At 52.2% G+C, this 142,155-nt stretch overlaps 2 protein-coding genes across 3 annotated transcripts; one reads left to right on the top strand and one right to left on the bottom strand.

The window, feature by feature from the left end:
- Positions 1-45,352: 45,352 nt before the first annotated feature.
- On the top strand, positions 45,353-59,161 carry TACR2 (tachykinin receptor 2). The gene is made up of 5 exons (XM_047071941.1): positions 45,353-45,744; positions 50,463-50,657; positions 53,938-54,091; positions 55,437-55,633; positions 58,945-59,161. Exons 1-5 carry the CDS (start codon positions 45,353-45,355, stop codon positions 59,159-59,161), a joined length of 1,155 nt encoding a protein of 384 aa, XP_046927897.1.
- Positions 59,162-60,989: 1,828 nt separating this feature from the next.
- On the bottom strand, positions 60,990-131,433 carry HK1 (hexokinase 1). 2 transcript variants are annotated; one of them, XM_047072877.1, is made up of 18 exons: positions 131,253-131,433; positions 110,872-111,034; positions 99,493-99,641; positions 94,492-94,611; positions 91,483-91,578; positions 90,808-90,907; positions 90,513-90,696; positions 83,826-83,981; positions 81,163-81,396; positions 78,754-79,058; positions 77,206-77,354; positions 76,768-76,887; positions 75,312-75,407; positions 73,550-73,649; positions 70,355-70,538; positions 67,845-68,000; positions 63,492-63,725; positions 60,990-61,891 (listed from the first exon to the last, which is right to left on the bottom strand). In XM_047072877.1, the coding sequence occupies exons 1-18, from the start codon at positions 131,313-131,315 to the stop codon at positions 61,747-61,749; spliced, it is 2,754 nt and encodes a 917-aa protein (XP_046928833.1). In that variant the 5' UTR covers positions 131,316-131,433; the 3' UTR covers positions 60,990-61,746. The 2 variants fall into 2 exon arrangements, with proteins under 2 accessions (XP_046928833.1, XP_046928834.1); XM_047072878.1 differs by lacking the exons at positions 99,493-99,641; positions 131,253-131,433 and having other exon boundaries at positions 110,872-110,943.
- Between the last annotated feature and the right edge of the window lie 10,722 nt (positions 131,434-142,155).

Below are 142,155 nucleotides of genomic sequence, written 5' to 3'. Positions count from 1 at the left end.
TTCCAGGCTACGAGGGAGCTAAGCTGGGAGGTCTGGCAGCCCCAGCTACTAGAGCCAGCTATGGCTGAGAGCGGAATTTCTAATTAAGAACCCCCACATGTACTGAGCACTGTGGGTAAGAGCCGGCCCAGCTGGGCCTCTCCTTAGGAAAAGTTGGGAGGCAGACATGTGGGCAGTGGCAAAACAGATAACCAATAAGGATGTTCTGAGACAAGAGGCACAGCAATCAGGTCCTCCTGGGAAATCAGGAAAGGCCCATTGGGGGTTCCCACTACTGGACCCTCCACGGGGGCAGGGACCACCGGCCCAATGCACCCGTCGGAGGGATGAATCTGAGAAATGACCTTGCTTCGGATGCCCAGAAACCCAAAGAAGAAACCCTGGGGATCCCATTCCAGAACAGAATATTCCACGGCTTACGGATCAGAGTGATTTATGGTTAATCTGAAACCCGGGGAAAGAGCCAGGGCAAAAAAGGAGAGTCCAGGGCAGATCCCCTCCACCCAACACACTCCTCTCCCTAGTTTCCTTTTTCCCTCTCCAGACCTCTCTCTCCCCCCCCCACGCCTTCACTGTGTCAGAACCAAGAGAGCCAGAAGCCACATCCTCCCGGGGCTGTGTTCCCATGACATCTGAGTGATTATCTCAGCCCCAGGTGGGTCCCAGCCAGGCAGGCTCATTAGCAGAAGCCAATCTGAACAGAAGCCACTGAGCCCTGGAATGCACCCTGGATAGGTGGGCCTGGCAGTGGGGACAGGAAGCCCCCCAGCTCTGGCCTCTGCAAGCAGCACCCTGGGCTCAGGGCTGTGGCTGTTGGCGGGAGTGGGTCAGGTGGCCCAGGCCGCCCCACCTCTCAGACCTTTTAAAAGGACACACAGGCTCACAGAGGTGACGAAGGGGCTTTGTCCCAGACGACAGGCCCCAGCAGCCTTTCAGAGCATACACATGTCTACCAGATACTGGGCCAGACATCCCCGATTCTTCCACTGGCCTGGGGCTTTTCCCAGAGACAGCATGGGAATCATCCCTCAGGACCCAAAGCGAAGGCAAGAGGAACTTCAGGGATGGGGCCGGGGAGTAGGCGGGGGTCTCCTGTGACCTCACTTCTCCCTGACTCTCCGGGCTGCTGGAAGAAGAAGCTCCAGTAAAGGAGGCAGCTGCCTGGAAAGGACTGGGCAGGGCAGGGCAGGGCAGTGGTAGGGGAAGGAAGAGAAGAAGGGCTTCCCAGCATCAGCGCAGAGGGCATTGAGGCCCCACAGCCAGGCTACCGCCTCCCAAGGGTCACGTGGCTGGGTTGGGCATATACAAATTCGGCGTTGTCTCTAGGCTAAGTGTTTCATGCTTCTTATTTTTAACGTGAGGTACAGTTTTATATCGAAGAAAAAAAAATGAATCAAATTGCTTTTTATATACACGTGGCCCTCGGCTCGTTCTTTCCCCCTCTGCCCCTGAACTAGAGTTGGAAGGCGGAGGAGGCATTCAGAACACAAGTGTCAGTGCTGGGTGTGTGCGGGGCCTTCAGAACTGCCTCCACGCCAAGGGCTCGTGACTCCAGAGACACGAGGAGAAAAGGGGAGAGCGTCACACACTGAAAGGAGCACTGGGGGTAAGGGGAGACTATAATCCCAGCTCTGCCGCTGACTCCCATGTGACTTTGGGCAAGCCCCTTCCTATCTCTGGGCCTCAGTTTCCCTGCTCCAAAAAGGAGGGCGTTGGCTACAAGCTCTAGAATCCCTTCACTGCTCTAGAAGTCCATGAAAACTCACAAGAGAATAGCCCTGCCTAGAATCCCGGCCACTAGCAGACAGAATGTGGCCCGAAGTCTCCTCTCCTGGGGTCCCCTGCTCTCCTACCTGGTCCAGGATGTTACATTCGGCATGAGAAAAAGCCCTGCAGGGGACAGAGGTCCCCCCACCCCAGCCTCCACCAAGACACGCACCCCAGCCAGGGCTGTCTCCTACAGCAGCAATGGAAAGGAGATGAAGAGTTGTTTGGAAATAGTAAAGGTGTAAGGGGCTAATTAACACCCATCCTCCAAAACTCAGCTCAAAGCCCTCCTCCCCTGGGAAGCCTTTCTGGATCACCCCAGCAATAGGGATCTCTCTCCACTCCCGATCCCCTGTGAAACCAACAATGGGAAGCCCTCACTAGTCCTGATATTTACAGTATTAATGATGCCCATTGAACAAATAATTCCAGGTGTTTATTCCCTACTGCACACAGGCCACGATGGCAGGACCCCGCAGCACCCATGCCGTCTTTGACCTCGACAACTTCAGAGTCTTCACACACTACGCCGAATCAGTTCCACAGGTTCGCAGGACGTGTGGTGGCTTAGCTCCCAGACCACACCCTCCCCACAGAAGCCACATGACAAGCGGGTAGGGCCCACACCGGCTCACAGTGGCCTGATGAGCCACAATGTCCCTGAAGCTCCTGACACCCAGCAGGTGTTCAATCAATGTTATTTCTCCTTCCACACTAAAGACATAGGACTGTTCTTTGGTTGCTGTGTTTTTTTTTAAGTTTACTTATTTTGAGAGAGAGAGAGGGAGGGGCAGAAAGAGGGAGAGAGAGAGAATCCCAAGCAGGCTCCTGGCTGTTAAAGCCCAGTCCAAGGCAAGGGGAGGGGCTCAATCCCACCAACCGCGAGATCATAACCTGAGCTGAAATCGAGTCAGCCTCTTAACCGACTGAGCCACCCAGGCTCCCCAAAGGTATAGTACTCGTCTAACACCGACGTTTCAAAACTCAAATCAGATGCCAGAAACCATTTCCCCTTTTAGAGACACTTTGGTTCACGGATAATTCGGGGAAAGGGGTGTCCCTATTCTGAAATCCAAGGCAGCATTCACTGATTCAACATACATTTCTTAAGTACCTATTATGTACCAAGCCCTGGGAATAAAAAGAGAAGACGTAGTTCCTGCCCTCAAGACACCTGCTCACCAATAAATGTAGCAGAGTTAGGGAAATACAATGTGGGAGTCGAGTGTGCAGAGGGGCCAGGGAGGAGCAGATGCTAAATCACAGGAAAGACCGGTGAAATCTAGGAAGGCTTCCCGGAGAAGGTGATGTTAATGGACTGAGTCCACGGAAGGCATGTAATAGACAAGCAAAGATTTCTGCAGTGGATGAGGGGTTTCAGATACCCATGAAGGTGCCATGGAAACAGCAGGTCGGCACAGCTGGAGTCAAGCACGGGTAGCTGGAGGAACAGAGGAGGCCAGGCAAGCCCGCAGCCACCAGGCCACCAAGGCCAGGCCTCTTGGATTAAACCCAAATGTCCATTCACTCAACATCTCTTCACTGAGAGGATTTGTAAGCCATTGGTTCTCAACATTTTTCATCACAGGACTCCTTTTCACTCTTTTGGAGTGGAGGCTCCCAGGGCTTTTATTTTTATGTCCATAAAAATCTATCAATCAGTTACTACCTAAGAAATTAAAACACATATTTTAAATATGTATTAACTCGTTTAGAAATACCAATAGATGTACGTATTAACATACATAGCATGCTTTTTATAAAAGATTTTCCAAAAACAACGGAGGGAGAAGAGGGGCACGGGCTTTACATTTTTGCAAACAACGGGGGCTGATGGGAAGACGGCTGCTCCCCACTCAGTCCGCCGCCACGTCACCACGCTGTGCCCTGAAACGCTCGGCGGAACACCCCCCAGGATGAGGGTGGGGAGGCCGGCAACATCTCAGCGTCACTATAAAAATGGTTCTGACTTGGCGGACCCCTAGAAAGGGTCCCCGCAAGGATCGCTGGAGGCCACGCTCTGAGAGCAGCTATTTGGGGAACGAGAGGCGGTGGGGGACACAGCTATAGCAGCGACCCAAACACAAAAGTCCCCGCTCTTGGGGGCGGGGGTTCACATTCTAGCTGGGGAGAGACAAATAAGAAAAACGCAGTATGCCATGGTTATAAGTGCTATGGAGAAGAAAACAGGAAAGGCCAGGGAGGCTGGGGGGGGGGGGGAGGAGAGGGGGAGGGGGAGACTGCCAGTTTAAATAGCTTAGTCAGGGAAAGTGACATTTGAGCAAAGACTTGACATAGGTGGAGGGCTGTCTACCATCCACGGGGATGTATGGATGAAGGGTCAAGCAGCTACCAACACCTTGGAATGTGCTCCCGTGCTCACAGAAGAGCAGCCACAGGGTGACAGAGGGGGAGAGTGTGGGAGAGGAGGTCAGAGGGCAGGGGTGGGGCAAAGCAGCTGCGGGGAGCCTTTGAAGCCCCTAAGAGGACTCTGACTTTTGCTCTGAGTAGGTGGGAGGCACACAGGTTTCTAGAGGAAGGTCTGACTGACTTTGATTTTTTTTGAATGATTATTTATTTTTGAGATGGGGGGGGAGCGAGGGGGAGGAGGGGCAGAGAGAGGTGGGGACAGAAGATCCAAAGCTGACCCTGTGCTGAGAGGAGAGAGCCGGATGTGGGGCTCTGAGTCTGAGCCACGCAGGCACTCCCTGACTTTGATTGAGCCCGACGCGGGGCTCGAACTCACGGACCGCGAGATCGTGACCTGGCTGAAGTCGGACGCTTAACCGACTGCGCCACCCAGGTGCCCCATGACTTTGATTTTTAAATGAGTTACTCTAACTGACTGCTGGGCTGGGAAGAGACGGGGTAGGTAGGGGTGGGGGTTGGGGGGCGTGGGGGGAGGGGTGGAGGTGCAGAGGGAGAACAGTCAGGAATCTCCTGCAGTCACCCCGATGCCAGGCGGCAGTGGCCGGGACCACGGTGGGCAGGGGGAGGTGGCGAGACGCAGGCAGACTCCAGATAGATTTTGAAGTTGCAACAGGGAAATAGCTGAAATAACTTAAGCAAGGAGTCACATGCTCAGATTTGCTTTCAGAAGTTCTCTCACCGAACAGAACATTCACATAGCCCGAAGAGCCACCTCACAGCCCATTTGCCATCGAGGGGGAAATGCGCGTTAGCAATAGAGGGGGGCTGGCGGTCTAGCTTGGCATGGCTGGCGGTGCGGCGGCCAGACATCATATGCCTCTGAACGCAGCATCCCGGACCTTCTGCCACATCCCCTGTGCGGCGCTTATACGGGAAATGTATGTGGCCTGAGCCCAACGACAAGGAACCTGTGAAACGAATCCAGAACGCTGGTGTTCTGCAGATCACCAGCCTGGAAGGCATCAAAAAGTCAAAAGCAGTGGGGTTGAACTAGATTGGGGGATTCCAGAGACACGCCACAGCCAAGATAATGTGTGAACCTTGAGTGCGTCCTGGTCGAGTCAAATATCTGTCCCAAAGGACATTTGAGGAACAACTGGGACATTTGTGGATATGACCTGCAGATTAGATGAGGTTTTATTTTACAGTGATTTTTTTTTTTTCAGATGGAGAGTGGCAGCGTGTGGGAGAATGCCTTTTTTGGAAAGCTGAACGCTGGAGTATCTAAGAGTGAGGTCACAAGGCTGCAGCTTCCTTTCAGCTGGGTTGGCAAAAAAGCATTGCACAGAGAGAGAGAGAGAGATGAGGGAGAGAGAGAAATGTTAAGACAAGATGTTAACAATTGGTAACCAAAGGCATGCAGGTGTTCTTGAAACTCTTTCAACTTTTCTGTGGGTTTAAAAAAATTGGGGCGGGGGGGGGGGCGGCCCTGGGTGGCTCAGTCGGTTGAGCATCCGCCTTCGTCCAGGTCAAGGTCTCGCAGTTTTTGAGTTCAAGCCCTGCGTTCTGAGAGCTCAGAGCCTGGAGCCTACTTCAGATTCTGTGTCTCCCTCTCTCTGCCCCTCCCCAGCTCATGCTCACTCTCTCTCTCGCTCTCGCTCTCGCTCTCTCTAAAAAATAAATAAGTAAACTTCAAAATAAATAAATTTTTAAGTTCATTTCCCCTTTCACAACTCGGTTGTGGGACTACTGATTTGAGGCTTCTCTAGCAACCAGGGTTCTCCAGCTTGCAAAGGAGAAAGGGCCTCTCCTGACCCCACCCAACCACGCCCCAGGCATCAGAACCAGGGAACAAAAGAGTGCGCCCTACATGCCCCTGGGCACGCGGACTTCCTGAAAACCTGCTGTATGCTCTGGTTGTTTGCGGAGTGCCCCGTGATGTAGCAGCCAGGGCATGTCGGGTCTGCCCAAGGGGAATGTGGACAGCCAGCCCGGGGGGGGGGGGGGGGGGGTTGCAGCAACTTGGAGCCCCTCCCCCAGTGCCTGGCGCAGGGCCCAGCATGTGCAGCTGGTGATTAAGGGTGAACGCTCAGGGAGTCCCCAGCACGGCTTCCAACAGGAAGAGGGCTCACGCAGGCCCCCTCCACCCCTGCATTCCACATCACTACCCAGGCCCAGCAAGCCTTGCCCTAGCTGCTTTGTGAATTTCCCTAAACAAGCAGAGAGCAAGGCCCCAGAAGGTCTTGGTGGATGGGGCAGGCAAGTAACTCACGACCGGCCTGCCGGGATTCCAGAACATACAACCTTCAGGGATTCAGAGGTACTTACCCTCATGTTTCAGGTGCAGCGGGAAACTTTTTTTTTTTTTTTTTGGCCAAAATGAGATTTGATGCAATGCACGAACTGTGGTGCTGTAGCCTGATTATTTTTAATGCAGTTCTTTGTATCGTTCTTTCACCATCTCTAATGTTTTAATCTTTTCACTATAAACCGTTGAGAAAGCGGGCAAGAGCCTTCTCTGGCCTGGAATGAATGCCCTAACCAAATGTATCAGTAACTGCTAACCAGAGCTAAATATAGGCTATAACAGGAACCTACCTATTATCCCTCCAAGAAAGCTGACTAGAAAACAGGCCCCCGTGGGCTCCGGGACAAGCTCCTGCCTATGTAGGAAGAGAGGCCTGGAGGAAGGGAGAAGGGGGTCACTCTTCACCTTCAGTTCCTCCTCCACTGAGAGGAGAGGACTCACCTCTCTTAGGACCAGAGAACACACACAACGAACCATCACGACGCAATCCTGGCGCTCCAACTGCCAGCTGAGGGAGGAGGTGAAGGTCGCTCACCACTCGATGAGGCTGGCCTGGGGCCACCTGGCAAAGAGCACAGCCAGCCGGAGGCCCTCGGCCACTCAGAAGCTGTGTGACCTTGGACAGGCCACTTCCCTCTCTGAGCGCTAAACAGGAATGCTAACACCAACGGTCACTCAGAGGACCCCAGGAGAAAGAGAAACTCCTTTGTAAACTGTAAGGTGCTATAACACATCATGAGAACCCCCATTTTTTCTTTAAAAGTCAGCAGATACAAAGACCGTGTTAAGTGCCTTCACCTGACCAGGAGGTACCTACTATATTTCTTTCAAACAACTGCCGTTTCTTATTAAAATAAACACGATCCTGACCTAACCTACCGACATGCATGAAATCATAGACTTGAGATACAAATTATTTTCTTACACACATATTACACTTCAAAATGTTCCCCCAGGGACCACCTAAAAACCTCTTGTGAACCACCAGGAATAAGCAGATGGATGCTGTTCTGGCCGAACCGCCTTATTCTGCAGATGGGAATCTGAGGCCCACAGAGAGGTTATCACTCCCATGAGGTCGCACAGCATATTAGCCGCTGGACGGCAGCTGTGACCCGGGTCTCCAGACTCCCAAGCCAGTGCTCTCGCCACCACAAGCTGGCCTCTCTTGTCAGGAAAGAGTTCTCACGCCCTGGCCTACCCTCTCCCGATGGAAAAGTTAAAAGGACAGGGATGGACACTGAAGGATAATGATGCCAGCTCCATTTCTGCCTTCCGGCACTTCCATAACCAATCATGACCTGAGCCTAAATCAAGAGTGGGACACTCAACCGAGCCACCCAGGAGCCCCGATTGCTAGCTTTAAAAAGACAAAACAGTAGGATCCAGAAGAGATGACCGGATTAGACAGCGGGCAGCAAGGGGGACTTCCCGACCGCAAAAAGGAAAGTTCAGTTCTAAGAGAGGCCAGCACCAGAGGAGACCACAGTGGAGACAGAAGACAGAAACAGGCCTTACTCCTACCACAGGGACTATAGGTCGCTGAACAACCCCTGTCTTCATCTTCTTTCTGCCCTGATCATGAGTCCCCCACTCTTGGGATGGAAAGAGTCAAGTGGCCACCGCCACCCCTATGGGAGCCCAACTGTTTGTCCACCGCTAAGTGTCCCCGCCAGAGACTCCTGGGAGCCGCTGGCCGGCCCCGCCCCCATCACAGGCTGTCTGCAGCTGCCCTGAGCTCTCTGCTAGGACTCCGTGAGTGACAGCCTCTCAAGGGACACGGACAGTGCTGGCTCATCTCTCCCCCCAGCCCAGCGCAGGGCCAGCCAAACAGTGAGCCTGGGCCAGAGGCTGGGCAGAACCAAAGTCAGAGGCCTGAGTTCCAGGCGGCTGCCTGAGTCCTCTCTGGCCCTGCAGGGACCAGCCTTCCCTGCTGCACACAAGGCCACACATCAGGCCTCTGTCCCCGGGCACAGCAGCAGTCCCGTTTACGGTGTGGACACCGGTACTCCAGATGGAAAGGGTAATACCGAGTGAAATCACCGACTGGTGCCCATCGTCCCCTCTGAACGCTCAGCGGAGGTTGTCCCATTGGCCGCAGAGTTTTAGCACCAGAAGCCGTTGCTGTGTGGTCTGGTGTATTTCCTCCCCTTTGAAAAGAGCAGGTCGCACCAGATGTCCTCTCTGGCCTGGGCCCCGAGGGGGGAAACAGAGAAGACTAAGGTGTCATTTTTCCACCTAGAGGGTCAGCCCTTGACAGAGATGGAGCTGACCTCCGGCAGACACAGCCAGAAGTGATGTGTGGTTTCCTGTCCCACTGGATGGCCTGGACTGTAGAGGAGTTTCGGGGATAACCTTGAGGAGGTAGGAAAGGGGCCTGAAGGACCAGGAGGGGGCCGGGCAGAGAGGAGTGCAGAAGGGAGCCTGCAGGAGGGAGGGCGGGACCCTGCAGAGGGTGACTACTGGGCCTGGACGTGGAGGTCGGACACCCCCTCTGCAAAGGCTCGGCCTGGAGGCAGCACGTTGGGGGAAGAGCGCTTCTCGATGGATGGGAGAGGAGAGAGTCAATTTGGCTGCATGACCACGGACACGTCACCCTCGACTCTCTTTGCTTCAGATTCCTTGTCGGTGGGAAGCGGACACCGTTGTACCTCCCACAGGGGCCTGGTAGGTGGGGCGGTGCCTGCTGGGCTCCGAGAGGAGCGTCTCATGCACCAGGCATCAGCACAGGTGCCCGGAGCAGGCGTCCCTGGGCAGGAGCCCTGCGCTCACGGGGTATGGCCCAGAGGGAGGGGTGCCATCGTGCGCCCTGCCTCACGAACACTGTTTCACCTCTTTGGATCCTCAGAACAACCGCTGTGAGCCTGGCAGACAGGGGCACTTGTCCCGTTCTAGAGCTGAGGAGACTCAGGCCCCATGAGGGGAAGTGACCGGCACAACCTACCATTTGTAAATCGCCCCCCTTCCCCACCAGACTATTTCACTGTGGAAAAGTGCCTGCTGTGTCTTCTTTCGTTTTTCCCAAAGGGGACTTTCTCATCAAGGCAGGCATTTGCATCTTGGCCTGCAGGAAATAAACATTTGCTTGGAGGGTAGAAGGGAAACAGCTTTGGCCTGGTCAGGACTCCGGGGGCTCAGAGCCCTCCTCCTTCCTGCTGGGAGAGCCGGAACCACCTACTCTCCCCACTGCTGGAAGCCCCTCCCAGGATGCCATGTGTGGCCTTGGACAAGTCACATCGGCTTTCTGTGCTCCTTCCTGTCCCTTACCAAGGGAAGGGCTGTGCTGGTTGCAGCACAGTGGGGCCACGGAGGTGCTTGGGGTCCTGCAGTCAGTTCCTGCGCACCCACAGTGAGCTGGGTGCTGTGCTGGGTGCAGTGTGCTTGGCAGAGGGCAGAGGCCAGCCCCCAGGCCCTCCCACTGCAGACGGGGGCCAAGTCCCCTGCTCAAGTGGAGTTGGGTGCTGGCTTCTGGGGCTGGTGCCAAATTCTGAGCCTGGGTCACTTCCTGAGGTCAAAAGGACCTTGTCGATCAGTGGGCCTCATTGACTGTGTCTGGAGGCTTCTGATCCTGGAGGATTTTACGAGTACACACCAGGCCCCATCTTCAGAGTTGATGCAGTGCGTAGTACGGGGGGGACCCAGGCACCTATCCTTTTTAAACCTACCCAGGTGATTTGAGCATGCAGGTCGGCGTGGAAGATGCCGCTCTGATGGTGCCCGTGAGGGAATTCTGATGAAACCAGCCAGGTTTCCAAGCTAACACTCTCTCCGTGTGAATCCAGAGTGACGCGCTGAGCCTTCCCCAGCCTCCTGGACCATCTGGACAGCGTCTGGGAAGTTAGCGCATCACGCGGGAGAGGCTTGCTGCTTCAAATGGTGAAGGGAGAGCTAGGGGATGTGGGAGATCACCTGGGAGGCCAGGCTTCTCCAGGGGACTGGGATGTGCCCAGGGAGCAGGGGGTGGTCACTGAGCTCTAGAATTTTGTTTTCCTTTTGGTTATCTTTACAACGTTCTTTTATCTGTTCTAAAGGTAACCCTTCTCTGTAGTTAACTTTGTAACTTAAAGAAGTTTCTATAGAACCAGACTTGAGGGGTCTTTCTGAGCCGGGAATTCACACTTGGGGAGTCGAGCTATGATTTTTCCCCCCTTAAATTATGTCCTCAGCTTGAGAACTACTGACACCCGGGCATCATGTTGGAACACTGGTTGTGATCTCGCTGACCTGCAGCTCTGTCCCCGGGAGGAGAGATGTGGCAGGGGGTGGCCTAGCCCCATTTTCCAGATGGGGAAACAATTCCAGATAGGCGAGATGTACTTGGTTGGGGTCATGGTGATTTTAGTTAGTGAAAGGATGGGGACTCCATTTCTGACTCTGACCACTGAGCTCTGCTGTGGATTGAATGCCCCCTCCCCAAACAAGATAGGTTCATGTTTGTGAACGTGACCTTATTTGGAAAAGGGGTCCTGGCAGGTATAATAAGGTTCTGAATCTTGAGATGAAACCATCCTGATCACCTGGGTGTGCCTCAAGTCGAATGACAAGCGTCCTTACAAGAAAAGGCAGGGGGAGCTTCGAGACAGAAGAAAGACACAGGCACAGAGGGAAAGACCACGTAAAAGTGGAGGCAGAGGCAGGCAAGCCACCAGAAGCCTGTAGAGGCGGGGAAGGAGTTCCCCCACAGCCTCTGGAGGTAGACGAGCCTTGTGACACGCTGGATTTAGACTTCAGACCTCCAGGATGGCGAGAGCACATATTTCTGTTGCCGTAAGCCACCCAGTTGTTACGGCAGTCCCGGGGAACTTGTGATTTGCGGAAACAAAACACAAGCCCCTTCTTTCGGCTGCACCAGGCGGTCTCACTAGGGAGAGGCCCAACTGAGCAGACAAAATCTCTTTCCCTTCTAGTGGGCTGTGCTGAAGCCTGAGAAGACCCGGATAGGGTTTGGGGGAGGAGCAAGGCCGGCTTGGGGGTGAGGCCTTTGGTCCTGCCCCTCCCTCGGCCCCGCCCCCTCCCTCGGCCCCGCCCCCTCCAGGTCCCTGCCTGCCCCACAGGCCAATGGCTGGGCTCTACATCTGCTTTCTTAGGGGATTCCGGTCTTCAAGGAAAGCCCTGATGGAAGGAGGGGAAAACAGGGGAAAGGAATGTGAGTTAGCTCTCAGGAAGGACTTCCTGGTTGTAAAAGCAGTTTAATCGAAATTTCTTGCCAAGCGGGGCTGTAAAACATTTAGGATTCTCTTACAGACTTTCAGAACAGGAGTGTCACCTGTTACTTGGCAGTTAGAAGGTGACTTGGACTGCCATTTGGGCCAAACTTCCAAGGACCGTGGAGGGCATCTGATGCAACCCCTGCCTTTCAAAGGGGGAGGAAATACACCAGACCACACAGCAACGGCTTCTGGTGCTAAAACTCTTCAGCCAGTGGGACAACCTCCATTGAGCGTTCAGAGGGGACGATGGGCACCAGTCGGTGATTTCACTCGGTATTACCCTTTCCATCTGGGGTACCGGTGTCCACACCGTAAACGGGACTGCTGCTGTGCCCGGGGACAGAGGCCTGATGTGTGGCCTTGTGTGCAGCAGGGAAGGCTGGTCCCTGCAGGGCCAGAGAGGACTCAGGCAGCCGCCTGGAACTCAGGCCTCTGACTTTGGTTCTGCCCAGCCTCTGGCCCAGGCTCACTGTTTGGCTGGCCCTGCGCTGGGCTGGGGGGAGAGATGAGCCAGCACTGTCCGTGTCCCTTGAGAGGCTGTCACTCACGGAGTCCTAGCAGAGAGCTCAGGGCAGCTGCAGACAGCCTGTGATGGGGGCGGGGCCGGCCAGCGGCTCCCAGGAGTCTCTGGCGGGGACACTTAGCGGTGGACAAACAGTTGGGCTCCCATAGGGGTGGCGGTGGCCACTTGACTCTTTCCATCCCAAGAGTGGGGGACTCATGATCAGGGCAGAAAGAAGATGAAGACAGGAGTTGTTGAGGGACTTTATTAAATCCTAGCTGGGTAGTGTGGTTTATATAGGCTGTGAACCTGAGTTCTATCTGCCACCTGCCTGACATTCCCGGGCCGAGGAACGCCCTGCGCCTGGGCTCCTGGAAGTGCTTCTCCCAGCCCCACTTGTCCAGCTCTCAGCCTTGCGGGACACTTCTATGACGGCCTGCCTGGACCCACGTGCCCATCAGGTGGCACACGGCTTCTGCCGATAGGTACACCACTACAGCCCAAGAACTAAGGGGTGGGAAGGACCGGGTTCCTGTAAAAGGCCATCTGCACTCCCAAGGGGTCAGACTTCTCCACCTAAGAGTATGGCCACGTCCATCTGCTCTAAGCAGACAGCGCATCACCAGCAGGAAGTGGCCTCCTCTAATAAGACAGACTCCGGAAGTTCTCACATCTTCTATCCCAGCCCCCCTGAGCTCTGCAAGACCCCAGTGGACACCAGGCCCTACAGTGTGCATGGTGCCTTGGCATCTCTCCTCTTGCAGAAGCCTCCCCAAGGCCTCTCGGGTATCCACAGATGAGAAGTCTAGAGGCTCAGAGAGTCAGTCCTCTCTAGCTAGGGTCACACAGCAGAACGAGCACTTGATCTGTCTCCAACTGGCCCTGCCATTGGTCCTGACAATGAAACCTCCCTTTCAGTCACTCAGACCCCATACTCCTTAGAGAACCAGGAGCCACCCTCTCCACTCACAACATGGCCCTTCTTAAGCTTCCCCATCTGCTTCAGCCATACTTGCCCACCTCAGGGCCTTTGTACACACTACTCCCTCTGTCGGCGATGTTCTCTATAGGCCTTTTCTATGGCTGGCTCCATCTCATTCCTTGGGCGTCAGCTGAAATGTCAGCTCCTCACAAAGGCCTTCCTTGACCATACCATCCCAAGTAGGAACTCCCATCTCCCCCCACTTGCTCCCTAATTTCCTTTTTAGTACCAGTCACAAGCGACACTTATTTACTGGTTTGTCTGTCTTCCAAGGCCTGGACTAAGTCTGTCTTGTTCATAGCTGTTTTCCAGTAAACATCACAGTGCCTGGCATAGACACTAGGCATCAAGTAACTATTTGTTGACCGAATAAGCAAAGAACCTTCTTCACCCTGGAGAGAATGGCAGGTCAGGACCAGACTCTCCCACCTTCCACTAAGATGGAGGTTCAAACCCACTCACAGCCACAGGTTCTCTCTGGAAAAGGTTAATCTTCTCAATCTTGTGTGTCCTGGGCTAACCCAGAAGACATCTTTCCCCCGTCTGTGGAGCCAGTTGGGTACAGAAATTTCATTATCAGTCTCTTATCTGGTTTACTCTGAGCCCCACCCCAGGTTGGCATTGTGAGTCACCTGGAGAGAAGAGGCGCCAGGCAGGGGCACGAAGGAGGGCGGGTGGTTACTCCTGCTTCTCAGCTTCTCAGGAACAAACAACCAAAGATGGCGAGGTCCCAATCCAGTCCCACAATTTAAACCAATGCCTCTCCTACAGCGAGAGAAGGGCTGGTGCGCTGAAGCCTAAGCTAAGAGCAAAGGAACTTTCTCGAGGCCTTAGTTTGCTCATCGGTAAAAGGAGTGCATTGGAAGGCTCTCCAAATCCCTTCCAGGTCTGCCTTCTTGATTCTCTGGATTTTTAAGGCCCCTCGGCCAGGCTGGGGGAGGGGACCCCAGTCCCATTGCTTCCAGGTCTTCTCTGACAGCCTCTTAGGCATGGTGGCTGCTTCTCCAGGGTGAAGTCACTTTCTGCTTGAATTTCACTATTTTCTCTTTGAAATGCTTGCCTAGAACAAGAGGAAAATGGACCTGCCTGAGGATTCAAGCACAATGATAAGTAATAATTCAGGAAATAAAGTAGGTACACATGCGTACGAGGAGATGTCCAAATGAGTGTTTGCCAGCACGTAACAGTGGTTCTCTCCCAGTGACAGAGCAAAGGTGACGTTTACTGTCTTCGGTGCACTTACCTGAATTGCCTGAAAGGTTTTTAACTATATGCACATATTATTTTCACAAAAACAATAAGGCTCTTTTCCAAAGTTGGAAATTCCTGCTGGAAACTAAATCTCCTTTCTTTTTCGTCTGGCTTCATCTAGTGCATAACTGGGAGGCCAGGTACACGGCTCCTTCCAGAAATGCTACCCTCCACCCACACCCCGAGCCCCGACAGCAGGGGGAGACCACGGGTGTGGGGGGAAGGGGGGCGGCTGGTGAAGGTCATGGTGACCCAATGAAGAAACTTCAATCAGGCAACTCCGGTCCTGTTCTTGGTCTATCACGAACTTGCTATGGGGTCTAAAGCAACCTACTTCCTCTCTCCATGCCCCTGTTTGCCTCAGTAAAGTGAAAAGCTCACTCTAGAGGTGCCTTTAAGGACCCTTCTATGCTCAGTCTTTGGCTTTTGAGTACCTAAGAAAACAGAGATGGGAAAAGATTGGCTAATCCTTAAGTAGTTGACGTCATGTTTATCACGTGCCAGGCATTGTTCTAAGCTCTTCCTACATACTCATCCATTTCATGGTCCCAGCAACTCTCTACTATCACCCATTTTACAGATAAAGCAATTGAGGCACATAGAAATTAGTGCCCAAGTCACTCAAATTATAAATGCTAGAATTGGGATTTGAACCCATGCAGCCTGATATAGAGTCCACACTCTTAAACATTAAACTATAGGAAATACAAGGGCGCCTGGGTGGCTCAGTCAGCTGAGCATCCGACTTCGGCTCAGGTCATGATCTCTCGGTTTGTGAGCTCGAGCCCTGCATCGGGCTCTGTGCTGACAGCTCGGAGCCTGGAGCCTGCTTCGGATTCTGTGTCTCCCTCTCTCTCTCTGCCCCTCCCCCGCTCATGCTCTGTCTCTGTCTCTGTCTCTCTCTCTCTCTCTCTTTCTCTGTCAAAAATAAATAAACATTAAAAAATGGGGAAAAAAAAACTATAGGAAATATAAAGAATCATAAGCCAAGCTATGATAACGGCGACCATCCTTGGAGAAGGCAAAGAATTAATACTGCCCGTGGCACTTCTTACCTCCCCCACTTAGCCATGCCCACTTCCTTCCCACTCACCCCCCAAGTCCTTTTCTTCCTGGTTAGTCAACATTCCCCAGCCCTGACACCCTTTCGTACCCGACTGGAAATTCTACCGCATTGTCAAGGCAACAGGCTCATGCTTTCTAGATGGCCCATGTCTCCATGATCAGCCCAGCCCACTCTGCAGATTCAAAGCCTCAGCAATTCTGACCACCGCTGGCTACACACCCAGCTCAGCCCCTGATCCAGGTGCCCCCACCTCAGGTCCTTACAAGACACAAGTTCGGACCTGACCACCTTAATGCAACAAGCTTTCCCCGAGCACTTCCTGTGTCCCCAGCCCCAAGACCAGCATACGGAAAAGGATATGAATGAGCTGCGCCCCTGACCTCTACGAGCCCACAGTCCAACGGGGAAAAACAGTCGTGTAAATGGATCTCTAGGATACCCTGTGGTCAACGCTAAAATTAGAGATGTGTCCCCAGTGGGTTGAGGGCACATGTGTCAGAATGATTCACACTGCATGGTCGGAAGAGGAGGCTCCAAAGTGCCTCTGGGTGAGCTCATTCCTCACGGAGACATCCTCAGAGACCTACCGGAAGGAGCACTGAACTGGGGATATGGAGATGTGGGGACTCACACCAGCTTTGCGGAGGGACCCTGAAACACGCCCTGGGCCCCGAGGTCCCCATCTGAAAACAAGGGGGACCCCAGGTGTGGGACGGGAGCTCCTGTAAGTGATCAAGGTCATATTCACCTTGACTCATAAGCTGAGAAACGTCTTCATGGCTCACTGCCCTTCCCATCCTGCCCGCCGCATCCAGGAGCAAATCTGTCTTGGTGTCAGTTTGTCTTTCCGCCTCTCAAACACTTGCCAGCCTGCCTTTTGAACACAGAACTCAGGTCCACAGCCTACATCACCCGAAATATCCAGCCAGGATTTAATAACGTTTTGTTTTCCCTGCACTATTTACCATTACAGTTACATGCTATTTTTGATGATGCATTTTGGTTTCCCATTGGCAGTGATGACATACATAAAGCCTCCTTTGGAAAAAATTTTAACATTAAAAAGTGAGTCAGTTTAAAGTAATATCGTAGATAACACCATAATTGGTATGAACTCTATGTAGGGCAATTTAACAAACATCAAAATTTTAAACACACATACAAAAACAGGCAAAGCGGTTCTAGGCTATTTGATATTCTGACTGTGATTACCGCCGGAGGGAAGGGGTGGTGACGGGGGTGGGAGCAAGTGGGGGGCTTCTGGCTTCTGCTTCCCGTTCTAGCGGTTGACCTGGGGGCTGATGATACATGTGTGTTCACTTAGTAAAAATCCATCAGGCTGTGTCCACTTATCATCGGTGCATTTCTGTACGTCGATTGTACGTTCACATATACCTCAGGCCAGTTCTCCTTCTAGAAACTACCCTGCAGATAGACACACACGGGTGCAAAATGACACATTCAAAGCTGCTCATTGCACTGCTGTTTGCAGTAACCAAAGATTGGAAACACCCCGAGTTCCCCAGCTGAGGACTGATTGAATGAGTTTAGGCACAGCCTACAGTGAATTCTATCTCGTTATCAGAATGAATGAGGCAACCACTCCCGGATTCGCTCCCGAATTCGCATAGACTTCAATTTAAGTGAGAAGGGAAGGGCAAAACTGTGTATAATGTGCTACCTTGTATGGGGAAAAAAAGAATATATAATACATGCACATGTTCATGCCTAGGGCATCCCATGGCTAGAGTATTATCTTAGAAGAAAGTGACAGGAAACTGACCAGGGCAGAACAGGGGAGAGGGGCGGGAGAGAGGCTTATCACCAATGACTGCTCTTTGATAGTATAAAATTTTGCACAGTGTCCTCGCATTTCCTATCTGATAATAAGTTCTAAAGCAAAAAGTCTTACAGAAGGTGCCTGCCTCTGGTGAAACTTATGGTCCCTTCCAGACCTAAAGACTGAGTTGAAAGTGTTACTACTTTGAGCTTATAAAACAAGTAACCCCTGACCCCACCCACATCCCAAGGGATGGTACCAGAGCTAATGGGCCTTCCTAAATGGGTCTCCGATTAACAGCAAGGCCAGTCTAGGACAAATTACTCACTCACACTGGCCTCCGCCCTGCAGAGAAAATCTGGCACCTGGAGCTGCCCTGGCACAGCCGGCAGGTGGCTGACCTCTTGGCATGGGTGGGGGAGGTTTTTAAGCAGAAACACTTCCAGGAATGGGAAGTCAAGGATTTAGTAAGGCAATCTCAGTTGACTAGAGAGGAAAGATTCTGAGTTCTGAGTCCCAGCTGGCCCCAAGAGAAGCAAAGCAAGGGCCATTGAGTGGTCTTCTCTCCAGGCTACAGGGACAGAGACAGAACAAGACCTTGAAAATTCGAGTTCTGGAGCACCTGGGTGGCTCAGTTGGTTAAGCATCTGACTTTGGTCCAGGTCATGAGCTTGCAGTTTGTTGAGTTCCAGCCCCATGTTGGGCTCTGTGCTGACAGCTCAGAGCCTGGAGCCTGGTTGGGATTCTGTGTCTCCCTCTCTCTTTGCCCCTCCCCTGCTTGCACTCTCTCTCTCTCTCTCTCTCTCTTAAAAATAAACATTAAAAAAAATTTTTTTAAAGAAAATTCGAGTTCAATTGTACCTGTGTAACTTTCTTTTGTACAGCACTAGTCACACCCACATGTCACTATCTCCCCATATCACGAATCCTAAAAACAATCCAATGAGGTGTGGGGCAGGGTATCAATTGCCCATTTTATAGATAGGAACATGGAGGTGCAAAGGAGGTTAAGAGTAAGAGACTGGTCAATGATTACATCTGGAGGGTGGCAGTGAAGCCAGAAACACAGCCCCCACCTTCTGGCTTCTGATCTTCCCACCTCCCCCCCCACCATCAACTTTAGCCTTCTCTCAACTGTGACCTTCAGAGAGTAGAGCTCCTGTGGCCTGACAAGCAAGGAGCAGGCAAAGAATCCAAGAATCAGAACCGAGGGGCCCATGAGACCATCTGGCCCCGCAGTTTATAACCCTGACTACAAATCAGAATTACCTGGGAAGCTTAAATAGTTTAAATAAATATCTGTGCCATGGCCCAGGTATCCATAGAGTTTTTAAAAACCTCTGGTTGGTGCTGATGCACCTTTGGGAGAGAATGACCCCCACCCCAATCCCACATACAACCTTCTGCCTCCCTGGAGCTTCCACCTTCCTCTGGCCCCCAAATGTACTGCTCATCTCTCTTCCACATTACCTAGAACCAGGGAACCGGATTGGGAATTGGGCTGAGCCTCGTCCTCCAGACAGGCAAGTATTGAACAGCTGAGACCCCAAACGAGGAAGTGACTTGCCTAAGATCTCCCAGTGAGTCAATAACAGAACAAGACTAGAATCTGGATCTCTTGACCACCAGGCATCATCATATCCATTGAGGGGTCAAGTGGAAAGCCAGACCTGTTTGCTATCAGGCAGATCTAGCTGTTCCTGCTAGGAGAATAGATCCAGCGAGGGGCCCCAAGAAGAGAATGGGGTGTGCATATATTTCAGGAGGGATGGGAGTGAGCGGTCTCCCCTGCAGTCCCTGTAGCATAGTGTGGGGGGGCGGGGGGCAGGAGACTATCCTAGAAAGGCAAGGTTCAAGCTGGCCTCTAGAAAGAGGTCCTCGTTTCTAGATGAGGGTCCAGCCTAGTCTGAAATCTTCATGAAGAAATCAGTCTCTGGGGACAACTTACCAGGAGGGCCCAGCTTCCCAGGCCACAAGAGTAATAATGGCTCACACTTGAGCTTTTCACTGGTCCCTGGGCTCAGCACTATAACTTGGCCTATTTCATTTAATCTCCACGCCCATCCTAAAAGTTAAATATAATTACTGTGTCTGTTTGCAGATGAAGAAACTATGGCCTAGGGAGTTTAAGTAACTTCCCCAAGATCACTCAGCCAGAAAGTGATAGTGGCAGGGTTTGAAGCCTGATTCATGTCCGACCACTAACACCCTGCCTCCCAGCAATACACAAGAGGAGGTAAAACTCAGTGGCTGCGGGAAGTTACCCAGCATCCAGGAGCTGCTGGAGACCTCCCCAGACGTGGTCTGGTGGAATCCTCCTAACCACTCCTCACCAAGGACAAGTCACGCCCATTCTACTTCCACCGAAAAAGGAAACCGAGGCACAGTGGGGAAGCATCTCGCTCTGGGGCATCTGCAAGAAGCTAGGGCGGACAGGACCGGGAGTCCAGGTTTCGCGCCCAATCCGGACCACAAGCTGATCGGGAGGCAAAGTCTAACACTGGCGGGGCGGGTGGGCGCGGCCAACCAGCTAACCGAGGCCTAGCGCCTCCCATGCGCAACAGACGCGGAAAACCAACGCTCTGGGCAGGTGCACACAGGTGAGCCAGGTAGCGCTCCTTCGTTGTAGTCAACTGTCTCTATCGCTCTGGTCCCACCGGCTGCTGAAATTCAGGCTGAGCCGGGTGCCAGAATTTCCTGGTTCCCAGTGAAAGTGAGACGAGAAACTAGGCGTGCCCTCCCCGCGCCCTCCCTGGAGCAGCCAAGTCTGGACCCAACCCCGATTCGGCGTGGGAGCGATCCAGGGAGTGTCGGCAACCCCTCCTCCATCTCAGGACCCCTGTGGGGTCACTCACCCAGAACACCGTGGAGTAGATGACCAGCGAGAACTTGAGCCAGAGGTAGGAGAGGCGCGCGCAGTAGCGCACCTGCTCCGAGTCCCCGCGGGGCATCCTGGATACTGTCCGCGGGGCTGCGGGGCTCCGGGGCTCCCGAGTTAGGTCCCTCGCCGTGAGCAGCCCCACCTGCGGCTGCTAGCCGGGCCGCGCGCCCCGCCACCGGCGCTCGCTCCGGGACTGACATCTGCTAGCCGCAATCACAGCCCCGGCTGGGACCAGCCGGCCCAGCGGCCAATGGGCGCGAGGCCCTTGCCCCGCCCTCTGGAAGGGGGCGGGCAGGGGGCGGGGCTGAGGCCGGGGCCCACCCGAGGCAAAGGGAGCGGAGGGGACGAGGGTTAGGCCAACCGGGTCCCGTGCAACTCGGGTGAAGCCTGTGCGAAGTGAGCGGAGGGGGCCGTAGGAGAGCGTGCACGGTTGGACGCTGGGGAGAGACCAGGCGTACCTAATTCGGGGTACAAAGAAATGCATGCTTCCCACTGTTGTCAGGAGAGAAGACTGCACGGAGAGGGCAGGAACTAACCGCGAAGGTGTTAAAAGTGTGCAAATGAATGTGCAAAACGTGAATGGAATAAGGCAGTGGAGGCGCTCAGCCTGAGTGGGGCGGAGGACAGAAATTAGTTGGGAAGGTGCGGCAAACCAGGGTGGGACTGAGGGGTCCTCTTGGAGCTGGGGCCACGAGTTCACCTTTGTCACAGATCCCCGACCAGCCTTTTTCCAGCAAACCTCCGGGAATCACCTTCTCTGAGGCCGGTGGAGTTCCCAACCTTGCCCCGAGGGCCCCCCTCCTCTGGGAAGCGCTCCCCCATCCATCCTCAGGCCAGGTCCGAGACCCCTGACGCAAGCTTGGCCCCGATCTGACCCAGCCTCTTCCCTCCCTGCGTTTCCTCTGCCTGGGGTCAGAATCTGTCTCCCATGGCCCCATCTTGTCTCATCGCTGTTTCATTGCCAAGCTCAGCCTGGGGCTCGGGAGTCAGACAACCGTTTGTGGCATTCGGTAATTAAATGTGTGGCCCAGAGGTCACGAGCTCAAGGCAGTGCTGGATGGGGTCCCTGGTGGTGACTGAAGGAATGGCACCCTAGTCCAGGTCCCTTTTTTACACCCCACCCAGAGAGAGACACCAAGCCAGAGCCAGCCCCAGCCCCAGCCCCCCAGGCTCTGCCCTAGAAGGAAGAAAGTAAGATTGGGGTGCAGAAGTGTTGGGGAGCAGGAAGGTCCTGTCCCCTTCAAGGTCCTGCTAGCCAGACTAAGAATCAAACTGACATGACCCAGATGAACAGGTGAAAATCACATTCGTAGAGAGAACCCACATAGACACGAAAATTCCAAAGACAGGCAAAATGAGATATAGGTGTCGTTCTGAACTAAGGGGAAGGGGGCAGGGGTCTGGGACTTCAAAGAGAAGAAATGCAATTCACAGGAAGATGAAAAAGAGCAAATGTTTGATAAACAAATGTTTTCAGGGCGCCTCAGGGACAAAGAGGACTTGGATCAAACAGGCCTTGCTAGGTTCCTCCCTGTCTGTCATACCTAGTTTATGTCATAGTGTACTAACCTGTGTCTTCCTGGAGCCGATTCTCCATCCACATTCTTTTTAGGCAGTTGAGGGGGAGGTAAAGAGCTTTTCCTGAACCTGCTGGGCTGCAATGCTTTTTAATTCGAAATAATTTTCATGCCAAAGTGGCCTATCTTGGGGCAGCCAGCCCTTGGCCCCTACAGGTGGAAGGCAATGCCTTGCCCAGAGAAGTAAAAGGAATTCAGCTTCCTGGTACAATGGGAGCGAGTCCGGCAAGGGTGTTTGTGATGGGTAGGGACCTGGAACCAGGAAGGAATAGCCAGGGGCTACAAAGACGTCTTTTAAAAAGTTGTCCTTTAAGGAAGAGGAAATTAACTCTTTACCCTTCTTTGGGGGAACCGGCCTTATACCCTCTCTTTCAGGTCCTGGTCTCATCCCCTACCCCCCTGAGGGATTGTCTGTCTCTCTCTCCCAGAGGGTTAGACTCCCCACTGGGGTGTTCTTTCCGGTTGCCCCTGGCCTCTGTCCTGGCATCTGGCTAGCTGCACTTTGTCTCCTATTTTAAGTATTCCTTCGGGGCATGCATGTCTGCAGCCCCTCTGGGCTCTCCCTGAGCCCCTGTAAGTAGTGCCCTCAGTGATGAGACTATGACAACAACCACCCAGGGAGCCTGGAGCTCTTTGGGACTAACACACCCTTTCCTGGGCTCCTAAGCTCTTTCGTTGTCCTTCCCCACCCCTAACCTGCCCCAAGTACTGTGGGCTGCCCGCAGCCACATTTGCGAACACTGAGACCCCCGAAGAAGTGACCCCTTATTTTTTAACTTTTCCATCCTTTTGCCAGGAGCTCTGGGCTGGGGGGTCAGCAGGCCTAGGGCTCGTCCTGGTTTTGCCGTGAACTTTTTGCAAAACTGTTAGAATGTGGGGCGTAGATTGTGTAACGTACGAGTGTGAGTGTGGCCCTGGCTGCAGTTTACAACCCCCTGGTGAGGTTTAAATGTATGCTTATATCCAGGCCTCACCCTGGTTCAGTTAAGTCAGAATCTCCACCAACAGCAACCCGGGAATCGGTACTATCTTAAAAGTCCCAAGTGATTTCTAAAGTGCAGCCGGGATGGAGCGTCGCCGGCCTAGCGGTAATCATGTGGGCGAGGTGGTCATTTCATCAGATAGGCCACACTCCAGAGGTCACTCGGCTTTCCAGGGAGGTGCTGGTAAAGGTCTAATAAGTGTCTATTGCTGGGGGTGGATGGGAGGACTCCTAGTGCCGGTTTCCAGAGCATAAATACTTCCACCCGTGGACCTGGGCCGTTAAGAAGAGACACGATCACACAAATAGCTCCTAACACCTCTGTAGCTGTCCGCCCCTCGGTGCACTCCTGAAGCTTTACCGATTAGCGCAGAGAACCCCTCCCATAATGACAGAATGCATCCGTGAAATTCACGGCTCATCAGTTAACATGACAGGCATTAGAAATGAGCTCTCCTTGGGTGAAATTAGCAGCCTGTAAGATGCGTAGATTATCTAGAGTGAGACCCCACCCGTTTCTTGTTCAGAGCGAAGGAATTTCACTTAGGGATGATGCACAGGGCTCAGTCCTTGAGGAGCCCATGTCCCAAGATATCTGGTTGCCTGATGGGACCATCAGTCTAGGTGATCCTGTCCCTAGAATGTTTTGTCTTCCTTGAGTGGACCCTTCATCGAGGTGATAGAGCACAGAGAGCTGGGCCTTCACTGAGTTTACAGAACGCACTGTACGAACCAATTTTGGGGCTACTTGGTAATAAGTGTTTGTTTTATTGATATTCGTGTGGATGTCACAATTTGTTCTGAGATCTGTTGTCATGATAACCTGGCAGGGAGAGCGTAGGAGGAAATAACTAACCCTCACCTTTTGTGGCTCCTACCGTTTACGAAAAAGAACCTAAGGATATGCATGACCAACCTGGCCTGCACAAGGTTACGTTCATGCCTCTGGCCAAATGATTGTCTGTGCCTCTGGTTCCCCATCTGTGAAACCATAGGTTTCTCTTCTAGCTCTAACAACCTTCGCTATAGTCCTCAGAGTCAAATTGGCGAGCAAATGTAAACTGAGCCTCTCCCGTGAGTCAGGTCCTGCCCCAGGCTCTGAGGATACATCTGGAAACAAGACAGATAAGAATCTCTGTTCTCTTATCTTGGGGAGGGAGTCGTGGGGACATATCGCACAGACGAACAAACACACAAAAGGGAAATTTCAGGCACTGGTATGTGCTAAAGATCTGGAAGAAGAGCTTCCTAATGGAAAAGACAGCAAGTGTGAGGACTGTAAGAGAGGGTCTTGGCTTGGAGAGCTCCCTGGGGCTCGAGCAAGGGACCTCAGGAGGCTAGACGGGGTGACGTCAGATATAGGAAGGGACCTTGCAGCTTTGGTAAGGGGTTTAGACTCATTTCCAGTTTCACTGAGGACCACTGGTAGGTTTTCAACAGGGATGTGATACAAAATACATGCGATTTATGCTTTAGAAGGCTGCTGCACGGAGCGAGGACAGGAGGGTGTCAGCATTGGGAGGGAGGAAAGCTGGTGAGGAAGTCATTGTCGCAATCTCAGAGCAAAAAGGTTGCAGCTGGGCTGGGGCACAGCAGTGGAGACGGTGATCAGTGCTGGCAGCGGGGATGCATCTTGGACGTAGAGCCAACAGGACTTGGCTGTGGAATGTGAAGAAAAGAGGAATCAAGGATGATCCCAAGGGTTTTTGCCTTGAGCAGCTAGGTAAATGCTGCTGTCCTTTACAAAGGCGAGGAAGCTCAGGGAGAGTAGGGGTAGGAGGAGGTTGGGTTGGAAATCCATTACTTTGGCCATTTAATGTTTTGAGATATCTTTTTGAAATCCAGGTGGGGTTGTCCAGGGAACTCAGAGGGGAGGTTTGGGTTGATTAATAGAAATTTGAGAGTCATCAGATCAACTAACACCATGGGCCTCTGTGAGATCATCTAGGGAGAAGACATAGCAAGAGAAGAGAGACAAAGACAGACCCTGGGGCCCTCCAACATTGAGAGGAAGAGGGGCTGGCAAAGGAAACAGAGAAGGTACAGCCACTGAGAAAGAAAATGAGGCCAGTAAGGTGACGGTGATGCCTGGAGAAGAAAGAGCTTCAAGAGGTTAGAAGAAGTATACAACAGGAGTTAGTGTCCTGGGAACTTTCCTTAATACACTGAGGATTCATCTATGCCTGAGAGGTCAAGTGGGGACAGAACAGAGAACTGACCACCAGCTTTGCAAGATGTGGGTCATTGGTGACTTTGATAAGAGCTCTTTCAATGGAGCGATGGGACCTAATGCCTGAGAGAAGAAGGGAAGAAATAGAGGAGGCCAGTACAGACAACACCGAGAAGTGTAGACTCCCAGGCAGGTGTAAGAAATCATTGGCCCAAGACTGCATACTTGGAACTCTTCCCAGCCCACTACACAGCCTCCTAGGCCTCCTCCTAGGCCAAGGACACAAGAGTTGGCCTCTATGTGGGAGAATATATATGGCCATGAATTCTTTACAGCTTCTCCGCCAACAGGTAGAATCTATTTCCCTACCTCTGAATCTACACCAGCCTTCTGACTTGTTTTCACCAATAGAATGTGACAGCAGTAAGGTTGCTTGAATAGTAAGTCTTGGAATCAAGAGGCCTTGCACCTTCTGCTTGGGCCCCTCTTGCAATGCCACTGTCATGAGAACAAGGCTGAGCTAGTCTGCTGGCGAGACCACAGGAGATAGAACCCAGGCTTCCGGCTGACAGCCACCAGCTATCGGACACGTGGGAGATAGCATCTTAGACCATGCAGATCATCACCCTAACAGCTGACTATACCTACATGAATGAGTCCAGCCCAAATGTGCCAATGTAGAGAATCGTGAACTGATATGTGACAGTTGTTTTAAGGTACTAAATTCTGGGCCAGTTTGTTATACAGCAAAAGCTAACCAATACATCCTTAGAGCCGAAAAATTTTAAAAACACAAACTCAAATACTCATGTCTTTCTTTCTCTCTCCTTCCATTTTTATTCCAAAGTATTGCACTTCGGAGTCTATATTTTTATTCTCAAGAGGGAACTTCAGTTGTCCTTTAGGCTTTCCTTGACAGCCTTCAGTGCCACCCCCGACTCAGACTTTAGGCCACTTCTCCTCCTCTCAACCCATTTAAATCTAGGTTTCCCATTTATTCTCAATGAGTTGTTTGTTTAGCATCAGGCACTGAGCTGTGGACTCTCACATACTTACCACTGAAGTCCTCAAAATCCATGGGATTTGATGTGATGGATCCCACTTTACAAAGGAGGAAACAGAAGTTCAGAGAAGTAAACTGACTTTTCTCCATTAGGAAGTTCAAATGTTTCATGACTCAACAAGCAATGTGCCTTCTACTCTAAGGCAATTAGACCCCACCTACGCTGGAATGAACACTCAGCTCAAATACTGAGAGGTCAATACTGGTTAGAGTTTAAACTTTATTATACAGTTAGTATAGGTTTCTGCAAAATGGTAGTTTCGTGAGATTTTAAGAATTTTGTGAAAAAGCATCTATCAGGGCGCCTGGGTGGCTCAGTTGGTTAAACGTCCAACTCTTGATTTTGGCTCAGGTCATGATCTCATGGTTCCTGGGATCGAGCCCCATGTGGGGTTCTGTGCTGACAGCGCAGAGCCTGCTTGGGATTTCTCTCTCTCTCTCTCTCTCAAAATAAACATTTAAAAAAAAAAAAGGATCTATCAAGTAAGGCTGGGAATGCTGCAGGACTTCAGAGCCTTTATCATGGGAATGGAGGCTTGGCATCTCTAGGAGGAAGGACAGTTTTGCAGCCTCACTGGCTGCACCTGACTGCACAAGTCGAGTTTCCCCAGACACCAGCTATCACGTCTCAAAGAACCAGGATCCTTCAGAATGTCCTTTGGGAAATGCTGTCCCATGGGACTGGTTCCTAATTCTTTTAAAGTTGGAAGTGACCTCCTCAAAGTTATATGCTCTATATTTAAGAGGGAAATCAAAAACAGATTATTTTTGTTTTGTGCTTGACCTTGCAAAATAATACAACTTCCGGGGCACCTGGGTGGCTCAGTTGGTTAAGCATCCGACTTCAGCTCAGGTCATGATCCCGCGGTCTGTGGGTTCGAGCCCTGCCTCGGACTCTGTGCTGACAGCACGGAGCCTGGAGCCCGCTTCAGATTCTGTGTCTCCCCCAGGCTCTCTCTTCAACTTCCTTTGCCATGATTGTCAGACCACGAGATCCATTTGTGATCACCCCTCTTAGGGACCTGCACGGGGTGAGGGACACACACTTGGGGACCTTGGGGACCAAGAGAATTCCAGACAAGACCCTCCAGGGAAAGCCAAATGCTCATGCTCAGAGGGGCCTGGGTCACTCTAGCAGTTTGCCATTTTGTAAATCCCCTGAAGAGTTGCCTGTTAAGGCTCCCTTCTTCCGGCCCCCTCTCCCCACTCCCCCTAGCTGTCCCCCCGAAGGCTGACTGCCCCAGACCCCCCGCTCCTTTGCATCCCATGGCCTCTCTCCTACCCCTGGGTGCCAGACACCCCTCCTTACAGCCCCACCCCAGACTGCTTCTAAGACCTTCAAAAGCCTCAGAGGACTTTCCACCTCCTTCTGGACAAATGGAACCAAATCACAGGTCCTAGAGGCCCACTCTGGTCCTGGAGGCCCACTGTGCTCTGCCCCTCCCCACCCCTCTTTCTGGAGACACAATCCTGGACCAGTTATGCAAATGTTTCCTCCCACAGAGGCCAGCCCAGGCCCTCCCTCCCGCTGTCCCCTCTCGTCCCCTCCTCAAGGAGGCTGTTCCTGACCGGCCAGCTAGAGCAGACACCCTTGGGAGCAGCTGTGCATGTGGGTATGAGTAGTACGGGGCTGGGGGAGAGAGAAGTTAACCTAACTGGCGGATCATAAGGAACTACTACTGACTGATGGCACAGCCACGCCACAGACCCCTGCGCGGACTTGGAAAGTGATGTGGGAACCGTTCTTCGTACTCTGAGGTCCCGTCTATTGGGGGGTGGGAGTGGGGCCTGATCAGGTTCCTCAGCACAGCTTTCTGGGCCTCTCTTCCTGGTGATGGGTGGGGGAACAGAGCAGTGGTATCACAAGAAGTTTGGGCCTGTGGAGAAACTGTTGTCGGCCTTCAAAAGGGGAATCTTGGGAGTCCTGAGGAGAGGGGCCCCAGCCAGAACCCAGAGAACCAAGCTAGAGGGTCCAGATCTGGCAGGTGAGTGGGTCCTACAGGGAACGGTCAATCCAGGCTGGCTACCGTGGCTCGTGAGCCTTTTGGGAGGAGGGGACAGGCTCTGAATGCACACTGCTTCTGGCCGATGGATGGACGAACGAGGTAAGGGCAGTGCAGGGGGCACTCAGTGTCGGGGTGCTGGGCTCCGAGTGGGTAGGGCCCGTGTGAGGCAGAAGGCCTATTTCCTGACATGATTTGCAAGGGGAGGTGGGGGTGGGGCAGGTAGAGGAAGCAAGATACCCAAAGGTAAGTTCAAGATCATCATAGCTTTTCCCCCAAATGTACTGCCGCTCAGCGTGCAGCGTGTGAGGTCTCACCTGCACGAAAAGGGGGCTCTGTTTTAAGAAGAAGGTGGGAGGGGTGCCTGGGTGGCTCAGTTGGTTGAGCGTCCGACTTCAGCTCAGGTCACGATCTCACGGTTCGTGAGTTCGAGCCCCGCCGCGCCAGGCTCTGGGCTGATGGCTCAGAGCCTGGAGCCTGCTTCCGATTCTGTGTCTCCCTCTCTCTCTGCCCCTCCCCCGTTCATGCTCTGTCTCTCTCTGTCTCAAAAATAAATAAACATTAAAAAAAAAAAAAGAAGAAGAAGGTGGGAGCGGTTCTCCTGAATTGAGAGGCCAGCAGGTGTCCAGTCCTGTCCCATATAACTTGGTTTCTCGGCCTGGGCCCCAAGCGTGTCTGCCCAGCCTTTGGGACTCCTTCATTCCTCAGCAAGTGACAGGCTACACGTTCCTAAGGACGGTGTGAGGCTTGGCCTGTCCAGCTCATCACCTGCAGCTCTCCCAGCAACCTTGACCGGGGGCAAGTGTGAGCCTCAGCCCCAGATACAGACGCAGCCAGGCCCTGGCCTCGCACTTGGCTCCCTGGGGAACTGGGAGAGAATCTTCACTGTGGTCCTACCCCAGACTCCCTGATCTCTCGCCCTCTGGAGCCCTCAGGGGGAAAATGGATGCCCCGGCAAGATCCGTTTCCTTTCTGTTTCCCTTCTTCCTAGGATCATCAGCCATCCTGAGAGCGGTTCATGGCATGTGGTGCGTTTAGTCTGAAAACTGGGACAGTCCCTAGAAACCATAACGGTGTGCCTGGGACTGAGGGGCCTCCAGGGGTACAGGACTTTGGTGCTAAAACCAGAAAAGCCCTGTGCCAATGAGGCCATGTCGGTCCCTTACTTCGTTCCAGCCTTTCCACCACCGTGTACATGTTCAGAGGGGAATAACCAGGAATGAGAAGGACCTCGACCTGAGCCCTCTGAGGAAAAGTCCTAAGAGTGGGAGGGAAGACCCAAGGCTGGGACCAGTGTCTTCAGCTCGCTCCAGACTGCCCTGGGGGAGAGGGAGACACTTCTTCAAGGGACCCCTGGAGTGGGCGTGAGGCCTATAGGATACGTGGTGAGCTGGGCGCCGGGAGTGGCACAGGATGGCAGAAAACATTTGATTCAGAGTCAGAATCAAATGGGGTGGGTCATATGCCAGCCCCGCCACGTGCAAGCCAACTCTGAATGAAGACCTGGGAATGTTAGGACGACATTGCCATCTGTGAAATGGGACCCTTCAAGGCAAGCAAATGAAATTATCAAGCACCGGGCCTAGGACAAAGCAGGCACTGAATAACTGTGCGTCCAATCTTCCCGCAGCTGGCACACCTCTGCCAGTCCAGCCAGTGAGGGCCTCCGAGGGCCACTGGGCATGGAGGGGGCAAGGCGGTGGAGACCACAAGAGCCACTTCCCTTGTCACAGCCCAGGCATCGGCCCTGTGCTTCGCATCCGCCTTCCTCGGGCTGGCTTTCTCCGTCGAAATTTTTTAGAGCCACCAGTCGGTGCTGGGAGGTGGTGGGTGAGCGTGTGAATGCCTGATTAGGACTGAGAAGAAAGAGAGGTTAGGACAGTTTCCCCAGGAAAATACATTCCCCTAGGGGAGTTAGCAATAAACCAGAACTGACAGGGGTGGTTCAGGGAGTGCCGGAACTGCGAGGCTCTTTGGACGTCATTATGTCCAACCCTTTTGTGAACAGACAGAAATTAGGCGGACAGAACGCTAGCAGCCTGCTCACGGTGGTTGTAATTACACCTTGTGCCCTTTCCTACATGGGTCCTATTTTGCACAATAAAGCGTTTTTTAAAAAGAAAAATGTTGTCTTATTTTCATTTGCATTTCCCTGATAATTAGGAAGGTCCGAGTGTCTTTTTATATGTTGATTAGCCATTTGTAGCTCTATAAATTTCCTGTTCTTACCCTTTGCACATTTTCCAGTTAAGTAATAGCTTCTTTGAACTGGGCGGTGCCAACGGCTGGCAGGCTAAGAAAATGCCATGCCCACCCCTTTCTTCCCACAGTAAGGGCCCTTCTAGCTGAGGAGAGACTCCAGGCTGGTCTCAAGGAAATTTGAAAGGGGAAGGGTCTTCGAGCCGGCTGCCAGCAGGGGCTGGCCTTGTTGGGGCTGAGCCAGGCATTCTGGGAAGGCAGCCTGGGAACACTGGTTGGCGGGGTGTGGGGCCAGGCCTGTATGACTCACGAGGAGTGGCAGGGTGCCCAGGCATCACAGCCGCATAGTAGCCCCACCTGTCACTTGGCGGGGGCAGGGCAGCTGCTCCCAGAAGCCTGGCCGCTGCGGGGGGAGGGGAGCCCCAGAGGAACCAGGCTCTCGGGCCGGTCTCAGGATGCCAAGAATGGAGTCTGGGGGACACAGGAGTGGGGTCTAGACTTAATCGTGTAGCTATTGAAGAAGAGACGGAAGGCTTTTACACTCCGAAAACATCTGTGCGTCTGCTGGAGTGGGCCGGGAAAGGGCACGAACCACAGCACGTCCTGCCATGTGCTGCCTGCTGTGGGATCCCCAGCAGCCCTCGAGGGTGGACGTCACACTTTATGGTTTACAGAGTGCTTTCCACCCACATGTGAGAGAACTCACCACTCCCACGCTTACTTGGATGCTATCCTCCTTCCCCACTGGACTGTCAGCACCATGAAGCAAGGACTGTCTTTTTTTTTTTTTTAATGTTTATTTATTTTTGAGAGAAAGAGAGAAAACGCGAGTGGGGGAGGGGGAGAGAGAGGGGGGACAGAGGATCCGAAGCAGGTTCTGTGCTGACAATGCAGAGCCGAAAGCAAGGCTGGAACTCGCAAACCATGAGATCATGACCTAAGCCAAAGTCAGACGCTTAACCACCTGAGCCACCCAGGCGCCCCGAGGCAGGGGCCATCTTACCATCATCCGGGTGCCTGGCAGAATGCCAGGCATAGGTAGTGCAAACGTGGAAGCCACGAGTCAGCTTGTCCCCTTGGCCACGTGGGCTGACCCTGCTTATAGCCCCACTTCAGACTGCAGAGTTCTGTCCATCCCCAGGAAATCCAATCACTCAGGCATTTGATGACAAACCCGTGGGGTCACCAGGAGGGGTCAATCTTCTTCTCCCTGGCTTTTTTTTTTTCAATGTTTGTTTATTTTGAGAGAGAGAGCACGCGCGGGGAAGGGCAGAGAGAGAGGAGAGAGAATCCCAAGCTGTTCCTTGACAGCTTGTTCCTTGACAATCCCAAGCTGTTCCTTGACAGTTCCTTGCTGTCAGTGCAGAGCCTGACTCAAGGCTCCATCCCACGAACCATGCAATCATGACCTGAGTGGATAACAAGAGGCCGACCCTGAACTGACTGAGCCACCCAGGCGCCCCTCTCCCAGACTTTCTGACCCCTTTCTCCTACTTCCTATATTTTCCCTCAGGTCATTTCAACTTCCTCTTCCTGTTTTTGGAGCAATTCAACTCAGCTGCCTCGCCTACTGTCTGTCTTGCCTGCCCACATCGCTCTCTGTCCCGCTCAGAGGAAACAAAAGGCCTTCCATTAGCAACATACTGCTCTCTGTCACAGACGTGTGTTGACTGCACTGTTGTTTTCTTCTCTCCCGTGGGTCGTCAGAATAGCTTTGTGTGGGACACGAGACTGGAAGGGTTCTTCTTATTTCACTCGTGAGAAGACAGCCTCAGAGAGCGTGCCCAGAGTCGCACACAGTCACAGCCCTTTAGGACCCACGCAGGGACTAGAACCCGACTGCTTTCCGCCTCCTGCTTCACCCCCTCAGGCTTCCCTCTCACACAGAGCTCTCTGCCTGAGCCCTCCTGCCCGGAGCATTTCATGACGACCGCAGAGAAACCAGGTCTGTACAACATCCGTCTGTACAGAAAGTACCCAGGCATGAAGCGAAAGCAAAACTTTTATAAACCGGCTCAAATGAATCCCGAAGTTTCCTCGATTGAGCATTGACTGGCATCCCTTAGTGCCCCCGCCAGCTCACTCACTCTCTGGGGAACAACCAGGAAGCCTGGAGGGGGCACTTGAAGGAGCACCCGAGGCCACGGAGAGCCCCTGTATCTCCAAGGGCAAGGACAAGGACAAGTTTGGGGCCTCCACTCTCAAGAATACCAATGGGACATACCGGACCAAAAGCATGAAGTAAGACAAAGTATCTTATTATGTTATGTCGGAGTCAGTGTAAAAGCTGCAAGTAATGTACCAAAGAATATATACATTCAGAGTATATCCAGTACAGAATATAAATACAAATATTAAGGTAAAAATTTCTGGGCCTACGGACAAATTTAATAAAAAGTTATAGTTGGACATATTAATACACTTTTTAAACAACTTGATGGATCGAGCAAGCAAATAACCATCTCATATACAGAGGATTAAGTAATATAATCAACACGTGCAGTTTAATAGGTGTGTCCAGAATTTTTAACATCAGATTTTTAACATCAGAAATAAAGAATATAACACCCTTTTCGTATGTCCCTGGAAAGTTTACCAAAATAAGTCATATATTTAGCCACAGTGGAAACTAATAAATCATAAAAGGCAAAGATTTCACAAACAACGTATGCTGATCATAGGCCAATGAAACTAGAAATCAACAAAGAAAAACTTGACCCCCAAATTCCCTCAACTGTCTGAAAAGTGTGAAACATTCTTCTAACATAACTCCTAGACATTCAGAAAGTTGCAACTCAAGTAACAGATTTTCTAGAAAATAATGAAAACCTATGCAGTATAGTAAGCCTGTACTCAAAGGAAAACATTATGACCTCAAGTTCTTTTTTTATATAAAATGGAAGACTAAAAACGTATGACTTCCTTCAATTCGAAAAATTAGAAACAAATAACAAAACCCAAAACCATAACATACGTAAGAAGAAACCTAACAAAGAGGTAAAAGATCTGTACTCTGAAAACTATAGAACACTTACGAAGGAAATTGAACAGGACACAAAGAAATGGAAAAACACTCCATGCTCATGGGTTGGAAGAATAAACATGTTAAAATGTCTACACTACCCAAAGCAATCCACACATTTAATGTAATCCCTATCAAAACGCCCACCAACATTTTTCGCAGAGCTAGAACAAATAATCATTTGGAGTCACAAAAGACCCTGAATAGCCAAAGCAATCCTGAAAAAGAAAAGAAAAGTTCGAGGCATCACGATTCCAGACTTCAAGCTGTATTGCACAGCTTGGTGTGGTACTGGCACAAAAAACAGACACATAGATCAATGGAACAGGATAGAAAACCCAGAAATGGATCCACAACTATATGACCAACTAATCTTCGACAAGACAGGAAAGAATATTCAATGGGAGAAAGTCTTTTCAACAAACGATGTTGGGAAAACCGGACAGCAACATGCAGAAAGATCGAAACTGGACCACTCTCTCATCCCGCACACAAAAATAAATTCAAAATGCATGAAAGACCTTGATATGAAAGATATGAGACAGGAAATCATCAAAATCCTAGAGGAGAACACAGGCAGCAACCTCTTTGACCTTAGCCTCAGCAGCTTCTTACTAGACATCTCCAGAGTCAAGGGAAACAAAAGCAAAAACGAACTATTGGGACATTATCAAGATAACAAGCTTCTCTGCAGCAAAGGAAACAATATGGAGGTTCCTCAAAAAGTTAAAAATAGACTCCCCAACGATCCAGCAATTGCTCTACTAGGGATTTACCCAAAGGATACAAAAATTCAGATTTCAAGTGGCACATGGACCCCCATGTTTATAACAGCATTATCAACAATAGCCAAACTATAGAAAGAGCCCAAATGTCCATCGACCAATGCATGGATAAAGAAGATGTAGTAGAGGGGGCACCTGGGTGGCTCAGTCAGTTGAGCATCCGACTTCAGCTCAGGTCATGATCTCATGGTTCGTGGGTTCGAGCCCTGCGTTGGGCTCTGTGCTGACATCTCAGAGCCTGCAGCCTGCTTCAGATTCTGTGTCTCCCTCTCTCTGCCCCTCCCCCACTCATGTTCTCTCTCTCTCTCTCAAAAATAAACATTTAAAATGTAAAAAAAAGAAGGTATGGTATATATAATTATATATATAATGGAATATTACTCAGCCATCAAAAAGAATGAAATCTTGCCATTTGCAACAACGTGGATGGAACTAGTGTGTGTTACGCTAAGCGAAAGGTCAGTCAGAGAAAGACAATACCATATGATTTCACTCATAGGTAGAATTTAAGAAGCAAAACAGATGAACGTAGGGGAAGGGGGAAAGAGAAAAAAGAAAAAAGAAAGGGAAACAAATTACAAGAGATTCTTAAAGATAGAGAGCAAACAGGGTTGATGGAGGGAGGTGGGAAAGGGTTGGGCTGGATGGGTGATGGGTATTAAGGAGGGCACTTGTGATGAGCACCGGGTGTTGTATATAAGTAACTGATGAATCGTTGAATTCTACTCCTGAAACTAATATTGCACTGTATGTTAAATAGAATGTAAATAAAAATTTGAAAAGAAAAAAAAATAAAAATAAATTAAAACTTAGAAAAAAAGATCAGATTCCCTCACTCAAAACAAAACAAAAAACAAAAACCAAGAGGATAGGGGCACCTGGCTGGCTCAGTCAGTGAAATACGTGACTCTTGATTTCAAGGTTGTGAGTTCAAGCCCCACACTGGATGTAGAGATGACCAAAAAAAAAAAAAAAAAAAAGGAAGAGTTTAATACCTTAAACTTTTTACAGATCGATAAATAGTGTTATTATGTTATGAACACAAGGACATAAATTCCAGAAAAATAGCTCAAAGAATTGAAATCAGCTGCCTCTGGGGGACCAGAGTTAGGTTAGGGAAGCACTACAGGGAACCACTTTTCGTTGTCTTAAGTTTTATGGCATTGACGGCTTAAACTATATAAATGTATTACTTGGATAAAAATGAAAATTTATAAATAAATTTGATAAAAATGAAATTTAAAAAATACTTCAAGAGTGAAGGGAAAGTGAGCTTGGGAACCTTGGCCCATCCCGACGCGGTGGAAAGAACATGGAGAGTCAGAGAAGGCTGAGTTTGATTCTTGCCTCTGCAGCTTCTCTGGAATAGGGTCCTGGCAATGCATTTTGTCTTTAGGCCAGGATTTCTGCCTTTGTAAAATGGGCCCTGACATGTACATCACTAGAGGAGGGGACAGGAGTGGGTCCCAGCCCCCCCGGGAGAGACCAGGCGTGCCCTCCCTGCCCCTTCCGTGGCACAGGCAGGACCCCCCGGCTGCAGACCCTTGCAGATGAACTCAGCCCATCGGGTCCCTGGTTTCACTTCTCGGTTAAAATTGTTGTTTTGGTTTCAGTCTTCCACAGCATTTTGGATGTTTTCCATAGTCTCAAGGCCCCTGGCAGGTATCGGCCACAGTTTCTATTTTCAAACAGAACACAGGTAAAAATTGGCTTTAAGGGTATGAGGAACAGATGTCTTTAATTTACATCCACTTTTGAACGGAAAACGTATCTCTTTACGCATCACACACCCTACGTAGACTAACCGCAAAAATTAAAACCTGGGGCCAACTTCAAAATCGTAAGAATCATAGCACTTAAGTACCTCTTGTGTTGTTGCAGAGATTCATTCCATGCCTGGTTCCACACACCGTGGAGCACCGACCTTTCACTCTGTGCTGAAGGAGGTGGTGGTAACAGAGGGAGGCAGACATTTGGAAAAGCAGTAACTACACAGGATGTTAAGCGTCTGGATGCGGGGGGAGCAGCTGTGGGGATCTGAGTGTGTACTGGGAAGGCTTCCAGGAGGCAGCGATGTTAAATGAGGCCTGCCGGGTGAAGTGGAAGGTGCCCCGGCGAAAGCACGCGGAGGAAGTTCTCCACCCAAGGGAAGAGTTGTTCCTAAATTTGGTGCAAACTGGAACCACCTGGAGATCTTTCACAAGCACTGGTGCCTGGCTCCCAACCCCATACATCCTGACTTAATTGGGCTGCGTTGTAACGAGGCGTCAGTGTTCCAAGCTGCCCAGGGGATTCTAATGTGCAGCACGGCTGGGAGCCGGTGGCCTGCACCAGGGCCGTGGCTCTCGGTAAACTGAATGGGGAAGCGGAGGAAGCCAGACAGTGGAAATGGAAAGAGCAGATGGGTTAAGATCTGGGGTGTAGAATGGACAGGAGGAGTCAGCCATAGTGGGGAGACAGTGAGGGTGGAAAAGCTGATCATGGGGCGCCTGGGGCTCCGCCGGTTAAGCAGCCGACTCTTGATTTTGGCTCAGGTCATGATCTCAGGATTTGTGGGATCAAGCCCCGCTTGATCAGGCTCTGAGCTGATGGTGCGGGATTCTCTCTCTCTCCCTCTCCCTCTGCCCCTCCCCTGCTCACATGCACGCGCATGCTCTCACTCTCTCTCAAAATAAATAAAATAGCCTTAAAAAAAAAAAAAGCTGGTCATGCCCAGGTGTCAGACGGGTAACAAGGTAAATGTGGTCCATTTTCTATAATGCAGAACAGAAGAAGAAAGGGCGATGCACAGAATGACCTACCGATTAGAGGTGATGCATGCTTATTACAGGGAAGTTTGGCTCAATAAATAGTAACCCTGGCCGTGATCAAGATCACCATCACCATCATCACCATCATCTTCGTCTGATTCAGACGCTTAAAGCCCTTGTCACAAGGATTAAAGCAGTGATGTTGCCCTCTAGTGTCGCCATCTGTGTACTACAGGTTCTCGGGCAGCAGTCCCCACACCTGCAGGGGGACAGCTCCAGGGCAGGACTCCGTCTCCAGGGTGGGCCAGTGTCAAGGAGGGAATTTCAAGGGATGGAAAGTGACATGGGCCTCGCTAGGAGGAGAGGGTAGAGGTAGGAGGTCGGAGACGGGTAAGACGCGGTCTGCTCTTACTGCTCGGGCCAGGATTTCCCAAGTGAGACCCATTCTCAGCCCGACTCTGAGTAAGGGTCTCCTTTGGATGAGCTGCTGTCTTTTCGAAGTGCTCACGTCGTGGAGGAAGCCCTGAAAGAGGAAAGGGCACTGGGCAGGGCGTCTGGAGGCCTGAGCTCCGAGGGAGCGCTCTCTGAGGCTGCCTGACCGCAGGCGAATGCCCTGCTTGGGTATCAGCATCCCTATCAGGAGTAGGTGTCTCCGGAGGGTCCAGATTGTGTCTGTACTGATGACCACAACCGTGGGCAAGACTGACACTCTCTGCCCTCCTGAGAAGAGACAGGGGGCCTGCCAAGTGCCAGTGAGGAACAGAGAGCAAGTGCCCTGGGAGGCTTCAAGGGGGAGGTGGCGTTCCATCCAGACCCGAAAGGAATTAATAGATAACGTCTGTGGCAAGACACCCACCCTTGGGACAGTCAGGAGAAACTTACCACAGAGAAACCCTGTGGTAAGAGAAGAAAGGGCGTGGGCTCTGGGGTCAGACAGATCGGGCTTTCACCGTTGGCTCCCCTAACTACATGACCTTGGACAAGTTATTTAACCTTTAGGAGCATGTATTCTCATCTGTGGAATGGGGATATAATAAAATAACCACAGCGAACGCTGATTTAGTCCTATGTGCCGAGTACTATTCTACGTATTTGCATGTATTAACTAATTTAATCCCCACAATCATCCTATGAGGTAGTACAATTAGCCCCACTTTACAGATGAGGAAGATGAGGCACGAAGAGGTTGTATAACTGATTCGGTCGCTGGGCACATGGTTGGTGCACATCTCTGCTGTGATCACAGAGAGGACAGTCAAGGCACTGAACTGAAACGGGTGAGCTCGTTGGCAGAACTCAGTCTCCAGGGTGGGCCAGTGTCAAGGAGGGAATTTCAAGGGATGGAAAGTGACATTCTCCAGCAAGCATCAAGAACAACGCATGATATTTGTTTGTGGCCACGTCATGATACCCCACTTTCCACCTGGGACCATATGGGCAAGGAAGGGCAAGAGCTCTTAGAACTAGCTTCATCCCACCATCCACACAGTGAGTGTCAGTGTCAAAACCGAGTTGGGCCCTGAATTACGAAGACGTACTCTCTCCCAACTTCCCATACAGCTAAGGGTGTGATGTGACCTTGTTCTGGCCAATAAATATAAGGGGTATCTGCTGAGAGGGTCCTGGGAAAGATTTTCCTTCTGAACAACAACAACAACAAAAAAAAAAAAAACAGAGAGAGAGATATGGAAGAAGAGTTCTCTTTCTTCCTGGGACAGGAAAGCTGTTATGTAGGGATGTGATACTTGGAGCTCTTGCAGCCACTTTGCAGGCATGAGGCAAAGGCCAAGAAAAATAAAAATTCCCAAAGAGCTTTGAAATCATTGAGCTGTTTAGTATGGAAACACCTACCTCTAGACTTGTGGTCATGTGAGAAAAATAAGTCCCGATTTGTTTCAGTCACTATTACAGCAAAAAGCACTCCTAATACTATATCCAAGTTGTTTCAATATGTTCATTCACCTGAGCAATCATTTATTTATTTAATCAGCGAATACCACTGAACATACGCTATGTGCTAATTACAATGGAGGGTAGGGAACTATGGCCATAATCAAGACAGACATAATTCCTGGCCTCGTGGATTTCTTAGCCTGGCGGGGAAAACACACTCTCAACAAGTGTGATGGGTCAGGATGTTAACAAAAAGGAAAGCATAGAAACACTAGTAGAGTATAGGACGGGGCCCCTGGGTGACTCAGTCGGTTAAGCGTCTGACTTGGACTCAGGTCATGATCTCACGGTTTGTGAGTTCACGCCCCACCTAGGGCTCTCTGCTGGCAGCACAAGCCTGCTTTGGGTCTTCTGTCCCCTTTTCTCTCTGTCTCTCCCCCGCTCATGCACATTCTCTAAATAAATAGACTTTAAAACGAGAAAAAGAGGATCAGATGACTGGAGAAAGCCAGCCAGGAGCTAATTCCCACCAAGAACGTATTACACCTGTGAGACTCTTGGCTCGAGCGAGACGGGAGCCTCCCTCTGGGGAGAGCGAGCGGGGAGCTCTGCTCCTGAAGAAGTGGTCCCTGCACTTCGTGAGATGGCGAGGGATGCCATCAGGGCCGTGCCTGGGGCCCAGCAGAAGGCTCTACAGCAGCTGCAGCTCATGTCCCCAGAGCTATAGACAGAGGCCACCGAGTGGGACTCCAGTGTGTCCTCCTTTGGGAGAGAAGGGTCAGCTTACACGCCACCAGCCGCCTGACAGCACGTGCCATGATGGCGTCACCGAGGTGTGCACACAGGTGGAGTTTAAGAGGCAAGCCTGCGGGCAGCTGTCCACAGAAGACACTGCCATTTGCAGCCAAAGTGACTGCGGTCCGAGCCTGCATGTCACAGAACCCAATATGCTGTGAAGAAATACGTTTAATTTTTTTAAGAGGCCATTTGGCCCAAAGATCCCATGCTCGATGTGATGTATCCTCGAGAAGTGGCACTGGAGGGGTCCTTACGGGACCGGCAGGGTGACTTCAGACAACGTGTTCCGGAAAGGACATTGTTCAGGGCTCCCCGCATTGGCCCCCACTCCTCCTTTCATCAGGAACAGGGCATATGGATATTCCAATCATTTTAATATGGAAACTTCGCTTTCATTTTTCTTACCTTTGTCACCCTTGAAGGATGAAATGCCAATATTTTTCTCGCTTCCTAAGAAGAGCTGAAGATTACAGGTGTCCCTGCCCTTGGGGAAAGCAGAAAGGTTTCTTTGGTGGCTGGTGCTCTGGGCCTTGCCAAAGGTACCGTGAACGAGCGAGAAGGGTGGTGAGGTTTGGAAGAGGCTGTGTTTACAGAAGCAGAACTTCCTTAAGAGGGTGGGGAGGAGGGGGCGCCTGGGTGGCTCAGTCGGTTGAGCGTCTGACTTCGGCTCAGGTCATGATCTCCCGGTTCGTGAGTCTGAGCTCCGCATCGGGCTAGCTGCTGTCAGCACAGAGCCACTTTGGATCCTCTGTCTCTCTCTCTCTCTGCCCCAAACCCTGCTCACGCCCTCTCAAAAATAAAAATAAAAATAAAAAGAAGTAACAGCCCCTGACCTCAAGGACCCTGCAGAAACAGTGTATGCATTAATGACAATAAGGGCCCCACCCCAGATGCCTTTGGTACTATAGACAGCCTGGGGCGGGACAGTGGGGACCCAGAAGAAATAAGGTTGGATATCCCTGCCAGCTCAACAAGGTGGGGACTCAGAATAAAGATTAAGGTGGTTTTCAGAGAAGTTTTAGAGAATGAGAGAATAAGGAAATGGACATTTCTGGCACCCCTGGGTGTGGGAACTGACATTTACGTTTGCTGTATCTCCTGTTCCTTACGTCCAGCCAGGCTGGTCTGGACTTTCTGTCCGGATCGGGGTTCATTCCGTGTCCCCTCCTCCATTACTTCCAAGGGCCACTCAGGTGAGGCACCGCGTCACTTCCTGTCCCCCAAAGGCATCTCCCTCCCTCCTCGGAAGCTTGAAGCTCATGGTGTCACCCATTTAACGGACGGGTATGGTGAGTTCTCTGGCTATGCTGGTACTTGGCTCCCCAACTGGGCCAGGAGCTCCGTGAAGGTAGAGACAGGACCTTTTCTCCCAACTCTGGGCTGATCGTTGGAGCCCCTGCCCCGTCGAGCGACCCACGGGCCCAGGGCTTGGACCCTTCCGCGGAGGCACCCTTCCTTTGTCAGCCTTTCCTCGCCTCATCCACGCTAGAGCACTTGGCTGCCACATTTGCCGACACCCTGTGTGGACACCAAGTCCCCTCTGTCTGTAATACCCAGGCCGCCTCTGGGGGGACCCTGTTACCCAACCAGCAAGTGGGTGTCGTGGTGTCCCCTCCCAGGACAAGCCTTGCCTACCTACGTCCTACTCCACCCGCCATAGATGGGCAGATTTTGCTAGAGCCTGCTCTTGACGAATGACCCCATTCTGTGTTGGGAGCCTCTGAGCTCCGCGAATACCAGGAGCACAGCAGATGTAAACACTGGCGGCCTCTCTTCCCCCGCTACATAAACTTCGGGCTTTCAGGACAAGGCACTACCCCCAGCACACTCACGGTGTTTAAAAAAAGTGTCAGCTCCAGCCCCGGCTCGTGGCGGAGGCCAGCTCTCCCCCTCCCAGCTCAAGTCCCAGATTCTGGGCCACTGATGCAGTGGCCAGGGCGGCAGAGCTCATCTCCTAAAGGGGGGTGGCTTTAGCGGACCCTCTGGCTCATGGACGAAGGGCGGCTCTCTGTGAGGAATACATCCTTGAAGCCTTTGAAGACCCCAATGTCCTCCAAAAGTCCCGCCTCACCTACGAGGACACGTCGTTTTCGTTTAAAATTTAGATCCTGTGAAAATAAGAACGCTACTCCCTTCCCGCCTGACACGGTGGTATTTTAAACTTCTTTTCAGGGGGGCGCCTGGGTGGCGCAGTCGGTTAAGCGTCCGACTTCAGCCAGGTCACGATCTCGCGGTCCGGGAGTTCGAGCCCCGCGTCGGGCTCTGGGCTGATGGCTCGGAGCCTGGAGCCTGTTTCCGATTCTGTGTCTCCCTCTCTCTCTGCCCCTCCCCCGTTCATGCTCTGTCTCTCTCTGTCCCAAAAAAATAAATAAACGTTGAAAAAAAAAAATTAAAAAAAAAAAAACACTTTTAAAAAACAAAAAACAAAAAACAAAAAAAAAAACTTCTTTTCAGGATTAGTCATTCATCAATTCCCCCGACATTTGTTGAGCATCCACTCGGTACTGACTGCCAGGCGTTATACGGCCCCCTCCACTCAAAGCTGCCTCCAATCCCACATTGGCATTTGTCCCGTTAGTTTCAGGCTTTCATACCTGCCTGTATGTGCTAGATATCGATAGATAGATGATGTGATTCCTCATCCCTCACTCCTGAGTCATGTTTTAAATCTTACCCATCGTTTTCATCCGACTAACATTCATAGGGCCTCTGTGACGTGCTGGCCACTCTCCTAGACACTGGCATCAGGCACAATCCAGGCCGTGAGGACCTCGCCACCCACGTGACGGGGAGGTGACCAGGGAGGTGGCTGCGATAGGCCTTGAGAGAAAGGAGGCAGGCGGGTCAGTAAAGGCTGTGCCAGACCGAGGCAATCAGGGATGGGGACCCACCTCACGGGCAATGGGGCCTGGGGCAAGTCTTCCCCTCTTGGGGCTCCCAGCCTCGTCTCCCAGTGAGGAACTAGATCGGGGGTCCTCTTTGAGTCTCATGGACCAAGAAGAATATCAAAAACCTGACTGATGGAACCATAGAGGTCACCAACATTTTATCCCACCGAGTAAGGAATTTTAGAGGAAAAGGGAAGCCAGCCTCACAACGGCCACCTGCCGTCACGTTATTTCATAAAAGAAAAGACACACTAGCCCCCAGAGAGGAACGGTTAGTCTCGGAATGAAGCCTGGGCTTGCACACCAGATTCACTTGGTTGAATAAAAAGCTCACCGTGCTGTCATCGCTGCCTCATCCTGTCCTGTGCAGGCGCACTGCCTAGATGACCCATGGCACTAATGTCCCGGGATGCTGCGTGTGACCTGCTGAAGCGATGACCAAATGGCCGAAGCCCAGCACGGTTTCCAGACCTGTGGTCAGAAGACGTCTAACGGCGTCTCTCAAACACTGTCGACGCTGTGTCCAACCCACATCGCTTCCTGAAACCCCCTTTTCTCTCCCACCCACTTCCCTCACCCCCGAAGCTGTCCCACCTCCTTCTCCAGATCGTCTAGAAAGCATTTCCTTTCCCACCTCTAGCCTTCAAGCCTCCAGCCTGGGGCCAGGGAGAACGAATCCTGAGGAGCACCCGTGAGCACACCCCCCACCCCCATGTCACGGGAGAGGCTGCTGTTCCGCCACGGTGCTTCCCAGACCCCCTTCAAGCCCCTGGCAGGCTCTCATCAGCCGTCACCCACTTCGGCCATTGTCTCAGCTGCAGAGAGCTGCCTTGTCCAAGGTCGCGCCCCTTCTTGGGGCAGCCCACAGGCAGCCATGGATGGATGGCCACCTCTGCCCAACACAAGGCAATGCCAAAAGGCCACTCCAGTTCAGAGCGACCTGCCCTTCGGGGCTGTCCTAGGCTGTCATCTAACACATCTCAGCTCAGCTCCTCCTCCGCCCGCTCCTGCTCCCCTCCCCTCCGTTCCCCAGGCATCGATCCCAAAGAGCTTCTTGATAAACACCCTGCCCTCTAAAGTCAGAAGTGGAGTCGCTCACCAGGGTCCCCGACCTGTGCCATCAGCTCAGCCCATCGGCCAGAACCAATGGGCAGCCTTTCCCCCTCCACTTCTGGGTGGAGAGAACTTCCCGCACACAAACGTCCGTGAGCAAACTGGAGTCTCCCTGTGTCCACAGGAGCCAAAGAACCTTGGGTCTCTCTTCCTCTTTGAACAAAGCCTAGCCTTCCAGACCTTTGTCTGGCGATGGGCTGGTCAGGCCGCTCTGAGCAGCAAGCACACATTGCAAAGCTCCCTCCCTCTGTCCCTCTCCCCGGCTCATGAGTGTTTTCTCTCTCTCTGTCTGTCTGTCTGTCTCTCTCTCTGTCTCTCTCTCTCTCTGTCTCTCTCTATCTCTCTCTCTCTCTCCCTAAAATTCAAAAAAAATTTAAGCCCCAAAGTTGAGTGAATTCTGCTGCTACTGCTGCTAAGAGGGATCAAAGGCAGAGCCCCTTCAGCAAGGGACAGACGTCCAGAGGTGGTGGCCCGCTCCAGAGAGGGAACAGACCTCTGCCCCATGGCCTGGCTATGGCTGGAGCCACTTGGGTCTGGAGCGGAGCCTGGGAGGGTCCCCAAGTGCAAGGCTGGATAGTCTGGAGACCATACACACACGCACACACACGCACACACACGCACACACACACAGCAGGGCCACCACGGCTGGCGATCGAGAGCCCTCCTCTGCTTTAATGTGGGACGCGCCCTGCCCTGCTGAGCCTAGCTCACCTTCAGGGGCCACACACCTACAGGTGCCCACAGATGCACCAGTGTGTGTGCACTTACACTTACACACATCAGCCCCACACACGGTCGCTCGGAAACGGCATCCCGGCTTCACACAGTGCGCGACACGCATACGCATGGTGGATGACCAAGAGAGGGTTCCTTGGACAGACCCAGAGCAGCCCCCCAGCGCTCACCACGGGGGCCTCTCTGGGGTTCACAGAAGGGGCGGTGAGCCCCATCCTCGTCCTTAGGGAGTGGGGTCTTGGACCAGCAGCAGCAGCATCACCTGAGAACCTGTCAGAAGTGCTCCGAGTCCTGCCTCTGGGGCCTCCTGCGGGGCTACAACTCCCTGCCGCGCTTTTGACGTGCCAGCCCCTGTGCCCTGGGGAGCGTCTGTGCATCATCTCATTTAAAACTCACAAACACACCACCGGACGTCACCTTATTTCTCCCATGTTTTTCAGATGAGGAAGCCAAAGTCCAGTGACCTTAAGAGACTTGCCTGGAGTAACCCAGGCGGACCCCAACCCCGCCCAGCCTGCCAGGCGTGTAGCTCCTGGCCTGGGCTAAGTGTGAACGAGCCCCCCCGCCCCAGGACCGCGCCTGCGTGCCAGCACCCAGCCCTGCCGCCCCTGGTTCCCTCCCTGTCCCCCGCAGCCGGTCCTGAATCTTTTCTCAAGAGACAAGGCTGGGCCATCCCAGCAGGGGGTGGGACGAGGGGCGGGAGCCAAAGTCGCACCTCGTGAGCAAGCCGCACCTCTGCCAAGGCCCTCGCCCGCCCTGCCTGGGGGAGTGGCAGGGAGGACAGAGGCTCCGGGGCTGGCAGATGGCAGCACGGTGAGCATGTCCCGGACCCCAGCCCAGCCCGCACCCCACAGCCCGGAGCAAAGCCTGCTGGGCAGCTGACCTGCGGAATGCCAAGGCCGCCGCTCTGTGCTCACCTCATCCGACCCAGATGATTTACCAGGATGTTTCCTGCTCTGAAACTGTGTCTTAGATTCTAGATTTGCATGGGACATGTGAGAAGTCTGGCCAGGACTTGGGAGTCTGAAATGCGAATGGCTGTGGACCCGGCTCTCTGCTCAGCCTAACCTCATCTCCGCTCGAGGCTTGGGAGTGACCCCCTGTCCTCCCTGACGTGCCTGGCTTTGCACCTACGCCTCTGTCCCCCACATACGCACGCACCCAAGAGGACTCTTCTTCTCTAGCATATCTGGGCAGGGCGTCAGGGCTCAGGAGGAGCGAGGAGTCAGGCCCCTCATCCCAGACCCAGAGGCCACCATGGCGGCCTGTGATGTTGTGACTGACACCAACATCTCGCCCGGCCTTGAGAGCAACGCCACGGGCATCACGGCCTTCTCCATGCCCGGCTGGCAGCTGGCGCTGTGGGCCACGGCCTACCTGGCCCTGGTGTTGGTGGCCGTGACGGGCAATGCCACGGTCATCTGGATCATCCTGGCCCACCAGAGGATGCGCACGGTCACCAATTATTTCATTGTCAACCTGGCTCTGGCCGACCTCTGCATGGCCGCCTTCAATGCCGCCTTCAATTTCGTCTACGCCAGCCACAACATCTGGTACTTTGGCCGTGCCTTCTGCCACTTCCAGAACCTCTTCCCCATCACGGCCATGTTCGTCAGCATCTACTCCATGACCGCCATCGCCGCTGACAGGCAAGAGGGGGCTGGCGGGGAGGCCGGGGGAAGCTGTCTCACTTTGTCGGGGCTCAGACAGGGCCGGTGACTTGTCCGTAGTCACACAGCAAGTTAGCAGTAGAACTCAGGGAATTGCCTCCCAACTTAATCACGATCTTAAAGTGTGCATCTGGGGCGCCTGGGTGGCTCAGTCAGTTAAGCATCCGACTTCGGCTCAGGTCACGATCTCGCGGTTCATGGGTTCGAGCCCCAAGTCGGGGCTCTGTGCTGACAGCTCAGAGCCTGGAACCTGCTTTGGATTCTGTGTGTGTCTCTCTCTCTCTGCCCCTCCCCTGCTCATACTCTGTCTCTCTCTGGGTCTAAAAGATGAATAAACCTTAAAAAAAAAATTTTTTTAGTAAAAATGAATAAATAAAATAAATAAAAGTATGCATGGGAGAGACAAAAGAGCATGGAACCAAAGCAGGCAAAGTTAAGGTTAGACCCAAGGAAGAACTTGGCACTGGATGGTTGTTCAAGGCTGTCGGGAGAGAAGGGCTGTGTTTAGGGAACTTCTAGAGTATTCTTCTCTGGAGTTGATCTCTTTTGGCGTCTTTCTTTTACTACAAGGACGTGGCTTTTCCTGTTTTCCTATTCCTAGATAGATTATACTGGGAAGGATTTAATATTGCATGCGGTTACCATACAAGTACAATGGGTCCAATTGCTTTCCCAATCCTGTTCTCAGGGGGCCGCAGGCTGTGGCCTTCTGCTGAAGGCCGGGAGGGTGGAGGAGTGATCAGTGGAGCCAAACGCAGTCCTTCTGAAGCTGGTTGGGGCAGGCAGGGCACAGTTTGGCCTCAGAAGGGGACTGTGTGACCCTGGGGAAGAATGGTTGGGACAGATAGCAAACAAAAAGGGACACAGAAAGACAGCAGGTATATGTCCAGGAGGGGCAGGCCTGGGACCCTCAGAGACACAGATCCCTTGTCAGGATGGTCTGAAGGGGCATGAGCCCCGCTGTCCCCCACCACTGCCCCACCCCCCCCAGTCTCCATCTCCAGGCGTCTGCCCAGTGACACACAGCAGCTGGCTCTTGTCTGCTCTGGGCTGTTTTTCTATGGAGTTTCCCTAAAGATTTCATTTGAGGAATGTATTTCTACTAATTAAAAATGAAAAGAAAAGTTCGAAAACCATTCGTCTAGGCCACGCTTCTGATTTTGTACCCAGGCCAACAGAGGCCAGAGACAAGCAGGATCGCCAGCAAGTCAGGGTCAGGGCCAGCGGCCCAGAACCCAGACGGCTCAGCTCTCAGGAAGGGGCGTGTCCCTCCTCATCTGACCACACCCCTGCCCCCGCCAAAAGCACCTCAGTACCCCTGGATGTCTCTGCAAGTCCACTAACATGTGCTCCCTCATTCACTGAACAAATACTCGAGTGTTCCCTCTGTTTCAGGCATTGGGGAATATACACCAGAAGGAAAAATAGTCCTTGAAATCAGGCCTCATGGAACTTGCATTTTAAGGTGGGGAGGGGGGGAGTCTGGAGACCAGGCAAGAGGCTGGTGAATAATAATCCAGGTGAGAGAGGATGGTAACTCAGGCCGGGGTGTTAACAGTGAAGCCCCGTCCATTCGTTTCTTCATTCATTCATATGTTCAAGGCCGACTACGTACAGATACTGTTCTGGCCATTGGGGCAAAAAACAGATAAACCTGGCTGCCCTGGTGAGAATTTAAATAATACACACATGAATAAGTTGTACATTGTATTTTGAGGTCATGAGGGCTGTGGAAAAATACCAGGGAGAGGCGAGGGGACCCCAGGTGCCGGGCTGTGTGTCGGGGTGGGGGCAGGCTGGAGCGCTAGACCGGGTGTGGGGTCGGCCCCACTGTGGGGTGGGTTTGGAGCCAGGATGGAAGGAGGTGAGAGAGAGAGCCCTGTGAGCGCTGGGGAAAGATCAATCCAGGGAGAGGGCACAGCGGCAGCAAAGGCCCGTGGCAGGGTGGTGCCTGGTGTGCACGAGGGGCCCCAGGAAAGACTGTCCTCACCAAGACAGGGTAGAAAAGCTCAGGGGGCACGGGGTCAGCACTCCCCGGGTGCCTAGAACACACGGATGTCAACTTCCCTGCTTAGGGCAAGGTCATCCTATGGTCCAGACCTTGTCTCCAGGTTCAGATTAACCCCAGAGAGGAAGGCCCAGGGGTCATCCAGGACCAAAGTCACCTCTGGTGCATTTAAAGGACACAAATACATAGGAATAATGGCCCTTTCAAGTCCTAAACCCCTGCTGCCTGCAGGCACTTCTCAAGCATCTCATTCCCTTCCCAAGACAACCACAGGGGCTCAAATGACTGTCATCTCACTTTACAGAAGAGGGTGGTTTGAGTCCCTACGGCTGGAAGGTGATGAAGTCAGGGTCCACATTTAGATCAAAGCCCCAGAGCTGCCCCTCAACTAACAGAGAAAAAGCTCTCCTCTTTCCCACCCCACTTGCCACAACAGCAAGGGAACCCCAGCCCCCCAGTTGGCCCGCTGGTCACCTGCCTCATCTGTGGGGAGGAGGCCCCTGAGGAAATGCCACTCCTCTCGTCCTGCTGAGGCACTCAGCCCAGATCCAGGCCATCTTGGGGTAGAGCTGGCCCAGGGCCCGGCCACAGTAAAGGGGGAAGGTCAGTGTCTCAGACAGAGGAAGGAGGGGTCGACAATCATCCAATCCAGATGTGCGTAACTTGTGACCACAGACCGTCACAGAGGTCCCAGGGGTCATCAGCTTCTGTGGGGGTGAAAAATCACTGTTCCAAATGGAGGCAACAAACCACATTTTGCTGGGATTCCAGCAGTGCCTGGGGCCACGTCACCGATAGAAATCACAGATACCTCTGTTGCGCAGAAATCTCCAAGCATCGACTACAGTCGTCACTACTTAAAAATTACCACGGGGGCGCCTGGGTGGCTCCGTCAGTTAAGCGTCCTACTTCAACTCAGGTCATGATCTCGCGGTTTGTGAGTTCGAGCCCCGCGTCGGGCTCCGTGCTGACAGCTCAGAGCCCGGAGCCTGCTTCGGATTCTGTGTCTCCCTCTCTCTCTGTCCCTCCCCCACTCATGCTCTGTCTCTCTCTGTCTCTCAATAATAAATAAATGTTTTAAAAAATTTTTTAAAAAGTTACCACGACAGCAGGGGTGGGGGTGGTGCACCTGGGTGGCTCAGTCAGTCGAGCGTCTGACTTTGGCTCAGGTCATGATCTCATAGTTCATGAGTTCTAGTCCTGTGTAAGGCTTGCTGCTGTCAGCTCAGAGCTGGTTTCAGATCCTCTGTCCCCACCACTCTCTGCCCCTCCCCTACTCATGCTCTCAAAAATAAATAAATATTAAAAACAAATCTATCATCGGTTCCAGACCTGCTGCTAGATCTTGTTTAGTGGGTCGATAAAGAAGCACATATTGTTGTGCCCCAAATCTATTTTATATTTTGCTAACTGTATTCCAGTATAACTGATTGTCTTTGTAATCCTGTGTAATTGATTCACATAAAAACTGTATTCTGAGGAGGGCCCCCCCCATCTCGCCCCACACCCTCCCTCTTGTGAGGCGGCAACCAAAGCCCCCGGTCACAGGGCACAGCATAAGAGAAGCAGTGTGGGGTCCCGTGTCTTTGGTGGATGGTGTTCTTTGGATCCTTTGACCTTGGAAGCCGGCGACTACCCCAGCTCTCCCTTCCTTGGTCAGGGCCGTGACCCACGAGGCCTCAGCCCCACCAGGCTCCAGGACGTTCCCACAGTGGCTTCCGAGGTCCCGGGAGCAGAGGGGAACTGCACAACTTGGTTCAGGGCCAGCGCTGCCTCTTCCAGCTGGTTCTTCCCCTTCTGCAAGCCTCAGTCTCCTGGTGCAGAAAATGGAGAGAACAACCCCTGCCTGAGATACTCAGGCCAAGCAGCAGCTCAAATCCTCAGAGGTTCCCCAGAGAGAGGCAGGAGCTGAGGAGACAAGCCTGTTTCTGGCCGACTTCTTGGAAGAGGTGACATTTCACTTGGACTTTAGTGAATCCAGAGTGGAAGGAGAAATTTCAGGCTGAGCGGGAAGAAATGCCCCCTACAGAGGGTCACACAGGCAGGGCTGTTCCTTGACCAGAATGAGCCAGGGAAGGTGCGGGAAGCAGTGGCACAGGAGGTGAGAAAGTAAGTGCGTTGGCCATGTGCAGAGGGCCTTGAATACCGAGTTTAAAGGTTTGGGCCTGCTGTGTCTGGTAACCTAACCATGTGCCTATTTACATTTGAATCAGTTAAAACTTAAAACTCTGTTCCTCAGTCATATTAGCCACACTTCCAGTGTTCATGGCCATGTGTGGTTATGGCTACTGAACGGGACAGTTTATACATAGGGCATTTCCACCCCTGCAGAAAGCCGACAGGCAGGGCTGGTTTGGGCTGTGTCTGGGAGACTGTCGGGTTCCGCTAAGATTTCTGAGCAGAAGAGGGACAGCGTAGGGCCAAGGGGCCCGGCAGCTTTTGGCAAATGTTTTGAGTGGACTTCCGGTGTGGCCACACCGCTCTCTGGTGGCCATTTGAGAGTAAGTCCGCCCCCAGGGAGGTGATGAGGTGAGGCCTGGCCTGGGGTTTTAGGGCACTGGCGTGCTGTGTGGCTGTGGGAGAGTCACCAGCCCAGGTGGCTCTCTGCGGGGGCCCAGCACGGCGTGGGAAATGGGGCTCTGGCGGGGGGGGAGGGGTGCCCGCCACTCACACAGCACTCTGCTCACAGGTACGTGGCCATCGTCCACCCCTTCCAGCCGCGGCTCTCAGCCCGCGGCACCAGAGCGGTTATTGCAGGCATCTGGCTGCTGGCCCTGGCCCTCGCCTTCCCCCAGTGCTTCTACTCCACCATCACCACGGACCAGGGCGCCACCAAGTGTGCGGTGGTCTGGCCCGAAGACAATGGCGGCAAGATGCTCCTTTTGTAAGGCCTGGGCCGTGGGGACCATAGTGTGTGTGTGTGTGTGTGTGCGCGCAGGTGCGGGTGCAGGTGTCTGTGAGCGCTTGGGATTACGTGAGTACCTGTCTGTGCTAACAGTTTCACTTAGCACGTACCACGTGTTGGGCTTGACATACATGAAGCCACTTCACTCCCCTAACACTACCGGGGACACATGTAGTATTATTCCCAGGTTTCAAATGAGGACGCTGAAGCCCTAAAAACTAATAGGCCCAAGGTCCCACAGCCAGCAGGTGGTGAAGCGAGGGTTTAAACCCAGGTAGTCCTGCCTGAGAGCTCACCACTGCCTCCCCACACAGCTACTTAGACAAGGACACATGTATCCTCAAATGAGGACACACCCGTGTGCACATGTGCGTGGGACACCGGGTGTGTGGGCACGCGGCTCCCACTGACGTCTGCGCGTGTGTGCGGAAGTGTGTGCGCGCACAGGTGTGTGTTTGGGGGAGGCCACCGCGAATGCTCAGGGTACTGAGGCAGAAAGAAAGGGCAGGTGACCGAGCCGGGGTTGTTTTCCGGGGGATGTCTGGTGCCTGCCTCACGCTGAGTGGGCACCACGCGTGGGGGGGACTAGGAAGAAGAACGCAGGCACGGGCCAGCCATTGTGTGACCCTGAGTAAGTCCTTTCCCTTGCTGGGCCTCAGTGTGCCCAGTTCTCACCGCGTGGACCCCCCCACCCCCATGCGTGGCCTGGCGGTTTAGCAGAGGATAGAGAATTTGCTGAGGTTTTGCAAGTCAGTAGTTGGGGCAGAGTCCTGCCCTGTCCCTCATAGTCACTTGACCTTTCTGACCCTTTGGCTCCTCCCGTAGGCGGAACTCGGAAGACAACTTGTTGGAAAGTTGCTGTGAGCATGCGCGAGAAAATGTATATGACGCCGTTAGCGCCGCACGTGGCACGGAACTGGCACCCGCTATGTAGTAGTTGAAGCAAGGGACACATGAAAACAAACGTGGAGGTGGCAGATTTAGTCCAACAGAGGCCCAGCTGCCCCAAGCAGGAGGATGCGGAGGCTTTGGCGGAGGGCTGCCAGGTCACCATGGCAACACAGCCCCCACCCTCCGCCTCCTTTAACACCCCTCCCCCATCGCCCGCCCCTGCACGGTTTCCATCTGCCCCAAGCACCAGCCAGAAGCGGGCCTCGCTGTGGCCTTCAGTGCTAGGCAAGAAGCCTGAGACGCCTGTTCCCGGGGACTGACGAGTTTTGAGGGCGGCCTCTGCCCTTACTCTATTCCGCTCCCGGACCCCTGCCCTGCCCCCAAGGGCAAGGTCCCCGTACCGAAGGCTCAGGGAAGGGTGGAGAGCAGAATATTTTGTGACTGACCACTGGGGGGCAGTGTTTCTCCGCTTTAACACACGCCTTTCTGCCTAAGAAGGGGCCCGGAGAGGGGACCAGGAATAGTAACTCAGGGCACCCAGCACCAGCTCTCTGGGGATGGTGAGTTCCGACCCTGATTCAGGCGCCAAGAAAAAACAGGAAGGCTACTTCGGTGTTACTTAGAATTCCGTGAGGATTTGGGCAAAGCCTGGTCTTCTGTGTGAGAATGTAGTCTTTGTTCTTGGGTGGGGACACTTGAGGGCTCCACCCTCACAGGCGCACATCCTGGGTGTATCGGAATCTGGTGAAATTACAGATGCCCCCTCCAGGAAAATGCGCATAGATCCCTAAAATCAACACACACACACAAATCCAGGCAATGAAAGGACGCATTCCTGATCTGGGGCAGGCCCCAGATGACCCCCACAGCCCCTTGGTGCTCCCCTCTGTGTAGGAACCTAGCCCAGGGTGAATTCCTATCCTGAACCGTGTCCCAAGGAAAGGCAACAGAGTGATATCCCTCATACTTGGGAAGGACCTTAGGCATTACAAATGGGGAAACTGAGACTAAGGGAGAGAGCAGACTTGCCTGAGGTCACCCTTAGAAGCTAGAGGCTGACCAAGAACTCAGTTCTGACTTCACAGAGCTGACCTTCAGTGATAGGGAAATCGTTTCTTGGTAGTGATTAAATCTATAGAGCTGTTTCATGTGTCACAGACTTTCTGCGCCTCTCCGGGGCTCCGTTTCCCTCCAGACACCGAGGCAGGTGGCCCTGCTGATCCCCAAGGTCTATCTAGCTCAAACACTCTGTGACCTCACTGCTCCTCCCTGCCCTTACTTGCTCCACAGCAGGACTAGCTGAAGAGCCCGGGGTCTAGCAGTCCCCAAGAGCAAGCAAGCAGAATTCTAAACACAGGCTTTAGGGAAGACATTTGCTGGAGCCACCCGCTCCCCTCCCTCTCGGTGGCAGCACCTCTCGAAACCGGCTGGCGCACAGGTCATGGGGGGTGGGGGCCTTGGGAACACTTCAGCCCTCGCAGAAAAAGGTCACGTGGCAAGACCACGGGTCTCAGGCCCTTTCACGAGGTGCCCCCACCCAGGCCCTGTTGGAGACGACCTGCAGCGTCACTCAGACACTGGCGTGGCCAGCACACGTCTCCTTTACACCGTCTTTCCAGAAGGAAGAGACACGGCTCAACACAGCCCGGCTTGCTCTCCACGGGGGCTGGATGAGGAAACGTCAGTGGCATTCGGGGCCACTTGCTCGAAGGTGGTGCGAGAGAAGGTCTGCTGGCATGAGCCATGTTCCCAACCCAATCCTGATGGGCAGGGAGAGATGACCAATGTCGTGTAGTGACTCTGTTGTTGCTGCCCCGTTCCCTGATAAGGATGCCGGTGCAGGGTGGAAGCATGTCAACTCCAGAAAATCTACGTCTCCAGACAGATGCAGATACAGACTATATATATAATCTATCTAATTCAGGTGCACATACACATGTCATATATACACAGGATTCTGGAAGAAAATTGTCCCAAATTATTACCGTGGTGAGGATGCAATGAGTGATTTTACTTCCTCCTTTGTGCTTAATGGCATTTTAAATGTTAAACAAATGTATTATTTGGTTAACTTTTTCATTCCTAGCTATTTCCTTTTTTGGTAGTATTCATCTGTCACCTGGAGGGACGCAGGCGAGAAAACGCTGGTGTCTCTTTTGCAGCAAGGGAAGCCCTCTTTGGGCATAAATGCTAGCCCGTGTTGCCTTTAAAACATTTTTAAGTTAAATCAAGGCTTGGGAGGTGGTCCAGGGTGGCTAGCCCAGAGTTGGCTTAGGGACGCTCGCGGGGTCGGGGGGCACTGAGCGCTGACGGATGCCGAAGTCGCCCCCGGGCCGTCCCGTGCCCAGGCCTTTGGCTCTCCCTCCAGGTACCACCTCGTGGTGATCGCCCTCATCTACGTGCTGCCTCTCGTGGTGATGCTCTTTGCCTACAGTGTCATCGGCCTCACGCTCTGGAGACGCGAGGTCCCCAGGCACCAGACGCACGGCGCCAGCCTGCGCCACCTGCAGGCCAAGAAGAAGGTGGGCGCCGGGGGGCGGTGCTCGGCGGGGGGCGGTGCCTCTGCCCTCACTCTGTTCCGCTCCCCCGCCCCCACAGTCCGGCCCCCAGAAGGTCTCAAAGCTCCTGTCTGGGCCCCGCCTCGGGGCCTCACCCTTCCGGGCTCGCAGCCCGCCCCTTGGGGGGTGCGGGTGAGAACAGGATCCACCCTAACTTGCCCGGTCCCCAGTCCCTGAACAGAGCCTGAGTTAGTTCTTCCCGGGAGGACAGCTTGCCTTTGGCCTTTGGCCAAATACGAAGTTAAAGGAACTTCCCAGACTGTCACGAGAATCGGAGAATCCTAAAACCCCACGGAATTTCAGATACTCCCAAGAATCTTAGAATAATAGATTCTCAGAAATCTCAGACGTTTCGAGAAATCGTAATGTTGAATTTAAGAAGCCCCACAAAAGCACAGGAGGCTCCCTTATAGAATCACAGGAGAATTCTCAAATGTTGGAACTGGAGACCTCGGAGCTCTTGGAGACGGGGTTGGAGTCCAGCTGTATCCAGTCTGCATTCCATTTCCGACCCAAGTGCCGGCGTGCCCCCTCCCCCTGCCATTCAGGGCCCCCCAAGGAGTCTGTGATTCAGACCTTCTCCCGTCTCGATCTTTGCGTGGCCCCTTCCTGTTAGGCATCCAGGGGGAGGTAATGGTTAATCCCATCATGTATCAGGTCAAAATCTCATGTGTTTGAGGTTTCATGTCTGCTACTAGGCATTTTTCACAGGGCAATTCAGGGAGGTGATGGGATATGGGACACCATCTGAATGTCCCTCCTCATGAAGAGCTGGCCTCCACTTGCCCTCCATTCCCCCTGGGGTACTGGCCCACACTCAGGAGGGCCTGCAGAGACCAGGTCGGGAAGGGAGAAAGGTCAGGGAGCAGGCCCCCGGGCAGAGGCTGGGGTCCCCGACTAGAGTCTCACTACCTACGGATAGAAGGGCTGTGGCAGACACAGATCCCAGGGAGAGGGGCACCTGGGAACCCCTAGCTGGCAGAGGGGAGCCCCCAAGGATGGGGTTAGGAGCTAGAGCTCACCCACTGTCCAGGGAGGGGAGCTGCTCTGAGTGAAGGGGTCGGGACACCTGCTAGAGGAGGTGGCCACTGAGCTGGCCCTCAAGGACTTGAGGACAGCAGTGTGGGCAGAGGGGCGGGCCTGAACAAGAGCCCCAAGGTGCAGGGCCCGGGAGTCAAGGCGGCGTGTGCTCCAGGGGACTCGAGGGCTTCCCAGACTGGCCTGAGGGGTGCCCTGCCGCCATCCTTGGAGGGTTGGGGGGGCAGGGGGCTTCCAGGCTGAGGAGTGACCTGAGCCTCTCCCGGCCCAGTTTGTGAAGACCATGGTGCTGGTGGTGGTGACCTTTGCCGTCTGCTGGCTGCCCTACCACTTCTACTTCATCCTGGGCAGCTTCCAGGAGGACATCTACTACCACAAGTTCATCCAGCAGGTCTACCTGGCGCTCTTCTGGCTGGCCATGAGCTCCACCATGTACAATCCCATCATCTACTGCTGCCTCAACCACAGGTGAGCCCTTGGCCCTCTCCTCGGCCCTCAGGGACCCACGGCCTGGCCTGGTCACCTCTGGGCATCCCTGCGCCCCTCGCCCCCACAGGAGGTTGCCATCCCCGCGGTGAGCCCACCGCTCAATCCTCGCTCGGGTCTGGGCCTGGCTTGAGCCCCACCTCCTCGCCAAAGCCTCGCCCCATTGCCCAGGCCCTAGTTCTTACCGTTGGTCTGCTCCTGCTCTCTCTTCTGAGCCTACATTTGGGACGAGGAGAAGAGAGAAGGGACAGAGAGGGAGGGAGTAGGGTCAGAGAGAGGCCAAAAGGCAGAGAGGGAGGAAGGAGCCGGGTAAAGGAGGTGGGGACTTATTCTGTCCTGACATTTTTAAGAGCTTTCTGCAATGACGAAGAACCAAGGACTTTCCTTGGGCCAGGTGAGCAGCACCAACCCCACAGTAGGAAGAGCTCAGTCGGGGCCCCAGGGCCAGGACTGGAGAGAGAGCAGGCTGCTCCCTGGGAAGGTTACAGTGCATTTCCTGCCCTCAAGGGGCAGGAGGAGTGACCTTGGCAGCCAGCCGGGGAGGAAGGCACCAAGTTCTTACTCCTCCCTCAGACACACCTGGTGCTCCCAGCCGTGTACGTCTGGGGAATTGGAGGTCCACGGAGGGGCTGGTGTTTGCTCTGGGGCCCTAGGGGAGGTGGAAGGCGGTGGCCCAGGTAGGAACCCAGCACCCAGGAGCCCTGCTGCAGAGTGGGCTCGTCAGGCTCAGGAAACCCCGAGGGAGGGTCAGGTAAGAGGAGATGAGAGGTGGACAGGGAGGCCTGGTCTCAACCAGACAGTGACGTCGGGCAAGGTTGGGCCTCTGTGTTCATGCCTTTTACCACCCGCTGCCCATGTGTCCAGGTCACTCGTGATGCCATCAGGGTCTTTGTTGCTCAGATATCCCACGTGCCTGGGGCGGGCCGGAAGGAAGTGAGAAAATTCTGGGTTTTTAGTGTTTCATGGGTGACAAAACCCTCCACTGTCCACGGAGAGGTAAAAAGTAGATAATAGGAGGAAGGGAGGTGTTATCCCCATTTTACAGATGAGGAAATGGAGCCTCAGAAAGGAAGACTCCTGAACTGTATACACAAAGCAACAGAGCCAGGATTGCATGTATCTCCAAGGCCTGTAACCTTAACACCACACCACACATTTCCCTTGAGGCAGCTTATAGAAGAGCTTGGAGACAGGGACTGTCACATCAGGGAGGGGCCCCCAGCACCGCGTGTCTGTGCATTGGTCACTCCCCTGTTACCCAGTGACAGTCCCTGAGAGTCTGAACAACTCCCCAGGCTCTACGCATTTCTGAAGTAACCTCAGAATCTTCAGTAGTTGGCGACACTAGCTCCAGAGCAGGACCAGTGCTCCTGGCGGCAGCCTTCATTCATTCACAATACGCTCACAAGTGGCTACATGTGCCCGCACTGTTCCAGGCACCTGGGACACACCGGTGAGCGAAAGCAGATGATTCCTTCCCTCGAGACGCTGACATGCTAGTGGGGAGACAGACAATAAGCAAGCGTAATGAGTCCATGAGTCACACAGTGTATCAGGCGGGAAGTTCTAGGGGAAAGAGGAAAACCAGAGCTGGGGAAGGGACGGCAGGAGGTGCCGGGGGAGAGCCGTGTTACAGGATGGTCAGAGTAGGCCTTATTGAGGCCTAACTGTCTGGGGAAGGACTCCGAACGGAGGGAACAGCCAAGGCAAGGTCTTGCGGTCGAGATAAGGACTTGGGCCGCTACTCTGCCGAGAGGAGCCCAGCGGAGCTGAGTTGGAGAGACGCGTACTCTGGCTTGCCTTTTAAAAGAATCGGCCTTGGGGCGCCTGGGTGGCGCAGTCGGTTAAGCGTCTGACATCAGCCAGGTCACGATCTCGAGGTCCGTGAGTTCGAGCCCCGCGTCAGGCTCTGGGCTGATGGCTCAGAGCCTGGAGCCTGTTTCCGATTCTGTGTCTCCCTCTCTCTCTGCCCCTCCCCCGTTCATGCTCTGTCTCTCTGTCCCAAAAATAAATAAAAAACGTTGAAAAAAAATTAAAAAAAAAAAAAAAAAAAAAAGAATCGGCCTGGCCGCGTGTTGGAACGGGACGACTGCGGGGCGAGCAGAGCAGCAGGGGATGGGGAGGCTGTTGCAGGAATCCAGGTGAGAGACGGGGGTTTCAGACTGGGGTGACAAGTCAGAGTCTGGATGTTACTAAGGTAGAGCCAACAGAATGATGGAGGGGAGGCGGCATGTGAGAGAAGGCAAGGACGGACGGCTCCGGGTTCTGGGCATGAGCAGCCGGAAGGACGGCCACGGGGGCAGGGGTGGGAGGGCAGGAGGGGGAGCTCCGGGTGGGACATGCTGGGTGTGGGCGGAAGGGGCAGAGGCCGAGAAGCTCCCACAATAGAGACATTTATTGGGCCCCCCCGCCCCATGGAATCTTATAGAGCTACAAGGTGAGGAACCGAAGTCAGGCCTGCTCTTCTGGAACATGGAACCCCGTGTCTCCTGGGCTGTCACCCAGGGTCTCACTGATTTCTGCTCCTCTCTGACAGGCCAGTGTTCTCTGCCAGCCCATTTCCTCCATTGTCTGCTCCCCCTTCTGTGTCTTTTTCTTTTTTTTTTTTAATGTTTTTATTATTTTTGAGTGATATAGAGACAGAGCACGAGCCGGGGAGGGGCAGAGAGAGAGGGAGACACAGAATCTGAAGCAGGCTCCAGGCTCCGAGCTGTCAGCACAGAGGCTGATGCGGGGCTTGAACTAGGGAACTAGTGAGATCGTGACCCGGGCTGAAGTCGGTCGCTTAACAGACTGAGGCACCCAGGCGCCCCTGTCTGCTTCCCCTTCTAATTTAGATTTTAGTGTGGTCATGGGGAGAATTCTTTTTTAAGCAAATATACCCAAACTGGGATTTTCTTTCAAAGCAACCCCCTTGGGAGAGTGTCTTTACTGCACTCAACACTGCCAAAGCCCAGATCTTAAGACTCCTCTAGAAAACTCCTTTAGGGGCCAATTAACAAATCAAACAAAAAAAAACTCTGTTGTTTCTTTAAATCGTATCTGGTTTCTTTTTGTCTGTAATAACAAATGGTCTGATTTGGCTTCGTCACCCACTTCGGTCACTAGACTTAGCTCCAGATTACTTCTGGATGTTTCCAAAAATCAAATCCGCTGAGGAGTGTGTCTCCCAAGAGATAGTGAACCATGATGGGCAATTAGGAGAGCACAAAATTCCCGCGGGGGACAGCCGCAGGGCAGTTCCTGTAACTGTCCCCTCACCCCTCTGCTCCACGTGACCCTCTGTCTCTCAGGTTTCGCTCCGGATTCCGGCTTGCTTTCCGTTGCTGCCCATGGGTCACGGCGACTGAGGAGGATAAGATTGAGCTGACTCACACTCCATCCCTCTCTGTGAAGGTCAACAGGTGTCACACTAAAGAGACTTTTTTCATGGCTGGGGACACAGCCCCCTCCGAGGCTACCAACGGGCCGGCCGGGGGCCCCCAAGACGGGCTGCCTACTGAACCCTGAAGCCTTGTGCCTGGCTGCTGGGTCAGGCTTCACACCCTTCGAGAAGTAGCCAGTTGAGAGGTCCAGATCTGAAAGTCTGACCCACGCCCCAGCCTTCAGCACATCCGTGGAAAGACAAGATGGGGCCAGGAACTCTGCAGTGGGTGCTAACTCTTGAGAGGGCCCAGTCACCCCTGACCGTGCTTCACGGCAGCCAGGAAGAGTCAAAGAAGACCGTGTGAGCTAACGCTGGTCTGATCCAGGTGCCGCACGCCCCTAAGTCTTCCTGGAGCACACAACTTCATGAGTGAACTGGATCCGGTATAAAAGAAACATGGCAACTGTGGTAAAAGGCAACCGACTTCCAGCGTTGGGGTAACAGGGAGTTCCGGGTACCGTGGCAGCTGGAGGGCCAAGGGGACAGCTGCCGATCAGCTCCGGACAAATGTCGCCGTGTGGTAATGGGGGCCCACGGTTGCCAGACCTTCTAAATCTCTCGAGACACGCCAGAAATCCAAACTTGTGGGGCTTCCAGACTTGTATGTACAGTTTGGCTCACGTTTTTATAAATATTGGTTAAACCAAACTGAACACCCGTGGGCAGCACCCACTGATTTGTGATCAGGCTACGGACACAGGGAGGAAGCTTCTTATTTTGCAAAGGCTGTGAGTGGATCCGACCGGGGGCTTCTCCGCTTCAGCATCTGAACGCAGATCCAGCTCAGCGGAGGTGGCGGTTGAGTCAAAAGGAGCCTCAGCTGCGTTGCCCCAGACCAGTCACCGTGAACTAGCATGCCAAACACGTTAAGTGCTTCATAAACAGTCACCGTGATTTTTATCAACACCAAGCTGGTGATTTCACACGAATGCCTCCAGGAAGTGGGCACCAGCCTTCACCCTCGCTCCAGCAACAAGGTGACGGGCAGAGAACACCGACCGTCTCGACTTCCAGAGAGCTCCAGGCCCAGGCCAGTCCACCCCAAGGACATCCTTCTCCCCGCTTGCCGACTCACCCTGCACACCCCCCGCCCCTCCAGAAGAACCACATAACGCTGTAAATGCACAGCAAGAGAGTTTAATGCTGTGTTGCCCACAAAGATCACTGTGCCATAGGGACTGGCAGCACCAAATAAAGGGACTCTGCTCTTGACATGCCAAGGGAACATGCAGTTAGTCCTGGAGGAAGCCACGTAGGGCTGGAGTCGTGGCTTGGGAGAATCACGTGGCACCTCGATCACCAGGTGCGGACCGATGTGGGATCCGTTGATGAGCCGTGGGGTAGAACAGCAACCTCAAGGTTGAGGTCGGGTAGGGATGGAAGGGTCAGAGGAGGATCAGCTTCCTGGAGAAGGGATTCGTTAAAAGTGGGAGAGGAGGACAAACGCGGGCAACCTGCTAGCCTGGGCCTGCTGCGAGACTTCATCTGCGCTGGAACAGGGGGCCTACGTCGTCTGTTCTCTTGGCAGAGGGTGACCAAGGGCGGGGTCTACCTGGGGATGGCAGTAGGGAGACCAGAGTTGCACTGTCCTCTCATTAAAGCCAAACAGCCTCTGGAAGGCCCTGGGGGACAGAGGCTTTCCATCGCTCTACCTTCTTAAAGGTGCGGGCGGGGGTGGGACCCTGGGCTGGGGCAGGAGGTGGCCAGGCAGGTGCTGGAAAAGAAGGGGAGAGGCTAGTTCTGTCACCCTTGCAGAGAGTAGAGGTGGTTGTCCCAGAAGAAGGCTGGGGGCTGAAGAACATGATCTTCACGTCACTGTTCCCCCGACCCAGAATCCCCAGGGTTTGGTGTTCACCGTCTCCCCCACCCCGTGTCCTCCCCGCTCTCCAGCCATCAAGCATCACTCGGGTCTTTGAATTGGTACAAAGTTTACTAGGTCATACAACATGGCTCACAAAAGCAATGGGAAATTCCAATGGGGGCACTGTTTGTCGGTTTGGTTCCTTTTGCCCAAATGGAGATGAGACATTTTCCCGCAGAACTGCCCACCTCCCCCCCCCCCCCCGCAACAAGACAGACAGAATGCAAGACTGTCACGGCATGGCTCTGACCAGTTCCACGGACACACGATTCAGTGGCACTGACACGTCTTGAGGGCAACCTCGGGACGCCAGACAGCAGTGGGCGCTGGGACGGGAGGAAGCAGCTAAGGTTCCCCCGGGGAGGGAGTCCCGGCAGTGTCTGCTGGTGATAATACGTTTCACACAGGGGATGTGTCCCCAAGGACGGGCTGCGGAGGCCCAGGAGGCCTGCCAGATGGTGCGACTTTTCACCTTGGGCCAATAAATAACTCTGTAGGACGAATGCAGAAACTGGAAACGGACGCCACTAAACTTCACACACGGGGAGCGTACGACCGGGTAGAAATCGGATCATGCAGAGTGGCGGGGGCAGACGAGGAGGGGCCGGAGTGGGGAGAGATTATCGACAGCACGCGCTCTATTTTGTACCCTACGCTATGCGCCATTAGTTGGCTTGGGTCTCCCTCCCCGCTGCGGCGAGGCCGGCCCTGGCGCCGGGGTCTCCCGGCACAGCTCGCTGGGAGGGACGGGGGTCGCCGCCTGAAGAGAGGAGCGCTGGAAGGACAGCAGGCCGGGGGCCGGTACTCTTAGCTGCTCGATTCTTCCCGGAGCCGGACGCCCACGGCCGTGATGAGGGCAGCCCCCTTGCCACTGCCGTCTTCGGACAGGAGGAAGGACACGTTGCAGTTCGGTGACAGTTCCTGCACGGTTTGGTGCATGATTCTCGAGAAGCTGGAAGAGACAACACACAGAGGAGAAGGGTAGGTGGAGAAGAGGAGAAGGGACGCCAGACCCGCGCGGAGACGCTACAGGACCCTAGCGAGAAGGGGACACGCGAGGTGGCGGGGCTGCCTGGAAGCGGCTGCGGCTCCTTGACAACGGTCGGGACGACCGTGGATTTGCAGCCAATCCCACCACCGCAGTGTTCAGCCGGGAGGAACTTCCGAGAGTCCAAAAATAAGCGACCGTACGTCTCGCCAGGGCCACGGCGTGAATAGCACACTCACACACGCCCCTCCCCAAAGCTTGAGGCGTCTGGGGGACCGGGCACCAAGAAGGCTGTTGGGCCTGGGTGCGGCCCGGCGCCGGGTCAGGAGGCGACATGGAAACAGCCCCTTGAGGTCCCCAGCCCACACCGTCCGGGGCCCCACACTGGCATCTGAGGCCGAGAGCGGCAGGCCCCCCCCCCCCCCCCGTCCCCATGAAAGACGATCTCTAAATGACAGGCGACTGTGGGTTCCTACGTTTTCGTGCTGACAACGAGACAGTGCCAGGCTGAAGTAGCTCAGGGCAGCGGAGCGCCCAGAGGGGATCCCACTGCCCTCTCTGGAACACCGCCAGGGCCCGTCCGGCACCTTAGCCTCGTGATTTTCAGTCCCGCCGATGGCTGTCACCCCCTGAGGAAGGTGAGACTTGGCAGAGCGAAGCACTGAAGCACAGCTTCCCGATGACGGGGCCAGGATGACATGCAGACCCCAGCTCTAAGGCACACCGGCGTGCTGCCCCAGGGGATGACGGTGGACAGACACAGGTGCAGATGGAGCAAGTCCCAGGCCGCGGCCACGACGTGAGTGGCTCACGCCTGCCCTGACTCGGGCGAGGTTGCTTCTAAGTAGAGTGACACTGCGGCCCAGCTTACCCGGGACGGTCCCAGTGTGATTATCAGTGGCACCCTCTTGGCCGGCGAAAGCACCCCGGTTTAGACAATAAGTAATACGGTCGCTCTGTTCGTAAGAGCCAAGCTTTGGGAAGTGAGGTAGATCGAAGGGCAGGTGGGGCCAAACATCCTCCTTGACCACGGGGTCTCAGACCCGTGACCGTAACGAGGCCGCTCCGCACCCCTCTCTTCCCTACAAAGCCCAGAGCTGACACGAACACCTTCCAAGCCTCTCGAGAAGCTGATCGGGCAGGGGACCGTGACAGTGGGCCCTCCTCCCTCTGTCCTTCACACCCTCTCCCCACTTCCCAAACACGGCCTCCTGGCCAGGTGGCGGCTACCCAGGCTGAGGGGTTACCCCACCCCGACCCTTACCTCACACTCTGCCTGACTGAGGAGGGGCCCCGGAGGAGTGGGGAGAGGGATATGCCATGCCGCTGGCGACAGACCGAGCAAAGCCACTCCTCGCCAAGGATCTCAGTTAAACTTCAAAGCAGCTCGTTACCTGGCCCCAGACAAAGCCGGGTCCCTGGATGCACAGCCCTCAGGTCGGCCGTGTCCTGGCAAGGAACTTTCCCGATGGGACTCACTCACATCCCGGTGTCCCACAACCATCGGGACCACTCACCAGCCCAGGGACCTCTGCCCACCCAACCGGAAAGAAGCCCCACTCACTGCGGATGAAGCTTGTAGAGTGTTCCATCTACCCCCACAGTCACACTGAGATGGTCCAGCCCTCTGTTCTCGCGGATCTTGTCCACCACGGCGGCCATGCCCGCACCACACAGCTGCGCAGCCCGTTTGGACACCACCCCGCACACGGTCTTGACGAGGATACTGTCGTCACAGGTGCTATTCAGGCCCAGCTGCTGGAGGATGGCCCGGACCTGGAGCAGTGCTAATCGGTCACTGTGGTGGACAAAAGTCAGGGGGGCTGGATGAAGCGGGACCCCCCAGTGCAGCCGGGGAGCCCACTCCAGAGGACCAGCCCCGAGTCACTGTGCTTACCACGAATAGGGTCGTGGGGGCTTTCTTCCTCCAAAATAACTTTTATTTGTTTATTTTTAAATAACAAAAGTATCACACGTGAAACTGTAGAATATTTGGCAAATAGAGAAAAATAAAACTTGGAAAATTAAAACTATCCACCACACCAGGGACAATTCTATTAACATCTGAATGTATTTCCTTCTTTCCAATCTACTTTTTTTTTTAATGTTTATTTACTTTTGAGAGAGACAGAGAAAGAGTGCGAGTCGTGGGGGGGGCAGGGGCGCAGAGAGAGAGGGAGACACAGAATGGGAAGCAGGCTCCAGGCTCCGAGCTGTCAGCACAGAGCCCGACGCGGGGCTCGAACTCACAGACCGGGAGATCATGACCTGAGCTGAAGTCAGACGCTTAACCGACCGAGCCACCCAGGTGCCCCCCAATCTACTTTTCCTAAATATCACTATCTTTGTTCTTACAATATGCAAAATGGGCTCATCTTTTATATGTGATTTTCTTGCCAACTTTTTTTCCTCCTTCACACATGTGAGCAACTTCCCACATCCTTATCTGAGAACAGGACTGGAAACAGTGCCGTGGCCTTCCACTCTGGGGACGCACCCTCATTTATTTAGTCAGGTTAGAGAAACTTGACGTTTGCAATTCTCTGCTATCCTGAAGTAACACTCTGACAAAGTTTCCCATTTACAGATCTTTGTGTGCAACTCTGATTTCTCCCTTAGGACACGTTTTTGGGTCAAAGGGATTTTGACACATATTGCCAAGTGCCTTTCAGGAGGTTGCATCAATTTCTTTTTTTTTCTCTCCCTCCAGCTGAGTTTTGGCTGTACTTGTCCCCAGTGGAAGGGATCATTTTTACAAACATGGTAATGGGGGCGCCTGGCTGGCTCAGTCGGAAGAGCACGTGACTCTTGATCTCTGGGTTGTGAATTTGAGCCCCATGGTGGGTGTAGAGATTACTACAAATAAATAAGCTTTAAAAAAGGTGGTAATGGCATGATCCTGTAGTTTGATCTGAGCTCTTCTATTAGAAAGAATGACCGTTTTTTTGTTTTTTTTTTTTAATTTTTTTTTAACGTTTATTTATTTTTGAGACAGAGAGAGACAGAGCATGAATAGGGGAGGGGCAGAGAGAGAAGGAGACACAGAATCTGAAACAGGCTCCAGACTCCGAGCTGTCAGCACAGAGCCCGACGCGGGGCTCGAACTCACGGACCGTGAGATCATGACCTGAGCCGAAGTCGGACGCTTAACCGACCAAGCCACCCAGGCACCCCATGACCGTTTTTTAAAAATGTGTTTCTTGGTCACATGAACTACCTGTTAGGTCAAGGATAGTTGGGGTATTTGTCTTGTTATTATTAAATTGAAAGAGATGACAGTGACCAACAATGATGACAAGGGTGGTAAGAGCAGCCAGCCTTTTTTGAGGACGTAGCACACGACAAATGCTTTACGTGCATCACCTCGTTTTCTCTTAACAACCCACTGACACATGTAGCGTTATTCCTATTTTAAATATGAGGAGGGGCGCCTGGGTGGCTCAGTCGGCTGGGCGTCCGACTTTGGCTCAGATCATGATCTCGCGGTTTGTGAGTTCGAGCCCCGCGTCGGGCTCTGTGCTGACAGCCTAGAGCCTGGAGCCTGCTTCAGATTCTGTGTCTCCCTCTCTCTCTGCCCCTCCCCCACTCATGCTTTCTCTCTCTCTCTCTCTCTATCAAAAATAAACATTAAAAAAATTTAAAGATGAGGCAACTGAGGCTGGGTGAAACTGAGTAACTCACTCAAAGCACATATACCCAGTGCAACACAGCGGGTCTCAAGACCGGTTCTGCCGAAGCTCCCCCCACCATGCCCCCACTCTGCATCTTGTCATTCATGGTGCAAATGCGTTCCTTAGTTTGCTCTTTGCCTTTTAAGTTTGGTTGCCATTTTTCTCTTTTTTTGGAGAGGGGGGTGGTGCAAGTGAGCAAAGAGCAGAGAGAGAGGGAGAGAGAGAGAATCCCACGCAGGCTCCACACCGTCAGCATGGAGCCCGAAGCGGGACTCGGGCTCACAAACTGTGAGATCATGACCTGAGCTGAAGTCAGATGCTTAATCGACTGAACCACCCAGGTGCCCCCAATTTTTTTTTTAACTTACAGAAGCTATGTAGCTAAATTCTGCAATTTTTTCTTTACAATTTCTTTCTTTGCTATTGTTCTTTTTTAAATTCTAGTATCATTCATGTTGATATTATTCTTCGAAAGACCTTCCCCACCACTTCCTACCCATTAGGATGGCTATAATTTAAAAAACGGAAAAAAATAACAAGCGTTGACGAAGACGTGGAGAAAGTGGAACCCTTGTGTGTACCGTGGGTGGGAATGCAAAATGGTTCAGCAACTGGAAACTGGAAAACAGTATGGCGGTTCCTCAAGAGTTAAAAATAAAATTATTACATGAAATGTTGCTCACAACAGCCGAAAGTGCAAGCGTCCGCGGACAGATGAATGGATAAACAAAATGTGATCTAAATGTACAATAGAGTATTTTTATCCTCAAAAAAGGAAAGAAGTTCTGACACGGGCTACCACATGAATGAACCTTGAGGACGTTAGGCTAAGTAAAATAAGCCAGTCCCAAGAAGACAAACACTGTAGGATTCCACTTTCATGAGGGACCTAGAGCAGTCAGATTCAGAGACACAAAGTCGAAGGGTGAGCGCCGGGGGCTGGGGGCGGGACGAAGGGGGAGGTACTGTTTCATGGGTAGGGAGTTTCAGTTCAGGGTGATGAGAAGGTTCTGGGGATGGACAGGGGTGGCTGCACAACACCGCAAAGGAACTTAATGCCACTGCACTGTGCGCTTCGAAATGGCTGCAATGGTAAATTGCATGTATATTTTACAATTAAAAAATAGTAACAAGGGGCGCCTGGGTGGCTCAGTCGGTTGAGCATCTGGCTCTTGATTTCGGCTCAGGTTGTGATCTCATGGTGGGGAGATGCAGCCCATCGGGCTCGGCGCTGAGAGCGCGGAGCCTGCTTGGGATTCTCTCTCTTTCCCTGTCTCTCTGCCCCTCCCCCGTGCTCTCGTGCTCTCTCTCCCTCTCAAAATAAATAAGTATCTTTTAAAAAATAAAATACAGTAAAAAATGTTAACAAAAGTATTCACAGAGATATTGTTCTGGTTCTTCTAGACTCCTATCTTCCCCACTTAGCTCTTGGCTGCGCTCGGAATGAGAGAGGTGAGAACGGTTTCCCCATCTGTAATGAGCACACGGCACCGGCTGCTGCCTCTCCCTCCCCCACTGCTGTGAAACGCCACCAATCGGTGCGCTGCAGCCCGCCGGCGTCCAGGTTCCAGGGCCTTCCGTCTGCTGCTAGTGCTTCACCGCTTTGGTTCTGGTGGCCAGTGAGTTTGAAGTGCGGGTTACAGATGCAGGCACGGGGGAAAGCAAGGAGCAGGCTCCAGGGCAGCCAACGTTAATGTCGCTTTTGTGGCCATTCTACAAATAAGGTGGCTCTGGCATAACCACCTTTGCAGAGCACCCCGCACCTGTCTCACGGCTCACCACGGGAGAGGGCAAAGGCAGGGACGGAGCGATCACTGCACATGAGAAAACGGGAGGAAGGCAGAGCAACTTGCTGGGGGCCGTGCCTACTGGGGGACCAAACTGTGCGATCCCAGGCTGCCTTTCAGATGAATGCGGTGGGACTAGAGCCCTGGTTCCTGGCTCTACTGGACCCCGTGCCCTTCAGCACGGGCTCTAGAATGCACCTTTACTATCCTGAAATGGAGTCTGTACAACCTCAGACACGACCTCAGACAAATATATGTAAAGCTCCCACATAAAGAATGAATTAAAAGGAAAATCACGGATAATAAAACTTTATGATTTCAATATGCAGCTGCTCAGGGGCTACTACTCCGGAGCGGGGTGAGGGGGGGACCCCCTCACAAATGACAAAATGTCCCCTGAGGTGCCTCCATGCCACACGGACCTCTAGCAGGCCTGCGGGGAAGCCCCTCATCACTCACCTCTCAATCTGGGAGAGATATTTGGTCTGAAAAATGCCGCGAGTCTTCAGCGGCTCAGAGATCTGCCCTCGGAAGAGGAACCCCTTCTTGGTGAAGTCGATCAAGATGTTGCGGACGATCTCACCCAGGTACATACCGCTGATCATCTTCTCAAACCTGAAACAGGAGCCGAGGCGGGTGTCCCTGTGAAGCCTTTGGTCTCCCAGTAGCCCCGGGCATTTTCCTGCCCTTCGGGGGCATCACCAGCCTGTGCACCAGGCCCTGTGCTCCTCAGCAGAGGCAGAGAGAGGCCAGGAAGCGCTGAGAGATCCTCAACCCTCCCCAGGACCAGAAACGAAACCACCAGGGGCGCCTGGATGGCTCAGTCAGTTGAGCGTCTGACTTCGGCTCAGGTGATGATCTCACAGTTGGTGGGTTCGAGCCCCACCCCGGGCTTTGTGCTGACAGCTCAGGGCCTGGAGCCTGCTTCGGATTCTGTGTCTCTCTGTCTCTCTCTCTGCCCCTCCCCCACTCATGCTGTTTCTGTCTCAAAAAAAATAAACATAAAAGCAAATTTTTTTTTTTAAAGAAACGAAACCACCAGCGTTCGCATCTAGCTGCTGGACAGTCTCCCTCCTCGCCTGCCCTCCTACCTTTGTCTGGCAGAACCCGCTCCAGCTGTCGGCTCAAAACTCTCCTCCCTGAGGCCTGTCCTCCTCCCCCCACCGGGTTCTATCTGCCTCTCTCAGGCTTCCACTTCCGTACACCCTCCCTTCTTCACAAGGTACACGGGCACACTGCACTCATGGTCTGCAGCGAAAGCCTGGAGAGGCTGGAGCATGTGTCCTGCTCAACTTTGAGGCCCAGGGCCTAGCACAGCCCAGTGCTACGCTCTCAGTCGAGTGCTCAATAAATATCTGCAGAATAAGCAACCAACTGGTCTGAGTCTTAAAGGGACAAGAAGACAATGAAGGGAAAATTCCTACTAGATTTTTGGAAGGTTTTGAAAAAGCCCAGAGTACCAGTCAAGCCCCCAGCACAGGGATGAAGCCACACACAGGCTGGAGGGCTCAAACAGCTACCATACTCCTGAGGGCAACCTGTTCCCGGGGCTTTTAACTCCAGCTCTCACCATGCTCAAGAGCCTCAGAAATGACAAGGGATTTAATGTTTATATATTGACTTTGGGGTGGGCAGAGAGAGAGGGAGAGAGAATCCCAAGCAGGCTCCGTGCTGACATATAGCGCCCAAAGCGGGGCTCAAACTCATGAACCGTGAGATCATGACCTGAGTCGAAATCAAGAGTCAGACGCTTCACCAACTGAGCCACCCAGGTGCCCCGAAATGACAAGGGATTTAAATGCTTCCATGGCACATGCCCAGTCCCAGTGTCCCCAGACTGGGAAGAGTCCACTGGGTCCTCCAAAAGATTTCAGGTGGTTCACAGAAAAAACATGATTGCACTATTATGATCAATTTCCATCCAGTCCTTCTCACACCATCCAGAATGCCATCTCAGTACAGGCTGACGAGGCTTTAACCCCTTCCATCACCTGCTACTTCCCAGCTACCAAAGGGGGGGTCTTCGTTTAGACTCTTTGGTAGGAAACGGGAGCTAGACTCGAATGATGCTGACCTTCCCTAGATTCACTTTATGATTATCATCTATGATAACGCTCGTGTTCCCTTCTTTCTCTGGTTAAACTTACATTAAAAATATAAGCTGACTTAAAGAAAAACATTAAGTAAATAACAGCACAGGTGGTATTTGGAAAAAGCAAGAATCTTGAGGGTAGCTGGAGAACAGCTCCTATTTGGGAGGTGCTGCCCCCACCCTCCCCCCCCCCACCATTCCTTCTGTCTGCTCCTGGGGACACGGCTCGGACCAAGTCAATCCTGGTGACGGCAGAGGATGGCCTGAGTCCTGGGAGCCTGAGACAAGGAGTCATCTGTGTCTACGCAGGGAGGACAGACACTGCCATCTCAGGGACAGTCTCTGGGACCCAAGCTCCAAACAGCCACGAGGCAGTGCAGGAGGCTGGGGGAGGATGAACAGAGCCGAAGCCCCTCACCCCCACTGGCCACATCCTAATTTACCTTGACCTTTGACAATTGCAGGTCAAGTGTGTTTTACTTCCACTAAATAAAGCAAAACCCTGCTGACCAAGAGGTTTCTATTAGTCTGCTGGGGAAGAAACACAGAGCAACGGGAAGGCCAGAATGTTCCAGGATGAACATGATCGCTGAGGGAAGCGGTGTGGCCGCTGCCACCTCGTCCTCTGGGCATACTCGGGCAGAGGCGGCACGACACCAGGACATCAACCTGGGCCCACTCGTATCATGGCGGCGGCCCGTCCTCCTGGTTCTCTGCTCTCCTTGAACCAAAAGCAAAGGTCAGGAGGGAATCTGAGGAACTAGTCTCCATGCCTCTGTCCCAGACTCCTCTCCTACTAGAAACTTCTTCCACTGTAACAGACCGAATGCAGCCTCATGCCCTCACCGTCCCTTCTTCCTCTACCAAGCACCATTACCTTTGTTTTCCAGCGTTTAGAGAATATTCATCCACCAGTCTGTCATAGAGAGTTCTGATGTCATCGAGACACCCGTTGTCCCCAAAGGCACCCCACTCCATGTTGATGCACATTCGCCCCTCGTCCCCCTCCAGCATCTCGACATTCTTCATTTCTTCCATGTAGCAGGCGTTGCTGCCGGTCCCTGCAACACACAAGGAGGGGGATGAATGGCTGTGCCACCGTGCCCGGGGAGGCAGGGAGGCGGGGAGGCTCCGGGGCCTGGGGCTCCCCAGGTACGGGATACATTTTTGAGACGAATAAAGCAACAGCTTCGCTTTCCTCAGGTTTTTCAGGGAAACCTCAAAATACAAAAGGAGAGTCAGAGAGCATCCAATTAGACGTCAACATCAAGAGCCTCGTGTGTTTACCTGCCCAGGCAGGGCCATATATACCTTAATGGCAGACGGTGTTCCAACAGGGCCCTGTGTCTTCAACGGCAAAAGTTTAGGCAATATTCAAGTTGGAGGGACATTGCCTTCTGTCTCCTCTCCGCACACACAACTGTGTACACACATGCATGTATGTAAAATATTACACTGGAGGTTGTCTACTATCACCCATGGAAGTCTGCTTATCTTTACTGATCAACCATGGTCACGGGCTATGCCTGCCCTGTCCACCCTCCCGTGTGTACCAGAATGAAGCCCACAGTTGGTTCAGGGAAGGCCAGCGTCCTCAGCATGTCAGTGGCACCTTTCTAAAGGTGACACCATTTCAGTGTCACGGCCCTCTTTGAAAATCAGAGGGTTCTTCTGAGAAAAGGAACACTTCTCCAGATGCACACATTCTGCATGCACACAATCTGACTGACATACAGTTTCCGGAGGCTCTGAGCCTCTGGTCTCCATCCCTGAACTCCCCACAACAGGGCTACTGAGGCTGCGGCCCCGCAAAGACCGGGGTGACACCACAAAGGGTTTGCGGGTCTCGCCCATGAGGAATTAAGTGTAGAAACAGAGAGGAAGACTTCTAAAATTTTCACAGCAGGGGCGCCCGGGTGGCTCAGTCAGTTAAGCGTCCGACTTTAGCTCAGGTCATGATCTCGCAGTTTGTGGGTTCGAGCCCCACATCGGGCTCTGTGCTAACAGCTCAGTGCCTAGAACCTGCTTCAGATTCTGTGTCCCTCTCTCTCTGCCCACCCCTGCTCATGCTCTCTCTCTCACTCAAAACTAAGCATTTTTTAAAAATTCCTTAAAATTTTCACAGCAATTTCAAGTGCCATGACATCCAAGCCTGTGGTCGTTGGCCTTGTCTCAGTGAACGGACTAGAAATTTTATTTTATTTACTTTATTTTTTAATGTTTTTATTTATATTTCAAAGAGAGAGAGAGAGGCAGAGTGCGAGCGGGGGAAGGGCAGAGAGAGGGAAACACAGAATCCGAAGCAGGTTCCAGGCTCTGAGCTGTCAGCATACAGCACGGCGCAGGGCTCGAACTCATGAACCGTGACATCATGACCTGAGCCAAAGTCACTGAGCCACCCAGGTACACCCCGCCGCACTAGAAATTTTAAAACCAACCAACTAACCAAGGAATACTTCCCACAGACACTTTCATGTGCACCTCTGATCACCTGGGGAGCCTGTTAAGATGCAGATTCTGATTCAGAAGGTGGAGCCTGAGACTCTGCATTTCTAACACGCCCCGCCCACAGGCGACTCTGCTGCTGCTGCTGCTGCTGCTGCTGCTGCTGGCCCGAGGTCCACGCTTTCCGTCACAGGTGCCACCAGAGTGCCACCAACCCATCCTAGGTGGGATGCGGACGCACCTTCGACACCCTTGGGGGACACAAGGCCATTCCCACTGGCTAGATCAAAAGGGCTTTGATTGTTTTCATTCCCCTTTAAAGAAACGAGTAGAACTCGCAGATGCTTCTCCCTGGGTAACTGGATTATTCTTAGGTTTTGTTTTCTCTGTGCCCCTTCACCGCAAAGTAGGAAACTGAGAGAAGAGAAGCCCCAGAAATGGCAAGGGGTGCACAGAAAGCCGAAACATATAAATCATACTTCTCGCCAGTGGGTGTCGGAAGACATCGATGGATGAAGAGAGAAAAAAGCAGGTGTGAATGAATGCAGCTGGAGCCGTGGAGAACCTCCACCAGCTCGCTCTGGTGCCAGAAACGGCTAATCGGCGGCCCTGAACTGGGCAGGAAGGCCAGGCCCGGCCGGACAGTGGGAATGTGCTGTGTCACTCTGGATTTACAAGGCACACCTAAGCCCATTCGTAAGCAGAAGAGCAGGGCTGCGTGGGGAAAGAGAGGTCTGCGAAAGAAAGGAAGAAGCAACAGAGCTCCGGAGCCGGGCCCCCACAGCCTTTCACCTGCAGCTCCTCCCTGGTTTTCTGAATTTCCTCTGGAGCCGAAAATGGCTTCACAAACGAAAAGGTCTTCGGGCACCAGGAAGGCAGCCTGTGGGGGCCTTATCCCAATCTCCCAGACACTTGGCACCCAGTCTGCCACGGGGCTGCCTGCCACCCCTCCTTGTCCGGGTGGGGCCCGCATCAGTTGGCCAAGAAGCAGGGCCTTCCAGCATCCTGACGCCAGGAGCAGGCTCAAGTGGACAACTGGTCTTCTCTCTCACAGCGCAAATCAACATGCTTCAGGAACGATGTGCTCTCAAGCCCAGGCCCCTGACGTGTTTGGACTATAAGGGAACAGCACCCTCTCTGCCGCCCACTGAAGTGGCTGGCATTGCTCGCAAACAGTGGCTGCCAAAAGCAACATGGTGCCCGAGGCTCCTCTCTGGCCCTTTCCCACAGTCAGGGGAGAAGGAGGGCTCTGCTGCCTTCCCAATGGCGGGCCCCGACCCCACAGCACCCACCTGCTGGCCCTCTGTACACGCCCGGCATTGCCCTGATGACCAGGCCAGCCCCGGTGTTCCCACCCTGTCCACCCAAGCCATGTGAGCCATTCAGAGCCTCGTTCCCGGAGAGCTCCGTTTCTGAGCTGAGTCTGGTCATAGCCTTGGGGTGAGTGTTGGGGAGCAGAAAGTCCCCTGGAGAGCTCTGTGACATTGGTCCAAACTCTGAAGGTGGCACGGAGACAACAGTGACAGACAGTGTCCCACGCAGGGACTGAGCTGCTGGCTCAAGGTCCCACAGAACAGGAAAACCCAGCCGTCCCTGCCCCAGAGACAGACTTTTTTGGGACACCCACCTACGATGAGTCCAACCTCGCAGGTAGGCTCTTCATAAGCACAGGTCATCATGGTGCCCACCGTGTCATTGACCACAGCCACCACGTCCAGGTCAAATTCCTTCGGAAAGAAAGGGACACAGCTTTAGGGGAGGGACAGCGCCGCCTGATGCATCCTCCAGAATAGTTTCCTTACCAGCCTTTAAAAAGGTAATTAAATGTTGACTAAACACCTACTGTTAGTGCTGTATCTGAAATCTGAGATCTAAAGAAAGTATTCTCCCCATTTCACAGATGATGCTGAGTACTGGCGAGGCAGCCTGGAGGGAACTGCCGTGTGGAGAAAAGCCAAGCGACGGTGGCCAAATAGCTCTCTCTGTCCTAGGAGTGTAGAGTGTGACAGTCTTTCAGAAGGCAAAACAGAAACACCAAATCCATTTCTCAGAATCTGTCCTTCAGATAGAGCCATGCAGGTACCCAAAGATACCGCATGACTTACACGGGCCCAAAAGAGAAACCATCTAAATACAGAATCGAAAGGGGCGACATAAAACACGGGTTCTAGCAAACACCGGCATCCTGTGCGGCCAAGGGAAAGAATGGGGTTGGTCTCTAGGTAGTGACAGGAAAAGATGCCTGTTTCCTATCAGAGGAAATACGCAGGTTGTATATACAGCAGGATTCCCATTACAAAATGTGTGTGTGGTGACATACGCACAGAAAGTAAACTGGAAGAATGCCAACATTCGGGGCTGTGAAATGGGCCCAAGTAGGCCATCAGGTTTCTCTCCAAAGGGATATAGGCTGTCTAGCATATTCTGCCAGGTGTGACCAATCCCTCTTTCAAAAAGCCATTCACGCCAGCCTTCCCCACCACCTGGTCATTTGTCCGCTCTTTTGAACTAAAGTAAGCAAGCCAGGGGGCGCCTGTGTGGCTCAGCCAATTAAGCGTCCGACTTCAGCTCAGGTCATGATCTCGCGGTTTGTGACTTCGAGCCCCACGTCCGGCTCTGTGCTTGATGTCTCAGAGCCCGGAGCCCGCTTTTCGGATTCTGCGTCTCCCTCTCTCTCTGCCCCTCCCCCACTCCTGCTCTCTTTCTGTCTCTCTCAAAAAATAAACATTAAAAAAAAATTTAAAGTTAGTTATTTGACTAATCCCTTCATTAATGAGTTCATCTCTAGAATTCTTCATTTTCTGTTTTGCCAATGTCCTCCAGCCAAAGAGCAGAGACACGCTTACAGGCAAACAAAGCTGGGTACATCGACTGCTTGCAACACGGGCGGCACATCTTGTGGAGCATCTCAGAACGAGCTAGAAAGCATTCACGGCGGACAGGACTCAAGCCCAGGTTGGGGGCTTTCGGGAGGGTTCAGAGTGGGGCCGGCTCTGGATTGGATGCTGTCTGGAAGCAAGGCGATTCTGGGTGTGTGCGGAGTTCTGACATGGGTATAGACTTGTCTTATTCTTGTGTAATTCGGTCACAGTCATGGAGTGAAACCTCGTGTCCAACAGGAGGGCGCCAAGGCTGACTGACAGCACCAGGCTGGGCCCAGCTGCTTTTCTCTTTTCCAAGCTGTAGGAGGATCGTGATTTCACCTTTCTTGGACTACCCTTCAACAACACAAAACCGTTCACCTCCGCTTTACTGCTGACAGTGTGGGGAATTTCTAACCCAGGTCACACGCTTCTGCATTGTTTGAATTCTTTACGACAAGCAAGTACAATTTTTATAACCCCCAAAAAACAGTGAAGATTTTTTTTAAACATCCTTTTAATAGTTACCTCTCTCCTTTTGATCGCATCCCTTAGTAAGGTTGCTACATCGTTCCCCACGCAGTCGGTTGCCTTAAAACCCTTCGTCCAGGTGATCAAGATTCCCTGAAACAGGAGAGGCACCAGGAGAATCCTGTGTAATTAGCCCGTCTGAGTAGGATATAAAATTTCACTCCCTCCCTCCCAAGTATCTCCTGAGTATAGTGACACTATGCTACGACATCTGAGGCACAAAGCAGTAAAACACAGGCAGTCCTCCACAGGCCCGCCCTCTCCTAACCATCCCCACGGCGGTCTGGTTTATAATCCTCATTTCACAGATGGAGAAACTGAGGCATAGAAGGATAACGGTGCAGCCTCTGGTATAACCAACTAGTTCCCTTAAAGAACAGTTTGCCGACAACATAAATGGAGAAATGCAAATTTTCAGTGACCCTGTTACTGCCTAAAGTAAACTTCAGGTTTGAATGAAGCTATACTTCTGCTGGGTGTGTGCTCGGTACAATGAATACGGGTGACGGTGGAAGTGAATTCCTTAAAAAAACATCAGACCTTTAAAAGCTGCAAAGCACAAGTTTATATGGATCTAACTGCTGAGATCTAAACGAGCTCAAGAGGAAAAAGCCCCAAGTCAGCACAGGGACTTGATTAACTGGCTTCCAGAGGCAGGTGGCCTTCCCTGGCTTCCCTCGTGTTGCCAACCGCCAATCGTAGGCCGTAAACCCTGGCCTAAGGCTCTGTGTGATCTGATGCTCCCTCTAGGGCCTCCTCCCTGGCCATACCCGCACCTGTGACTCTAGGAGGCCCCCGTGGCTCCTCCAGCATGACTGGCTGGGTCCTGCCTCTGTGACTGCACACTCAGTTCCCTCTGCACCAGGTACCCCCTCCCCACCCAGCCCAGTGCTAAGAGGCAGGTGGAAGGCTGGGGTTCCATTAGACTGTTGGTTCCCTGAGGATGGGAACTGTCACCTTCTGCTCTGTACCCAGCATTTAGTTAGTACTCAGCAGGTGCTCAAGCCCTGACCCTGGACCCTGTTTCATCCCATTTACTGAACATTTATTAAGTATTTCCTCCGATAGAACTCTGTGCCAGGGCACGGGGGTCCTTGCTTAAGGAGCACCCGACATAGCAGAAAAGAAAGACGCAATCCGTAATAATTATGAGAAAAGTACTATCATCGAGGCAACATTCAAAGGATGAGGGAACACTGAGGAGGGTGAGACATTTTTGCCTGGAGGACCAGGAGGCTTTCACGGGAGCGGGGGCTCACTCCACATGATAAAAGATGAGGAGACTCTCAAGATGAACTAGAGGGCGTGACGTAAAGCCTGGGCCAACCCGCTGTGACATGTGAGCTGTTCCCAACATCGAGGGGACAGTGAGCCTGGAGAAAGCCTCAAGAGCCAGCCCACACTGGCTACAGGGTGGTCAGCACCTCCCTGCTCCTACAGGGAAGAGACTTACCGCATCCAAGCTCGTCTGCTTGCAGGGGAATGAGAACGTGAAGCCGAGAGGCATTCTGGGGCCTTTGATCCCCATGTAGTCCAGGAAGTCGGAGATGCAGGAGACGATGTGGTCAAACAGCTTTAGAAGAAAAGAAGGGATTACCCGAGCTCTCTGGTTTCACGCTTTCAGTGCACACATACAAGTGCACGTTTGCACACATACACACGCACGCACACACACACCCTCCCGACACATGCAGAGCAAGTACCCCTCCGGGAACTTCGCAGTCCCCTGAACAGCATAAGCCCAGCATTGCCCAAAGTGCCTGATGCTTCCAGGCTACCAGGATACAACTGTAGAGCTGCACGAGCCATGTGGCAGGTTCTGGGGACCGCCAATGCCACTGGCCGGGTGACACGCGGGTGCCACCGTGGTAGAAAAGCAAAACCGTCTCACCTCTTCCCCAGTGCCCTGCATGATTTCAATGGGAATGGCATAGATCTTGTTGTGCATTTCCACCGTTCTCTTTTTCCCACTGCGGATTTTCACCAGTAAGACACGGAAATTCGTTCCTCCAAGATCAAGGGCCAAGAAGTCACCATGCTCTATTACGGCCAAGAACATAAAGAACATCAAAAACAGCTAAGTGCCTCTTGGCAGCCAGGAACCCAAAGACTCGAGACTTTCGGGGCGGGGGGAGGGATACATTAAATACGGAGGAGAAGCTGTAAATCCTCCCTCTGGCACATCGCTCAGGCTCAGGGAGGGGCGGGCACTAACTCACTGCCCACCACAACCTTGGAGCCGCGCTAGAAGGACGAGAGACCCATGGATGAACCACCTGTCACAATAAACAAACAGAATTCTCCAGGGTTACTGAAAAGCTTGGCAACGATGACGCGATTTGAGGAAAGCTCGTACAAAAACTAGCAATTTACATCAGTGTGTAGAGGGTTTGCAAAAATGTGCACAGTCATTCTCTTCCCTGTGCTTTTCCTCTGCAAAGTGACTTTGCAGCCCTTCCCATCAAAAGATGGCAGTCTATTTCTGCTCCCCTGGGCTCTGGCCCAGCCTTATGACTGGCTTTGGCCGACCGAGTGTGGCAGAGGCGAAACTGAGCCAGTCCCAGCCTCGGCCTCCAAGAGGCTTTGAAGTCGGTCCTCTCTTTCACAGCCCCTGCTGCTACCACTCGAACAAGCCCGGTGGCCTGCCGGAGGATGAGACACGTGGCCAGGTACGGCTGCGCTCCAGCTGACTGCCAACGGTCGGACGCGGGAGGGAGGCCTCTGAGCTGACCCACCAGTGACTACAGACTCATGAATGAGTCCAGCAGAGACGAGCTGAGCCTGGCCCCAGAGGAGCAACAATCGGTGGTTGGTATTTTAGCCTCTAGGTTTGAGGGTGGTTTATAAAGCAATACTATAATGCCATAACAAGGAACTTATACGTAGGACCTAATTCCTATCACAGATACTCATTATTTCCAGGACGCACCCGAGAAGCCCCTCAGAGTCTCCACAGGGCTCAGCCCCAACTCAGGACCGGCAAGGTCGCGTCAAGGGTTAGATTCTGTTCTCCAACCTGCCTGGGTGTGCAAAGCCCCAGGCCTCTGTCTGCCCCCAGCACACCGTGTCAGGACTTAGGAAGGGTGCGCCGGGTACCTTTCCTTCCGCGGCTTAACCTGTGTGCGAGAGAACCCACAGCAACCTCGGTGCTGTGGGAGAGGCCCGGTTATGTTCTTTAAAGAACCCTTTCTAATTGTGAGCCGGACTGTGGTTTTCGAGATGGTGCCTGCCTGGGAGGCCAGATCCAGGGAGAGTCAACTGCCCTGAGTCACACACGGGGCAAGTCGGTGGTAAAAATGGAAAACAGAGGTTCTGAGTGAGTTTTCCAGCTCTTGCCAAAATAAACACAACCACTGGAGAGGCCACCCTCCCTCCGCCCCACTCGGTCGCTGGTAGGAGAAGCAGGAGGGATATGCTGGTCCCCAGAAGAGGCCCTCACCGGTCCCGTCTGGAGTGCTCCGGACGAAGGAGGGCAGCATCTTGACTACGGCCTTTTCGTGCGTCTGTTTCCTTAGGCCCATGTCCATCTCGGCCCGCATTCTCTTCTTCACCTCCAGCAGCATATCCTTGGTGAGGCGGAAGTGGGCCAGGGTCTCCTCGATCTGCCGGTGCTGCTCGGCCAGGCGGTAGGCCACCGCGGTGACCATGGCGGCCCCCTTGCCGCTGCCGCTCTCCGAGAGGAGGAAGCGCACATCGGAGTCGGGCACCAAGCGCCTCAGAGTCTTGTGGAAACGTCGTGAATACCTGGGGGGGGAGGGGGGCGTGCCACAATAGTTAGACTGCGCCATCTGTCAGGGACCTCTGCTTCCCCTTCCTTTCCCATACCTTAATTCCGTTTTTCTAGAACTGATTTGCTCATGCCCCAAGTCATACACATGCACTGTAGAAAAGCTCTGGCAAATGCAGAGGAGTAAGAAGGAAAAATGAAATAGTCACACGCAGCAACGAGGACTCTCATTATCAGCCCGGTGTTTGGGAATCAGATGCATCAGGAGACAAAGGTGAGCTCTCCAACTTCCACCTCAGGTGACCTTGGGCCTGTGACTTCACCCTGGAGTCCAGGAGGACTGACACTATCTCCAGACAGTGGTGGGGTAGGCACTGACTGACTTCGTCAACAGCTCAGACTGGTTACTGGCGCTGGGGACAGGCTCCACAATCACTCATAATCACTCTTGTTTTTTTTTATTTTTACCTGCCCTTTCCCTCTGCCCCCAAGGGTCTGGACATTCTCTATTGGCTAGAGGAGGACTTTAGGACAGGACTCAATGAGACAGAGCCTCCGCAAAATTTATGGTCGGTCGTCAGGAAGGAAGGCTGCCTGCCAAGGGAAACAGGGAAACCAGAACCCCAAATATTAGCAGTGATCAATGCCAGGGGGCAGGACTAAACGTAACTTCTACTCTCTTTGTCATTTTGTGATCTAACGTTTCTGTGTACCAAATAGACGATACTTCTAAAACAAAACGCATTTAATCAACATTATCGTTTAAAAGGTGACCCTGGGGGCACCTGGGTGGCTCAGTCGGTTAAGCGTCTGACTTCAGCTCAGGTCATGATCTCACGGTTGTGAGTTCGAGCCCCGCGTCGGGGTCTGTGCTGACCGCTCAGAGCCTGGAGCCTGTTTCGGATTCTGTGTCTCCCTCGTTCTCTCTGACTCTCCCCCGTTCATGCTCTGTCTCTCTCTGTCTCAAAAATAAATAAACGTTAAAAAAAAAAAAAAATTGAAAGGTGACCCTGTCAGTGACGAGTTCTGGGGGTGGCTGGTGGGGCTGGTCGTCCAACAGTGGGAATGTACTTAACACTTCTGAACTGTACGCTCAAAAGCGGTTAAGATAGTAAATTCTAGATTGTGTATTTTCCCACGAATAAAAACAAATTTTTTTAATGTGATGTTACAAATCCCTAAGCTTTCTTGTCCATACATTTGCCGAGAAACCACCCCCCCCCCAAAAATGATAGCTAGCTCCATTATCGAAAATTTTACAAATACTTTAAAAATACGAAGGAATAAAATTACGAACCTAACGGACAATAGCATCTGACTAGCTCAAACCCTGCCCCCTCGTGACAATGATTTCCATTTAAGTCAACGTTTATTATTCAACGCCTGCTAGAACTGGAGTGAGGGCGTCACAAGGCCACTCTATGTACACTTCGTATATATGGTGGCCAAGTACCTGAGGTCCTGCGCGAAACTCACGTCAAAGGGAGCTGTTGTTAAAAGCTAGTCTATAATTATAGACGCAGAATTTCACCTTTAGCCTTTAAAAAATGTGCAAGCCGTGTTCTTGGTACCACAAAAGGCTTCTGCAGCTAAGGCGTTCACTACACCAGGAGGCAGCACGGTGACTGCCCCTCATCGTCAACAGGGGCCATTTACAACTTCTAGCTCCCTCCGGCTCTCCGCTCTCAGATGCAAAATGTCAACAAGCTGCCCGTTTAAAAAAGGCACGTCTGAGGGGTGGGGAGCCTTTCACAGGAACCTCTAAAACAAGAATGTGGGCATTGCACCCTTGACCCGAGCTACAGTGAGGATGAAGGTTGTTGACGAAATATGAGTAAGCAAGAGGATTTAAGATACAGACATGTTCCACCCAGCGCTCCTGGCAGCTACAGAAATCCCCAAAAAGACTTATGAAATGAGACTTGACAGTCCAGAAGCAACACCAGGAGAACGGGCTGAGGGCCAGATACTTCTCAAGTGGGCAATTCTGACCTTCCTGCCCAGAACTAGATACACTCTTGTATGCCAAAAACCTTCACTGGGTGCAAAAGTCTGACCTCTGGAGGAGGTCCTTAGCCCAGATGGGCACTGAGCACCAATGATAGCAAAGGGCAGACTCACTGTGGGTGCGTCTTGTAAAGAGACCCGTCGACACCAACCGTGGTCCGCAGCCTGGGTGTGCCCTTGTTATCTCGAAGGCGGTTCAAGATGGCGCCCAGCGTTGCAGCCACCAGGTTGGCAGAGCGAAATGAGACAATGGTACACACGTGCTGGACTGAAATACAGTCGTCATCAGATGGCTCCACTCCCAGGCGGGTCAGGATTTCTTTGGCATTGTGGAGGCCTTCCTTATTCCTGTGAGGTCAGAGGCCAATTAACCGTGGGTTAAGGACCACATCAGGCAGTGCAAAGCACTGAGGTTCGAAAGTGCTGGAAAGGTGAGGGGCGCCTGGGGGGCTCAGTCAGTTAAGCGTCTGACGTTGGCTCAGGTCATGATCTCACAGCTCGTGAGTCTGGGCCCCGCTCTGTCAGCACAGAGCCAGGAGCCTGCTTTGGATTCTGTGTCTTCCTCTCTCTCTGCCCCTCCCCCACTCGTGCCCACTCTCTCTCTCTTCAGATTCTGTGTCTCCCTCTCTCTCTGTACCCACCCCCACCTTGTGCATGTGCCCGCTCTCTCTCTCTCTCAAAAATAAGCATTAAAAAAAATTTAAAGAAAAAAAAAGTTGTATGGTATGGAATTAAGACATCAAATGCCTGAGAACAGGAGGAGGAGTCTACTCTGTAAGAAATACCAGGTAATAGGAGAAAAAATAGTAGTAGGTCGGGTTATGACACGCCGGGCACACGGAGAGAGGTGGAGAGGCGAGACATAGCTGCCCACCCCGGAGCTCAGTGCTTAGGAGACCCAGGGAGACCGCCGGCGCTCGGGGTCTGCGAGTTGCCCTGGGAGGCTTACACTCCCTTGAGGTTTTCCAGTCAAGTTTTAATTTTCTACGTACACGTTTTGTTATCTTTTGTTAGATTCGTTCTGAGGTACTTTATAATTTTTTTACTATTACAGACGACATGGTGTAGATGGCATAAATTCACGTGTATATATCTTTTGTTCACTTTAACGTAACATAGTAACGTAAGATGTTAATATGGGGTAAACTCAGGCAGCGATATGGGCAAACAGCACCGTCTCTGCAATATTTCTGTAAGTCTAAAAATATTCTAAAATAAAAGGGTTATTTAACATTTTAATTATTGCCAATATATAGAAATATAATTGACTTTGGCATCTCCTCTCCAGATGATTCCCTTACCTCTCATTATTCTATTCACTCCTCTAGATATTGTTGGTGTTCCATACACACAATTAACATCTGCAAATAATGATACTTTTACTTCCTCTTTTTTTTATTCTTAAACCTTTAATTTTTCTTTCTTTTTTTTTTTTTCTTTTTCAACACTGGCTACGACTCCAGACAATGCTAAATAAAAATGGGGGATCCTCTCTTACTCCCGATTTTAAAGAGGAATGCTTTGAACGTCTGTCTGCCCTGGTAGGATGCTTAGGTTTTGTTGAGAAAGCCTTTATTACAATACACACGCTTTCCTGAGCTAGCTCAAGTGGGCTTTTGTTTCGTGGTAACCAGTGGGCCAACACCAGAAGCAGGCCAAAAGGAAGGCATTTCCTGACTCTGTCGATGACTTTGAGGGCATGCCATGAGCCTCCTGCCCCCTCCCTTCTCAGTAGCCAGCCCGGAGGCTGGAGGAGAGAGGTGGCTGGGAACTCAGTATCATGGCACCCCGCTGACACCAGCTCTCCCCTGGTAGTTCCCGAAGGAGAGCGATCCTCAGGTAAATGCCCGTACATGGATGTGGCAGAGGAGTACGTCCACATAAACCCTGTCCCATCTCCTCAGCCTCCTTCTCTACCTGCCGACAGCTCATAGGCATCTTCTCCCAGGAGCCAGAGCTAGGAAGCCACTGGTTCGATCGGAGTCTCCAGGACCACCGCAGGGCGGTGGCAATGACAGCTTCATACAGAGATGAAAGGACTTCTCCAGCACCAAGCTAGCCCTATCTTTCAGCAGATGGCCTCACCTGGCTACATGTCTCCAAACCAGGAACAGAGCCTGGTGGCACACGGAGGCCGGCCACAAGAAAGGAGTCCTTCAGACTTGGAGGTGCCCAACCACTTCAAACGGCTGTGGGATCAAGTTTACCCTCTTCCCTCTCAGGGTGAAAGCCCGCAAGTAACAGTCAAGGCAGAGAAATCCGGGTTTCTCAAGTTGAGGCCGAAAGGTAGCAGTCAGGTTTCTGGCTGGACTCCTTCCTCCCATGTCGATCTGCCCTGTCTCAGCTGTTAATCGATGTTTCCCCAACTTGTGCCAGGGAACATGTCTGGCGGTTAACAGGTGAGAGAATTGGGGGGAGTAGTGGGAGGGCATTTCAGGCATAAAAGAAGTTTGGGAAATTATAAGTTAGCCAAAGTGAACTGGGCTCTCTTTACCATGCTAATGAGTACTGTAAATCTCTAAATGGAGGATTTAGTAATTCCTGATTCTTCACGGAATACCTTATCTTGAGATCCCCAGGGTTCCCTGGAACACAGTCTACAGAAGGTCCTACTATGTGCAGGGAGGCTTCCAAGCCCAGGCCCCGGGCTCAGTGAGCGTCTCGTTCACCACTGGAGTCATCTACTCCCTGGGCTGTAATCTCCCCTGTGTGTGCAGGTGGGGATGGGGAGGGGCTGGAGCGAAGGAAAAGAGAAAGCCTTGAGGGGCGGCACCTACTTTTCAATGGCTGACACATCACTAGTCTTGAACTTCCCCCTGGTGAGCAGCTCCGGGGTGATCCGTCCTTCAAATAAGAGGCCCTCCTTGGCCATCTTGACCAGGATCAGTCGAACCAGCTCCCCCAAGTACATGCCACTCACCATCTTCTCAAACCTGCAGGAGAAAAGTGTATGGCACCTGTCAGGTCCTTCCTACGTGGGTACCCCAGGGGCAGCTCATGAGGAATAGGACAGACAGAGGGGAGGGAGAGGGAGCCACTGCCTCGGGCTTCTGAGCTCATGGTCCCGCCGGCAGGCAAAACCACACACAACCATGTGACTAAATGGTGACTGACGGGACAGCAGTGGGGGAGGGGTGACTCCTCTAGACCCCACACCTATCCCTAGGTGGACAGAGGAGGTAAGCAGGGACAGGCGGGGAAGGCTGCCTGGAGGTGAGACTGGAGGCCCCCAGACAGAAATGAGAATATGATCATTTCTTATACAACTCTATGCTCTGCCTTTTATTTTTTATTTTTATTTATTTGTTTTTCTTTTTTAAAGTACGCTCCACGCCCAGCACAGAACCCAACATGGGGCTCAAACCCACGACTCTGAGATCAAGATCCGGGCTGAGATCAAGAGTCAGACGCTTAACCGACGGAGCCACCCAGGCGCCCCTTTGCTATACTTTTTATTTTTATTTTTTATTTAAACAATTTGTTTAATGTTTATTTAGTTTTGACACAGAGAGAGAGAGAGAGAGACACAGTGTCAGCAGGGGAGGGGCCGAGAGAGAGGGAGACACAGAATCCAACGCAGGCTCCAGGCTCTGAGCTGTCAGCACAGAGCCTGACACGGGGCTCAAACTCATGAACCGTGAGATCATGACCTGAGCCAAGGTCAGACGCTCAACCGACGGAGCCACCCAGGTGCCCCTTTGCTATGCTTTTTAAAGGGTTTTCGTCCCCATCACTCCAGTAGGGAGGCTCCAAGCCCTGAGAGAAGGAGGTGGCTGGGGAACATTCTCTCCATTTCCCAGCTCAGTCAGAACAGGTAAATGCCTTCTCTGAGGGAAGGCTGAGTAGACGATGGGGCTGAAACACAGCCATTTCCCATGGGACTCCTGTCACCGGCCACCTCCCTGGCATCCATGTTCCCCTTCTCTAGCCAAAAGGGGCAAAAATTTGCTTTGGGGTGCCCATTCCTCTCCCACTGACCTCACCCTAAATGCCAGGGGAGGGCTCTGAGTAGCTTAAAGCCAATCAGCTCATCCCGCTGCTCGGGCGGCGCACAGCCACGGGCCAGTCACAGAGCGAATTGCCTCTCTTGTGTCCCTGGGCGGGGGGGGGGGGGGGGCACGAGGCGTGGGCTCTGTAACTGCAGCGGCCACCTTGAGCCCAACGCTGCAGAGGAGAGGCTACCACGGACCAGGGCTCCGCGCCACACCTGAGCCAGACTCAGGCCCCGAATGCTGGCTGGGCAGGGCCCAGGAGGAAGCCCTGAGCCGGACAGATCAGAGAGGCAGGTCCACGTCCAGGTGGCCTGCCTCTCCTCCGAGGGAGGCCAGCTGGCACACCCAGAGCTGGCTGTGACACAGCAAAACAATCTGTTCCGTTCAGAGCCAGGCCCGGGAGCCAGGGATGTTGCTGGGACCTGAGCGCCTGGCCCTCCCTCGCCCCGACGAGGGCGCAGAGAAACACCGCTCTCATTGTTCCTGCTCCTGACAGGACCAGACAGGACCGCCCCAGCCACAGCTGTGTCGAGGATCCCCGGCAGGACTCAGGCCTTTCTGAGGCCCGGCTGCCCAGCTGCCGCCCCAGGTACCTGTGGGAACGGCCTCTGCACAGCCCCGAGCCGGAATCTCGAAGCAGGCAGGAGCCAGACTGCCCGGGGCTCAATCCCGGCTCGGCGGCTTCCTGTGCTACTTACTTCTCGATCCCCTCACCCAGAATATGGGGATAACGGCAGGGCCTACCGCTAAGGCCGCTGGGCAGAGGATAGGAGTTAACAGGGGCAAAGTGCTAGAATGTCTGCCCTTGCTACGCATCCCACTTTACTAAGCACTTCCCATGTAGTAACTTATTTGATCCTCACTAAAACCCTATGAGGTAGACAATATCACTATCCCCACTTTGCAGATGAGGAAGCTGAGGCATAGAGAGGTTATAAAACGTGCCCATGGTCACCGTCCCAGTTCCACACCAGAGGCTATGCTCTAACCGCTGTGCTGTTCTGCCTCTCTCATGGGCAATGTCATTTAATGTCAGCTATTACTGTCATGCTAGCAGCCCCACCCAGCCCCACCCCCAACCCTGTCTCTTTGTCTACCTTCATCAGCTCACTCCTTCCTGAGGCAGCCTGCCCCCACTGGGCAGCGTGACAACAGAAAAGGTTCCCGCCCTTAGGATGAGCCAAAATCAGCCTCCTGGCACCTTCTGCCCCTTGCTTTTCACTTCGCCCTCTGGAGACACTCACAACGATCTCCCTTTTCTACACGACGTCTCTTCCACACATGGACCCCATCATCCCCTTTTCCTAGAACCCCTGTCAGAGCAGCAAAGCCAGGAAAAAGCACCTCTGATGAGCCTCGCTCAGCTCAAGCCAAAGGCTCACGGACACAGCAGGGCTCCTCAACCAACATGCTCAACATGCTCTGCTCAAGTGAAGCCAAGTAACCAGGCAAGCCGTGATTCACCTCCTAGCACTCAGTGCCCACAAACACCAAGGAGCCGCAGCCTTCCCGCCGGCCGGTGGGCACAGGCAGGGCCGACACCCACGTGGCCTGGGGACAGGCTGGCAAGGGCGGGCTGGGGGTCATGTTCACACAAGGGGAGCAAGGACTCGCATGCCGATCGGGAGCTCCCCTGGCAGCCGGGGTCCGCTCCAATGGGCCGCCCGGGACCAGAGAAGTGGGAGAGGTCTGAGGCCACGCTAAGCAGGATTAGAGCTTTGGAGAGGTTCCGTGGAGCCGGCAGAGCAACCATAAGAAAAGGTGTTTGGGGACTGACTTCACTAGCGTTCAGGTCAAAGAATTCTGCAGGTCAAAGCATCCTGCTGTCATGGTCACTGCTGCTGCTCTCTTGGGGGACATGTGGCTCCTTGCATGTTGAAGGATGTGATAAGGAATCACATAGGGCAACGGGATTCAAAATTCCAGACACGACACGGAAAAAGAAGATTAAGGAGTCCAAGAAGACAGGAGGGGACGAGACGGAGAATTAAAAATCACAGAAGGTGGGACCCAAATCTGTAGTAGGAGACAGGCATGTGACCAGAACAGGCCTAGTGTGGAAGGGTGGTAGGGAGGAAGCTGAATATCTGATCCCTTCTAGAGAGACACCTCCTAACTCTGGGGTAAGGCTAGGGTTGCTGGGTACTCAGGGCTGTCCCCTGCTATCCTGAAAGTAGTTATCACCAGTGCAGGCAGGAGCCACAGAGCTACCGTGACGATACCCTTCCTGGCCAAATGTATACAGTTGGTACTCAGTAAACGCAAACTTCAGTCAAAATGAATGAGTGCGTGTGTAGTGGTCTGGAGTCCGTCTGGGTACCGAAGGCCTTTGCACAAATCCCACACACTTACACTTTCAACCCTGGTTAAAAAATGGAATCACCTGGAGAGCTCTTAGGCTCTTAAGGACAGGTCCCGACCCGGGCCAACTGGGTCAGAATTGGGAGGAAGGCGGGTAGGGTGAGGGGATGCCGGGGCTACAATATGTTTTTTAAAGGCCTTTATGGGGGTGCCTAGTTAAGCGTCTGACTCCTGACTTGGGCTCAGGTCATGATCTCGTGGTTCATGAATTCAAGTCCAGTATAAGGCTCTGAGCTGGTGGCAGGGAACCGGCTTGGGATTCTCTCTCTCTCTCTCTGCTTCTTCCCTGTGTGCATGCATGCTCTCTTTCTCCCCCAAAATAAATAAGCTTAAAATAATAATAATAATAATAATAATAATAATGACATTAATAATAATAATAATAAATATAAATAAAAGGCCTTTACGTAAAGGCGATGAGCAATCAGCGATGAAAAACCACTCCTCCAGACCACCACTGATGATGTTGGTCCATAAATGGTAAGAGATGAGTCTTAGATATTCTAGAAGGTCACTCTAAAAACTCAAACTTTCAAATAGGGCAGAAAACCCTAAACCTAAGCCACATCAACCCTCAAGAGAGTCTTGGGCCAGCTTGTCCTATCACACTGCCTTAATTTTCCCACCAGTCAAATGGAGCAGACACCTCTCCCTGACAAGAACCAAAATCTGGCATTTGCACAGAATAAGGAAAACTCCAAAACTTAGGCAAGGTACCTAGGAAAGAGCAAAAATTTGCTTTGGCAAAAAACTCTCTGGCCAATAGCCTCTTTCCAGGAATATGTGATGTAACTCAAGAATCCATCACCTCTTTAGCATTGTTCTTAACAAGACCCGACCTATGGTGACCAGTAAACAGGGAAACACACTGGAGAAGACTGACTTCACCCCACCCTTCACTATTCCACCCAACCACCTGTTTATTCACCACCCATCTCCTCCCCATCTAGCTACCTCCCCATATACCACCCATCCATCCATCCATCCATCCATCATCCATCCATTCTCCATTTCCCCATCTACCCATTCTCCATTTCCCCATCCACCCCCATCCATCCTTCCATCCATTCTCTATTTCCCCATTCACCCCCATCCATCCATCCATTCATCTATCCATCTATCCATCCATCCACCTTTCCATCCTCACTCCTCCTGCTTAATCCACCATCCATCCATCCATCTCTATCTATGCATCTATCCAACCACCATTCCAAAAATGTTTGTTGCAAGGCAACTGTGAGCCCAGTTCACAGTTCAGCCTGGGGATACAGTTCAGTCCCTTAGAAAATTCAGAAATACTTCAAAATAGACGGCAGAGAAATCCAGGCTTCCACCCAAGCTACGTGGGATTCCTGCGCTGAGGCTGAGGATATGGACCAGACATGGGCCTGGGTCACATCTGCTCAGTTATCACAGGTAACTGCCCTGCTCCCTGAGAAGGGCGACTTCTGATTAAATGATTGATAGTAACAACGGGTACGGGTACATAATCTCTGATCTGAAACCCCTGGGGTCACATATGCTTGGGAATGTGGAACCGTGAGAATTTTAGAGATGCACTGTGATACACAGGCACATATTACAGAATATCCCCAGAGGTACCTGAGATAATGATGTGATCAAGCACATCCACAGATCTCCAGTGAACTGTAAAGTAGGCACAGTAAACAGCTTCATGTCACATGGGGTCAGGTTTTAGTGCCGCAAGTTAGGTGAATGGACTGGGGGGAAGAAAAAACCTTTGGAACAGGCTTCCTTTATCTCCAAGCTGGTACCCCAGTCTCTGGATGCAGAGTTGATGTCCAACTCTGGATCTAAGAACCTGGCATTCTCTTTCTGAGAAACCTAGTTTATTCACCACCACCATTACCAGTGGAGGGGGGCTGCCCACTTATGGGATTCCATTAATTCGGGTGGAAAGCCCAATCACCCAGCCTAGGCTATGGAGATTTTTGGGTGATGGGTTTCAAAATGACAAAAGAACTCCCATTTCTCTCTGGCACAAGTTAAGGACTGCTAAGGGGTGCCTGGGTGGCTCAGTCAGTTAAGTGTCCGACCCTTGATTTCAGCTCAGGTCATGATCTCATGGTTTGCGAGTTCAAGCCCCACATCGGACTCTGTGCTGACAGCATGGTGTCTGCTTGAGATTCTCTCTCTCTCCCTCTCTCTCTGCCTTTTCCTTGATCGCATGATCTCTCTCTGTCAAAATAAATAAATTTTTTAAAAATTATTAAAAGAAAAAAAGATAAGGACCGCTAAGCCAACAGGGTTGAGCACCTGTCAGCACACTGATAGCATCCGATCCCAGGATAAGGCTGCTGGGGGGTTGATCAGAGTGCTGCTAGCACAGGGGCATCGCAGAAAAACAGGGGCATATGCACTTCAGGAAGTAAGCAGCTCCTATCCAGAAATGCCCACACTAATGTCTGTCCTGAATAATGTCACTCATACCTCGGCAGCTCTCCAAGGCCAAAAATAACTGACCCAGTAAGTCTGATGCTCTTTATCAACTCTGACCCATCCGCCTATCCATGACACGGAAGAAGTTTCTCCCTTCTCCCGTCTCCCTAAGGTCTATATGACTCAAATGGTTTGCACTCACTCCTCTGCATAACCAACATTTACACGTGGGACATACCTCCCCAACTAGCTCTTAAGTACTGGACAGGAAGGTCCTGCTCTGTCCTCGGAGCCTAGCACAGAGCTCTCAAGAAGTAGCATCGAATGAGTGGACACTCACTCTCTCTGCTCAGCTGATGCCCTGCTTACCTCATGGCCCCGCTCGCTCTGAGTGGCAATGCTAGTTTTCTACAGTGCTTCTGAACCTTAGCTTTCTGCGAGTGCTTCTGTATTTCTAATTTCCAAGATTTTTTATGAGGACGCAATTAAGAGTGTAATTAGACAAAGAGACAATCATTCAAAACGTGCTTTTAAAGCGGCAGTCACCACAGCTGCGTATCTATCCACAGCAGGAGTGACGGGTCCCGCAAATTTGCTGGGCTTCTCCCTTTGTGACTACCTGCCTTCTGCCCCTATCATCTCACAACCCACACCTTTCGTTAAGTGTCCCCTAAGTCATGTGCACGAGTCTTCAGAAAAGGTGGGACTCACAGCTGCTTCCCAGGGTTGAGAGAGCCACGGTCTATCTCCCGGTCGAACTCGGTGCGGATGTCTTCGAGGGACCCGTCGTCCCCAAAGGCCCCCCACTCCGTGTTGATGCACATCCTGCCCTCGTCGCCTTCCACCAGGTCAATGTGCCTCAGTTCCTCCATGTAGCACGCGTTGGTGCCAGTGCCTGGGAGTGAGAGACACGATCAGAAGGTGTGACCACCACAAAATCAGGAGACGAGGCTGTGCCCTCCGGACACACCAGCCGAAGGGACGGATGAGGAGGAGGTGACGTTACCAATGATGAGGCCGACTTCGCACTGCTGGTCGTCGTAGCCACAGGTCATCATGGTCCCCACCGTGTCGTTCACCACAGCCACAATGTTGGCATCGTAGTCCTGGGGACACATGAGGGGGTGTCACCGTCCACTCTCGCATGGGAGCGGAGGTCACCAACCTTCAAGAGAGCGTGGCAAGAGAGCTCCCGTTTCCACCCCTGCTCCTGGGAGTGGCGCTGCTCTCGTTGCTGCCGGCACTCGAGTCGGCTGGATCAGAGCGCGGTAATTACATTAGGGAAACTGCACAGTCATCTTAATTACCTGGCTTAAGAGTCTTTCCAGAGCGGATCTTGCGCACAGAGCCACAGCCCTCTACAAAGCACCGCACCACATCCGTGCACTGACTGCCCTCGTTCCGTGCGCACCGGCGGCACCCGACCGCGTCAGCTCCCCGCACGGCCCAGCGCTCCCCCCGCCCAAGGGCCTGGCTCCTTCGGGCGGCACTTCGGAGACCCCTGCTTTGAGCCACCCCAACCTTCGGGGCCGTGGACCCCCACCATTCATCTGCCTGGGTCTTCGAGACACCCACGTGATGCCTCAGGCCGTGCGCTCCTGCCCCGCGGAAGGGCCTGGTCTGTTTTAGATCACAGACTTCTCCCCACACTCCCCCACCTCCAGGCGGCCCCAAAAGTTACCCCGCGCTTTTTGATGGCTTTGTTAAGCAGCTTCACCACATCCATTCCCTCCACTCCGCTCGCTTTAAATTTCTTTGTCCAGGTGATCAGGATGGCCTGCAAAGGAGAGCAGATGGGGGTTGGACGAGGGCCGGGAGGCCTCCAGAACCCCCAGGTCCCCGGGGAGGCTGCTCAAGACTAGTGACAAAGCAGAGGCCCAGAGAGGACAAGCGGTTCAGCCAGACTCCATTTAAAAAGAGAACAAGAGAAATCCCGTCATTGCCTGATCACCCCTCCCCACCTGCAAGCCAGGTCCCGGCTTCCACAGCCCCAGGGAAAGAGAGGCCGAGCCAAGTTGGGCAGGAAAACAAAATGCCAAGATAATCCTTGGCCACCGAACTTCTAAAGCCAGGTCCTAGAGATTGCAGGGGAATAGCGACTAAATACGATGTATGCCTCGTCCCCGACTTGGGACTTTAACCCCCGTTTGGGAGCAGCAATACAATACGATCCATTTGTGCTTGTGAGACATCAAATGGAGAGACAGCCAGCGGTCATTCACTTGGGAATGGGGAAGGGTCAGAATTGTACTTTTTACTTTGTACCTTCATATTGTTTCGATAGCTTTACGTATTGCTCTCGTATTCTTTTTAATCCAAGATACTGAACAAAAGAATACTTGTGATACTTGAGTGTTGTTCTCTGAAAGGAGAAAGCTGCCATACACGCGGCAGGGCTGGGAAGACTTGTTACTGCTCAGGTCCCGTGGGCCCCTGGGGGCTGGGATGGGAGTTTGCCCACACACGGGCTGCCCCGGCTCACGGCGAAAGCCATGCGGCCTGTAAGGCGCACAGAAGGGTGCGTGTTTGGGAGAGTTTGTGGTTCTTTGCTCGGCAGCGGCCTGCTGCTAAGCCAGGCATTCCAAAAATCCCTGGACACTGCTTTCTTCCCCTCAATCCCAACCCCCAAGAGGCCTCCGAGAATGTTGTGGAAGGAATGCGGGGCTGGAAATCAGCAGGCGAGTCCTATTCTCACACCTCTGCCCGTTTCCTTCTGGGCAGCTCCCCGAATTCCTCTGAGAGTCACTTTGCTCACCTGTGGGACAAGGCAGCTGGTCTAGATCTGGACAATCTTGAAGATTCCAGGCATCCCTGAGGAGTGGGCACAGGCCCCTTGGATGGCTAATTAGTCTGCGGTCCGCTGGCTTCTTGGCAGGCAGCATGGCCCGGCCTAGGAAGCCCTCCCCGGATGGGGGTCAAGGCCTGTGGGTGGGGGCCCTGCCTCTAGCTCCTCTGCCTGCAAAGCCCCTCTACCGGGCTATCTGCCCTGCTCTGGGGGGCTCTCCTGCTCTGGGGACATTCTCTCCCCCTTCTGCCATGCCTTCTTCCCAGAAAGATTGCACCTTCTGGGGGGCAGGCCCCATCTGCTCCCCGTTCTCTCCCAGGGCCTAGCCCCGCATGGGGATAGCACTTGGTCAATAGCCACCGGTGAACAAAGGAGCAAGCAAATGAGTCGCTTCTGAAACCGTCCCCCACCTCTCACGGTGGGAGGGGATGTCAACACTGTCTCTGCCCAGGGGGCGTGACTGTCACGTCTCCACTCTCAGAAGCAAAGGGAAACTTAGTACCAACAACAGGCTTTGAGAAAAGGTTTGGGAAGACACCCTAGAAGCGAAAGTGACATGAACACCTTGGAGGTGCCGCAGGGCCAGATACCAGAGTCTAGAGTGGCCACCGCGGTCCTTTTGGAGACAGGAGGACAGCAGTGTTTCGAGGTCTTTAACTGGGGGGAGCGGTCGGGGGAGCAGGGACTAGGTGAGGGGGTGCCCAGGGACTCTGGTCCTAGATCTGCGATTAATAAGACCTGTGACCTTGGGAGGCTTCCTTTCCCATCTGAGGAAGGAGGGGCTTGGCCTACGGAGCTCTCAAGCCCCTTCTCGCTCTAGCGTGACATAATTACACAAATCGGACAGACGGAAGGGCTCCAGGAGCATGACGCGGTGCCCAGGACAGGGCACTGACCCGACTGATAAAGAGGCACAGGGGAGCTGCCCAGGAGTGCGGAGGGCACCACAATGTTACCATCCTGCACAGGCTCTGGAGCCACACCAGTGGCTCCCCTCAGCTAGCTCTGCCCACAGCTGGTCTGGGCTCTGCTCCCTCCTGGCCGGGTGGTCTTGGGCAGGTGCCTAATCCCTCCACGCCTCAGTTTCCTCAATCTGTAAACCGGGAACCGTAAGCACTTCACTCACGGGGTGTCTGAAGATCACGTGTGTTAACTGTGACGTGCGCCTCAGGACGGAGCCTGGTACCCGATGGCCCCTCCGGAATGTCAACCATCGCGGTCCCTGTTACAGGAGTCTGTTCACAGGTTGCCTGTGTGTGTGTTTTGTCTCTCCATGAAGAAAAGGCACAAGGTCGCATCCACTTATTTTGTATCCCGGCAGTATGCTGAGGTACAATGGGGCCACGGAGTTATGCCGGAGTCCTTCCTCACTAAACAGGTGAGTGAATGAATGAATGGACAGCAAGGGGGGTGCAACGATCCACCTGGAGGTCAGAAGGGGAACCAACAGCGTCTCTGGGGCTGGAGCCAGGCACTGGCAGAAGCTGTGGAGAGGCGGCCCTGGGCCCGAGGCGTGGGATCCTGACCAGATTCCCCGGAACCAGGATGGCCTCCAGGTGAACACCACGCGGTACATCTCTGACAGAAGGCTCGGCAGCCTCTCTCACTGTCACCAAACCTACCTTCCCTTCCTTCACTTGCTTGAGCTTCACAAATGTCTCTCCTTACCTAATGGCCACAAACGCCATGATTCGTCTCTAGAAGTATGTAAATCACTTAAGTAATTGACGGATAAACACAAGATGGTGACCTCACGTTAACTCCTACAAATGTTTCTATTTAAGAAAAATACGAGACATGCAGGCCATCCGGTGAGCAAAAGGGAAAAAGAATCGGGCCGAAGGGCTCATCAGCTTTCCCTCTTTAGGGCTTCTGTGGGGCCCGCCAGTCCCAGCGTGTCCTTACCTCGTCTATTTTGGACTGCCGACAAGGGAAGGAAAACGTGAATCCCACAGGTAATTTCTTGTCCTTGATTTTCTTCTTCTCCATGAAGTCTCCCAGGCACTCGGCGACGTGATCGAAAAGCTAAAGAAAGCGCAAAAGCAGTCAGGACAGGGACAGGGGACAGGGGACCGGGCATTTCAGGGAAAGAGGTAAACAATTCCCTCTGCAAGAGGGAGAAGAGCGCCCCTCTGGGAAAGCCGCACTGGCTGTGAAGGCTAGAGAAAGAGTCCCTTACAAGGAGACCTCCCTGCGGGCCAGCACAGCTCAGGAAGCGGTTCAAACCCTTTCATCGGGACCGGCCCGTGGGCGGCCATGGTCTGCCTAACTGGGCGCTGAAGAAATTTTAAAATAAGAGGAAATCACCTCACCCTCCAGAAGGCACAGGCAGTGGTCTCCATGGCCCCCTCCCAGGTGGGGCATTTTCCGGCCCCTTCCCTGTATCTGTATCCCTATCTCCCGCCGTCTGTGTAAATTCCCAACGCTACGGGAGGGTCACAGCCTCTAGCCCACCTGAGCGATTCAGCAGTCTTCAGACGGTCATACTTTTACTCTTTCCTGAAGCGTGATACGCACACGTGGAAAAGCGCACACATCCTTTAGGCGCAGGGTTCACGGATTCTCAAAGGCTCGCCCGCCTGTGTCACCAGCACCCAGATGCCTCCCATATGTCCCCTGCGGTCACTGCCACCACCTAACCCCACAAGGGCAGTCGGCAGCCACTCTGACTTCCAGCACTCTGGGTTCGTTGTGCTGTTTTTCTGTCGCACATAAATGCAACAAGGACATGTTCTTTCACTGGACATGATGTGTCAGAGAATCGTCCGGGCTGAGGTGTGCCTTTAGAGACCATTCGCTCTCCTGCTGCATAGGATTCTGTGGTATGAACACACCACAATTTGTTCAGTGGATTTTAGTCTTAGTTTGTCTGCTCCACAACACATTGCCTGGGGTAAACACACGCATCTTAGAATCCACTGGAAAGAACACAGAACGCTGTTTCCCTAGCCTCTGTATGAATACTGTCCATGATGGAAGGCTCACCACCTCTAAGCCAACCTTTTAGGATCAAATACCTCCCCTTGTCTCAAATGTATCCAGAATCAGGGTGGCTGGGTGGCTCAGTCGGTCAAGCATCCAACTCTTGATTTCAGCTCAGGTCATGATCTCACGGTTCAAGAGTTTGAAACCCGTGTCGGGCACACTGATAGTGTAGAGCCTGCTTGGAATTCTCTCTCTCTCTCTCTCTCTCTCTCTGCCCCTCCCCTGCTCCCTCTCTCTCTCTCTCTCTCACGCGCGCACACACACACTAAATGAATAAACTTTAAAAAAATAAATAAATAAAATACAATGCATCCAGAATTGAATATAATGTTTCATATGTGTTCTGAACACAGGAAAGCTTAGTGGAATGAAGAACCTCCCTTTTCCTTAGCTCTATACCTTCATTAATGTAATCAAAGTATACATACACTCTTTGGGGCACCATGCCACAGTCTAGGTCACCCTCTGTCTTTTTCACATGGCTGTTATTACACTAGACCTCCCTCATGTACAGGATTGACACAGCTACAGAGCTTCTAGAAGGCCAGAAGAAGGCAGTGTTGGCAGAGCTGACCACATGGTCACAGGAAGCAACCCCAGCCCGTGTACCCAGACAAGGCTATCTTCCCAAAGGCTTTCCTTGCAGGGATATCCTTGAGAGGGGGCCAGAAGTCATTATTCCTATTCCCCAACTTCCCCCAGATGCTCCCGACCTAGCTCTAAATTCTGACTTTCCTGCCAGCGTGAAGGAAAACCTGCCGATTCTGATCTAGGAGCCTCTGTCCCTGAGTCACTATTACTCAGACGATGGCTGCAGCCAGTGAGTCCGACTAAAGAGACACATGACCACCTTCCCTGGAGAAGCCCGGCTAAGCTTCCTGCGACCTACATTTCCAAGTAATATAAACCCATTCCTAAGTCCGTCAGCAAGCCCCGCGTCATCGGCTGTCACAAGCTCCAGGCCCCCCTGTGGCCCTCAACCGAGAGGGCTGGGTGAGAGGAAGGCCAGGCTGCAGGCAGGAAGGAGCAGGGAGAACGCAGGCTGCAGGAACGGATTCGCACGGGGGAGGCGCTGTAACCAGCTCCCAGACCCAAACGGAACACAGCCACCCCCAAGGGCTCTGTCGAGAAGGAAACGCCGCGGTTGTGAAACGCCCACAGTTCCAGGAGCCACAAGCCTGCTCAAAGAGACAGGAAGCCACCGCCACACTAAGTATGCTTGTGACCAACCAGGCGGGGAAGTTACCCGGCCTCGCTGGGCTCAAAATTTCAGGGTCTAAAAAGCACTATTTTCCCCCTCCTAACAACATGATCGTGATTTTAAAAATCCCCACACGGAAATTCAGTTTCTCCAGTTGAAAATGGCAAACGATGACTAAAACAAGAATTTAAACATTTATCATTCAAAATTCCCAAAGCTAACTGATGTTTTAAGAAAGGCTGCATTTATGCTTCCAGACTTATTAAAGCTTAAAGCTGAACTGAGCCTTTGGGATACCGTGTGTGTGTGTGTGTGTGTGTAGAAAAGGGGAAGAAAAATATAAAGCAAATCTGGATGAGGGCATATAGGGGAGCTCTTTGTGCTTCTTAAAGCTTTTCTATAAGTTTACTATTATTCTAGATAAAAGTGTAAAACTCTATTTAAATTCCTGCACATTACAGAACGTGGGATCACAGCCCCACGAATTCAGGACTGTTCACAGACTGTGAGTCCGGGCACAGTGGGGCCCCTGGCCTCCACCCTCCAGGCTGGTCAGAGATCTCAGAAAAATGGGCCACTAATACTTATTTCTAACTTCAAACTTCTGGAGGAGAGTTTCCTGTTTCATCCCTATTCTCAACTGCCAACCTTCTTCTTCATCCCCTGGGCCCTCCTCCTTGCCCACAGCCCTCACGTTTCCTCACCATCAAAAACTCTCGATAAAGACAATAAAGACAAGACCCAGCCTGAGGGTGTTCCACGTTGCTAAAACAGAAACATCTGGAGCCGGACTGCCTGGGTGCAGACCTCAGCTCTATCACTTATGAGCTGTGTGACCCAAGGGGCTGGTCACTTAACATCTGAGCCTCAGTTTTCTCATCTGTACAATGGGGAGAATGATGACATCTGCCCCAGAGGGTCACTGCGATGGCTAAAGGAGTCACTCCACGCAAAGTGCTTACAGCAGGGATGTGGACCTAACGAGCATCACGGAAGTATTGCTGTAAGAACACACGACCGTTACCACCATTATCACCATCCTCGTCACCTTTTCTTTGCAGACCGTTTGAAAGGGGAAGAGGAAGAGACAGACAGCAGGAAACAAAGTGATCCTGGAGCTGAGAAGACAGAGACAGAGGCTGGGAGAGAGGAGGTCCTGCGGGCGCCGGAAGAAGGAAGTCACTGGGCAAGTGAATATAGCCAGTGGGCACCCTCTTGACAAGCCCTGCTCCTCAAAGGTGAAGTCACACAGCACCGGAATGTCTTGGCCCAGGGAGAGAGTCCTGATGATGAGGGCACCAAGCAGACGCGGCTCGACCCCGGGACGTGGGGAACAGACAGTAAGAGGTCGGTGCTGCCAAGCGCAAAGAGCAGGACCCAAGGCGGGGCTGTGGGCCACCTGCACAAAGGAATAATGAGCAGCCACTGGGCGGGGTTCGGGGACCCAGCAGCTGGCAGCCCTCAGGCCCACCTCGGACGAACGGGCCAGTTTGTGCGGCCTAGTAGGGGAGGCACGGGCAGGGGAACCTCCAGGCACGGCCATCCGGTGAGTGATACACTCGTTTCAGTGGCCGGCTGAGCAGCGGTTCATCTCTTCTGGCGTCTTCTTCAATGCTCTCCCTGACACGGTCGGACAAGCTCTGACCCCAGACCCCCAGGAGCAGGTCAATGGCTGGGATTAGCCCTTTTCTCTCAGACCAAAAATAAAACACAACAAAAAAATGGCAGGCAGCTTGCTCTAGGACCCACCCGCGTTAATTCAGAAACAACACGGTCAAGAGGAGTCAAGAGGAGAAGGCTCCTGGGTCTCATCTCAAAGTCCAGCTCAGAACAAATGGGTTTTCTGGAGAACTTAGTCATGAACCTTGACGTGAACACACCCTTCCTAAAGCAAATATTTGGCAAGCTCTGAATACATATCCTGGGCAGCAGCCGTGACTCAGAAGGCAAGCAACAGGCTGCAGGAGCCAGTGTATCTACAGGCCCACGGCAGGAGCGGCTCCCGGGGACAGGCTAACGGGACACCGAATGACGGAAAACCGTGACCACGGGGTCCTCGGTGAGCTAGGCCCCACCACTCACCACAACCAGACAGACGGGACAAGGGGAACGGGCCCTTCTGATCATGCCCACAGCCCCTTTGCCAGCTAAGGAAGGCAGCCCTTCCCGGGGGGGGGGGGGGCCATGAAAAGGAGGGGCCTCAGGTATCAAATGTGAGGGAAGGGGGTGGTGACATTCTGTACCAAGGGCTCTTTAGGAGGCTATTAAATCCGGTAGCCAGGAGCCCCTGACTAGCCCTGGGGCCATGAACTCAAATGCCTGCTGCCGCACAAGGTGACAGCCACACCCGGGGAGGCCTGGGCCCCTGGTGAGCTGGGTGAGGAGGCCAATGCCTTGGAAGAAGGGGCGTTTTCACCCACGGGCTCTGCTAAACCTGCGCTGGGGAGCCAACCCCAGGATCCTTAGAGAATGAACACATTTACCCACAGAGCTGCTGGGCTCCCTCCTCACACCTTCCACACTGTGCAAGTCCCAGTGACCCTCTCCCAGCCACCAGTTTACCCAGATGGTGGACTCTCTTTAGGTGGTCACACCCTTCCACCCAAGAGCCCCTCTCCACGTGAATCTACAAGGGACTCCTTCCAGGAACTCAGATACCAATGCTTGGGGGTCCTGCATGGGAGCGCACTGGGGCTGATGGGAAGGGAGCGGGGACCCACCTGGCTTCCACTGCCGTGCACGATGTTCTCCGGGGTGTCATAAATCTCGGACTCCATGTGAACATTCTGGTTTTGCTCATGATTCACTTGCACCCTCAGAATTCGAAAGGAAGACCCGCCAAGATCCAGGGCAATGAAATCTCCCTTTTCTGTTTAGGGAGACAACAGGTATCGCATCAGGTTCACGTCACAGGAAGACCCCGCACTTTTGCCAGCTTCTCGACAGGGTCTGCATCCCCCATGCAAACCTCATCCAACCACTGCCCTGGCTGGAAAGTGGGCCAGGGAAACCCTCCCAGCCTGGCATGCAGCAGGCCAGCTCCACGCAGAGGAACACAAGTGCTGAGCTCTGTACAAAGCCTCGCTCCAGCTTCTCTAATTCCCTATCCTTCCTCCCAGACAGCACTGTTACCTATAAAATAAAAATAAAAACATGGGGCGCCTGGGTGGCTCAGTCGGTTAAGCATCCGACTTCAGCTCATGTCATGGTTCATGAGTTCGAGCCCCACGTCGGGCTCCGCGCTGTCAGCACAGGGCTTGGGATTCTCTCTCTCTCTCTCAAAATAAACTTAAAAAGAATTTTTTTTAATTAAAAAAAAAATAAAAACAGCATTTCAACTCAGAGAAAACCCCACATCTGAGGTCCACCCCCCATGCCTTGAGTTCCTTCCACGTTATGGAGTTCACACCTCCACTTATTCCCCTGGGGGATTTTTTTTTTTTAATTGTGGCAAAATACACGCAACATAAAATTTACCACGGCAACCATCCTTAAGTAGCATTAAATACAATGTTGTGCAACCATCACCTCCATCCATCTCCAAAACTTTTCATCACCCCTAACAGGGTCCTGAAGCTCTAGAACCATTAAACAGTCACTCCCCACTCCCCATCCCCTAGCCCCTGGTCACCACCTCTCTACCTTCTGTCACTACAGATTTGCCTCATCTAAAGATCTCACAGAAGTGGAATCACACAATACTTGTCCTTTTGTGTCCAGCTTATTTCGCTCTGCATAGTGTCTCAAAGGTTCATTTTGTAACAGGTGTCAGAGTTTCCTGCCTTTCTGAGGCTGACATTCCATTGTATGTAGCTACATTTGTTTATCCATTCACCTGGCAGTGGACATTTGTATTGTTTCCACCCAGGGAATGTTTTTAGCAGAAGTCCCTCTTCGTCACTTAAGAGTAACTGGCTTGATATAGTTACATCCCTCAGGTCTGATGTGTGCAGTAACTGGTGTGTGCCTGTCTTACAGATGATAAGACTGTGCACTGAGGCCACCAGACAGCAGCAAGGGACGTGGCATGGGAAGGGTCACAAACCATTAAGCCACCATCTAACTTTCTCCACCTTGTTTCTCATTAGTTATTCTCACACACGCTTCCAAAATATTGGTTAAAATCTGTTAATTTTATTACTGATCCCCACTGTCCTAATGTATATTACACCAGGGGGGACAGCCACCCCTGACATCCTGAGCCCCACTGGTCCCCTAAAGTCTCAGTCCTATAGCAGTATAAATACAAGGCTGCTTGGGATCTCATTTTCCTAGGGAAGCATCCATAATACTCCATTTTTAGGTAACAGCACTATGGAGATATAAATCACCTTACAATTCACCCACTTAAAGTATGCGATTCAGTGGTTTTTATTTTTTTTAATGTTTATTTTTAAGACAGACAGAGAATGAGCAAGGGAGCAGCAGAGAGGGAGACACAGAATCTCAAGTAGGCTCCAGGCTCTGAGCTGTCAGCACAAAGCCTGATGCGGGGCTTGAACTCACAAAATGCAAGATCATGACCTGAGCTGAAGTTGGACACTTAACCGACTGAGCCACCCAGGCGCCCTTTCAGTGTTTTTTAGTATATCCAGTTATACAACCAGTGCCATAAACCAGTTTTAGAATGCTTTCATCACCTCAAAAAGAAAATCCTTCACTGCTTCTCAAGCAAGCCCCTCTCTCCCCATTGTCCTTAACCACCATTAATCTATACTCCGTCTCCACAGATTTGTCTTTTCTGGACAGTTCCTGTGAATGGAATCCCCATAGTAGGTGGCCTCTTGTGACCAGCCTCTTACACTTAACAAAACATTTCTAAGGTTCATCATGTTGTCACATGGCCAAATAATAATCCACCGTATGGATGTACCTCATTTCATTTACCCATTTGTCTGTTGATGGGGTTGTTTCTACCTTTTGGCTATCACAAATAACACTGCCATGAATATTTCTGCACGAGTTCTTGTGTGGCCCTGTCTTTATCTCCTTTGGGTATACACCTAGAAGAAGGGTTGCTCTGTCAAATATTTAACTTTCTGCGGAACCATCACTGGTTTCTGAAGCAGGTCCACCAGCTTCCATCCCACCAGTGATACGTGGTGTTTCCAATTTCTCTACATCCTCAGTACTAATTATCATCTTATTTTATTTTGACTTGCATGTCTCTGGCTAATGACAATGAGCACCTTTTGTCAGGTGCTTCTTGGCCATTTTTCACCTTCTTTGGAGAAATGTCTATTCAGATCCCCTGGCTTGTTTGAAAACTTGGGTTGTCTTTTAAGTGTTGAGTTGTAAGAGTTCTTCGTGTTCTAGACGTGAGGACCTATCAGATACATGACTTGTAAATATGTTCTCTCATTCTGTGGGTTGTCTTTTCACTTTTTTGATAGTGACTTATGAAGCATAAAAGTTGTTCCTTTTAACAAAGTACAACGTATCTATTTTCTTTTGTTGGTTGTGCTTTTGTGGTCATATCTGAGAAGCCACTGCCAAATCCAGGGTCACAGAGATTCGCAACTAGGTTTTCTGCTAAGAGTGTTACAGTTTAAGCTCTTAAATTCTTTTTTTTTCCCCAATTTTGAGACATAAATGACATACTGAACTCTCGATTCTGATCCACTGATCTATTATCCTGTGTCAGTACCACGGTGTTGTGATTAACGTGGCTTTGTAGTAAAATCTGAAACCTGGAAGTAAAAGTCCTCCAACTTGGTTCTTTTTCAAGATTGTTTTGGCTATTCTGGGTCCCTTGGGGTTTTTTATTTTATTTTTTAAGGTAATAGTTAAAAAAAGCTTGTATTTGATGCACGTTTGTATCTGATTCCACCAACCTGTAAGCTGACACACTGCTCTATTTCTGGAACGTAGAACAGTGTCTGACACACGGTAAGAGCTCAACAAATACTTGGACTAATGCGGGTGGGAAAGGAGTCAATGAACGAACCAAATGGTTGAATTTTCACCATTCTTACCCTTCCAAGTTCCTGGAGGGAAAAACCTGGGCTTCTGTGCGTCTATCCATGGCACCCAGGGGAGCTCAATAAATGCTTGGTAGCTGCTCGATCATGGGGGTTGGTGGCCCAGTCATCCATTCATTCATTCATTCATTCACTCAAGGCACCCCTGCTTATTGCTCATTAAGCACAAAGCAGTGATGCGCCACTGGTTGGCTGGTTTCTTAAATAACAGAATTACGGAGAATTATTCGTCTATATCATACAATTCATCCATTTTCTTTTTTTTTTTTAAGTTTTTGTTTTCATTCCAGTTCTTTACAAGTCACCCGTTTTAAAGTGTAGAATTCAGTGGTTTTTAGTATATTTACAGAGTTGTGCAACTATCACCACCATCTAATTTTAGAACATTTTCAGCATCCCCAAAACAAACTCTGTACCCACGAGCAGTCACTCTCCACTTCCCGCCAACCCGTCTTATCCACCAACAACCATGAATCTGCTGTCTGCCTCTACAGATGTCCCTACTCTGGACATTTCATATCAACAGATGGTCACTGGTGGATGCTTCTCTTTCACCTACTACACGTGACTTGCTTTCAAGGCTCAACTGTGCTGCAGCAGGTATCAGCACCTCATCCCTTTCTATGACTGAATTATAGTCCATAATGTGAATATACCACACGATGCCACTGGTCTGAAATTGCTTCTATGGTCCAAAGGCAGCAGACCAAGGGAGAATGTGGGAAGTAGGGGGTCACAGATTTGTAGGGAATTCTGACCCTGACTCTGTGGGTTGTTCAAACCAGTTTACAATTTCCTTTGCTTCTTCTTTTTTTTTTTTAAGGTGTTATTTTTTTTTTATTTTTTTTTTCAACGTTTATTTATTTTTGGGACAGAGAGAGACAGAGCATGAACGGGGGAGGGGCAGAGAGAGAGGGAGACACAGAATCGGAAACAGGCTCCAGGCTCTGAGTGAGCCATCAGCCCAGAGCCCGACGCGGGGCTCGAACTCACGGACCGCGAGATCGTGACCTGGCTGAAGTCGGACGCTTAACCGACTGCGCCACCCAGGCGCCCCAAGGTGTTATTTTTAAGTGATTTCTACACCCACCGTGGGGCTCGAACTTACAACCCCGAGATCAAGAGTCACGCGCTCGACCTACTGAACCAGCCAGGTGCCCCTGTTTATAGAGTTGTCTTACAGCTCCCATCAGAACCCTAACCCCCATGGTGCTCACTGCTACCCAATTAAAAAAAACTGGCTCCAGCATGAGGTAGCTCCTCCCTGGAGGATGATCACTAGAATATCGAAAGTACTTTATTTGACCCTCAGTTAACATGCATCGAGCCTTTCCGCACTCCAGGTGTTAAGTGCTTCGTATGCATATTTTAAACTCCCTCAAGCGTTTGCGGTGGGTACTGCTGTGATATCCCCATTTTGCAGGTAAGCAAGTAAAGGCTGGGAGGGGTTAGGCGATTAGCCCGAGCACCCAGCCGCTAAGCGGCAGAGCCAGGACGTGAATCCAAAGCTCAGATTCATAACCATTGGTTCAAACCGCCTGCTGGACAGACCTCGTGGACGAGGATCCCCACGGCTGACGACAGTGGAGTGAGGCTTTAGCACGGTAAGAACAGCTACCTTTCTTGCTGGGGTTCCTCAACATCCGTGACTCCTTGCAGCTTTTGGTTTTGTTCTGCTTTGTTCTTACACGGATTTTTACATCGTAACTTACAAAAAGAAATAGCATGACCAATTTTTCGGTCGCTGGCCTGGTCAAAAGTCTCATTTTCAGCTGACTCAGAGGCCTACGTGAAGGCAGGTTCTTGCGCTCAAGTTCCAGGTGCCTGTGGGCGGGGGGGGGGGGGGGGGGGGGGCTCCTGTTTATTGGTGTCAGTGTCAACACAGCAAGTAAGAGCTCTGAGCCCCTGATGCAGGAAGGGGTCAGGTTTCAGGCAGCAGCTCTGCAGGACCCAGACCTGAAGCTTTTCAAGCAGGGTAAGTGAAAATGACCTCGCTGCCGATAAGATAATCCGGGAGGAATCTGGTCTTAGGGCACATAGGGCCGGGCCCCACTTCTGCAGCTCTGCCCCATCCCAGCCTCCCACGGTGGTCTGTCCACCCCAGCTCTCCACGGCTCCTTTTTTTAACAAGCACAGGTCAACAGGGCCCCAGGAGGTTAGGGTCAGAGACGGCAACCAGAAAAGGTGGCCTTGAGATGTCAAGACAACACTCAATACTGGACACTCGGCACACCTGCAAGCGGGAGTCAACAGATTCGGTGGGGGGGCGGGGTGGCCTTTCTCTGAAGGCAGTTTACAAGGGGTCATTGTCAAGCCCAGTGCAGTTCCCGATCCTTCCCTGAGCATGACCCCGGTTCCAGGGTGTGTTTATGATCGCTAAAACAAATGGCAGCTGGCACCTCCTTCTGTAAATCATATTTGCAGCTCAGGCGACATGGGACAAATATTAACTCATCTTCTCGGTGGATGGAGAAGGAAGCTCCAACCCATCCAGCTGAATGACCTGCTCACAGTTACCCCTCTGGCAAGGCCAGAGCCCCTCCCTTTCCTCCGCGGCTCATACACTTGCAAATATATTTGACGCCCGTTATTTTTTACGTGTATATGTCTTATCTTCCTCAGTTGGGTGATCAGCAACTTGAAGCCAAGGGCAATACTGAACAGGCTAACTTCCTTCCCCCAGTGCTAAGTCTTGCACACAGCAGGCCACCAGCGTTTGCTGCTAGTTCAAAAGAACTGCCTGGGTCAAATGCATGTCTGTTTGGTCCTATTCTCTGCCAGACAAAAGACACCCCGGAAAGACGGCATCAGCTGGGAAGGGCCTTCCCAAAGAACTCTTACAAAGTTACTTAGGAGATGGCAACCGTGTGAAGGAGGACGAGGACCCACTGTTAAGGCTCATGGTGGTTTGCAGTTTCCAAAGCATTTCCACTTGATCCTCCACAGCCCTGTGAGGCAGGGAAAGGAAAAGGCTTATCATGCCCATTTTACAGATGAGGAAACAGGAGGCTTAAAGAAGTTGACTCCTCGAAGGTCAGACAGATAGTGAGCAGCAGAGCCAGAGATTAATCCAGTGTTCTGGACTTCTCCCCCTCTTTAATTTCAAGTTCAGCTTCTTTTCTTTCTTTTTTTTTTTTTAATGTTTATTTTCTATTTTTGAGAGAGAGAGAGAGTGCGCGCACCCACACGAGTGAGAGAGGGGCCGAGAGAGAGGGAGACACAGAATCCGAAGCAGGCTACAGGCTCTGAGCTGTCAGCACAGAGCCAGACAGGGACTCGAACCCAGGAACTGTGAGATCATGACCTGAGCCGAAGTCGGACGCTTAACAGACTGAGCCACCCAGGTGCTCCAGTTCAGCTTCTTTTTATAGCACCGGGCTCCACTCCAACTACCTCTTCAAATCTTTGGCCTCAACCTTACTTCCTGCCCCTGCTGCCTCCTACCTGCAACTTCTTCCCACACTTCCCATTCCCACTGAACCCAGGAGAACCACTCTTCCAGAGAAGGCTCATTAAACAAAGCATCTGAAGGGTCCCCTGGCAACTCTCCACTTTATAATGACTGCCACTATTCTCCGCACATCATGGGAAACAAACATGGGGACAGATGTCTCTCTCGAGCCCAGGCCTGCACTGGATGGAGAACAGGGCAAACAGAAACCCCATCTTCATGAAATGCCCACCTTTGCCCTGCCGAACAAATTGAGCCACTACGTGAGATACAAGGGCTTTCCCTCCTGGTCTGCAATCCAGCTACTTGATGGGAGTTCTACACCTTTATCAAAAACCCACCAGAATGCTACACATGCAGATTTCACAGAGGGAGAGAGTTTCTGAGATGATCCAATCCTCTTTCCAGAGAAGGGAACAGAGACAGAAAGCTAAGCAACGGCCCAAATGCCATGGGAACAGAGAGAGTATTTTCTTTCCTTTGACCAGAGAGTAGTCCTATGTATACCTGGGGGTCCAAAAAATTAACTGTGAACACACCACAAATCAAAGATTTTCTAACTTATCCTTTGGGTAAAGAGCCTGCTTGGAACTAGGAGGCAGAAAGAGGGAAATATATTCAATTCAATTTACCCTCAAAAGCCTTGCAATCAAATTGGTATTTTTCCAGTATCCTTACTAATAAATAAGAAGAGAAAAAGGGGAGGTTTCATGAACGAGACACAGAGTGAGCCAGGTCTTCTGAGGGAAGCTAGACACAGAGGGCCAGCTATCCCCGGGACTGGCAGCTCTGAAAAGGGACTTCTGTTTAGCTAAGTCACCAAAGTAAAAAGGCTCCAACAATATCTTCCTTCTTTTAAAAAAAAAAATTTTTTTAATGTTTATTTTTATTTTTGAGACAGAGAAAGACAGAGCATGAATGGGGGAGGGGCAGAGAGAGAGGGAGAGACAGAATCGGAAGTGGGCTCCAGGCTCTGAGCCATCAGCACAGAGCCCAACGCGGGGCTCGTACCCATCGACCGTGAGATCACGACCTGAGCTGAAGTCGGACGCTCAACCGACTGAGCCACCCAGGCGTGCCAGGATCTTCCTTCTTTTATTTATTATTCATACCTTTTCTATTCCAGAAAGGATACGCGGCAGCTGAAAGCCACTTTAGGGTTTAAAAAAAAAAAAAATTTAACGTATAGATTACTGAAGAGCAATTAAAGAAAAACCACTGCCCATAAAAAGTGTCCAAAGGAGAAACAAATAATAAAAATGTGCTGATACATTTCCAAAAAATCAGCAGAGTTTCGAGACACTGCGTCCAGTCCCCCAGGGTCAAGGTCAGCAGGAAAAGGAAAGGTTTGTTTCTCCCTTTGACTTGGAAGTCACATCACCCTGAACAGACAGGGGTGTCTCTCCACCTCGCTGAGTCCAATTTATCCCTCAGTGGTTTGGGATTACCGCTAATTCTGTCGCTGGCTAATTATACAGATGAAGCAGTGATTAACATTTAAAAAGGGAACAGCGCCGTGGTTTACTATCCAGGAGACCCGCTTTCTGGCTACTCCAGGGGACCTCCTGGTTCTTGGTTGATAAAGGACTGCAAGGGAGGTGACAGCGGAGCACTTCTGTCACAAAGGGGCAAGGGGTGGACTGGGGTCAGGTATGCGAGGCCTTGGCATCAATGTCAACGCTGTGTGGGGCTGTGGGGTCCGTTCCAAATGCAGTGTGGGCCCCGGGGCATATGAACTGAGCCCAACCATGAATATAAGATACAGTTATAAGGAGAAAGGCTATAGGATGTGTTAGGGCTGCACTGTGTCCTCCAAAAAGATACACTGAAGCCCTAACCCTTGGGACCCGGAAATGAGACCTGATTTGGAAACAAGGTCTTTGCAGATGTAATCAGGTTAAGATGAGGTCCTCAGTGTGGGGCCTAATCTGACCGGGATCCCTGTAAGAGGAAAATGCCATGCAGTGCCACAGGCAGGGACTGGAGAGGCACGGCTGCCAGCCTAGGACTTGCAGGTCTGCCCGAAGGACCGCCCGCCACCAGCAGAAGCCAGAAGACAAGGGGTGGGGGCAGGGCTGGAAGGGTGAGGCAGGGAGAGGTGCTGAGTGCAAATGGGCAGACGCAGGCCCCGAACAGGAAGGGGGGCCTCGTCCCTCAGGACTTTGGTTTCACCTCCTCGTCCTTCGGTTAGCACTTCTCAGAGGCCCTAAACAGTTGGCCCCATCCACACTGGAGAACAGAGAGACTCAAAGGGAGGTATGGGGCCCAGGCTGCTGGTTCCCGTGGAACAAACCCCAGGACTGCGTCCCCCCGCGTGGCGTACTACCTACCACACATGTCATCGCGCTTAGGACACTGCCGTCAGACACATCATTGTTTTACACAGCACGAAGAAAGAATGAACACCGCCAATAATGCTTTCTAAGTTGCAACGACAGCACAATGCACCGCTGGTTTCGGAGACATTCAAATTAAAAAGTGTCTCAAGATAGATGAAATACGGAAGAGAAGATCAAAGGTGAGGGGGAAAGGCAGGTAAGCCAGGTTAAACAGATTGCTTTCCTGCAGGACTGCTCAGGGCCTTAAGCGTCTTGGCAACCGTTAGGAGTGTCTGAGAGAGGCCTGCGCAGTGTTTTTCCCACCCGTGTCTGAATTCTGGGCCTTATTTTGAAAAGTCGCTGATGGGGGCAAACGGCTAGATCTCGAGCATAGCTGGATCACCCTTTAAAGACCCTCAAGTCCGGAAATGGTTTCTGAAAGGGTGAGGGAGAGCACTGCCTGCTGACATTCGGTCCTGGAATGACATGGTCCTTGGATATGTTAGCCCTGGGCCAGTCACATGGGATCAGGTGCCCTGCGGGCATCAGGTATCCTTCTGAGCTCTCCCAAGCAGAGTCAGAGCAGCAGCCCTTGGGGACTGCCCACACCCCCGTTACCTCCCCTACCTCTTCTTTTAGCTGGAAGCAGGCACAGCCATGCCTCTCCCACAGCACTCCACTAACCCTGGAAAGGCTCAATGCTCCCAGATGTGGGTGCCATCCGGAGCTGGGAGAAAGCAGGAGCGAACCACAAAGCCAGAGCTATGAGAATAAAACCCAGGGCCTACCACAGTCCCATTACCGAGGACCAGAATTTCTTCAGTCATTATTTAAAGGTCAAAACTGCCGGTACCAATACCTCAAGGAAAACAAGAAGATGGAGGTGGAATGGGATTCAAATAGGAAACGCAAGAGATCCGAATGCCAATGTGTACAGGAAGCAAGCCCCACCTGTGGCCACAGAGCAGAGCACCCACCCTTCATCAGCAGCCGAATCTCATTCGGGACTTCTAAAGAGCCCTGCAGGCACAGGGGGCCTTTCCCACTGTGGCCAGTCTGCTCCGACAACCTGCGCACCTGCCCTTCCTTTGTGAACAGCAACAGCAGCTTTCCTGACATCCACGTTGCAGGCTGCATACTAGAGGCTCCAAATCGAGGCTTTCAATTCGCCTCCAGGGGCGCCTGGGTGGCTCAGTCAGTTAAGCATCCGACTTCAGCTCAGGTCATGGTCTCGTGGTCTGTGAGTTTGAGCCCCGTGTCAGGCTCTGTGCTGACAGCTCGGAGCCTGGAGCCTGCTTCGGCTTCTGTGTCTCCCTCTCTCTCTGCCCCTCCCCCACTCACACTCTGTCTCTCTCTCCTTCAAAAATAAAAAATAAAATAAACATTAAAAAAAAAAAATTCGCCTCCAGAGCAGGGCAGAAACAGCAGGCGTGTGTGAGGGCCATGGTCTCAGGGTGTGTACTCACAACCCCCAGAGAAACTTGACTTCCCCACAATCCCTCTCCCTCTCTCGTACGCAGGAGGTAAGCCCCAGGCTAGAGCACAGAACACCACTCAGAGCAGGATTCCCATGGGTGTGCCAAGCTGGGCCAGGCCCAGCACCCGCCCCTGCCAGACAGAACAGCCTCCACCGAGCATGCCAAGCCGTGCCCTCCCAGCCTCCACTCTGCCAAGCGCAGGAGTTAAGGCCACTGCTCTGGGGAAGGGGTACTGACAATCCACAGGGAGCTCCCAACTCCCCCTTGTGGGACATGAACCCCACAGATGCACACTGACAGGGGAATTTTTTCCTTCAATTCTACCTCCCCTCGACACTTCTCTGCTTTAGGGGCTCCCTTGATTTAGCATCTAGAAAAATTTTTTAGATGGGGACTTGAATCTCCCCACCTGGCCACTGGGATTGCTACTTCTCTGAAGGGAGGTCTTGGTGCCCTGAGGAAGAGATTTTCCTAAAACGAACTCTTCATTTGTTCTGGAGCCTTTCATGTTCTAGAGACATAAGAGCAACCCACACAGCATCTGTAAGATCCATATACACTACGCCTTCCTATCATAAGCCACTAGACTGTCAGTCCAACGAGGGCAGGCCAGCCTTGTCCAACCACGGTATCCCCAGTGCCTGGCACATGGTAGGTAAGCATATGTTAGATGGATGGATGGACAGATGGATGGATGGATGAACGGATGGATGGAGGATGGATGGGAGAACAGATGGAGGAATGAACGAATGAATTCATTAATGAACGACCGAGTGAAGGAGTAAATGAATGAACAAATGAATAAAAGTAGGAAGGATGTCTTCACAGAGAATTCAGCCCTCACAGCCCAATCTCTGGGTGAGAGACTCACCTGAACCATCAGGAATAGACCTTACAAACGTTGGCAACATCTTCACTGTGGCTGTTGGATTAAAATCCCGGGAGAGGCCATTCTTCATCTCCTTCTTGAACCGAGTCATGATATCTATCAGAGTTTCATCGGAGAGCCGCATGGCATAGAGATACTTGTCAATCTGGGGGGAGGATGAGAAGGAAGGAGAGTGAGGTCAAGGCTGAGGTACCCGCCTGTGTAAGACAATCCAGATCCCACAAACTCTGACCATATGATGGGAAGTCATTCAAACGCCATCAGCCATGTTGCTCAGAGCAGTCTTGCAAATGCACTGAGCCCCAGGTCTTCCTCCACATGACTCCTTCCCTCTGTGAAAAGTGGCTGGCTCGTCCTCAAATGGATAGTAGTGTCACAGAGATTAAGAATGAGGGTGCCAGAGCCAGCCACACAGGGTTCAAATCCCAGCACCATCACTGAACGGCTGTGTGAATTTCCATTTCCTCAACTGAAAAACTGAGATGATAAATAGAGCCTCACTCACAGACGTGAGTTTTAAGATCAGATGAAATGGAGGTGCTGTGTTCTGAGAATACAGAGGGTGCCCAGTAAACATCAGCTGTTGGTGTTTATGGGAGACAGTGGTGCTGGTGGGTTTCCTTGGGCATGATTTCTAGGTAGGTGGAAACAGAGGCCAGAGGGCTGGAATCCTTCAGGACATGGGGCAGCAAGCCCAGAGCAGAGAGACCTCAACCCCACCATCCCCAGAAGGTATGGAGACAACCCGCAGGCTCCCATGCCCATGGGCCAGGGCCAACGTGACCATATGCCCAAGTCCTTCCAAGTACTGACCCAACCTGCTGCCCTTCCTGGGCTCCCCATTCTCCTCAAAGTTACAAAGCTCCTAACCTCACGCTCCTTGAAGTGTCTGTCACTGGTTGTTCTTCCTTCATAGTATCTTCCCATTTATTCCCTCAAAAAGTATTTACCGGGCACCTCTGATGTGCTCAGCTCTAAGTCGCCTTATCCCACCATTCATTCTTTCGGTGACTCTTTGGCAATACGAAGCCCTGACAGCCATGTGTCTGGACTCATTCCTGATTCCTGATTCCTCAGTCACTCACCGTAATGGTTTTCCATCCTCAGTCTCCCTCCCTCCCAACCCATCCTGTATGCCACTGCCACATCCACCTTCTTAAAATGCAACCCTGGTTGGTTCATTCTCTTGCTCAAAGCTTTGCAATGTCCTCCCACGTCCAAGGCACCCAACACTCTCCAGGTGTGGCTTCATGCTCTCTCAACTCTGGCCTAAACACCTCCACCATTCCTGGTGGGTCCCTGGGCTTTCCTACTGCAAAGCCCTTTCTTCTCTTCCCAGCTATCTAAATCTCACCTATCCTTCCAGGTGCAGATCAAATCTCAGCTCCTCCTGCAGATGTTGGGGTTCCTCGGACTGGCGAGAACCCCTCCCTCGGCACTGATCTCTCTGCAGAGCATAGCCTGGACCCTAGCTTTCTGCACCTGTCACCTTTACAGCGTCTGCTCCATTCACCTTGACCTCCCAGTGCCTTGCACGCAGCCTTGCACACAGAAGGCTTCCGGTGGGTGGAGAGACAAGATTTATGACCCAATGAGGCTGAAAAGACCTTGATGCTTATTTGTTTCTGAGAATGGCATCTCGTGCTCACTTTGCAGGGTGGCTGGAAACGTCCTGACTCAAGGACATGGAGTCCCCAGCCCTAGGTCATTTCTGCATATTTTGGGCCTGGACAGCCTTCTTCTCACTCTGGTCTCCCTGCCTTGTTCTCCCCCAAGCCCTGCCAGTCTCCTGCCTCACGAACAATCAGGACATTGGCAGGAGTCCCCCAGTGTCCTCTGCGGCCAGAGACAACCCTGCCCCCACCCCCACGCCCAAGCTCTTCTACAGCAACCACTTTCTCCTTTCCCCTTTGTGATACAGCAATGCAGGTCGGAGCAATCAGAAACCACAGAGAGCTAAAGTAGAAATTGCCAGAATCCCGGCCCTAGGAGGAGACACACTCTGTTCTAGCCTCAAGGCTGGCACCGGATCGGCAGTCCTTGCTGTCACGGCACCCACAGTCTGGAGGGGGAGAGGCAGTCACGACACAAGTGTGTGTGAGCGGCCACAGGAGCACTGAGGGAGGCTACTGAGAAGGCTTCCCGGAGGCGTGATGTCGGAGTGTGCACCCAGGCACAATCAAGGGCATGTGTGCAGGCTAAAGGCAAGGGAGGGGGATTCGTGCAAGGCACAGAAATAAATTCAGTGTGGATCGAGCACAGTGTAAAAAGTGAGGCAACTAGAAAAACTGTCAGGAGCTGAACTGTGCAGGATCTTATAAAGCACGTTAACAAACTTAGACTTGATCCCACAGCACAGCGAGCCTTGGGATGACTTCAACGACTATTCAGCAATGAGATTTGTGTCTCCGAGAGATCAGGCTGCCTGCCGGGGAGAGAATGGGTGAGCGGGAGCAAGACCGTGCAATAATCAATAATCGTTACATTGCTACTCGAGCATTTGGGACACGCTTCAACTCTCACATTCCTCACCCTACACGGTGTTTACTGATGTGTCCACCTCCTCTGATAAAACACGTGAGTTCCCTAGGGAAAGGAACTCACCCAGTTGCCTGGCACAAAAGAGGAATGTAATGAATGCTAAATGCTAGAATAATGCTTTAGACTTATATTATGGCTCACGGTATAACGAGCACTTTCATATCCAAGAATGTCATTTAACCTTCAAAGCAACCCTATCGGGGAGACATTCTTTTTTTTTCTTTTCCCCAAATTTCAGTTTAAATTCTACTTAGTTATCATACGGTACAATATTGGTTTCATGGGTAGACTTCAGGGATTCATCACTTACATGCAACGCCCAGTGCTCATCCCAACAAGCGCCCTCCTCAATGCCCATCGCGCGTCTAGCCCATCCCCCACCACCTCCCTCTATCAACCCTCAGTTCTCCATCATTAAGAGTTTCTTATGGTCTGTTTCCCTCTCTTTTTTCCCCCTCCCATATGTTCATCAAATTCTGTTTCTTAATTCCTCAGATGAGTGAAATCACATGGTATTTGTCTTTCTCTGACTTATTTCACTTAACATCATACACTAGCTCCATCCATGTCGTTGCAAATGGCAAGACTTCATTCTTTTTGATGGTTGAGTACGATATTCCATTGTGTGTATACACCACATCTTCTGTATCCATTTGAGGGAGACATTCTTAAGCCCTATTTCACAGATGAAGAAACTGAGGCTCCAAAAAGCAAAGTGACTGGTTCAAAGACACAGCCAAGAGTCAGGTCTCATAACTAACTGCAAGTCAACCACTCTTCCTTATAATCATCCCCCATCCCTTGGGAAAGACCAGTTCCCCTAGTCTGTGGAAGACAAGCCCAAGCGAAGTTGCTGAGGTTTTCCAGCCGGACAGGAAGAAGCTTCTACAAACGGCAGGGCTCTCTGCAACTCCACAGCCATCCTGCCTCCGGACTCCAAGTGCAGTTCAGCTCAAGGACACTGATCTGAGAATCCAGATGTTTTAGGACAGTCCCGCCAAACCCAGAAAGAGCCCAGAAGCTCAAAGGAGGAAGCGGGCTAGGGACACGGAAGACAAGCCAGCTCCCAAGCATCAGAGGAGAGAGGGCTTTTCTCCTCTGGTTCAAGTTCATGAATCATATGTGGGACAACCCCTCTCAAAAGAGATGTGGAATCTGGGTCAAAAAGAAGGTACTGTTTAGGGTGGAGCTGGTACTGAGCTCGCAGCCTCCCAGGTCTCATGTGAGTGACACTATGCCAAGGGAAGCCCTTTCCCTTGGTCCCCGTTGGTCCTCGTGAGCTCAAGGGGGGCCTTTGAACCAGCATAGATCCTGGGGCCGGGGGCAGGCTGGCCAGGCACCGGCCACACGGCCCGGCCAGGGAACACAGGGGCAGGACTCAGCAGGGCCACACCACGTGGACTGGGGCCCTTTACACAGCCCAGGAAGCTCAGGTCAACAGACACCTGCGGGATACTCCCCGGGGCCCAGACTGCCCAGCACCTCCCTGAACAGGGGGCCTGTTCCCCTCGTTCAGACCAGCCCTGCCTGGCGGCTGGCTGGGCTGCCCCTGCCCACCTGGGAAAGAGGCCGAGAATGGGTAGTGGGGAGAAGGAGGGAGGGAGGGTGTCAGGACGAGCTCGGTGGGGCCACGCTCTGCACAAAAGCCAGTAAGAGAGCTGCTTTTCTCAGGCGGGGCCAGAAGCCCAGGAGGAGAAGAGGGCAGAGACGTGTGGACTTGGAAAGGGGCAGCTTCTGGCCCTGGGGGGTTTGGCCAGTCTGTGGTCTTTTCAACTTTTCTATTTCCATCCCCTCTACACAGCCTCTCCAGATCTTTCCTCTCCTCCTTGCCCCTCTCCTGCTCACTTCCACTTCCACAAAGCCTCCCTCTTCCTTTAGGATGCCGCCTCCAAAGTGGTGTGGCTTTGCTGCTCTGGCCAAATCCAGGGGCCCAAGGAATCCCTCCTGTGCCTCCAACCCCCTCCCCTACATTTTGGTGACGGGAGGACACAGCACAGAACCTCTTCTGGAGGCCACAAGCTGCAAGCCTCAGCCGTCGGAACGTGTGTCACAGGCCAGAGGCTCCCAGGAATCCGTGACAGGAACCCTCGGGCCTCCTGGGGGCTACTCTCACACGTGGTATCTGATACACGCATGCAGGACTCCAGTCAAACTGGGAAGGAACTGGGGCGGGGGGGGTGGGGAATGCCAGGATCCCAGACGCTACGCGGTGGGCTGGGTCCTGCAGACGTTAGGCCAACACTGACAAGGACCCCCGTCCAGACCGCAGGCACCTTCCACCATCTCCTGAAGGGAAGGTGCCCTAATAGGGTGCAAATACTTGTCCTGGATTATCCTTCATGTAGACCAAGAAGCCTGAAGCTCTCAGCAGCTCCAGAAGCTGGAAATGCGGCAGAGGCAGGAGCAGAGGCCAGAAGAGAGAATTCGGCCTTTAGCAAGCCCCTCCGGCCCGGTGCTGTCCGGCTAAGGAAAGAACCCAGTGGCCCCTCACTGGGCTAAACTCAAACATCTCTGTGCCTGACCTCAGCCCCACCTCTGCTCCCAAAAGAACATGCCCATAAAAACAATTCAAGACCAGACATGCCCAAGTGAACAGGCCCTCATAGCAGGAGGCACGGTAACCCCCGGTGACCTGGGTATTCTGACCCCCTGTGGAAGGTGGTATGGCCATGGAAATTTTTCACCCCTTCTCTCGTCTACTCTCCCACAAGAACCAAGCACAAGGCAGAATAACAAGTGTGACTGAAGGCGCCCAGCAGAGGTCCGTAAAATGAACTTTCCGGGGCGCCTCAGTGGCTCAGTCGGTTAAGCGTCCAACTCTTGGTTTCAGCTCAGGTCATGATCTCACGGGCTCGTGAGTTCAAGCCCCACATTGGGTTCTGTGCTGACAGTACAGAGACTGCTTGAGACTCTCTCCCTCTTTCTCCCTCTCTCTCTGCTCCTCCCCTGCTCATTCTCTCTCTCTCTCTCTCAAAATAAATGCATAGACTTAAAAAATAAAATAAAATAAAATAAAATAAAATAAAATAAAATAAAATAAAATAAAATAAAATAAAATAAACTTTCCAAGTGAGACACTCCACTTGCAAAGAAAATAAAGGAGCTGGCGGTGGAGGGTTAAGAAAATTGTTGCTTAAAGACAAGGCCGAGATTTCAACACCAGATTCACTTCTCTTTCTTAGGGAGGCTGACTCAGGAGAGAACCAGCCCGGGTGATTAATGTTATTTTGATAATGGTTCACATTTACAGAGGATTTTGCAATTTATACACAGAACTTTTTTTTTTTTTCATAGGCATCCACACCCAGCATGGAGCCCAGCGCGGGGCTTGAACTCATAACCCTGAGATCAACACCTGAGCTGAGATGGAGTCAGACGTTTACCTGTCTTTATACACAGGACTTTCACATACATTATCCCATCTGGATGTCCCAGAAAGAAATGACATGAGCTCACGGATGCCAGGTGCCCGGCATGAGGCAGGCACTTGATGTTACTAGCTCCCCTTCTTCCACAACGGCCCAGGGAAGTGGGCAGGAAGGACGGCATTATCTCCACTTTAGAGTAGAGGAAACTGAGACCATGACTCACACAAAGTCTCATGGTTTGTAAGTGGCAGCCAGGTCTAGATTCCAGGTCTTCTAACCCCTCGTTTTGGGCTTCTCTTTATGCATTTCCATTATTTCTCGTGTGGTATAAAGAACACCTGTGGATGTGTTCTTGGATGTGTGCTGTGGATGAAGAGAACTGCATTTGAACCTAGGCTCTGCCGTTTGTTAGCTGTGTGGCTTTGGACAAGTTACTTAACCTTGCTGGGTCTTTTAAAGGGGGATAATAATGCTTTCACCTCAGAGAGCTACCAGCAGCATTTTAATAATGTGCCAAGAACAAGGTAAACATCAAATAACATTTCCCACCCTCCCGTTCCAATGACCAAAAGGGGGCTGTCTCTCTCCATGCCCTGTCTAACGAATTATCACATGTCCCTGACTCCTTTTACCTAAATACCTAGAGAAATGCACTGATTACAAACATTACTGACCCACTCTATAGATGAGAGAACTAATAAAGGTAGAGTGGCCATCCGCCCGAAACCACAACAAATTAAAGACTCTGGCAAAACTCCTCTGAAACATTGTACTGTTGTATTAAACAGTAAGTCATAGTAACAATAAGTAATATACGCTTATTTAAATATTCACACAACACATAAACACATCAATCTTCCCAGAGAAATCCCTGCTAAGAGATTTATAGACCCAAATAGTTTTTCTACCTAAACACTCATATATACAACGCATGCCTTTTTTATTTCGTTTTACAAAAATGGAATCATAGCTGGGGGGTGGAGTGGGGGTGGGGAATGTAATCATAAACACTTCCTCCCCTGAAATCTTAACCCCACCTTCCTATTTCCTCCAGGACCTGCCTTTGAGACTTTACTAACCAGCGCACCTGGGTGGCTCAGTTGGTTGGGCGTCCAATTCTTGATTTAGGCTCAGGTCATGATCTCATGGGTTCATGGGTTTGAACCCTGCATCGGGCTCTGTGCTGATGGACCCTACTAGGGATTCTCTCTCTGCCACTCCCCTTCTCACATGCTCTCTCTCTCTCTCTCTCTCTCTCAAAATAAATAAGTAAACAGTAAAAATTTTAAAAAAGGGGGCACCTGGGTGGCTCAGTTGGTTAAGTGTCTAACTCTTGACTTTGGCTCAGATCATGATCTCACGGTTCATGAGTTCGAGCCCTGCATTGGGCTCTGTGCTGGCAGCACGAAGCCTGCTTAGGATTCTGTCTCCCTCTCTCTCTGCCCCTCCCCTGCTTGCTCTCTATCTCCCTCTTAAAATAAATACAAACAAACTTTAAAAAAAATTTTTTTTAATATTTATTTTCGTGAGACAGACAGTGTGAGTGGGGGAGGGGCAGAGAGAGAGAGAGAGAGAGAGAGAGAGAGAGAGACAGAATGTAAAGCAGGCTCCAGGCTCTGAGCTGTCAGCACAGAGCCCAACGCAGGGCTCAAACTCACGAACCGCAAGATCATGACCTGAGCTGAAGTCAGAAACTTAAGTGACTGAGCCACACCCAGGTGCCCCAATAAAAATAAACTTTAAAAAATAAACAAATAAAAATTTAAAAATTAACAATTAAAAAAAAGACGTGTACTAACTAACAGCCATACTTAGATTTTCTCAGGACCCTGCCTGGTTCAGTGATGAGGCATGGCCAAGGCGGTGTGGACACCCATGTCTGCCTCTGGCTTTGATATCCTGTAGGCACCTCGGTTTTTCCGTCCGTAATGTGGGTATGTTCACGTGGCCCTGAACTTTCAAGGCCTACCTCTCTACTCTGCATACGACTTTCACATACTGGCCCTCAAACTCTCCTGTCCAGAGAAGCAGGACAGGTGCCATCACTTCCAACACCCTGAGGAAAAATCAGAGGCCAGAGAGGTTCCTCAAATGGCCAGGGTGACCAGTGGTCAGCAAGAGAACTGGGGCGGACCACCAAGTTCCCTGGTTCCTGGTCCTGTGCTTCTTCCTCGGTAAGCTTTCGTGCTCCGCCCAGAGAGAACCCCAGCCGGGGTCTTCCCGTAGGGAGACGTGGGAATGTGGGTGGCATTAACGCCACAGCTCCGTCCTCTCAGAAGGAGCGTGGCTCCCTGGCCTTGCATACAGCATGGCCCGTGTCGTCCAGTCTCCACCAGCTACTGGCCGTCTGACCTGCTCTCGTCCGCCTTCACGAGATCCGGGGGAGGGAGTTCTAAACCGCAGTGAGCCCTCAGGTCATCCTCCGCGGCGCTGTGTGCCAGCCTAAGCCCTCTGCCTGCCCTCGGCAGGGTCCCGGCCCCTCAGGGCCCAGCCCCACCTCACCGTTGCGGGTGGCAGCCCAGGGGCCCCGCGTGCCTGTCCTGCTCCTGGCAGCTGGGGAGGCAGCTCCGGCTCAGCTCCTCACGGCCGCAGGAGGAGACGCGTTCACCCTCCGCGTTCCCCACAGGAACCACCTGTCCCAGCGCCGTCCTGCCTGCCCTCAGGCAGCCCAGGGCCCCGGTGGCAGTGGTCCCTTCTCTCTTCTCTCGCCCAAAGGCCCTTCCCTCACACTTCCACCGTCCCCTCTGCTTGTTCGGCCCGTAAAGGGCCTCTCGGTGCCTCGCTCCTTCTTTCTCCCCAAGTCCACCTCCAGACTCACCTCCTCCGAGGGGGATGCCACGGTCTGCCCCCGCCAACACCAGCTGCACCAGGTTCTCAACATCCCCTCGGCCGGTGCTGTCCACTACGCAGGAATCCCTCTGCCCTGGCGGACACATCGCAGTGGGAGAGGCTTCCCCAGGAGCGGCAACAACAGGTGCGCACGCTGTGTCTCCGGCTAGACTGTGGGTGCCCGGGGCCCGGGGGCCATGCTTCCAGGCCCTCTGCGTCCTCTGCACAGCCCTCCGCGTGTCTCCTCTGCTGGGCCGGGTGCCCGCTCTGCCTGGCGGGAAGGCCTCCGGTGACGCCTAGTCGGGGAGGTCTCAGAAGGGTTTGCTGGCTCAGATAAGGCCCGAGACTCCTCTCCCCTGAATAGCCCAGCCCTAACTCCCGGCACCGGCCCCTCGCTTCAGACTCATGGGGACCCCGTGGGGCCAACAGCCTCTCCCCGAGGGATGAGGGATGCCGCGTTCCAGGCATCCTCTGGTTCTCAACCCCCTCCCCACAACGTCTGTCTCTCCAGGCTGAGGTCCAGAAGGACACAGAGCCCTACAGACAATTGAGATTCTCACTCCACTAGTCAAGCCTCCCAGAGACCGCTAAATACCTGAGAGTCACCAGAGGAAGTGTGTCTGGGAAAATAAATTCCACCTTCGAGGCTCCCCAGGGAGAGATGCGGGTGAGAGAAGTGTGTGCAAACGTCACCAAAGCAAACAGGACCCCAAAGCAAACAGGCCCCCTTTGGGATGTGAAGACACTTTCCCCAGGCTCTTTTTCAAGGTTCATGCCCTCAGGCAGCCCAGGGCCCTTATCTACCATCTGATGTATGCTTCTGAATGGCTGGTTCCCTTTCAAGGGCCCAACACCACAGATTATTCACACACCACTTCTGTTTAGTCACAACAAGTCAGGAGGAGAATGGGATCCCCATTCTTGATGAGGAAACTGAGGTTCGAGAAGCTGAGATGTTAAGCGTGGATAGGGCCCATGCCGGGCACTTCAACCCGCCCCGAGACACCCTACACATCTGCGGGGTGGGCGCATGGATCTCCTCTTACGTAGGAGGAATCTGGGGCCACGAAGTCAAGTGAAAGGCCCCAAGCACCCAGCACCCAGCTGGGCTCCAGCTCAAGATTCCAAACTTGACGCTCCTCCCCGAATTCCCCAGAATCCTCTTGCTAGGAGAATCATGGAAGGCCGTGAGGTCATGTCCAAGGTCTTCCTGGGGACCTCGGTACCCAGTAATCCCCAAGTAATAGGCGCCTCCCGGCTGCTAAGAGAAACCAAGCTCTGGCCCAGGATGAGAAGAAAGCTGTCACACTGAACTGGCTAAAAATAAAGGAGGTACCCGGTGGCTTCAAGGGGAACAGAACAGCCCTGGAATGTGGCAGGGCAAGAACAACAGGCTTAACGCTCGGCCTCCTGGTTGATGGCTCGGGGCTGGGTCCAGCCTCCAGACTCACAGTCCCCAACATCCCAGGTACCTCCAGACCAGAGAGAAGAGAGGATCCAAAGTGCAGATAGTTTTGCTTTCACTACGAGATGACCAAACCCTCATGCCGTGGGGTTCAAGGCACTGCAGTGGTGTGAGCAGACCTGGCTAGAAATGGCCAGACCTCAGGCCTCCTCCAGCTACCCTGACCCCTCTATCACCTTGGGCAAGTCACTTCCACCTCTGTGTTTTTCCATCAGTAAAGCAGCAATAATGAAAACTGCCCTCTTGCCCTCCTACCTGGCAGGCACAGGAGCCACACTGCACCGTGGATTACTCAGAACACAGAAACCCCTGCTGGCAAACGCAGCCTGGTACCCAGGACCCTGGCCCCAGCTCAGGGATCCGGCTGCCCATCCTGTATTATGCAGAAAGCAGCACCACCCCCCACCATGCCTCCCAAGGTGCCCACACGTGGGTTGTGTGTGACCGACAAGGATCACAGTTGGCATCTGTACAGTTCTGCACACTTCCCAAGTGTTTCCACACCCACCCTCGAATTGGTGAAACGGGCAGAGAGCAAGGCAGGAGTCATTTACCGCGTCTGACAAATAAGGACACCGAGGCCCAGACAGCTTGATGGCTACCACGGCACTGCTCAAGCTAGAAGAATCTGTTAAAGGCAATGGATTCTAGCCTCCTAGTCTTGCAGATGAGGACACTGAGGCCCAAGGACCTATGAGAACCCACTGCTTTAAATGCAGAGTGCCTCTGTCCGAACTTTAGCCATAAACTTCACTGTTTAGCAGAGTGCTGTCCGACACAAATACAATCCATATACGTCATTTTAAGCTTTCTAGTGGCCACATTTTTTAAAAAAGAATAGGTGAAATTAATTTTAATAACATCTTATTTAACCCACTATCTCCAAAATATTACTCCCAAGGTAAACAATGTTTTTAAAATTACTAGTGAGCTGGGGCGCCTGAGTGGCGCAGTCGGTTAAGCGTCCGACTTCAGCCAGGTCACGATCTCGCGGTCCGTGAGTTCGAGCCCCGCGTCAGGCTCTGGGCTGATGGCTCAGAGCCTGGAGCCTGTTTCCGATTCTGTGTCTCCCTCTCTCTCTGCCCCTCCCCCGTTCATGCTCTGTCTCTCTCTGTCCCAAAAATAAATAAATGTTGAAAAAAAAAATTAAATTAAAATTACTAGTGAGCTATTTTATGTAACTTCTTGTCACACGAAGTCTCTGAAATCTTGTATTTTACACTTAATCGCACATGTCAAATCAGACTCCCCATATGTCAAGTGCCCAGCAGCCATGCACGGCTGGTGACTACTCTTCTGGGCCACACAGCTCCAGCAGCCCTGTTACGGGAGCCTTGGCCAATGGTTTCTACAGGGGGCTGCTGCAGCGGACTGTTCTGGAAGCGCACAGCCCTGGACCTCAGTCCTGGTTCATGCGTACGTGGTACCATCTGCCCACCGGTGTCAGCCAGACTTGTGTCCTTATCCTGGTCCTCTTGCTTTCTGGCCACCAAGAGCATGTCAACTCCACTTCCTGAGGTTCTCCTGCCCCGGATGCAGTTGCAGGAAGAAATGCCTACACCCAAGCTGGCTGGAGGGACTCAACTAAATCAAGCACGTGAAAGCATGTTGTAAATAGAACAGAACTTTGCAAAGGTGAGGCGGTGCCTTTATCACAGCAGTGGCCTGGGTCTCCTACTCCGCTCATCCCACCCCCCCCCACCCAGAAGGCACCAGGAGACATCAGAGAAATGAGGTCAGATTGAATAACATGGCTGAAAGCAAACCCCAGTCAAGGAAGCCAGCTGCTCACAGTGGGGCCAGGCAGAGGCAAGGAGAGAACAATCTTTAGGAGTGCACATTACAGGAGCATTAGGGGGTCCTCTAATGATTAAATGATTAAATTAGATTAAATTAAATCAGATTAAATAAAATTAAATAAATTTTTATAAATTTAAAATATTTAATTTAAAATTTTAATTTTAAATTTAAATATTCAATATTTAAAAATAAATTAAATTAAATTAAGTTAACTAAATTAAAATGATTAAATTAGATCTGTGTTACACATCCATGCAAACAAGGATGGGGGAGGAAGATAAATACAAAGGGTACAGGGAGAAATTTGGAAAACAGGGGAAATCCCTAACATTTCACTGTAAATGACTTTATTGGGCCAATTTCCTTCCCCAGCGGAGGGAATCAGTCAACACTCAGCTGGGGAAGGGGGGGAAGGGGAAGGACAAGCAAAGCCAGTTGGAGAGGATGGGGAAGAAGGAGAGACAGGAGTCTGGGGAACCTGGGGGTCCTGTACAGCTCTGACCCATCTCTCTACCTCCTTGGATCCGTTTCCCTAAACAACAAGATTGAGTGTTGGGTGTGGTATGGTGGGAAGAACATGGGTTTCTGAGACAGGAGAACGGGTAGTGTTCCTGTCCCTATTACTAATGAACTGTGTGGTTTTTAGCAAGTCATTTCACCCCTTGGGGTCTTGGTGTTCCTCATTTCTTTCTTTTTTTTTTTTAAATAAATTTTTCTTGTGTTTGTTTTCGAGAGAGAGAGGAAAAAAACACAGGTGGGGGAGGGACAGAGAGAGGGGGGACAGAGGATCTGAAGCAGGCTCTGTGCTGACAGCAGAGAACCTGATGCAGGGCTTGAACTCACAAACTGTGAGATCACGACCTGAGCCGAAATCCAATGCTTAACTGCTTAACTGACCCAGGCGCCCCTTGGTTTCCTCATTTCTCAATGCAGACAATGCCTTTTTCAAGGTGGACAAAGTCAGGGGCTCTCCCAGCAATGCTATTCCTATGCATATGCCCAGGAGAAATGAAAGCCTACGTCCACACAGGGAAAACATGTACACAAATGTTCACAGCAGCATTATTCCAAAGTGGAAGAAACCCAAATGTCCATCAACTGACAAATATTTAATGTCTAAACATACTGTGGTATAATGACACAACTAAATAGTATTCAGCCATGAAATAATGATACATGCTACTGCATGGATGAACCTTGAAAACATACTGCTCAGTGAAAGAAACCAGACACAAAGGCCACATACTGTATGTTTTCATTTATGTGAAATGTCCAGAAGAGGTAAATCCATTTTAAAAAAAGAAAGTAGATTAGTAGGTGCAAGGGGCTGGGGAGTGACTGCTTAATGGGTGTGGGGTTTCTTTGGGGGGTGGTGAGAATATTCTGGAATTAGATGATGGTAATGGTTGTACAACCTTGCGAATACACTCAAGACCACATTGTACACTTAAAAAAATTTTTTTAACATTTATTCATTCTTTGAGAGGCAGAGACAGACAGAGCGTGAGTGGGGGAGGGGCAGAGAGAGAAGGGAGACACAGAATCCCAAGCAGGCTCCAGGCTCTGAACTGACAACACAGAGCCCGACGTGGGGCTCGAACCCACGGACCGTGAGATCATGACCTGAGCCGAAGTTGGATGCTTAACCGACCAAGCCTCCCAGGCGCTCCCACACTGTACACTTTAAAACGGGGAGTTCGACAGGATGAGAATTTAGCTCAACTTAAAAAATAACGGGGCCCCAGCATCAGGCTGAATGGGTCTGCAGGCTGGCTCTTCTGTTTACTGTCTGAGCCTCAGGGTCTTTACCCAGAAGTGGAGATCATGAACAGCACCCCCCTCACTGGGGCACAGTGGGGACGTAATGCCTTTAGCACCCTCCCCGGCAGGAAGCGTGACAGGCACTCCACGTTGGCTTCCATTAGTATTGTTACTGATGATTAAATTAGATCTGTGTTAGGAAGACAGGCCCCTAGTAGGCATTCAATTCCCTCGAAGGTCCCCCCAAGGTCTCAACGTCTGTGGCCTGTGACCGGGCCCGGAATCAGATGAGCAACGTGATCCGACATTTTCCGCCTCAGAGCAGGGACCAGCACTTCTGTTTGCAAAGGGCTGGGCTGCACACCACACATTTCAGTTTTCCTGCCGCGGGGCACTGCCACCCTCTCCTTTTACGGAAGACAGTCCAAGACAGGCTGCAGGCCCGAGCGTTCTCCAGCACAGCCAGCGGAGCCAGCAGCCAGCGCGTTTAGGAGACTGATAAGCCAGCCCCGCCTCAGGAAGAGAGGGTGTGTGGGCAGGAGCACATGTGCACTTTTAAATTCCCGGAAAAGTTCACCGGATTCCCACACTGGAACGCGCGGGGCCACAGAGAGTCCTCCCCGCCTTTCCCCGCACCCAGTCCCCCCTCCTCGGGGCCGTGCAGCCGTCAGTGGGGCTGGCACCGCTCACAACCAGAGCTCTCAGCTTCCCTCGGAGACACTCCACGACGAGGGCTCTGCATGATAAGGTAAACTGGGAGACGGCTAATTTTAAACTAAGCTTGAATGCTGCAACGTGAATGGAAATAAATGACTGGGAAGAAACCGACTCTTTAAAAAATGAAACACTCTCCCAAAAAATGTTACAGGTTTAACTGTACGGGGGTTGGTGTGCAACACCAGGAAACCGTACGAACTTCTGACGGGAGTACAAAGTGACAGGACCACCGGGGATGGCGATTTGACAAAATCTTGAAAGTGGGAAGACGCACACACTCCTCTGCCCAGCAATTCCGTCCCAGATACCCAGCCCAGAACCTGGAGAAACGCGCATGTGCACTGAAGGAGCGTGCAGGAGGAGACTCACCGTGGCACTTGTAACGTGAAACATTAGAAACCCAAACACCCATCAAAAGAAGAGATTAAATGATAAATTGTGGTGTGTACAACACACAACGTAAGGACGTGCAGCAGTTTAAGTCGATGAAACAGAGGTGTATGGGGCAACAAGGAAAAATCCCAAGTGTAGAATGTTGAGCTAGAAAAGGCAAGTTGCAGAAGGATACACGCAGTATAGCATCATTTACCAAAGCTTAAAACCACATAAAGTAACACTATATACTGCTTATAGATACAAGATATATAATGAAAGTATAAAAACAAGGATGGAAATGATAAACATCAAAATCAGGACACAGGCACTCTCTGGAAGGAGAAACAGATGGGACTAAAGATGGAAACATAGGGGTTCCAGCTCAGGGTTTCAGCTCCGTCTCTAATGTACTCCTTCCTGTGTCGGTTGCTTCTCAAGCTGAATGGCGGGTACGCAGGTGGTTGTTGTTACTCTCAACATTTTTATGTACCTCAAATATTTCATAAGACCTGACTCATACGTGTTGACTTGTGGGGGGAGAGAATTAAAATATAGATTCCAAGTTTAATTTATTAAAATCAACAAAGATGGGAGAAAAAAATCAACAGAGATGGGTTTTTCTCCTAAAAGAAAGAAGCAGAGGGAGTAAAAATAGCCCTCTGGAAATGAATGAATGAATGAATGAATGAATGATTATTTTATAAAGAATAACCTTCTGGACTCCATTCCAGATTTCCTTAGTACTATTAGATAGATAGATAGATAGATAGATAGATACATAGACAGATAGACAGACACAAACACACACACACACACACACACACACACACACACAACTGATATCTGATATGACAGCCATAAAGTATTCTAGAATGCTCAGAGATAACAAACCATTAAAAAGAGAGAAAGCAAAACTACGTTTTGAGAACCGTTTGACTCTCCCTCACAAAGTTTCTAAGTAGAATATTCCCATTTGCACATCTACAACCTGGCTTCAAGCCATTCCTAAGCTGGCGATTTCCCACCCATGATCTGATCACTGGCCCCTATATGCTCTCACAGCATTCTGTGCTTTGCACTTATCGTTAAGACAGCAAATCATTATTTATGTTCCAGGAGAAGAGGGAGCATTTTACCGAGTTTAGGGCTGTCACCCTAGCCTAGCACAGCCCTCTGCACATAATAAAGGACTCAAACATTTTCCAGAGAAATCACTGAGTTCCCACGATCGGACTTGATTCTAAGGGTCCTCAAATGAATTAGCAGATGCCAACAGTCTGGCCACCACTGCTTCCTGGACTCTGAGGGGTATTGTTGCCTGGACCCTCAGCGGGGTCCTCGGGCATGCTCAGAGCGGACTCCAGTGGCTGAGTCTATCAAGCAGGAAGCCCTGACTGCAGACACACATGCAGACAGCACCAAATCAGTCTTTTTAGGAGAAAGCTGCCCATGCCATCTCCAGAAAACAGCAGGAGCGTGGGAGGACGGCACGGCATGGCCAGATGTGAAAGTCCTTGTACCCACCCGCTTTCCCAGTTTATTCTCTCACGACAGTCCCAAATTATCAAGCCAAATGAAGAGTTGGGGCTTCTCTTGGGGGGGGGGAGGGTGGGGGAGAACTCCAGAGAACACTCCATGTAGAGGGAACAAGGATTATGAGATACAGATGCACCAAGGATGAGGCTCTTACTGGAAATTTGTATAACACCAGGTCGAAAGGTGTCTCAGGTATTATTCATACTTTTCTAACTCTCCTCTCTCTCAGCCCTGAGCAGTAAGGAAAGGGCGGTTTTGTTTTGTTTTGTTTTGTTTTGTTTTGTTTTGTTTTGTGTTTTAATGCTTGCTTTTGCAGCTGAGAAACTAAACCGTGGGTAGCCTTTTAACTGCTAAGCATACTCTCCCCCACCTTCCTGGGCCAAGCACTCCTGGGGTCGGCTGTTGGACAAATCGCACCTGTTCATTCACCTCAAGGAGACTACTTAGGGTCACGGGGATCCCACTCAGAGAAAACCGACTGGTGTTTGCTCACCTTTCGGATGACGTGGGAGGAAAGGAAGCTACTCCTTTGCTTTTTTTAAGATTTTAAGTAATCTTTACACGCAATGTGGGGCTCAAACTCACAACCCCAAGATCAAGACTCGCATGCTCTGCCCACTGAGCCAGCCAGGTGCCCTGGAAGCTCAGTCCTTCTTAAAAGGCCAAGTTCCCACCTTGCTGGACTCACCTTCCTCTCCCAAACAAAGCACTACGCAAACCTTCACTCTCCTCCAGGCTCCTAATGGCCAAGCCAAGTGGAAGACGCAGGCAGGACCCAGCCTCTGGCTGAAGAACCAGCACATGTCTGGGATTCTGATGAATGGAATCTTTCACGAGCACACACGTGCCTCCTTGCCTCCTAAAAGCACTGGAAGAGTGAAAGGCAAACCTAGGCCTTGTACTTATTTCAGCCCAACACCAGGACATACTTTTCCCAGCACCCCATTAACCAACATCATGCAGGTACAGTCTGGCAAGTGGGGCTCCACACCGGGAGGCCAGGCACTTGGCTCGTTTCGACCCAGTTTGTATTTATGAGACTGAATTAGTGGCGTGTCTCACAGGCAACGAAGAGACCAACGATACCCCCCTTCGTGACCACTTCTGTATCCTGAGCAATCCCGAAAAGCCTTCCCTGGCATCATCCTCATCTGCCCTCCTCTTACCCCCAGGCCAGAAGGCAAGAAAATGAATGAAGGTTAGTGGGGGATGCCAGGGCTGTCTCCAGAGCCCCAAGGGCTGCCTAGGGCTGAAGGGCTGAATCATCCTGGCAACCCACGCTGGCAGGTTAGGCCGGAGCCGGGGGGTGGGGGGGGGGAGGTGTCTGTATTCACTGGGTCCCCACTGGGGTTGCAGGTAGGGCCCAGTCTGGGCAAAAAGAACAGGGCCTGAAGTCCTGCACCCCCACCCAGCCTTTTCACAGTAAGCGGTGGGTAGGAAGGGCTGCTCTCTAACAAGTCTTGAGTCCTGGGAAAGGAGATGCAATCCCCCAGCATCTGCACAGGTGGGGGCGGGGAAAGCTGACTAAGCCACTGGAACCGGCATCTGCTAGGCTCTCAGGAGGCCCAGGAAGCTTCCTGGGGACCACACCCATGGATGGCTGTGCCGCACAGCCCATCACGCAGGCCAAGGTGATCTTCTGGCAAGAATAGACACATACACACACACACACACACACACACACACACACACACACATGCCTGGTGTGGGCACCTGGGTGGCTAGAGTAGTTAAGTGTCTGACTCTTGGTTTCCGTTTAGGTCGTGATCTCACAGTTCATGAGTTCAAGCCCTACTTAGAGCTCTAGGCTGATAGTGCAGAATGTGCTTGAGATTCTCTCTCCCTCTCTCTCCACCTCTCTCTCTCTCTCAAAACAAATAAATAAACTTAAAAAAAAAAAAGGCATATACACAAACACACACACCCCTAGAAAGCAGTGTAAGATGTCTTAGGTGGGGTGCAAGAAAGCCATCTTGTTTTTAAGACTCTCCTTGGCCAATAATATTATCTGAAGGAGGTTCTGGCCTCAACACCCTCCTCCAGCAATGTTCTGAGGCCAGAGAGGGGAGGCAGGGAATGTCAGCTTGGCAATCGCAGAGCAGGAAGGACTTCTGAGGACCAACTGATTCAGAAATCACACACTCAGACGTCTCCAGGAGCCTGGTGGACAGAATTCGAGGCAGGTCACCACAGCGAGTGGAAGGCCCTGGAGCCACACTCAGCACTGAGTACCCGATAAAACAATCCTTACTGAGTACAGCCCAAACCTCAACCCAGCATAGTCCCCGGAGGCCACGCAGGTGGTGGTGGGTATGCATGATGGAAGCTTACAAGGGTCATCTGGGTCCCCACCCTGGCGGTCTGCAGTCTTGCGCTACAGAGCACCCCACATGCAGGGGGAGGGCAGTGAACTCATCCCCACTGTGAAACGGGAAGAACATCAAGATCGGCACCACCACTGCAGAAAACTTGTGAAACGCACGTGTTGGCATGCACAGCTCCCTGAGCTCGGTGGCCAGAAGGAAGGTCCACGGGGCTGCACAGCAGCACGCTCGAGCCCTACAGTCTGACAAGTCTAGAGTCACTGTTGCTTAGAGCTATGAGGGACAGCAGCAGATTTCCGGGCCTGTCTCCTAATTACCCTACTCTGGTCCCCGCTGGGCACAGGGCCCAGGATCCAAGCAGCATCCCCAGGGCCTTTGTCTCAGCACCTCCCCCTCAGCTGACTTCTAGGAGGAGCCCCGGTCAAGTTCCCAGCGGAGGGAGGGAGGGAGGGACCCGCCCTGGCTCTGCCTCTAACTCACCGGGTGACCTTGATGAGGTCACTGCCCTCAGCAGGCCTGTTTCCTATTGTGCCTGAGGAGGGGGTTGTCCTAGGTAGATAGGAAGAGAACCGAATGAACATCCTGTGGCTGGCAGGGCAGAAAATCCAGGCTTTACACTCCTGCCTGTCACCTGTAGGCGCTTCCCTTGTTTGAACTCCAAAGTCAGGTTGACTTTGCCTGTCCATCCCAGCTTACTCCAGCAATAATGTCACCCCTGCGGGGCGTGGGTGGGTCAGGAGCCTGTGCCAGGCCTAGCTAGTACTGATAACATGGGTGCTCTTCCCTACAGCCCAGGCTGTTTCTTTAAAACATGGTGGCAAAGCTGGCATCGGGGACAGATACTAGACAGATGTCAAAGGCAGCAACCCCTCAGGGCTGGGAGATGCGTTCTTGTGCAAGTACACACATGCCACGAGCATACACGTCAAGGCCTCCAACCGACTCAAAAGACCAGTCTCTTACTTAAACTCCCTGGGCTGGCTGGAAATTACAGTTTAAGAGAGCGGTCACGTAGGGGAATAAAAAATTCCATTCAGACATGCCGCTCCGGACCTGAGGCCTATGAGCAAAGTTTCCGGTGGCCTCCGAACCCCTCCCCGTTCCGGGAAGCCGGGCGGGTCACCCTGTCCTCAGATTTAGGGGCAGCCGCAACAGCTGGAAGAGCCGGGGTGAGAGCTCCTCCGGGGCACCCCAAATATGGGATGCCTGGCCTGCAGCCAGCACCCCCGCCTGCCGCGCGCTCACCTCCCTATCATCTCTGTAATCACTCCGCCGCCTACGGCGCTCAGAACCTTCCGAACAGGCCCTACGGACCGACCCACCGGTCCCCACACAGCCACCTCCCCGCATGGCCCGGGGACCCATCTGACATACACAGCCCATCTCAAGGACACTGCAGCAAGCAGTCCAGCCCCGGGGGTCTTCCCCCCAACACACACACACACACACACACAATCCCGGGGAGAATCGAGGGGCGAAGCCTTCACCGCCCTGCAGTCCAAGCAGTGCCGGCCTGGGGGAGCCTGGGCGCCGGAGGACCGAGGCGGCGGCGACGGTGGCGGCGGCGGCGGCGGCGGCGGCGAGCGGATGCCGGAATGCAGCGCCGCGCGGGCAGAGCGCCGGGCGGCGGCGCGGGCGGGGGCTCACCTTTTTGACTTGGTCATCCTTCAGCTCGGTGAAGTAATAGGCCAGGAGCTGCGCGGCGATCATGCTGGCGATCGGGGACGCGGGGCGGCAGGCGTGGGGCCGGCGTGGGTGCTCCGCAGCCCGGGCGAGCAGTGGTCCTCGGGCGGCTGCTCGGCGGCTCCTCCTCCTCCTCCAGCCGCGACTCCTCCCCCAAGGCCCGGGAGGCGGTGGCTCGCGCGCTCCCCGGCTCCGCGCTCCCGTCCCCGGCAGGGTGACAGCCACCGGCCGGCCCACCTCCTCGGCGCCCATTGGCTGCCGCCCGCCTCTGCAGCGCCGCGCGGCGGCGTCCGGGCCCGGGCGGGGGGGCGCGGCGGCCGCTCCCTCGCGCGCCGGAAAGGGGGCGGCGACGCTGCGAGATCCCCCACGGTCCGGCTTCTCTCGGCACGTCCCCCACGTAGGGAGCCGGCGCAGGGGCGGGAGGCTCTCTCGGGCGCGCATGGTCGCGCGTGGCGGCGCCCGGCCCGGCGGAGGGGCGCGGGGCGCGGGAAGAGGCACCGCCCGAGCCGGGCGGGACGAACGGCCCCGGAGAGTCCGCTGCCGGCCTGGCGAGGGTGGCCCCCTTCCCGGGAAAATTAGGGCTCGGCCCCGGGAGCTCCGCGGATGGGGAGAGGCCGAAGGAGGGTGCAGAGGTGGGCGTGCAAAGCGAGCCGGGCCTGTGCCGGCGTAAGCGAGAGCCCGCGGGCTTCGCGGTCCTCGCGGTCCTCGCACCCGGTCCCCGCTCCGGCCGGCTCTCGCGGGCCCGGGATGCCGAGTGCCGTGTCCCACCTGCGTCCTCCCGGCAGTGCATCACCCCCACCCCGGCCCGCCCGGCCTAATCTCCGTTGGGCCGATTTGTGTTGCTAAACCGAGAGCGACTCCCCGCAACGCCCGCCCCAGAGGCACTGGCTCCTGGGCTCTCCGGAGGGCGCACGCCCGCGGGGCGGGACTTGGGCCCCCCACGCCCCCGCCAGGCCGCATCCCCCGGGCGTCCTCTTCCTCCCGCGCACCCGGGCTCGCTGGCGTCGCGGGCGGGTCCATCAGGCGCCCCCTCCTAGCTGCCACCTTTTTCACTTCCCCAAGGGAAGTTAGCCGGGCTGGGAGGAATCCTGAGAAAAAACGTTCAGCCTTAACGGGGGGGAGGGGACATGCGGAATCAGGAGGTTATGCAGCTGCGTTCTTAGATTCATTGCCGGCTGTGTGCAGGAGCCTTACTGCCTTACCAGATGACATGTAATGAGCTCGAAACACAACGAAGTGGTTACTATCCTGATTCAACAGGTAATCAGGTAGAGGCTCAGCGACGCCACGTATCTTGCCAGACTTCATACAACCAGGAAGTTGTAGATCCCAGAATTAGGTCTGTGCGTTTTCAAAGCCAATGTTCACCCCTGCAATTTACTGTCCTTTCTATTGTCTGTATGTAGCCTCTCTGCCTGAATAGGCCATGCTCCTGGGACCAAAGCTGCACCATGGGGTGCCCTGAAATGGACACGGTCCTGCCGCAGAACCTCCATCACGGACCTGGATCCTGGGGAACCCTGGCCGGGTCTACGGTATGGCGGTATCAAAGGGAGATGGCCGGTCCAGTACGTTCCTCGTGAGCAACGTCAGGAGCCTGACAGCTACCGTCCCCAATTGAAGAGGACCTCAGATGTGGCCCCTGAAGCCAGAGCCCTCAGTCCAGAGCTCAGTCCCCACCTCCTGGCTTTCTGGCTGTGACACTGAGTCACCTTCCTGAGCTTCCTCATTCATAATATGGAGATACTAATATCTCCCGCCCACCCACCGTCCCTTCCTTGTTGGGGAATACCTGCTTATCACACACACTGAATAAGTGGCGGGTCTTATTACACGATTGGGAAGCTGATGAGGGCTTCGCACTTGCATTCGAATCCCCAGGAAGGCCCTGAGAGGGCCTAGCAACTTTATATTTGTAATTTCGAATCATTTTGCAAAGAGGTTCCCCAAAATCATTTCATCTTCAAACCCCACAAAACCTGGATCCGCCCTCAGGGCAGTAGCGTTATAAACTAGGAACAGAGGTTTTCTGGCGTTCATCAAATACCTACACTGCCCACACAGCCATAAAGTAAAATCGGGGGAACGAGAATGATTTGGTTGTTCTCAGCTGCCGTTTGAGTCCTGCCAATATGACGCTGCCAGACTCACAGGCTGGAAGCTCCTTGAGGATCAAGAACTGTGCTTTGGTAATTGCTCTGTCTCCCACACCTAGCACTCGAAGGTGGAATGAGCGCAGTGCAGTGATCAGGAGGGTTAAGAGCCTCAACCTAGGCCCCAGCCATCACTATGGCCCCGTTACATCCATGATCTCTTGTCTGAGCTGGAGCCAGGGAGAAGCGGAGCCTCCCAATTTTCCAGGCTACCCTGAGATGTTCTGTTTGCAGGCAAGGAGGCTGCCAATGCGTTCTCCTCCCTGGCCTCTGAGAAACTGCTTCTCAAGGTGACTCCTGCGTTCCCCACCCCTTGAATGCACTCAGGCCCCAAAGTCTATCAGTATATGCTGAGAAATATTTCTAGGCCTGCCCCACTGCTTCCTTCAACCCCTAGCCCTCATTGTCCCATGCCAGAAATATTACAAGAGTCTTCTAGCTGCCCTCCCTGGTTCCTGGCTTCCTACCATCCAAGTCCTTCTGAAGTCCAGGCCACATTATTCCTGCTAAGAAGCAGCCTAATCACATCATAGCCCTGCCCCAAATCCCTTGATGACCTCCTCCTTCCTGACCCAGCCAATTGAAATATCTCTGCCTGGTGTCTGAGGCCTTCTGTGATCTGACTCTCCATCCTGGGCTGCAGCAAGGCCACCTCCCGCTGTCCTCGGCCCGCCTGAGTCCGCTCCGTTTAAGCCCCTGCGCGTATTTCCTTGCTTGCCCTGCCTTCTCTGCTCACCTCCCGCTGACCTGACCAAGTGTCAGTCTCACCGAAGGCCCAGCTCTCCCACCCTCCCCATAAAAGCCTCTCCTGAGCATGGCCACTCACCCCAATCTCCCAGGCCCGCACTTCCACAGGAGAAACTCAGACTATGCTCAGAATCCATCTAGATCTAGACCGAGACTCTTCTTTACAGACTAGGAACCTGCAACGCAACGAGCAAGCCATCTTGTCCAGTGTCAGGCTGTGCTAGAGGTCGGAGCTGGGACTTAAACCCAGTTCTGATGCCCAGCCGGTGCTGCGTCCATCCTTCCCCCCGCCCTCCCAACCTCACTGCCAGGGCCTCGGATAAGTGACACGGACTCATAACAGTCTGCCTGATACTTTTGACTGTCTTCTGGGGGGCCGGTCTCATCTGCCCCAATCAGACAGCCTTCTGAGACCAGAGCCCATGTTACACTGCTATGACTGCTCCTGGGCTCAGAGCTGGGCCTGTGTCCTCTCTTTATCATGCCAGTTGTCACCTCATGTACTTTATTATCCCACTTCTTTTTGCTGTCCTATAGCTGTTGGAACCCAGCTAAGCCCCTTGCTGATTACTCTCCAGACTCCAAGGAAGAGCAGACAGGACCCTGAGCATTGGAAATGTAGTTCCACACATCTCCCCTCACCCTCCAGATGGCCTTACCCTCTGGCCGAAGTCCCCTGGGTGTCTCTATTCATTTACTATGCTCCCTCCTGTAGGAGTTGGGGTGGGGGGGAGTGGTCAGACCACGCCAGGCTGCCGCCCACAAAATGCACCTGCCAGTAAGAGGAGGCAGGCCACAGCTAAGTCAGGATGTCACAATTCACATCTGACCCAGGGCCCTAGGAACGCTGCTCCAGAAATTCTCTCCAGTGGACCAAAGCCATACCCCAGCACCTGGAAGTACACTTCTAACAGCAGTGTTTGCATAATACTGATGGTTTACAGAGCATTTATTTTTTCATTTATTGCCTCATTTCTCCTGATAACACGCTGGTGAGGTTAGAAGGGCAAAACAAATATCATTATCCCCACTCAATCAGTCAATGAGGGTTATGGAGGTTATAGAGAACGTTTAAGGTCTGAAAGACAGCGAAAGGGAAAAAAGAAAAGGCTAGCATGTTGGCATCCTGGATGCTCCGGGGAGGGGGGCTGTGGTCACACAAAGCACGTTCCGAGGAGAAGCACCTGGAAGGGATCCTGACCCAACATTTCTATCAGTTAGATCTGTGGTTTTCAACCTGGTTGCACAAAAGGATCACCTGGAGAGCTTTTACAAACGTTGATGCCCAGGCCTCAGCCCCAGATGATGGCTGAACTGACCCGGAGCGGAGTCCGAACCCCAGCTTCCGGAATGAAAAGCGCTGACTTGCCATGGGAACATCTGGAGGAAATTTCTGAAATGAGCCTGCCGGCACTATCGTTTGCAGTCTCTCTCGGACAACGCCGAGCACAGTTCTTCCGGGGCCCTGGTGGCCCTGCGGACGTGGAGCACACTGAGAAGCAAGTTCACGGTGACTTTCTCATCAACTCTGTGGACAGTTTTGCTCCTTTGTGAGAAGGATTCCGGTGAAGAAGCACCAGGGCTCAGCCCCTGGAGTGGCTGGGGACGGAAGGTCACATTCCTGGCCTGTCTCCCTGCCTCTTTCATTTGCCCGAAGTTCTGCCTTCCGGCGGCATCATAACAGAGGTTATAAGTTGGCAACCGCCAGACTAAAACATGGCCTCCAGCGTATGTTATTTGGCCCGCCTAGTATTTTATAAATATGAGGAAGCACTTAAAAGTTAGGAGATTTGCTTTAAAACCCACGTTCCCAGGGCACCTGGGTAGCTCAGCCGGATAAGCATCTGGCTCTTGACTTCGGCTCAGGTCATGATCTCTCAGTTTGTGGGTTGGAGCCCCACATCAGGCTCTGCGCTGGCAGTGTGGAGCCTCCTTGGGATTCTCTCTTTCGCTCTCTCTCTGCCCCTCCCCCGCTTGTGTGCTCTGTTCTGTCCGTGTCTCTCTCTCTCTCTCTCAAAAGAAACTTAAAAAAATAAAATAATACAATACAATACAATCCAGATTCCCTAGCATCTTAGGTCTGCTCACACAGGACCCAGGTTATCACGTGGCAATGCTCAGCTAGAACTGAGCAGCCACTGCCCCCTTCAGACGGTGCCGGGGTACTGCAGCTGGCCCCAGGCCCCACCCAGTCTGCCCCTTCACTGATACACGCTAATGTCTGCCCCCACTTAGGCCTTCAAGTTTTTGGCCCTTGATAGCTGGAATTTACAGGCACAAGGCCTCAGGTGTTAGCGCTGGGTTAAGATGAGGCAAGAGAGGTACCTCGGATGCAAGATTTGAATGCAAGATTTAAATCTTGCACACGTAGGCACCTCTCTTGCTTCACCCAGGTCCCACCCCTTTCAGGATCATAAAGGTCTCCGTCTGGCTGCCCCTTGCTCAACCCTGAGCTGTTTACCTGGCTCAGAAAGGACCTGACGCCCAGAGATACCCGTCTCAGCTTCTGTCCCAAGAAGGTTTCCACTTCCCTGTGGGGATGATAGTCCCTCAGGGGAACGAGGAAAGCCCCGTCTGGCCCTGTGGCTTGTTGGACATCCCATCCTCATACCATTGTGAGCCCAGTAGGCCTGCTATGCATAAAGGCCTGGAGGAAGGGTTATCCAGACTGCTGAGGCCTGCCTGTCTCCAGCCCTGCTCCTTCCTTCAAGCTAGTTCCTTCTCCAAAGGAAGCCCCTATCTTATTGGAACAGAGCAATCTCCAAAGTCACCTTGCTGGTTAGTCTGAGTTTCCTGGGATAGTTCTCTCCAACGCCCACACACAAGCAGCATGACAGGGCCAACAAAAAGTCTTCAATCCTGCCCTGTTAGAATTAACTCCAAAAGATAGAAGGAAATGTTCACGTAGGAGAGTCCATCTCAGCGTCTAGGCAGGGTTCCTAGGCTGCGGGGTTTCACAGGCCAGCACATTAAGCACACATACAAATAAAAACTAGGTACTGACTTTTCATTTTGCTAAGAAAAGATAATTTCTTAGTTACAATTCCCATCTCCTATCACCATAATTTCCCAAAGGAAAAGAGGTTTTAAGCCAGGGAAAGAAAAATAAGGGCTGCTTTTTAAACGAAATACCTCTGGCATTATAATAATGGCTAGTTGTCAGGTCGAACTTACTGTGGACCGGGTTTTCGTTCTAAATTCTTTACTGGGGCGCCTGGGTGGTGCAGTCGGTTAAGGGTCCGACTTCAGCCAGGTCACGATCTCGCGGTCAGTGAGTTCGAGCCCCGCGTCGGGCTCTGGGCTGATGGCTCGGAGCCTGGAGCCTGTTTCCGATTCTGTGTCTCCCTCTCTCTCTGCCCCTCCCCCGTTCATGCTGTCTCTCTCTGTCCCCAAAAAAATAAATGAACGTTGAAAAAAATATATATAAAAAAATAAATTCTTTACTTAGATTCATTTTTTTGACCCTCAGAACAAACTAATGAGATAAATACTAGTTACATCCCCCATTTTATAGAGATGAGACTCTTGAGTCACAGAGAGGTTAAGTGACTTGTCTCCAAGGTCACACAGCTACTGCGAAGAGCTGGAATGTGTGCCCAGACAGTCTGGCTCAAGACTGCACTAACGGTGAAATATTCGTCTTATCATATTGTCTATATCTCTCTTATTCTATTCAGGCCCAGCGATGCCTCAGTCACAGAGGGGTCCAGAAACCTGTGTTGGGGAGCTGCTCCCCTGGGGTACCGAGTCATGCTTGGTTAGATTTGTAAGGTGGGGCACGTGGATCCTGGCTCTGCAGGGCCCTCTCTCGTAAAGGGCATCCTCAGACCACATGGTGAGGCAGACTGACCTGACCAGAGGGGCCGTAAGGGAGGTATGGAAGCAGTTGCCCTTCCCAGTGCGGTGGGGACGGGGGCGTGTGGCTTGGTAGATTCAGCTGAGCTGGCTGAGTATGCCCTCCTCCCTCGCTGTCTCCTGTGGGTCCATCCCACTGTGCCCTACCCAAAGAATTGCTCTTTGTATTTTTTTGTAAATTTCTTTTTTTTTTAATGTTTATTTATTTGTTTGGGGAAGGAGGGGCAGAGACAGAGAGGGAGGGAGAGAATCCCAGTCAGGTCTCTGTGCTGTCAGCACAAAGCCCAACGCGGGGCTCGATCTCACGAACCTTGAGACCATGACCTGACCCGAAATCAAGAGTCAGCCTCCCAACCGACTGAGCCACCCAGACACCTCCCCCAAAGAATCACATGTGTCAAGAGTCCAGCCCCCACTTCTCTCCTGAACCCCAGTTCATTTTCCAACTACTGCCCATGAAGGTCAGCTCTGAGACCCCCTGGGCGCCTGAAAGTTGGTATGTCTCACATCCCAGTCCTTTCTTCTTCTTAAACTTACTCTCTCTTCTCACTTCCCCAGCCTGTCATTTATTCCCTCAACAAACATTTGTGAAGCACCTAGTCTGCTTGTCCTTCCTAGTCACTGGAAATGTGCAGGTGAGCAGGACAGAGTCCCTGCCCACACGTTCCAGTGGGGAGGAACAGGCAGTAAACAAGTCACAAATTAAATACACGTCAGCTCAGGGGCTAGGAGGAAAAACAAAGCAGAATGTAGGTGACACATCCTACAATTTCTATTTCCCCTTTGTCTTAACTAATGAATGCTCCAATTTTCAGCTGACTCCAGCCCTCACCCCCCGCCCCCGAGTAAAGACTCCATCTACCGTGCAGCTAGATGTGGCCATGGGAGCAAGTTCTGGCCAAAGAGGTGAAAATGAGGGCATCTCATTCTAGCTTCCTGGAGCCTTCCTTAAGACACAGTGATTATGGTCATTCTTCCTTCCTACTGGCTGAAATAGAGACAGACTGGCTAGAGAACCGGGATGTTTCGGGTTATGAGAGAACCTTGGGAATGGCAGTCCCACAAAACCAAGCAACAACAACAAAAAACAAGCTTGCATCCCTGTCACCAAGATGCCCCACATCAGCCCCCTACGGACTGCCTCATAGATTTCTAGAACCCGAGAGAGAAAGAAAATTCCAATGGGTTAACACAACTGCTGTTGGAGGGTTTTCCATTACTACCAGCCAAATCTAACCCTAACTGATGCCCAGGTTGAACAGCAGAGAGTAAGAGAACCACTGGGGAGACCTCTGACGATACGACCCATGAGCAAACACCAGAACAAAATGGAGCGTAGGCTGTGGTCTGCTTATGCATGCCTAAGCTTCCTCTTCCTTCTTGGGAAAAGAATGTCCCAGGTAGGAACCACCTTCCCATCAGCTGGAAACCTGACCGTTACCCTTGAGGCTTTCCCCTCCCAAATGCCTTGCCTCTAATCTGTCACTAAACCCTATTGAGTCTACCTATGTCCGTGCCTCAAGAACAAAAACAAAACACATCCAACCTAAGAACTCTCCTGAATCCACCCTCTCCTCCCCATTCCTTCTGCTAGAACAGGGCTGTAGAGGACTGAATGGTGCCCGCTAAAAGATATGCCCTAATCCCCATAACCTGTGCACGTGACCGTATTTGCCAAAAAGGGTCTTTGCATACATAATTCAGTTGAGGATCTCAAGATCTTCCTGGATGACCGGTGGTCCCTAAATCCAATGACCTTCCTGATAAGAGGCAGAAGAGAAGACAGTGGGGGAGAATGCCACGTGAAGGCGGAGGCAGAGAAGAGAGGGGGTTCTGCAGCCACAAACCAAGGAGCGCCTGGAGCCACCAGAAGTGAAAGAGGCCAGGAAGGATCTTTGCCTAGAGCCTGGGGAGGGAGCCCTGCCCTGCTGATGCCCTGATTTCAGACTTCTGGCCTACAGAACCGTGAGATAATAAATTCCTGTTATTTTAAACCACCAACGAGGCACCTGGTGGCTCAGTCGGTTCAGCGTTCGACTTCAGCTCAGGTCATGAACTCACGGGTTTGTGGGTTTGAGCCTCCCGTCGGGCTCTGTGCTGACAGCTGGGGGCCTGGAGCCCGCTTTGGATTCCGTGTCTCCCTCTCTCTCTGCCCCTCCCCTGCTCGTTCTCTCTCTCTCTCCCTCTGTCTTACTTTCTCTTGCTCAAAAATAAAATAACATTAAAATTTTTAAATTTTCAATTAATTAAAATTAAAAAATTTTATTCATTAAAAATTAAAGTTGTTTAATTAATTTAAATTAAAATAACATTAAAAATTAAACATTAAAATAACATTAAAAAAAATTAAGGGCGCCTGGGTGGCTCAGTCGGTTGAGCGTCCAACTTCAGCTCAGGTCATGGTCTCAGGGTCCGTGAGTTCGAGCCCCGCATCGGGCTCTGTGCTGACGGCTCAGAGCCTGGAACCTGCTTCGGATTCTGTGTCTCCCTCTCTCTCTGCCCCTCCCCTGCTCATGCTCTGTCTCTGTCTTGCTCTCTTTCAAAAATAAAAAATAAACATTAAAAAAAATTAATATAGTAAAAAAAAAAATTAAACCACCAGTTTGTGGCAATTTGCTATTGTACTCTTTTAAAACTAATGCAAAACCTTTAGCCATATCAAGTCTCTCCTAGTCCCAGGCCACAGAACTGGTCTATTCAGAATCCTCTGTAGTAAAAATATTTTGATCATGTATCTGAGCAATCTGTATATTTACTTTTTTTTATGTTTATTTATTTATTTTGAGAGAGAGAATGAGCAGGGGAGGGTCAGAGGGGGAGAGAGAACCCCAAACAGTCTCAGCACAGAGCCTGACATGGGGCTCGATCTCATGAACTGTAGATCAGGACCTGAGCCAAAATCAAGAGTTGGTTGCTCAACGGGCTGAGCCACCCCGGCGCCCCTGTATATTTATTTATAACTATCAATGCGTACGACTGCACTAATGTATTATTTATGTTATAAAACATACCTAGGGGTGCCTAGGTGGCTCAATCGGTTAAGCATCCAACTCTTGATTTCGGTTCAGGTCATGATCTCAGGGTTGTAAGATTGAGCCCCACATAGGGCTCTGCACTAGGTGTGGAGCCTGGTTAAGATTCTCTCTCTCCCTGTCCCACTGCCCCTCCCCTCTTGTGCTCTCTCTCATTCTCTCTCTCTCTCTCAAAAAAAAAAAAAATACCTGCAACAGACATGAAAATAAATGGGACAGATGAGAGTGTAAAATGACACTACTTTGGAACTGTTTGGTTGTTCTTAATATTTTTTTTAATGTTTACTTATTTTTGAGAGAGAGTGAGAGAGAAAGAGAGACAGAGTACAGAAGGAGAGGGAGACACAGAATCCAAAGCAGGCTCCAGGCTCTGAGCTGTCAGTACAGAGCCCAATGTGGGGCTAGAACTCACAAACTATGAGATCATGAGCTCAGCCCAAGTCAGATGCTTAACTGACTGAGCCACCCAGGTGCTCTTGGCTCTTCCTAAAAAAGTTTAATATATACCTACCCCATGATCTGGAGATTCCACTCCTGGGTATTTACCCAAGAGAAATTAAAGCATATGTCCATATTTGGACATTTGCACACAAATGTTCACAGCACTTTATTAATAATAGCCCAAACTAGAAACAACCCAAATGTCTATGAGAAAGTGAGAGGATAAAAATATCATATTAGATCTCTACATAACTCATACTTCTCAGGTAAAAAAATGGAACACTTTCTCCCCCTTTGGTAACAGTTTTACTGAGATATAATTCACATACCATATAATTCACCCATTTAAAGTGTACAGTTCAATGATTTTTAACATAATTGCAGAGTTGTGACATCCTCACCACAATCATTTTTAGAACATTTTTATGATCCCAAAACGAAACATCATACCCATTAGCTGTCATCCCCCAAGCTCCCATGCTCCCTGGCCCTAGGCAACTACCAATCTACTTCCCATCTCTACAGATTTGCCTATTCTGGACATTTCATAGACATGGAATCACACAGTATGTGGTCTTTGGTGACTGGCTTCTTTCATTCAGCAAGTTTTTAAAGTTCATTCACATTGTAGTACATATC

Source organism: Lynx rufus, unplaced genomic scaffold (assembly GCF_022079265.1).
Source record: "Lynx rufus isolate CCGP_SWC_20201006 ecotype Redwood Valley unplaced genomic scaffold, mLynRuf1.p SCAF_11, whole genome shotgun sequence".
In the NCBI taxonomy this organism is placed as follows: domain Eukaryota; kingdom Metazoa; phylum Chordata; class Mammalia; order Carnivora; family Felidae; genus Lynx; species Lynx rufus.
This window is presented reverse-complemented; position numbering and strand designations above follow the sequence as displayed.

Excerpts from the sequence above, each read along its gene's own strand:
- TACR2 (XM_047071941.1), top strand. The coding sequence starts at position 45,353 with ATGGCGGCCTGTGATGTTGTGACTGACACCAACATCTCGCCCGGCCTT. Across the intron at positions 54,092-55,436 it reads ACCTGCAGGCCAAGAAGAAG|TTTGTGAAGACCATGGTGCT; the intron begins GTGGGCGCCGGG and ends CTCCCGGCCCAG. Across the intron at positions 55,634-58,944 it reads TACTGCTGCCTCAACCACAG|GTTTCGCTCCGGATTCCGGC; the intron begins GTGAGCCCTTGG and ends TCTGTCTCTCAG.
- HK1 (XM_047072877.1), bottom strand. The coding sequence starts at position 131,315 with ATGATCGCCGCGCAGCTCCTGGCCTATTACTTCACCGAGCTGAAGGAT. Across the intron at positions 111,035-131,252 it reads AGGATGACCAAGTCAAAAAG|ATTGACAAGTATCTCTATGC; the intron begins GTGAGCCCCCGC and ends TCCTCCCCCCAG. Across the intron at positions 91,579-94,491 it reads GGCAGTCCAAAATAGACGAG|GCCATCCTGATCACCTGGAC; the intron begins GTAAGGACACGC and ends TCTCCTTTGCAG.